The 144,179-nt window shown below is 36.6% G+C and overlaps 7 protein-coding genes and 1 long non-coding RNA gene across 10 annotated transcripts; 4 read left to right on the top strand and 4 right to left on the bottom strand.

Annotated features, from left to right (window-relative positions):
- The first annotated feature begins 51,070 nt into the window (after positions 1-51,070).
- LOC141667953 (uncharacterized) lies at positions 51,071-54,773 on the top strand. Its single transcript, XR_012552852.1, has 4 exons — positions 51,071-51,488; positions 51,585-53,622; positions 54,010-54,144; positions 54,227-54,773. It is a non-coding gene; the product is annotated as an uncharacterized LOC141667953 (long non-coding RNA).
- Positions 54,774-55,071: 298 nt separating this feature from the next.
- On the bottom strand, positions 55,072-60,501 carry LOC141668142 (uncharacterized). The gene is made up of 7 exons (XM_074474843.1): positions 59,928-60,501; positions 58,519-58,760; positions 58,276-58,398; positions 57,972-58,088; positions 57,687-57,869; positions 56,481-56,622; positions 55,072-55,510 (listed from the first exon to the last, which is right to left on the bottom strand). The coding sequence occupies exons 1-7, from the start codon at positions 60,292-60,294 to the stop codon at positions 55,338-55,340; spliced, it is 1,347 nt and encodes a 448-aa protein (XP_074330944.1). The 5' UTR covers positions 60,295-60,501; the 3' UTR covers positions 55,072-55,337.
- A 2,486-nt stretch (positions 60,502-62,987) lies between these two features.
- On the bottom strand, positions 62,988-65,673 carry LOC141663677 (phytanoyl-CoA dioxygenase). The gene is made up of 9 exons (XM_074469468.1): positions 65,475-65,673; positions 65,175-65,299; positions 64,964-65,024; positions 64,791-64,859; positions 64,501-64,619; positions 63,890-64,037; positions 63,667-63,811; positions 63,483-63,569; positions 62,988-63,076 (listed from the first exon to the last, which is right to left on the bottom strand). The coding sequence occupies exons 1-9, from the start codon at positions 65,527-65,529 to the stop codon at positions 63,034-63,036; spliced, it is 852 nt and encodes a 283-aa protein (XP_074325569.1). The 5' UTR covers positions 65,530-65,673; the 3' UTR covers positions 62,988-63,033.
- Positions 65,674-78,806: 13,133 nt separating this feature from the next.
- Positions 78,807-86,425, bottom strand: LOC141668014 (protein ESMERALDA 1-like). Of its 3 annotated transcripts, none has more exons than XM_074474683.1 (10): positions 85,953-86,425; positions 84,387-84,456; positions 83,359-83,426; positions 83,165-83,253; positions 81,895-82,092; positions 80,874-81,078; positions 80,609-80,776; positions 79,617-79,784; positions 79,350-79,540; positions 78,807-79,037 (listed from the first exon to the last, which is right to left on the bottom strand). In XM_074474683.1, exons 1-10 carry the CDS (start codon positions 86,334-86,336, stop codon positions 78,884-78,886), a joined length of 1,695 nt encoding a protein of 564 aa, XP_074330784.1. In that variant the 5' UTR covers positions 86,337-86,425; the 3' UTR covers positions 78,807-78,883. The 3 variants fall into 3 exon arrangements, with proteins under 3 accessions (XP_074330784.1, XP_074330785.1, XP_074330786.1); XM_074474684.1 differs by having other exon boundaries at positions 80,609-80,781; positions 80,957-81,078; XM_074474685.1 differs by lacking the exon at positions 81,895-82,092.
- Positions 86,426-90,408: 3,983 nt separating this feature from the next.
- Positions 90,409-91,537, bottom strand: LOC141663900 (10 kDa chaperonin-like). Its single transcript, XM_074469748.1, has 3 exons — positions 91,301-91,537; positions 91,086-91,225; positions 90,409-90,675 (listed from the first exon to the last, which is right to left on the bottom strand). Exons 1-3 carry the CDS (start codon positions 91,403-91,405, stop codon positions 90,627-90,629), a joined length of 294 nt encoding a protein of 97 aa, XP_074325849.1. The 5' UTR covers positions 91,406-91,537; the 3' UTR covers positions 90,409-90,626.
- Positions 91,538-105,595: 14,058 nt separating this feature from the next.
- LOC141664726 (uncharacterized) lies at positions 105,596-107,716 on the top strand. Its single transcript, XM_074470679.1, has one exon. It carries the CDS (start codon positions 105,596-105,598, stop codon positions 107,714-107,716), a length of 2,121 nt encoding a protein of 706 aa, XP_074326780.1.
- A 1,447-nt stretch (positions 107,717-109,163) lies between these two features.
- Positions 109,164-110,093, top strand: LOC141664724 (uncharacterized). Its single transcript, XM_074470678.1, has one exon. The coding sequence runs from the start codon at positions 109,164-109,166 to the stop codon at positions 110,091-110,093; it is 930 nt and encodes a 309-aa protein (XP_074326779.1).
- A 4,755-nt stretch (positions 110,094-114,848) lies between these two features.
- LOC141664723 (uncharacterized) lies at positions 114,849-117,392 on the top strand. The gene has a single exon (XM_074470677.1). It carries the CDS (start codon positions 114,849-114,851, stop codon positions 117,390-117,392), a length of 2,544 nt encoding a protein of 847 aa, XP_074326778.1.
- The last annotated feature ends 26,787 nt before the right edge of the window (positions 117,393-144,179 follow it).

Below are 144,179 nucleotides of genomic sequence, written 5' to 3'. Positions count from 1 at the left end.
GTGATTATGAAAAATCTGGCAGCATATTGGCCTCTAGTCTAATATTATTTTTTAGCTTTAGAAATAGTTAGCTCTTCGAAATTGTGTCTTCAACAAAGTTGAGTCCTCACCCGTTGCAATGCTAGATATGCAACTAGCCAATAACCAACTAACATCAGTGTCATAATAAACACATCGGCCTATTGATTTTATGACAGGAATTTCTGCAATCGGGCAATAGATTGACACACACACACACACACACTAAAAACCCCTAAAATAAAATTAGTTCCAAAACATATATTACTACTCAGTCACAATTTCATTATCTAGCCATTTACGGCTCAATTTCACCATATATCTGATAACTAAAATGTAGAAAAGTTGCCAAAAAACTAAACATCTGATAATGAAAGTCACAAGATCGATCCCAAGAGTAAACTTTCTAATGCAGCTAAGTAGTCAACTATAAGTTGCAGAAATTAGTGGTCTCTGTACTCTAAAATGAAAAGCTGCATAATTTTGAAAAGGAGGCTAAACTGTGGAAATCATTGAAATTCTCAAACTGCATCATCTTAAGGCAATTGCTTCCTACATAAATATAACATTAAATTAAAATATTAGGCATTCTATAGTTACTAGTTTAACAGCTACAAGGGAAGAAAATCACTACACAAAAATAAAACGTATATGTAGACTAATATTAGTTCATATCTAGCTGATGCAATCATCATTTTAGTTCAACATTTTAGTTTTGACTAAATATAAAGTATCTTATCGAAGGCGCTTATAACGTTGAGTAATTGGCGGGACTATCTTCCGACCTTTAGTCCCACATCCAGGAGGTTCACGATTGCGAGGTCGCAATCACCTGTGATGATTCACATTTTTGTTAGTGTATACTGAAAATATTTATTTGAAGTATGTACATTTATTTCTGGCCAGTTTATTTGAGAATCATTTGAATGTTTACATGTTGTCTAATATTATATATTATGAACAATCTAGTATCAAATGGGATACAGAATATTAGATTGTTAAATACGGTTATATAATATAATAAGGTTCACAGCACAGGTGGTGTTGGACAATCCACTGGTATGGCTGTAGTATTATTTAGATTAGTTTATATTGACTAATAAATAATACTAGTATACTTTGTGTATATTGAACATGATCAAATTTAGAATTGTTCCCTTAATACTGATTAAGAAGGAGAACTAAGATTCTATGTTATTATTAATGCTTAGGTTCTTAATCCGGAAATAGTAATTGACACGTGTATATTATTTACATGCTTTGATTTATATATGAAATAATTCTTTTGAATTATATCATTATATTTTTGGTGATGGAATTATATACATGGTGGATATTATTTATTGAAGGAATCCATGTCCTGATAATATTCTGGTTAATGATGTCCCCTTGAAAGCTCAAAAAGATTTAATTATGTGAAATCCTGCAGGTGGAATTTATTCTGGCATAATTAAATAAAGGTTGAGTGGATGATCAAGGATAAAAGATATTAATTAAATAAATTATCAGTAATTTATTTAATTAATGGACATATGATATTTTAAACATGGGGAATTTAATAAGCAAATAATATTGGAACCGAATTAATTAAATTACGGTATTAGGAAAGGTAGTGCAAATATTAATTCTTTAGTGGATTGAATTAATATTTAATTACATTGGGCTAGGCTCAAGATGTAATTAGAAGGCCCAACCTAATTATCCATGGTCCCTATTGTAGCCTATATATATATTCTTATTCTCTTCTTGCCTGGGATTGTGTGAAAACATATTGTAACCACCAAGGAGCAAGAAGAGAGGATAACTTGAGAAGACGGAGGCCACACTTCGCTCAAGGGAATTTGGGAATACAATAGAAGAGCGTGGAATCAACCATTAACAAGGTAATCCTCTTTTCGTAATTTTTATCGTAAAACGTAGTAACACCCTAAGTCCGTGGTTCCCAATAATTGGTATCAAGAGCCTGGTAATGGGTTCTACGTTTTATGATATAATGTCCATGTCGTAATTATATATGCGTGTATATAGTGTTTTGCTTGTATTGGTTTTGATGCAGGTTGTTAATCCACTATTATGGCCATGTATATTTTAATTATGTGTTTGGATCCCACGTGGTTTAATCGTGGTTAATTTTTGTGTTTGGTTTCCATGTGGTTTAATCGTGGTTGTAATTTACACGAGGGTTGATCGTGTTAGAATAGATTTTACAAAATTAGTTTTGTATTAGATCTATTTTTTTTGTAATTGTTCCGGGTATTTTGTAATAGTTATGTGCGATCGGAAATCAATTCCGGTAGTTTTTTGTTCCGCTGTGCGATTACAAGGGGCTGCTGTTGATGTTTGGATCGAACAAAATCAAAACAAAACTCACAGAAAAGCAACAGGCGCGCGCGCTGCGGCCGCTGCGGCAGCTGGGACTGCTGGGGCTGCTGCGGCAGCTGGGATTGCTGGGGCTGCTGGGGCTGCTGGTGCTGCTGGGGCTGCTGGGGGCGTCGGGGCGCGCTTGTGGCAGATTTTTTTTAGAGCTGGATTTTTTTTTCCAAGGGCCATAATAGTGGAAAATTTATTTTAATTTTTTCCATTAAATTTTTAATTATTGCTTTAATTTATTGATTATGTGTGTCGTTAATTATGTGTGTAATTTCTTTAAAATTGCATGTTTAACTTAATTAGGACGACATGGACATAAATTTTATTTATTGCTTTGATTAAATGTTATATGTTGCTAAAATTATGTGTGTATTTTGAATGCATGATTAGACATAATTATAATGACATATGACCCCAATTAATTTTAAAATTCCTCAATTTTAATAAAAAATTCTAAGTGGGAGAGGGAATTAATATGAAATCCCATGGTCTCCATTATTGGTTGTAGGTAATTTAACATAAAGACGAATATAAATTATATATACGTCACCCATCGTGGCATATAATTTATGGTGTCTAGAATGTTATAGAAATTACTAGAACAAACTTCTTAAATTAATTTTAAAAGGAATAAAATACGGATTTTCTTTATTTCTTATTTGGGGCGATTTTGTCAAAAACGAGTTCATCGAACTTCTAAGGCTGTGGGTTTTAAGCGAGACCGATGTGACTCCTCCACTACCTGGAAATCAAACCATTGATGAATATTGAATTGAAGTATTCCATTCAAGGCAAAATTACGAATATTGGAAGGTATACACGCCACCCATCGTGGCGTATCAAGTTCCATAGATTTTAAATAATTTAAGATTTGATGATGGTATACACTTAGCTATGAAAAATAATATAGTCCACCCCAACGTGGCATATTGTTTAGTAATAGGACCGAAGTAACATTTAAACAAAATTAGGTGGTATACATGTCACACATCGTGGCGTACCAGAAGCTTATGGTGTTTATATGTTAGTGCATTAAATTTTAATAATTGTTAGAGGAATCAATAGATCTTAATAATTAATGCACCCTTATTTATGTGATGTTTTTATGCATGATTCTCAGGATAAAATGGGTTTTAATCCACTATTCACCATACTTAAGGATAACAAACTTACCGGACCTAACTATATTGAATGGAAACGAAATTTGGACATTGTGTTGACTGCTGAGGAGTACAAGTTTTGCACTTATGAACCCAAGCCTGAACAACCTGCTGTTGATGCTCCTGAAGATGAGAACGAGTATTATAAACGGTGGATTAAGGCTGATGAAATGTCGCGATGTTACATTCTGGCAGCAATGTCGGGTGTTTTGCAGCATCAGCATCAGTCTATGGCCACTGCTTCGGATATGGTCTTTAATCTCAAGGAACTTTTTGGAGATCAGAATAGGGCTGCTAGGCAAGTAGCCATGAAGGCTTTAATGAACACTCAGATGGCTGAAGGCACATCTGTAAGGGATCATGTTCTCGAGATGATGTCTCATCTGAATGAGATAGAGATCCTTGGTGCTGAACTTGACGGGGAAACCCATATTGACATTATCCTTATGAGCTTGTCCAAGAGTTTTGAGCAATTCCGCTTAAATTACAACATGAACAAGAGGCAGTATAGTCTCGCGGAACTACTGACAGAACTTCAGGCAGCTGAAGGATCATTTCGGCAGAGTGTTCAAGTGAATGTGGCTGAGAAAGGTTCTTCCTCTAAGCCGAAAGGTATTAAGAAGAAGAAAAAGGCTCAGACACTGAAAGCTGTAAAGGCAGTGGGAGTTCAGGGTGGTGTGAAAAAACCTAAAGGAAAGTGCTTCAGATGCAAACAGTCAGGTCACTGGAAACAGGATTGTCCTCTTCCTAAGAAGACAAACAATACTGGTATGTCTCTTTCTCTAGTTACGAAAACATTTATAGCGGCTATATCTACGAGCACTTGGTGTGTAGATACAGGAGCCACTGATCATGTTTGTAATTCTATGCAGGGGTTCCAGCTATCCAGAATGCTTAAAGATGGTGAGATATACGTGTTCATGGGAGATGCTACGAAAGTAGCAGTAGTTGCAGTAGGAGTTATTCATTTATCTTTTGGTTCTGATAGGATTTTGGTTTTGAACAATTGTCTTTATGTACCTTCTTTTAGAAGGAATTTAATTTCGGTTTCTAAACTTGCTTTGGATGGTTATAATGTTTGTTTGGATCGTAATGTTTCTATTATGATGAATAAACGAATTATATGTTCTGGTACATTGCAAGACAATTTGTATATAATTAATCCTAGTCAACCTGTACTGCAACTGCAATTTAGGGAATTGAACAACACATCTTCTAACTCTACTAAAAGAAATGAACCTTCTAGTTTGAACCAAACATATCTTTGGCACTTGAGATTAGGTCATATTAACTTGAGGAGGATTCAAAGACTGGTAGTAGACGGGCCTTTAAGCTCATTGGCAGTGGAGCCATTTCCAGTTTGTGAATCCTGCTTGGAAGGTAAAATGACTAATAGGCCTTTCAAGGCAAAGGGGAATAGAGCCAAACAAGTATTAGAATTGGTTCACTCTGATTTATGTGGACCCATGAATATCCAAGCAAGAGGTGGTTATGAATATTTCGTCACTTTCACTGATGATTATTCTAGATATGGGTACGTTTATTTGTTGCGTCGTAAGTCTGAGTGCTTTGATAAGTTCAAAGAGTACAAAGCTAAAACGGAGAAGCGACTTAATAAAAGTATCAAGTCAGTACGATCAGATCGTGGTGGCGAATACTTACTTGGAGAATTTAGGGAATATTTATCAGAAAATGGGATAGAATCCCAGTTAACTGCACCAGGCACACCCCAGCAGAACGGTGTAGCAGAGAGAAGGAACCGGACTCTTTTAGAGAGTGTTAGATCGATGATGAGTTATTCGGATTTACCCAAGTCATTTTGGGGACATGCCTTAGAGACAACAGCTTATCTTCTGAACTTAGTACCTTCTAAGTCGGTTCCTAAAACCCCCTTAGAATTGTGGATCGGGGATAAACCGAGTCTAAGACATATTCAAATATGGGGTTGTTCTAAGTTAGAATCTCGTACAGAAGTAAAGTTGTTTGTAGGATACCCCTGGGAACGAAAGGATATTTATTTTATAGTCCAAAGAATCGGGATGTCATTGTTAGCACCAATGCAAGATTCTTGGAGGAGGACTATATAATGAATCACAAACCCATGAGTAGTGTCATTTTAGAGGAACTAGTGGGAGGGACAAATAATACCCATGAAGTTGTAGTACAAGTAGAACAACCACAATATAATGTACAATCTGTCACTAATACCGCACCAGTGCCTCGTCGTAGTGGGAGGGTTGTTCAACAGCCTGATAGATTCATGTTTTTGGGAGAGTCTTCAGACTTGGTCCCTGGTGAACATGATGATGATCCCCGTACATACGAAGAGGCAGTACAAGACAAAGATGCAGATCTTTGGCAAAAGGCGATGGAATCTGATATAAAATCAATGTATTCTAATCAGGTCTGGGAGCTCGTGGAACCACCCAAAGGTATAAAACCTATTGGATGTAAGTGGATCTACAAGAAAAAGAGGGGATTAGATAAAAAGGTGAAAGCCTGGAAAGCAAGACTTGTTGCGAAAGGGTATACTCAGAAAGAAGGTATCGATTATGAGGAAACCTTTTCACCGGTAGTCATGCTTAAGTCAATCCATATTCTTTTATCTATAACAGCTCATCTCGATTATGAGATTTGGCAAATGGATGTCAAGACAACTTTTCTTAATGGAAGTCTTGAAGAAACCATCTATATGCAGCAACCAAAAGGATTCATTAAGGAAGGCCAAGAGCATCTAGTATGTAAGCTTAAGATGTCTATTTATGGACTTAAACAAGCTTCTAGAGACTGGAATATTCGTTTTGATCAGGCAGTCCAGTCATATGGATTTGATCAAAGTCCAAGCGAATCATGCGTGTATAAGAGAAGTGAAGGTAATGCAGTGGTTTTTATAGTACTATATGTAGATGATATTTTACTCATTGGAAACAATATTGAGATGTTGTCATCAGTAAAGGCATGGTTGTTCAAACAATTTGACATGAAGGACTTAGGTGAAGCGGCATACATCCTTGGGATCAAAGTTATAAGGGATCGCAAGAAAAGGATGTTGGCTTTATCTCAAGAGCCCTACATTGATGAAGTATTAGCTCGTTTTAACATGCAGAACTCCAAGAAAGGTTTTTTACCTTTTAAGCATGGAGTTGCTCTATCTAAGAAGCAGTGTCCTTCGACACCTAAGGATATAGAGAGCATGAAAGCAGTTCCTTATGCTTCAGCATGTGGAAGCTTAATGTATGCTATGTTATGTACGAGGCCTGACATCTGCTTTGCTGTAGGCATGGTTAGTAGATATCAGTCGAACCCAGGTCAGGAACATTGGAGTGTAGTAAAAACTATACTCAAGTACCTGAGAAGGACAAATGAGTATATGTTAATTTACAAGGCCTCAGATCTATTTCCTTTGGGATATACTGATTCAGATTTCCAATCAGATAGGGATAAGAGGAAATCAACCTCGGGATATGTAACACCCCCAGATCCGGGGTCGGGGATCCGGGTCGTCACGGTCTTTCTTTCCACAATATCACTTCACTTAATTAATAATAAATAACCTTATGCTGTGACCCCACACTAACACACACCACAACCCGTTATAGTCTCAGAGATGAAATTTAAATAAGTACAAGTCTTTGAATCCACAATTTAAAAGTTATTACAACCCAAAATGATTACTTGATAAATTTACAGTTAATTGCCATTATCTGCCACAAGTTATAATTATACATAATTGATTCTCAAAAGTAGATGGTCTGATCTACAATAGATCTACCTCTGCAGCTATAGCAGCTACAACATCAACGGGAAGACGCGGGACGCTTCCCACGCGCTTGCGCTGGGTCTGCTGGAGTCTGGCCATCTTTCCTAACTGTTGTTGTGTGATGAAAGAAGAAAGCAAGGGTGAGCAGCAAGCCCACCAAAATAATATGTATAATGATTTACAATATATGAGCCTACTCATAATACTCATGAAAGTCTTGGTCAAAAGAAATGAACCAAGTTGATAACTTAATGCGATGAAGTCGCAAAATATTCAGTATATATACATATATACTTTTCAAAATATTGGAAGTCCTCTTCCATGCATAATATACACAAAGTCCTAGTGTGTAACTGTATGAAAAAATATCGTTGCAAGGTGATCTCATATATCTAACCTTGTCTCAACGTTTTTCTGAAAATCTTTGTCATACATAAGACAATTATTAATTAGATATAAGTTTAAAAGATGAGGTTACCAAATACCCCAATATACTTATATCTTTCCCAATACTACTTGAACTACCACCGTTCAAGTTATAATCAGTTTCAAAAGTTCATCACATAGATGAGACTACAAGACAAGATTTGAATAGATTCAATCTTTGAAATATTATTGAATGAAATAAAGTTACGAGATACTTTATTTAGTCCCGATATATATATATATATCCACATATATATATATCTCTTAAACATTTCCTGGAACCTCTGTTATGTAAAGTATGAACAGAGTTTGAAACATCCAATGAATTTTGGAAAGGAAAAGAATTTTGGCATAAACCAGATATCTTGCTGATCAGGCAAAGATACCAATAAGTAACCTTTTCTACTGTAGATGGATGAATTCCTCACCGGTCATCACCCTGGCCGCATTAGTTACTCGCGCTAGACCGTTACCCGGCCCCTCACGCGTTGATGGACTGCCACCCAGCCACTTACACATTCATAGACCGTACACCGGCCTGTCGCTTATGCCGACTCAATTAGATGGGCTTACTTCCCGAACGTTGGGCAAGTAATCAATTCATTTACCAAAACTGCAACCTCGTTGCGAATATAAAATACACCACAGAGCCGGATTCCCCAGGTTTTGAGCGAGTATTTAAATCCCCTTAAAAAGGAAGATCTTAAATATAAAAATGCGTTTTGGGATCCGCTCTGACTTTAAAAATCATTTTGAAGACTCGAAAACACTTTAAAGAGTGTTTGGAGTAAAGCTGATTTAATGAAGTAAATCAGTCCCCAGAATATTTAGAAAATGACTGAATATTATTATTTAAATAATATTCCCATAAAGAATAATCTTTATAAAAATAATTGAAGTAGAAGTATTAAAATTTATACTTGAAACGAGTATTAAATAACCAAAGATATACTTATATGAAAGTATTATCTTTATTTGAATAATCGAAAATAAGTTTGATTATTTACACCTTATTCTTTAATAAAATAAAGAATATATCTCAGCAAATAATCGGAGTCATGGATCCTCAAATGAATATTCAAATAATATTCAATAAATAAAATAAGCTGAGTCATAATACCTCGAATGAATATTATAAATAATATTCATTAAATAAAATAAAGGAGTCATACATCCTCAAATGAATATTCAAATATATTCAATAAATAATATAAAAGAGTCATAAGCCCTCGAATGAATATTCAAATAATATTCAATAAATAATAAAAGGAGTCATACGCCTTCGAATAATATTCGAAATAATATTCAATAATAAATAAAGTTTAAAGTCATCGAATAAACCTTATTCGATTAATAGTTTGGAAAACTATAACCATATATATATAAATATATAAATATATATATATATATATATATATATATATATATCCATATCCATATATATAAAATCTACTCGGGATCCTCGACTCCCGGTTTTTGAAAATATTTTCACCTTTGGGTCCCTATACTAAGGGTATATGCAAGTTACCGCTATCCTCTAGCATATGTATTATCAACAATTATATATGGAAAGATTACGAAACAGGCATGCATGTATATATACCATATCACATGCTACAATATATCGCAAAAGTTTGCTAAATAACCAATAGGCATTTATCGCAAGATCATGCATATACAAATGTATACATCACAACAACAGTGTATCGGATAGAATACTTGCCTGAGCGACTGGGGGTTACGAATGGCTCGGGACGAGTCTGGTAACCTATAAACAACAAGTAAGTTGGAATTAAACCAAAATCACTTGTAATTCTATACTTTAACTAACTTAGACTCTAACGCTTGTTTTGCGCTCACTGATTTGCTTAAGTCACTTGGGTACCCTCGGCTCCACCATTTTTAATAATTTAACCTTTACGAGTTTTAAAGCGATTCCTTTGCGAGTGTCTTACCAACTGCCTAACACACTTACCATAAATGTTTCATACATTAATTAACCCTTTTTGGTCTTTAACCTATGTTTCAAAGTAAGGCGAGGGGAAAAGTTTCGTTCGCGAAACGCCGTTACTTGAAACGGTCGTTTCTCCTAAACCGTGCATCGGAATCGAACGAACTACATATCAAAACGAAGCTCGTAACATGAGCTATCTAAACATGGCAGTGGTCATAATCTAGCAGGGGGTTCTCGGGTCCTAATATTATGCACAAAAACAGTCCAAAGAAAATCGGACGTTACGACGGCTATGTTTACGTGATTTCCAATTTTTAAACCATCCACAATCAACCCAAATCAACCTCAAATCCAACATACAACCATCCTCCATCCTTATCACATCATAACCACCCCAACCAATTCAATTTAATCTTTCATACTTATGCTTAAACTTAACTTTAATCATTCTTAAGTTCTTTTAAATCAAAACCACAATAATTACCATTCCATTCACTACCATACCAAATCTCAAACTCTAAATCATAACAACAAGATACAATATCAACCCACTACTCAAAATCACCTTATAATATATATGAACCTAGGGTTTGGAAATGGTATACCTTCCTTGAAGTGGTGGGTTGAGCTAGGAAGCCTTAAGAAGCTTTGAGAAGTCTTAGGAAAGCTTGGATCTTCAAGAAAAACAAGAAAAACTTCAAGTTAAAAACTTGAAAACACTATTCATTGTCTTCTTCTTTGATTAAATGAAGAAGATTGAGAAGGAATTGATGGCTTAAACTCATGATATAGCCCTAACTAAGCATGAAGATGATTAGGGAATTTACTCACCAATTTAGGAAGCTTGGATCTTGAATTTTTGAAAATTCTTGCCTAATGAATAGTAAAAAGCCGAGAGCTTCAAGAACAAAGCCTTGGTTGCTTTTTGATTTTGATGAAAATGATTTTTTTCTTGGCTTGGTTGCTTGGTTTTTGTGCTTGCTTTAGTCAATTACCTTCTTGCCCTTGAATTTGTGTGGTTACAAAGCCACCACACCTCCTTCCTTCCCATGTCATGCTTATGTCACCTTGCACATGTCATAATGCTCCCACTTGTCCACACCTTGTGGTTTGATGATGTCACAGTCTCTGGCTTCTTGTACAAGCTTGTCTCTTGGTCACTTATTTGTTTTACGGTTCGCTTATCTTTCGTTCTCGTTTATCGTTTGAGGGATCATACCCGGGATCTTATTACTTAGGTTCCCTTAACCTTTCTCAATATATTATATTCCTTTTATGATCCTCTCCTATAATCCTTTAATTTAAATCCTTTTTATCCTGTTACCTTATACTCAATTCTCTCCGTATCTTGTGAATTTCCGGGAAAAATCAAAGTGTTCGGATTTGGATTCTGACGATCTTTACATACACTTATATCCCATATAAAGTACTAATAAAATCTCAGAATATCCATATCAGAACCCCTACATAGTGTGGCATGAAAAGTTTTCTCATTCAGCAAAAACACTATTCATAAGGGTTTCAAAAATTTCCCAAAAATTGGGGTTATTACAGTCTCCCCTCCTTAAAAGGATTCCGTCCCGGAATCAGATAGAAAGTGAATAGGGATACTCTCTTAGCATTGCACTTTCTAACTCTCGAGTAAATTTTCCCACATTGTGGTTCTACCATCAAACTCTTACTAGTTTGATAACCCTTCTCCTAAGCACTCGTTCCTTTTTGCTCTATACCCTTCCTGGTTGCTCCATATAGGTTACGTCTGGTTGCATGTCTATGCGCTCATATGCCCCTATTTGTCTGGCATCCGAATTACACTTCCATAACATTGATACGTGGAACACGTTATGAACTTGCTACAGGTTCGGGGGTAGGGCTAGCTCCTATGCTAACTTCCCAAACATCTTAATATATCCAAGGGTCCAACAAATTGTAGACTTAGCTTTCCTTTCTTTCCGAACCTCATCAATCCTTTTCAAGGGTTTCCAAGGGGATACCTATAACATTACTAGGCCCCCTATTTCATACTCTTTGTCCTTTTTTGAGTCAAATCAGTATACCTCTTATGTCCATCTTGGGTTACTACCAGCCGTCCTCTGATTAGATCTATTATATCCCTGGTCCTTTGGACTACTGCGGGTCCGAGCATCTTGCGCTCTACAACTTCATCCTAACATAAGGGAGATCGACATTATCTTCCCTCAAGGATCTCATAAGGTGACACCTCGATAATGACATATGATCTATTGTCGTAAGATAACTCAATCCGCATTAAGTGATCATTCTAATTCCTTTCAAGTCTATTGCACAGACTCTCATTATAGCTTCTAGCATTAGAGCTTTTGCTTCTCAATACCCATTCTTTTCCAGTTCGTAATCGCTACTACCTTCCATTCCTAATATTATACTGGTTATACTTTTGCTCGTTAGCGTTCTATAACCTTTTAATAACCACGTCAACCTTAGTATCACGAATGTGTTTCCATTCCGCATACTACCACCACTTTATTACTCCTTTTTCAGTTGTTTCTATTTTCCAAAATTTGATCAATCAAATAGAAGTAAAGGAATTTGTTGAGAGATCACTATGATCATGAACACTTGTTATATCGCATAGTTAGTACAGAAGGTGGCCAGCCTTTAGTACTTGACAAGCAATTAAACAATAGCTGGTATCCTACTCGGCTTCTATCACACAGATAGATAGTCATTCGGCAATACCTCCCCTTCTGGAAGGGTTGTTCTTCTCAGCTTACATGAAATGAAAAGAAGAGAAAAGAACGAACTGAAGAGAATTGTATATTCATAAAAAAAAATTATTACCATAAAATATCTGGCTTGGAATCTACCTCTGAACTATAGAGGTTTGTCATAGAAGAACAAAACATATATGTATTTATATCAACATCAAGTATTATAGCATCGCATTTCACGTGCCTAAATATTTTCGCTATCCCGTCCATCATTCTATGGACCCATGCTCTTCCTCGAGCTTATACACAATCACCTTTGAAACTCCCTCGATATCGAAAATCGAATCTGGGATCTCATTCTAGACCTCATCGTTACTAGAATCCATTTCTATACCGCAACCTTCTTCGTATGGGTAATACTACTCTTTATCGATAAGAAGGAATAAATATATCATAGGTAGATAATTGACTTAATTAGTCTATCAATGATAACTTATACACCACCACGACCCGATTAGTGGTACTTACTCTCAACATCCATTCCAATACAACTCTCACAGTTGTAAGTAATCAGCTCATTACTCTCAGAATCATTCCTACATTACTATGGCCCACCGTTGACCTACTGTAGTCATTCGTTTTCCATGAAGTTTTAATAGCTAACCATACGGAGTCCATTCATATCATATCGAATTCTTCTAAGGAGGTAACATGATCACCGTTCTTGATTCATGAAGAACACTCCTGATCCTGACGTACATTCATGACGTGAAGCAGATAAAATTGCAGAAGAGTTTCAATCAAAGCAACGATAGCAGGTTAATACCATTCTTAATCATATGCCTTAAATAGAAGACTTAACTCAAAGGTTCGTCTAGTCCTTTTGGAAACATGGTCCTGGCTTATCCCAAGATAGGACCTCCTAAGATAGATAGCCCGTTCATGGCGATTACACGAATTAAACTTTTACCAACTACTATTATGGTTGGGTATTGCACAGTCATCAGAAGGAATGTCAATCTTCCAAACCATAATACAACCTTCACAGTTTTAACCATCATCACTGTATTCCTCTGGCACAAGCGCCTATAATTATCCTCTTACCTTTAAAGTGTCGGCCACCTCTTTGGCCTTTCCTGATATTAAAATTTCCTTATAGTCAATGTCATTTTAACCACCTCCAAATAAATTTTCTACCTTATTTCAATCACTGCTTTTGTGAAGATGTATTCCTTAAAATTTGATGAGTAAAAAAAAAATATCACCATTTTTCCATAAGTTATTGCCTCAGTCGTTAGAGGTTAATCACTGTCACGACTGACTCTCAATCATACTTAGAACATCTTTTATCTTAAGTCTTAATTGCCCTGAATAATTTCGACCTTTACTGGTTCGATCCATACTTTCTCGTGGTTTAACACGTGCCCCACTTGGCATCATTATAATTATGTCATATTTCCTTTATCAACATTTTTATTCTTGAGAATTTCGAATATTTCCTTTCTCCTTGTAAAACCTCTAAGGTTATCCTTCAATCGTTCCTCCTGTATTCCCTATATACAGGGCATATCAAAATACCATTTACTGATACTAGAACCATTGTCTATATACTTCTGAAAAATTTCTCCACTGATCCTTAAAGGTTATTATTACCTTAATCCTTTCCAATTCATACTGTCAAAACTCATACTATCCCTATTAAGGGTGAAATGCCAACCTTTATGCATTCCCCTAGGATTCGTTTTAAGTTACCGATGTTCTATCCTTAATTCTACCTTTAAAAAGGTACAAGCATCCTTCCATGGATAAATAAAGTCATATATCCCTGATAAGGGTATCTTATTCAATCATTTCCACCTCGATAGTCTATACCGAATTTCACAATAGCATCCTTATTCAAGTTAGGGTCAATCCACATGGCCTCCAAAAGATAAAAATGGTTATCCGCTTTTCTTTCCTGATTTGGTAATGATCACATGGATAATCTGGAAGATATTGGTCGTGTTCAACGTGAACTTCTTCTTAATAAATCCTTATTTACTTTTGTTGTTTATCTCAACAGTCATCTCAATGTTGGGATATCTTTCATACCTGGCGTCTCCCTTCCTGGGTATCATACCACCGGTCTTACACTTCACATTCTTGAAGGTCACTTCCTTCATCCAATTTTCCTAATTTCTTACTTCCTTGTCTCCTCAGTCTATCCGCGTCTCACTATTTATCCTTCGACTATCTCAATGTTTCCTCGAATCCTCCCAACTTAAAGGGGATAAAATATATGCATCTCTTATGCCTTCACCCATCAATTTTAACTCATGGTGAATCACCCTCATCCTGACGAATGCATATTTATCTATTTCTATTGCTACGAGTCTTTAGGGTTTCCTCATACCCAATTCCCTTATCATTCCTCAAACTCTGTTGCCTTTATATTCCTTTCTCTTATCGTTATTTCATGAACCAACACAACATAAGCATTGATTTCAAACATCCCGTCATTCTGGATTCGTGTCTTCAGAACGAATCTTGATAACTTTTACAACTTAGATTCATAATTCATCATACTCGTCTGCCTTTGTTCTGGCTCTAAAGCTTTTACACTATTCCATAACCTTGGGAATTACTTTCCCGAAAACAATTGGCTGAACTTTAATCAGTTTATTATAATCTCTTGGTCCGTGCCTTCCTTGGCCTTTCACCAGCGGGTGGTCTCTCTCTTGGGAGGGTAAGTGATAAAAACAGTCTTTTGTGATTCGTCAATCATTTAGAATCTCAAATGATTCCTATATTTCCTTTAGCCAGGCTCTTGCCTCGACTGGGCCAGCTTGTTCCTGGGAACTCTAAGAGCTTAGCGACTTAGAGGTTCTGAAAGAATTTCACACCACATTGTTTCCTCAAGGTGGTGGTTGGGAATAAAATATAAGTTCTGTTTAGATAAGTTCATGAATTTCCGTATAGGAGTACCGTCTCGGGTCTCCTTATCTCGCTCGACTTTTGCTTTCTTAGTCTAAATATTTCTTCCTACTCCCCATAATTGGAGTCATCTTTTAATTTAAAACCTTCATTTTCCACTTTATTATATTCCGGGTTCTTTATATCTTAATTGCAACCTCCCTGACTATCACGTTCAGGGTTTGCTCTAAATCTTATTCCTCAAACTAGCTTTCATCTAAGATCCCATCTTTAAGCTCTTGAACATTTGGAACCCAAATTCTGTAGGAATACCTCATTATTCCCTTCTCATCTTTCTCGGTATTAACCTCTTATCTATTTGTTGGCTCTCTGCCTTCATTCATAACTTTTTCTGGCACAATATGATCTTTTCCAATAATTCGGGCTGTATTGCAATCTCAAACAGCTTTTTGGTACCGGCTCCGGTTACCTTCACTTCTATTTCCATTTTCTCAAAATCTCTTATAAACTCTCCAAAAGACATTATCATCTTGAGTCTCTCCTTTTTACTAAGGGCATCAGCCACCATATTGGCTTTCCCCGAATGATAAAGAATCTCCCAATCATTATTCTTGATTAGCTCTAACTGCCTCCTCTGGCATATGTTGAGCTCTTTCTACGTGAAAATGTACTAGAGCACTTATGGCTTAGGTAATTCTCGCACTTCTCTCCATACAAGTAGTGCCTCCAATCTTTAGGGTAAAACTATTGCCACGAGCCTAAGCTCATGAGCGGGGATATCGAATTTTATATTACCTTAATTGTCTTGACATGTACGCGATTACCTTACCGTGCTGCATAAGCACGCACCCTAAGCACTTATGCGAAGCGTCACTACACTTCACAAAATCTCTTTTTCCATCTGGCAACGCCAGCATAAGGGCCATCACCAACCTCTGCTTCAGTTCTTGAAAGCTGTTCTCGCATTTCTCTGTCCATTCGAACTTCTCAGTCTTACGAGTAAGCCGCGTTAAAGGGGCTACTATCTTTACAACTTGAACGAACCTCCGGTAGTGACCGGCCAATCCTACCTCTGGTAGTCGACCAAACCATGGTCATCAATTCATCAGTGGTCCTTTATCCAATCCTGTCAGGATCCTCCATGGGATCCTCCTCAACAACTATCCCTTCTAGGACAACATCCTCAACCGCTAAATCCTCAATATCAACATCATCCGGTCCTGCATTAGGACACTCTATCGGATCCACAATCCGATCTCCAATTAGTAATAAAATATCATCGCGATGTTGCTCTTCAACCTCAGGGTTCGGAGTCCCGCTACCATATACGATAACGAACTACGCTCCTATCACGATATTTATAAGGGTTCCCATAAGGGTTTTAACTGTCAGTACTACGTTAGGTAGCCCGACTATGAACTTGGCAAGAGTTCTTATTATCTTAGTGAACTTATTATCTTAACGTCCCATCATCTCTGAGGTTTATAACGCTTAGCTCTGATACCATTTCTGTAACACCCCCAGATCCGGGGTCGGGGATCCGGGTCGTCACGGTCTTTCTTTCCACAATATCACTTCACTTAATTAATAATAAATAACCTTATGCTGTGACCCCACACTAACACACACCACAACCCGTTATAGTCTCAGAGATGAAATTTAAATAAGTACAAGTCTTTGAATCCACAATTTAAAAGTTATTACAACCCAAAATGATTACTTGATAAATTTACAGTTAATTGCCATTATCTGCCACAAGTTATAATTATACATAATTGATTCTCAAAAGTAGATGGTCTGATCTACAATAGATCTACCTCTGCAGCTATAGCAGCTACAACATCAACGGGAAGACGCGGGACGCTTCCCACGCGCTTGCGCTGGGTCTGCTGGAGTCTGGCCATCTTTCCTAACTGTTGTTGTGTGATGAAAGAAGAAAGCAAGGGTGAGCAGCAAGCCCATCAAAATAATATGTATAATGATTTACAATATATGAGCCTACTCATAATACTCATGAAAGTCTTGGTCAAAAGAAATGAACCAAGTTGATAACTTAATGCGATGAAGTCGCAAAATATTCAGTATATATACATATATACTTTTCAAAATATTGGAAGTCCTCTTCCATGCATAATATACACAAAGTCCTAGTGTGTAACTGTATGAAAAAATATCGTTGCAAGGTGATCTCATATATCTAACCTTGTCTCAACGTTTTTCTGAAAATCTTTGTCATACATAAGACAATTATTAATTAGATATAAGTTTAAAAGATGAGGTTACCAAATACCCCAATATACTTATATCTTTCCCAATACTACTTGAACTACCACCGTTCAAGTTATAATCAGTTTCAAAAGTTCATCACATAGATGAGACTACAAGACAAGATTTGAATAGATTCAATCTTTGAAATATTATTGAATGAAATAAAGTTACGAGATACTTTATTTAGTCCCGATATATATATATATCCACATATATATATATCTCTTAAACATTTCCTGGAACCTCTGTTATGTAAAGTATGAACAGAGTTTGAAACATCCAATGAATTTTGGAAAGGAAAAGAATTTTGGCATAAACCAGATATCTTGCTGATCAGGCAAAGATACCAATAAGTAACCTTTTCTACTGTAGATGGATGAATTCCTCACCGGTCATCACCCTGGCCGCATTAGGACCTCGCGCTAGACCGTTACCCGGCCCCTCACGCGTTGATGGACTGCCACCCAGCCACTTACACATTCATAGACCGTACCCCGGCCTGTCGCTTATGCCGACTCAATTAGATGGGCTTACTTCCCGAACGTTGGGCAAGTAATCAATTCATTTACCAAAACTGCAACCTCGTTGCGAATATAAAATACACCACAGAGCCGGATTCCCCAGGTTTTGAGCGAGTATTTAAATCCCCTTAAAAAGGAAGATCTTAAATATAAAAATGCGTTTTGGGATCCGCTCTGACTTTAAAAATCATTTTGAAGACTCGAAAACACTTTAAAGAGTGTTTGGAGTAAAGCTGATTTAATGAAGTAAATCAGTCCCCAGAATATTTAGAAAATGACTGAATATTATTATTTAAATAATATTCCCATAAAGAATAATCTTTATAAAAATAATTGAAGTAGAAGTATTAAAATTTATACTTGAAACGAGTATTAAATAACCAAAGATATACTTATATGAAAGTATTATCTTTATTTGAATAATCGAAAATAAGTTTGATTATTTACACCTTATTCTTTAATAAAATAAAGAATATATCTCAGCAAATAATCGGAGTCATGGATCCTCAAATGAATATTCAAATAATATTCAATAAATAAAATAAGCTGAGTCATAATACCTCGAATGAATATTATAAATAATATTCATTAAATAAAATAAAGGAGTCATACATCCTCAAATGAATATTCAAATAATATTCAATAAATAATATAAAAGAGTCATAAGCCCTCGAATGAATATTCAAATAATATTCAATAAATAATAAAAGGAGTCATACGCCTTCGAATAATATTCGAAATAATATTCAATAATAAATAAAGTTTAAAGTCATCGAATAAACCTTATTCGATTAATAGTTTGGAAAACTATAACCATATATATATATAAATATATATATATATATATATATATATCCATATCCATATATATAAAATCTACTCGGGATCCTCGACTCCCGGTTTTTGAAAATATTTTCACCTTTGGGTCCCTATACTAAGGGTATATGCAAGTTACCGCTATCCTCTAGCATATGTATTATCAACAATTATATATGGAAAGATTACGAAACAGGCATGCATGTATATATACCATATCACATGCTACAATATATCGCAAAAGTTTGCTAAATAACCAATAGGCATTTATCGCAAGATCATGCATATACAAATGTATACATCACAACAACAGTGTATCGGATAGAATACTTGCCTGAGCGACTGGGGGTTACGAATGGCTCGGGACGAGTCTGGTAACCTATAAACAACAAGTAAGTTGGAATTAAACCAAAATCACTTGTAATTCTATACTTTAACTAACTTAGACTCTAACGCTTGTTTTGCGCTCACTGATTTGCTTAAGTCGCTTGGGTACCCTCGGCTCCACCATTTTTAATAATTTAACCTTTACGAGTTTTAAAGCGATTCCTTTGCGAGTGTCTTACCAACTGCCTAACACACTTACCATAAATGTTTCATACATTAATTAACCCTTTTTGGTCTTTAACCTATGTTTCAAAGTAAGGCGAGGGGAAAAGTTTCGTTCGCGAAACGCCGTTACTTGAAACGGTCGTTTCTCCTAAACCGTGCATCGGAATCGAACGAACTACATATCAAAACGAAGCTCGTAACATGAGCTATCTAAACATGGCAGTGGTCATAATCTAGCAGGGGGTTCTCGGGTCCTAATATTATGCACAAAAACAGTCCAAAGAAAATCGGACGTTACGACGGCTATGTTTACGTGATTTCCAATTTTTAAACCATCCACAATCAACCCAAATCAACCTCAAATCCAACATACAACCATCCTCCATCCTTATCACATCATAACCACCCCAACCAATTCAATTTAATCTTTCATACTTATGCTTAAACTTAACTTTAATCATTCTTAAGTTCTTTTAAATCAAAACCACAATAATTACCATTCCATTCACTACCATACCAAATCTCAAACTCTAAATCATAACAACAAGATACAATATCAACCCACTACTCAAAATCACCTTATAATATATATGAACCTAGGGTTTGGAAATGGTATACCTTCCTTGAAGTGGTGGGTTGAGCTAGGAAGCCTTAAGAAGCTTTGAGAAGTCTTAGGAAAGCTTGGATCTTCAAGAAAAACAAGAAAAACTTCAAGTTAAAAACTTGAAAACACTATTCATTGTCTTCTTCTTTGATTAAATGAAGAAGATTGAGAAGGAATTGATGGCTTAAACTCATGATATAGCCCTAACTAAGCATGAAGATGATTAGGGAATTTACTCACCAATTTAGGAAGCTTGGATCTTGAATTTTTGAAAATTCTTGCCTAATGAATAGTAAAAAGCCGAGAGCTTCAAGAACAAAGCCTTGGTTGCTTTTTGATTTTGATGAAAATGATTTTTTTCTTGGCTTGGTTGCTTGGTTTTTGTGCTTGCTTTAGTCAATTACCTTCTTGCCCTTGAATTTGTGTGGTTACAAAGCCACCACACCTCCTTCCTTCCCATGTCATGCTTATGTCACCTTGCACATGTCATAATGCTCCCACTTGTCCACACCTTGTGGTTTGATGATGTCACAGTCCCTGGCTTCTTGTACAAGCTTGTCTCTTGGTCACTTATTTGTTTTACGGTTCGCTTATCTTTCGTTCTCGTTTATCGTTTGAGGGATCATACCCGGGATCTTATTACTTAGGTTCCCTTAACCTTTCTCAATATATTATATTCCTTTTATGATCCTCTCCTATAATCCTTTAATTTAAATCCTTTTTATCCTGTTACCTTATACTCAATTCTCTCCGTATCTTGTGAATTTCCGGGAAAAATCAAAGTGTTCGGATTTGGATTCTGACGATCTTTACATACACTTATATCCCATATAAAGTACTAATAAAATCTCAGAATATCCATATCAGAACCCCTACATAGTGTGGCATGAAAAGTTTTCTCATTCAGCAAAAACACTATTCATAAGGGTTTCAAAAATTTCCCAAAAATTGGGGTTATTACAGGATATGTTTTTACTTTGGGAGGTGGAGCTGTTATATGGAGGAGTGTAAAGCAGAAATGCATTGCAGACTCCACCATGGAGGCCGAGTACGTGGCGGCCTCTGAGGCTGCCAAGGAGGCTGTATGGTTCAAGAACTTCCTTTTGGACTTAGATGTGGTACCTAATTTTCCTAGGAGCTTGACGGTGTATTGTGATAACACCGGTGCTGTGGCAAATTCAAAGGAACCGCGAGACCACAAAGCAGCTAAACATATTGAACGTAAGTATCATCTCATACGAGGAATCGTAAAGCGAGGGGATATAGTTGTGGCTCACATATCATCAGAATACAACCGAGCAGATCCTTTCACAAAGAGCTTGCCAACCAAGGTTTTTGACAAGCATGTGGAAGCGATAGGAGTCAGATGGATGGATACATAGATTTTTATGTAATAGTGGATTAAATAAACACTGATGTACACATAGAATATTTTGAGTATAAGTGGGAGATTGTTAGTGTATACTGAAAATATTTATTTGAAGTATGTACATTTATTTCTGGCCAGTTTATTTGAGAATCATTTGAATGTTTACATGTTGTCTAATATTTTATATTGTGAACAATCTAGTATCAAATGGGATACAGAATATTAGATTGTTAAATACGGTTATATAATATAATAAGGTTCACAGCACAGGTGGTGTTGGACAATCCACTAGTATGGCTGTAGTATTATTTAGATTAGTTTATATTGACTAATAAATAATACTAGTATACTTTGTGTATATTGAACAGGATCAAATTTAGAATTGTTCCCTTAATACTGATTAAGAAGGAGAACTAAGATTCTATGTTATTATTAATGCTTAGATTCTTAATCCGGAAATAGTAATTGACACGTGTATATTATTTACATGCTTTGATTTATATATGAAATAATTCTTTTAATTATATTATTATATTTTGGGTGATGGAATTATATACATGGTGGATATTATTTATTGAAGGAATCCATGTCCTGATAATATTCTGGTTAATGATGTCCCCTTGAAAGCTCAAAAAGATTTAATTATGTGAAACCCTGCAGGTGGAATTTATTCTGGCATAATTAAATAAAGGTTGAGTGGATGATCAAGGATAAAAGATATAAATTAAATAAATTATCAGTAATTTATTTAATTAATGGACATATGATATTTTAAACATGGGGAATTTAATAAACAAATAATATTGGAACCGAATTAATTAAATTACGGTATTAGGAAAGGTAGTGCAAATATTAATTCTTTAGTGGATTGAATTAATATTTAATTACATTGGGCTAGGCTCAAGATTTAATTAGAAGGTCCAACCTAATTATCCATGGTCCCTATTGTAGCCTATATATATTCTTATTCTCTTCTTGTTTGGTATTGTGTGAAAACATATTATAGCCACCAAGGAGCAAGAAGAGAGGATAACTTGAGAAGACGGAGGCCACACTTCGCTCAAGGGAATTTGGGAATATAATAGAAGAGCGTGGAATCAACCATTAACAAGGTAATCCTCTTTTCGTAATCTTTATCGTAAAACGTAGTAACACCCTAAGTCCGTGGTTCCCAACAATTTTCCGCTTCTTGTTCTTCCAATACAGACTGCTGCATTATAGGTTCCAATATAGTCTCTTCACGTACAACTTCTTCCAGTATAGGCTGCTCCACAGCTGGTTGTTGCTATTGTCCGGGTCCTTCAAGTACAGATTGTTGGTTTAGTGAGTACAAAACACTACGTTAAAGAAAGAACTAAACTATAATCTAATCACCCCTACGTGATTACTCTTAATTTATTTCCCAAATAAATAATTAACATAAAAATATAGTACCCACTACTTTTAGGTACTAAATCAAACCTGTGATGGCGGGGTCATAAAATTGTTAGAAGACACTAATCGAAAGCTCGGAATCTAATTGTCAGTATCATATTCATGTGGTGGTGGTGGTTGTTCATCTTGTACTGGTTGTTTCAGTGGTTGCTGCTTCTGTATAGGTTGCTCGTGCTACATTAAAACATACAACAAATCTTTAGGAAAACAATTATATACCTTTTTACAAAAGGGTTGATTAGCATCTTATTTTTAAAACACCAAATTTTTATCATTAAATTTGTCCTAAAAAACTAAATACTCTATATTGTTATTATTCGACTACCAAAATACCAAACTTCTAATTTTGTTGGCTTTTATATTATAATATACCATGGTTTAAAAATCCTATAGTCTACACAAATGAGGGTAATGTCATCACAGATGGTCGTTATAGTACACATCTCCCCTGCCGAGAGCACTAATATAGATATGCATGGTGTCTAGTACAAAAGATAACATAATTCTATCATCTTTTCGTAATGAAAACAATCATACTGGAAACATGTACAAGCCATATGAATTATCAGATCAGACCTGTGCAGGTGGGGTCAGAAAGTCGTTAGATGACAGCAACCGAAAACTAGGAACCCAATTTGATGGTGAGGACTGAACAAGGATAAAATCATGTTGATGTGCTGGTGGGAAATGGAAGTCAGTAGGCGGGTGCAAGTAAAAGTTGGGATGAGAAGATGGTGCTGAAAGGTCGACATTTAGAATCTCTGTCTCGTCATGATCACCTGCATCATCCATGTCACATGTGAAGTAACATCAGCAAATGATTTAGGAACGCACCACCTAAGCAACATAATAACATGTAAATTCAAATTACAATCGACTATAAATAAATCATCTAAAATATGTCAAATAAAGTACACATAATTAAACAAAAAGATGAACAATCACATAATTAATACACATATATCTCTGTGTAGCTAGCTGGGAATAGTAGTTTTAGGAAAGATTCATTGAATGGTGTAAACCAAGCCAGTCTGTGGTTAAGCAGGCTACCTCATAAACATATATATGGAAATGATATAATCATTATTTAGTATACCAGAACATTATGCATAAATATATATTATGCATATATTTAGTTATCTTGACAACAAAGCTTACAGAAATCTGCAGGTAGCTGCTCCAGAGATACAGTTTAACTAACTATTTCTTTATCATTCTGGAATATAATCAAGTAATTAATTAAATAAAAATGAAGGTACCTGAAACCATACGGGCCTGCAATATCACCCCATACATCCAAAGGAGACTTACTTGGGACAGGGGCCAAAGTAGGGAGTCGCGTCCATGCCCACAACTGAACTAATAAAACACATCCTGCCATTTCCTCTACGCCAATCTTGCAGGATTTGCATAACTCCCTGTACAAGTATGCAAGTACACCCGAACCCCATGATAAAGTTGCACAATGATCCAGATTCTGCAGTAGAGGTATAAACATACAATGCACCTGGGAACCCTGGTGATCAGTGAATAATACACCACCAAGCGACTGTTGAAGATATGCCTGAGTATATCGAACTAGTTCACGCTCATCAGCATCATCAGCAAGAACCTTAGGAACAACTGAATCTAGCCAGCTCAACTTTAACCTAGCACCAACCATTGATCGACTCTTAACTGGATCTGGTGATGTTCCAAACATGTTCCTTATAAGGTCCCTCCAACCACCCTCAACGCCCTCAGCATGTGTAGAACCAGTGATCACATTTCCATCTATCCGCAAACCAAGAATCATGCTTACATCCTGCAATGTAATAGTACACTCTCCGGTTGGTAAATGAAAGCTATGTGTTTCCGGCCTCCAACGCTCTACTAAAGCGGTAACAAGGCTCCAATGCAGGAAACTTACAACGAACCCGGGATCTCTGACTGTCCCCACCACCTACATTCCACACATTAGTTGACCTATGTTCTGCCTGCAAATACAAGACGGACGTATCTCTAGGTCACGGCTGAAGCTCAAAATATCTAACAATGTGTCATCCGATACTTATACATATATAGAAAATCCATCAGTTAATGCATAAACATAAATATATCAACAACTTAACTCTTAAAATGCACCCATTATTAAGAAGTAACTTAATTTTGAAAATACAAATACAAACATCGCAACATTATGCGTACGCATTATAATTATAAACTAAGAAGCAGCCATGATATTATTGCTATTATCTAATGTTCTTTGAATCATTTTCACACACAAATACATTCCAACAAGAAAGTTCTTGTTCATCAGATTGAAAATAAACATTCCAACAAGCAAGTTATTGTTCCATCAGATTAAAAATAAGATAATGGAGAAAGTCGTAGTAGTGTACAAATAAGGCTAATGATTGTTGTTGCCATTTGATCGTTCATGAGAGTACTGTTAAGTTTGTTCTTCTAAATATTGCAGGGCACTTGCCTTAGAATGATTCAAGAACTAAGGCAATTATTTGCGTGAAAATGGATGTCTTAATGCTTTAAACCCAAATACACAACAACTGGGATAAAGGTTGAATATATATATCAATCTTTGAAGCTCCTGAATTTTTAGAGATCATCAGTACCGAGATTATAGACCATTGTCATGTACCCTTGTCAGCTGGATTTATTTCTCAAGTTAGCAATAATGTTAACATTATCATTATTTCCGAATCCAATACTAATCACTCCCAATTGCAGGATAAGGCTATTGTCAATTTGCAATAAGCTCGTTTAGTAGCTACTTTACTCTCCTATCTCTCATCCCCCCCTCTCTCTCCATATCTATCTCTCTTATATCTTTCTCTGTCTATGTCATCTCTCTCTCTCTATATATATATATATTATCTATACATATACATATATATATATCCCCTTCACGCACACACAAACTCAGATTAAGTATATAGAATGATATAACAGATGAATAAAATAAGGAACTAAGGACTAAAGAAGCAACAACACTTACATTAGAATCAACTCTGATATGCATAGTGAACAGCTCCGCAGCTACAATTCAGCAGTATATCGCAAAGAAAAGAGAAGGAATTAGGTTTATAATTTGGAATGATCTGAAATAAGAAGATGGAGGACTAATAAAATTAGGCGGATCCAAATGGGCACGTTATTAACGGGTCGGGTTAATAAATATTACGCATTTGACATAGGCATAATATATTGGTACTTTTGGCCATCTACATTTGAAAGTGTTATTTCCGTAATGAATGATCTAAATAGTGGTAATTATGTCATTTTTTCTATTGTTTTTGGGATTTGTCCCGATTTTAAAAATATTCGAAATTTGATATGAGATCTCACCGGATTTGTTAAAACTACGATAATATATTAAATCGATTTATTTTCCATTTTTCACTAAAAAAAACTAGCTTTTTAAAAAGAATTCTTTTGGATAAGCAATATTCATTGATCAAGATAATAATGTACAAAAATTTTGAATTATTTTAATATTTTGAATTATTCAAATAAAAGTTATATCTATACTATTTAAAGAAAAAGTATATACTGTTCAATAATTTGAAGAAATTAACCGGTTCAACTGATATTTATAAAAAATTATCAAATTGAAAAATATTTATTTTTAGGTGAATAGTATACAATGTTATCAAATTATTATCTGAAGAAATATTAGAGTCGTAATGAAAACGGTTTAAATAACGATATAATAATAATTTTTCCTTTGAATACTTGAAAAAATGAATATCAATAATAAGTCTTTACAACATATAATTTATTTTTATGTTACAACCATGATTGATACTCAGTTGCGTAAAAAATAGTTATAGATTGTTTGTTAGTGATAATGTAAATACCATATATAAATTATTACAGTTTATTTATTACATAATTTTAATATATGTTTAATTATAAATATATGTTATTTAAGTAATAAATTGCCTCACTAGATATTAAAAATAATTATACATATACATAAATCAGATATTTAGCATGTAAATAATTGAAACCATCATAATTTACTAAGAAATGTAACATACGATAATTTACATGACACACAAACACAAAACTTAATCTTATTTTGTTAACAATATTATAAATAAATAACTACCATTTTTCCATAAATATATACGTTGAATTTCAAAAACTAACATTTTTCATTAAAATCAACTTTTATATTAACAGTTGTTGTGTATATGTTGTGTACTTGATGATTTCATGAATAAAACACCTTGGTAGATTTTACTTAGTAAAAATGTAGCACTCGACGGATAAGGATTATACTCCCGACGGATAACTCATTTTAGTCCCGACAGATGATGACTTATTATCCATCGAGTGAATAGCTTATGTAACAATAAGTTTGTAGCACATTTCTGCATACACCTTTGTATAGATTCTGTAGTAGCATATAAGTCATGTTGACTATAACTAGATATGCAAAATAGGTTGATTAATCGTACATAGATGATGTCTTGTAATTTTGCATAAATGAAATGAAGTCAAGTGCCAAATAGCTACCGACGAATGATTAACAAAGTCATCGACGAATGATCAAATAGCTGTCAACGGATGATCAATATAGCAGTCGACGGATGATCAACAAAGCCATCAACGGATGATCATAAACTCGACGGATGATCATGTACTCAACGGATAAAGAATTCAAATATCTGTTGACAGTGACAACACAGTCACATGCGTCGAGTGTATGCAAATGGAATGTGGTAGCCTATTCAACTGGGTTTTCGAGAACAAAGAAGCATTGTCATTTCCATGCTATTATGAAGATATTCAAAGATGCTGGAATGGAGTAATGAAGTAGCATTGTATTAGACTTGATAGTTTTTGTTTTATTATCCTATCTTATTACTTTGTAATCTTGGTGAAATATAAACTAAGAAGCAGCAATAGAATAATAACTAAGAAACTCAGTTAGAAAGAGAGAAATATTTGTAAGCTGTATTCTTAGCATTTCTCTCATTCTTAGTTGTTATCATTTGTACGCAACTGTGAGCTTTTTGCACACAGAGTTCTCTCGATATACAATATATATCTCTGGTGGAATCATTCAAATCCACCAGAAAGTTTTTAAAGACTCTTGTTTTTAATTACTTGTGTTTTGATTTATTTCAAGTAACTATTCTGAATTCTGCTAATCAATTCACACTTATATATATTTGAGTAAGAACATTTTTATTCAAGAAAAAGTTTCAATAATTCCATTCAACCCCCCTTCTGTAATTCTTGTTACATTTCCTTTTATGGATAAAGATAATTACCATCATTGGAAGGTAAAGATACATCTTCAATTGCTTTCTCAAGATGAGGCCTATATGGACTGCATAGAAAGAGGCCCTCATGTTCCAATGAGAGCTGCAACTTGAAATGAGTCATATGTCCCCAAGCCAAGGCATGAATGGTCTGATCCTGATATTGAACAAGTCAGGAAGGATAAAAAGGCCATGAATATCCTGTTTAATGGATTTGATGGTGATATGTTCGACAACATTATCAACTGCAAAACTGCCAAGGATGTTTGGGATACAATACAGATCATCTGTGATGGCACTGAGCAAGTTAGAGAAAACAAGATGCAACTACTGATTCAGCAATATGAGCATTTTCATAATGAAGAAAGTGAGTCTATCACTGACATTTTCAGTAGATTTCAAAAACTACCAAGTGCTCTAAAGTTGCATGGAAGGGTCTATCAAACAAAAGACTCCAATCTGAAATTCCTTAGATCTCTTCCAAAGGAATGGAAACCAATGACAGTCTCATTAAGAAACTCACAAGATTATAAGGAGTTTACTTTGGAGAGACTATATGGCATCCTGAAAACTTATGAGCTTGAAATAGAGCAAGATGAGAGGATGGAGAGAGGAAAGAAGAAAGGAGGGTCCATTGCACTAGTTGCTTAGTTAGAGATAGAGAAGGAGATGAAGATGGAAGCTGTTGAGTCAACTTCAAGGGTCTGTGAAAGCAAGGGCAAGGGGCTTTCAGTAGAAAGTGAAGATTCTTTGAGCCAAGATGACATGGAAGACATTGATGAACATTTAGCATTTCTTTCCAGAAGATTTGCCAAGCTCAAGTTCAAAAAGAACTTTGAAGCAGTCAAGCCAAATAGAAACATGGTGGATAAATCAAAATTCAAATGTTTCAAATGTGGCTTGGCAGGGCACTTTTCCAGTGAGTGTAGGAAGTCAGATTCCAGTAAGAAAAAGTTTAAGCCTGTGGATTATAAGAAAAAATACTTTGAGCTGCTCAAACAAAAGGAAAGGGCTTTCATCACACAAGAAAATGACTGGGTAGCAGATGGTCTGGATGAAGATGAAGATGTCAGCTATGTCAATTTAGCCCTAATGGCCAAGTCTGATGAAACAAAAACAAGTTCTTCAAGTAATCAGGTAATTACTACAAACCTTGCACATTTAACTAAAGCTGAGTGTAATGATGCTATAAATGACATGTCTACAGAGTTATAACATTTGCGTGTTACACTTAAGTCTCTTACAAAAGAAAATGCTAAAATCAAAGAAAATAATTTGTTTTTGAGTGAGAGAAATAATATGCTAGAGTCTCGGTTCATTGATTTTGAAAAATTAAGAATTGAGTGTAAGATTGCCAAGGAGGAATTAACTGAGTCCTTGAAGAAAGAAGAAATTTTGAAGAAGCAGCTCGAGCGTGAACATGAGGTGATTAAGGCATGGAAAACATCTAGAGATGTCCATGCTCAAATTACCAAAGTTCAAGGAATTGAGTCCTTCTGTGATGCAGCCTGGAAAAAGAACAATAAGAAAGTAGAACCAAATTTGGTGGATGGAGTGCTAACAGATGTAGACTCGACGGATGATGAGGATCATCCGTCGGATAACAAAAAGGGTTATCCATCGACTGATGAAAATCCTCATCCGTCGGCTGTAAGCAAGCCTATCAGTAAAGCCAAACTTGTTAAGCTGAATGAAAAGTATGGATCTGTTTCCAAGAACTTTGTTTCAGGAGAATCGAGTCAAATTAAGAAAGGGAAAAATGCTAATGTTGGTCACATGACTGTCAAATAGTTAAGTGACAGACTTCAAAGGATTGAGGTGAAAACAGAGGTTAAAAAGAAAAATAATAGAAATGGTAAAGTAGGGATTAACAAACACAATAACTACACACCTGATAAATATGCTCCTAGAAAAATCTGTGTCAAGTGTGGTAGTGTAAATCATTTGTCTGTTAATTGCAAATCTGCCATGCCTACTTCCATGTTTGTGCCACCTCACTTTCCTAACATGAATGCCATGCCTCCCATGCCTATAAATTCTATGTCAATACAGAATTTAAATGCACAGTTTGCTAATATGCCATTTGCACATAATCCATATTATGCTGCATTTAGTATGCCACAAATGCCATTTAGCATGCCTTACTGGAATAACATGTTCACTAATAGCATGCCATTCCCTGTTGATTATAATATGCATGATAATTATGTTGCAATGAATGGTTTCAAAGCCCCAACTCAAATGATCAAGGATGAATCTGATATCCCCAAGTCAAATGAGATAAAGCCTAAGAAACAGAAAAAGAAAGCTAACAGGGCAGGACCCAAGAAAACTTGGGTACCAAAATCAACTTGATTTGATTTTGATGTGTGCAGGGAAACAGAAAGAATCTTTGGTACTTGGATAGTGGTTGTTCAAGACACATGACTGGTGATTCTACCCTGCTCACAGAGTTTAAGGAGAGAGCTGGCCCAAGTATTACTTTTGGAGATGACAGCAAGGGTTATACTGTGGGATATGGATTGATTTCAAAGGACAATGTCATCATTGTGGAAGTTGCCTTAGTGGATGGTCTCAAACATAACTTGTTGAGTATCAGCCAGCTTTGTGATAAAGGCAACTCAGTAACCTTCAACTCAGAAGCCTGTGTTGTGACTAACAAAAGAAGCAACAAAGTGGTTCTCACTGGTGTGAGAAAAGGAAATGTGTACCTAGCTGATTTCAACTCATCTAATGCAGAATCTGTTACTTGTCTTCTCATTAAAGCAAGTCAGGATGAAAGTTGGCTATGACACAAGAAGCTATCCCATTTAAACTTCAAGACCATGAATGAGCTAGTAAAGAAAGAACTGGTTAGAGGCATTCCTCTAGTGGAGTTTTCTAAGGATGGACTGTGTGATGCCTGTCAAAAAGGGAAGCAGATTAAAGCATCATTCAGGAAGAAACTTGATTCAATAATTGAAGAACCTTTGCAACTGCTACACATGGATTTGTTTGGACCAGTCAATGTGTTGTCCATCTCAAGGAAAATATTTTGCCTAGTAATTGTAGATGATTTCTCAAAGTTCTCTTGGACATATTTCCTAAAGTCTAAAGATGAGGCTAGTGAAATCATCATCAATCACATAAGGCAAGTCAATAATCATCCTGATTTCAAGGTTAGAAGAATCAGGAGTGACAATGGAACTGAGTTCAAGAATTCTGTCATGAGAGCATTCGGTGAGGAAAATGGGATTCTGCATGAGTTTTCAGCAGCAAGAACTCCACAACAGAATGGAGTAGTGGAAAGGAAGAACATATCACTTATTGAAGCTGCAAGGATAATGCTTAAAGAATCTAAACTGCCAATATATTTCTGGGCTGAAGCTGTAAATACTGCATGCTACACTCAGAATATTTCCCTGGTTAATCAAGCAAGATGCATGACTCCCTATCAATTGTTCAAGAACAAGAAGCCAACTCTTAATTTTCTTCATGTCTTTGGTTGTTGTAAGTCATATATCATAGCCTATTTGTATATTCGAGGATTCAACTCAACTCAAATAAGAATGTAATAAGTAAATAGTGGATCGACCGTCAGAGAGATCTCGCAAAGTAATATCTGTCAAAGGATTCAGAACAAGGTTCATCTACAGACTTGAGGAGTTAATTCACTGGAAGAAGTTCAAGAAGTTGATCATGCCTCAGTGATATAAATCAAGATCGTGGATTTAATCAAGTGACAGAGATCTCGTCAGAGTATCATTAATTACAAGGATTTAATCTGAAGAAAATCAAAGTGTCAAAGTCAAGACATGAAGAAACGTCACGGAAGTTAGTCACTCATGAACCAGACAGTACATCGAGTGTCAACATTGAAGTGGTGGAATTGATTCATAATTCTCAGTGATTTTTAGAAGATATTCAGAAGATTGGTTGCTGCTCAGGGTTAGTATTAATTCTCTATTAATTAATTAAGTCATATAATTTAATTAAGAAAATAAATTAAATCTGCAAAGATTAATTTATTTGATTAATTAAATTAATTGATTAATTAATTCAGAATTAATATTAAGATTTTTCAGAATTTTTAATTGGTTAAAATCTGTTTTAATTCCAAAAAGACAACTGATTGTATTAGTATGACAATCGGTATGACAATCAATAGTCATACCGAAAGTCATGCTAATTCAGTTGATTGTCTTACCAGAATTATTATTAGAATAAAATCACTTATTAATTCAGCAAAAACAATCTGTTTGAACTACTATGACAATCGGTATGACAATTGATTGTCATACCGAAAGTCTTGCTAGTTCATTTTGATTGTCTTGCTAGCTCTAAAGATTGTCACACTGAAAGTCTTACTGAGCAAAGGATTGTCATACCAGATCAATTTTCCATTCGGCTGTTTGATAAAAGAAGCAGAAGAACAAGTCATCAAATATACACAAAAAAACATCCAAGAACAAAAAGAAAGCAGCCGCCTTGAAACATTTTATTCTTCATCTGCAAATCATCAAGATTAAATTCTAGTTTGTTAATGTTAAATTCAACCACTAGAATTATTTATCTTGTTCTTGTGTAACAATCTAGCGGATCAAAATCCCTAGAACTTAATCTCAAATCGCGTTTAGCATTTGATTCTAATTATTGCAAAAATAGAAAAAGTTCATGTCGAATTTATTCTAGATTTGTGATAATTGATTTGAGATTAATACCTTGTAATCGATACAGTTGTTGTAACACCTTTCAAGTTTAATAATATTTTTATTTAACTTGAATTTTGTTTCACATTTTTTATTCCGCATTTAATTCGATTATTCGGTACTGTTTGTATTCAACCCCCCCCCCCTTCTACAAACACATTGGGACCCAACAATTGGTATCAGAGCCTTCTGATTAATGAACAAATCAAGATCCTAGACTTTTGTGATTTTTCAACTCCTTGAATTTTTATTTATTCAAAAATTCATAATGACTTCACATAAAGTTGGAACCGTTAAAATTCCACAATTTGATAAAGAGAATTATATCATGTGGAAGAAGAAGATGCTATTATTTTTACAAGTTGCAAATCCCAAATATTCAAACTTGTTAAAGAAGGGTATAAAAACTCCGATGGTTATTGAACCGGAGGTAATAATAGATGGTGTGGTGACTACTGAAGCTAGAACCTATCCAAAAGAGCCTGAAGATTTTACTCCTGCTGAGAAGGAAGAAGCCTCCTTGGATGCCAGCCTTCAATTAATATTAATTGATTCCCTTGATCCCTTGATGAACAGACATGTGATGAACTGTAAAAATTCCAAACACATGTGGGAAACTATTGAGGTGATTAATGAAGGCACAGAGGAAGTTAGGGAGAACAAGTTGGAAATCCTAACCTCTGAATATGAACATTTCAAATCAAATCCAGGAGAAGGAATTACTGAAGTGTTTGAGAGGTACAATGCGTTGATCAACAACCTGAACATCAATGGAAAGTATTATTCAATCAGGGAGGTCAACAAAAAGTTCCTTTTAACACTGCCAGCTCATCTTGAACATAGAATCACTGCCATTAGAGAAGCTAGAGATCTGAGTGAGATTTCTTTGGACAGGCTCTATGGAGTGTTAAAAACCTATGAGTTGGAGCAGATTCAACAGAAGGAAGTCTACGGGAAGGATAGAATGGTCAGCACATCTACTGCACTTGTAGCTGAAGGTCAACAACAACAACAATCTCAACAGTTAGAAAGAATGGTACAGTTTTCCAAGGGTGAGGAAAATGAGTTAGTAGCAGAATATGATCCTCCTACTACAAATCAATCAAGTGATGATTTTTATTCCTTGGAAGAGCTGGAGCAATTGGAAGATGAATCAATGGCCCAAATTGTCAAGAGATTCTCCCATGTCAGATTCAGGAGGAATCCCAAGCTTAAGTACAAGTCCAACTACAAAAAATTCCAGAAAGGTGGATCTTCATCCTCTAACACCAGCAGTGGTGGGTACAAAACAGGGATGGTTGATCGAAGCACCATTAGATGCTATAACTGCAATGAGTTGGGACACTTTGCCACAGAATGTAGGAAGCCAAAGCAAGTAAGAAAGAACTCTGAAAGGGCTTATCTGGCAAAGGGAAGAAGCTGGGATGATACTGACAGTGAAGATGAAGATGAAGGAAATCTTGCTCTTATGGCTATTGATGGAAAAGCTTCATCGTCAAGAATAGAGGTAAAACTTTCTGATGCTGAAATGGTTTATCATCTAAGAGGTAACTTAGATTGTGCACGTCGTGATAATGAACTGTTAAGTTTACAGATCACAGACCTTGAGAAAGAGGTCAGTGAATTAAGACTTGTGCACATTAATCAAGACAAATTAAAAGAACAGGTATCTTTTCTAGAGAATAGAGTTGACTGTTATAGAAAACTCGAAACTATTCTCAAAGACAAGATCACCGGTCTTGAGACTAAGGTTAGAGCCTACTTCAATTCTTGTTCGAAGGCTAAAGAGTTCTACAGTAAGCAAGCTGTTAATCAAACATATGGAATAGGTTATGATTACAATGTTGCTATTGGAGAATTAGGCATAAACTCCCCTCCTCATGTCTGTGCTAAAGGGAGGGAAGTACCACATGTGCTTAAGGGTGTTGATGAACCCCTCTATAAAGCATCAATTGCTGAACCATTTGATGCGACCTCTTCTGTTATTCAAGAAGAAATACGTGCTGAGGATCATGCTAATGAGAAGATTGTTTCCAAGTCAAGTGAGTCGAAAGTTCCAGTCAAAGTTGTGAAAGCAACTGAGACTAACTCAGACACACATGAGTTGGATAACAATAATGCCATGTCTACCATGCATAAATTACCTGCTGTTAATCACTCTCATAAAGCATGTGGTGTTGCTAATTGTATGTCTTGTGCTTTTAATATGATGTATGCTTATTTTAATGGTAAGCATGTGTCTAATGATAAGACTACTCCTCGTCAGCATGTGAATAACAAGAAGCATGATAGGTCTAAGACTGCCAGTCCTTCTAAGGCTAGAAAGGAGACATTTGTGCCTAAGCTTAAACAGAAATTTGTTAAGGCTGTTTACAAGGTCAAATGTTCAGTCATTGAGAAAGTTGAGACCATTAAAATTAAAAATGTTGTTTTGCCTGACAAAGGACAATTCTACAAGTGTGTCGGGCCCAACCAAGTTTGGGTTCCGAAGAAGGTCTAATCCATTTGTAGTGCAGGGCATTAAACAGGTGTAACCGGTAGTGTGGATTCTTGACAGTGGATCATCAAGACATATGACCGGAGATAGAGCCCTGCTATAAAATGTGATTGAGAAAGATGGCCCCCTGGTTACCTTTGGAGATAACAGCAAAGGTTTATCTGAGGGATATGGCTGTTTGCAAGCTGGGAATGTTATCATTGTAATTTTGTATATTATGCTAGGTTATTATCAGGAAGCAGTATCTAACATATAGCACTAGTGACGAGACTTGAGAATATTACGATATATCAGGCACCTGATGCACATTACACTTGGAATTGGACTCTAGTAAGATGTGTACAAGTGTACTCCTGGTTGGTGAGTCAAAAGAGTAAGTCAATGCACCACAGTTCATGGACTTTGCAGCTGCAGATCTATTGGACTATGCAATTTCTTCTTAACAATCTCACTTCAGGTTGGTATGAACTAGTATACTGCTCAAGCAATCGTCAAGGACATGGTATGGCACTCTAACAGAAGTTATAATTTTATATGAATAAGTAGAGTCATCATATTAATAACTATCTTATCACTAGGCACAATCATATTGTTTTATATGTGCAGTGGTATATTGATTATGCAACATAACAGTTAGTATCTAAAGTACTTGACAAGTATCGATCAATGATATGTTGTTAACATTATGTTGCAGATATTTGTAAGCTTTTGATATGAATGAGAATTACTTAGACTTTACCCTAAGTGATCAATATTTTATCAAAAACTCATTCATATTGAAAAACAAAATCAAACTTCTTTCTACATTAGTGATTTTTTATTTCATGTAAAATCATTTGAAATCACTATTGTAAATCATTTTCTCTCTATTACCATATGTTCTGTGTTACAGGTTCAGTCTCCAATGACTTTCTTTCATTGACAGTCATGAGGTTGAAAACCCACAACGTCTATCCCAGACTGTAAAGACAAACACAAAAACAGAACCAACCAACACTCTCTTACCACTAAATATAGTATGAATGAGCGTGAGGGAGATAGTGCCTAGTGCACCACATAAGGAAGGTTCTGTAGTCAACCCAGTGGCTCTGTCTCATACATAGATGAGTAGTATTTAAACCGAGACAACTGCTAGCCCCCATACATCTTCTCAAAAAGATGTAATGGCTGAAAAGGCACAAAAACAGCTACTAGATTCATTCTCTCAACATGGTGAGTCTATTGAATTTTGCCTGTCGGCCAAGGTATCCGATGTAGTGTCACCACTTCAAACATAATCAATTCTTGATGCACAGGGAGAGGTTACACACACAAAGGATGAGTTGACGGAAACAAGAGTTTCGACCATTTTAAGGTCAGATTCGATTGTTCAAGGTTCGTTAGTGGACCAATTGCCTTTACAGGTGTTAGGAGAGGATACTGATCCAAAAGCCATATGTCAGTGGTCAGTATCTACCTCCCCAGGCTTAAATCCCCTGGATGCATCTGCGGATAGTGGATCTGACATATGTGCAGATCGGCAACTTGTTGACAATGATTCAGATATTACCTGATAAGTCACAAGGAAATGTCTTCACAGACATTAGAAGGGAACTTTGATCTTTATGCTAAATTCGTTGGATCATTGTTTACCTTCCCAGAATTCAAATCTGGAACCCTAAAAGGGAAACTAGCAACTTGTAGATTATGACTCAGATTTATCTGACGAGTTTAACAAGGATGGGGATTTGTGAACTCCCATTGCACCACCTGTGACCTCCGTAAGGATGGCTAAGGTGATTTTCCTTGCAGGTATAGCTGATTTTTGGAGCTATGAGAGGAGTGATACACTTGTGAGAATGAGTGTAAACACGAGTGGAGAGAAGAGTGAAACACATGTGAGGTACACTAAAACACAATCACACACTCACAGTGAGGAAGAAAGAGAAACTACTTGTTATTTCTTTTCCAACCAAGTGAAATATGAGAACTCCTTCAGACGACGGCATACATTCCTTCTTTAAGGGGGAGATAAAAGCTTAAGTAATAGTTTGGAGGATTCCTCAACTAAGGGGGAGAAATAGCAGGGAGGAAGAAAAAGATCCTAAAAATGTACACTACACCACACCATTGTTGTTTTTAACTACGGATCCTATTGTACGGGAGAGGTGGTAAACACAAGGTGATTTCCTAGTAAGGGAAGAAGCTGTTAGGGGAGTACCATTGGTTTTTATCTGCGGATCCTATTGTACGGGAGAGGTGGTAAAATGAAGGTGATCTTCTTTAATCAGTTGATTCTCATAGGGGGAGAAGCAAGAGATATGGGCTTCTCAACAGGAAATGTGGTTGTACAAATGAAGATGGAACTACTTGAAGATATGTTCAGTCTAGAGGAACATCTACTTGGAATCTGGAAAATGTTAAATCTCATCCAGAACTTTTCTGCTATTTACTTTGCATGTATGTTTATATCTTTTTCTTATTTGTTAGTTGAGTTATCCTCTAGGTATTTGTGTGTTATTGTCTAACAAACAAATAGGGGGAGATTGTAAGTCATATGTCATAGCCTATTTGTATATTCGAGGACTCAACTCAACTCAAATAAGAATGTAATAAGTAAATAGTGGATCGACCGTCAGAGAGATCTCGCAAAGTAATATCTGTCAAAGGATTCAGAACAAGGTTCATCTACAGACTTGAGGAGTTAATTCACTGGAAGAAGTTCAAGAAGTTGATCATGCCTCAGTGATATAAATCAAGATCGTGGATTTAATCAAGTGACGGAGATCTCGTCAGAGTATCATTAATTACAAGGATTTAATCTGAAGAAAATCAAAGTGTCAAAGTCAAGACATGAAGAAACGTCACGGAAGTTAGTCACTCATGAACCAGACAGTACATCGAGTGTCAACATTGAAGTGGTGGAATTGATTCATAATTCTCAGTGATTTTTAGAAGATATTCAGAAGATTGGTTGCTGCTCAGGGTTAGTATTAATTCTCTATTAATTAATTAAGTCATATAATTTAATTAAGAAAATAAATTAAATCTGCAAAGATTAATTTATTTGATTAATTAAATTAATTGATTAATTAATTCAGAATTAATATTAAGATTTTTCAGAATTTTTAATTGGTTAAAATCTGTTTTAATTCCAAAAAGACAACTGATTGTATTAGTATGACAATCGGTATGACAATCAATAGTCATACCGAAAGTCATGCTAATTCAGTTGATTGTCTTACCAGAATTATTATTAGAATAAAATCACTTATTAATTCAGCAAAAACAATCTGTTTGAACTACTATGACAATCGGTATGACAATTGATTGTCATACCGAAAGTCTTGCTAGTTCATTTTGATTGTCTTGCTAGCTCTAAAGATTGTCACACCGAAAGTCTTACTGAGCAAAGGATTGTCATACCAGATCAATTTTCCATTCGGCTGTTTGATAAAAGAAGCAGAAGAACAAGTCATCAAATATACACAAAAAAACATCCAAGAACAAAAAGAAAGCAGCCGCCTTGAAACATTTTATTCTTCATCTGCAAATCATCAAGATTAAATTCTAGTTTGTTAATGTTAAATTCAACCACTAGAATTATTTATCTTGTTCTTGTGTAACAATCTAGCGGATCAAAATCCCTAGAACTTAATCTCAAATCGCGTTTAGCATTTGATTCTAATTATTGCAAAAATAGAAAAAGTTCATGTCGAATTTATTCTAGATTTGTGATAATTGATTTGAGATTAATACCTTGTAATCGATACAGTTGTTGTAACACCTTTCAAGTTTAATAATATTTTTATTTAACTTGAATTTTGTTTCACATTTTTTATTCCGCATTTAATTCGATTATTCGGTACTGTTTGTAGTCAATCCCCCCCCTTCTACAAACACATTGGGACCCAACAGTTGTAAATGTTATATTCTGAGAAATCAAACTGATCAAAATGGGAAGTTTGATGCTAAAGCATATAAAGGAATTTTTGTTGGATATGCTGTTGGTAAAGCATATAGAGTCTACAATCTAAGAACCAACATTGTTGTGGAATCAATACATGTTGTGTTTGATGATAAAAAGATTGAAGGACTTCACGATGGAGATTACCATGAGAGCCTCAAATTTGACAATGTAGAGATGTTTACTGATGACAGTGATGATGAAAGTGATCAAGAAACAGTATCAAAGGATAATACAGAAAAATCTACTACCAATGAAGAACAAAACTCAACATCCGTTGAGTTGCATAATGCTTCATCCGTCGAGAGGCAATTTGCGTTATTCGTCGGGAGACAACCAACTTCATCCGTCGGTACTCAAAATTCACCATCTGTCGGGTTATCAAAAGGAGCAGGAAGTCAGGATAGATCACCTATAGAAAGTTCCCCTTTCTCAAATCAAAGATCCACAAAGTCAGGGGGGTTTTTAACAATCAAAACTCAATCACACATCAAGACAACAATGAGGCCTCTTCATCTAAAGCTAATCTACCTCAACAAAGAAAATGGACAAAAAATCACCCTTTTGAGCTCATAATTGGTGATGTTTCTTCTAGAGTTCAAACCAGGAGAGCAACTCAAGAAGAATGTCTATACAGCAGCTTTCTTTCCGAGGAAGAACCAAAGAAGGTAGAAGAAGCTTTGTTGGATCCTGATTGGATTTTAGCTATGCAGGAGGAGTTAAACCAATTTGAAAGGAATAATGTATGGAAGCTGGTGCCCAAGCCTAAAGGAAAGAATTCAATAGACACCAAATGGGTATTCAGAAATAAGATGGATGAAAATGGCATAGTAGTTAGGAACAAAGCTAGATTGGTTGCTAAGGGCTATTGTCAACAAGAAGGAATAGATTTTGATGAAACATTTGCTCCTGTTGCAAGACTTGAAGCCATCAGAATCTTCTTAGCCTATACAGCCCATGCCAATTTCAAGGTCTATCAAATGGATGTCAAAAGTGTCTTTCTGAATGGAGATTTGGAGTAGGAAGTCTATGTCAGTCAACCTCCTGGTTTTGAAGATCCAAATTTTCCAGAACATGTCTATTATCTTTTGAAAGCACTTTATGGATTGAAGCAAGCACCTAGAGCCTGGTATGACACTTTATCAAAGTTTCTTTTGGAAAATCATTTCACAAGAGGTACTGTAGATAAAACTTTATTCTTTAGAAATGTTAATGGCTCTAGTATACTTGTTCAAATTTATGTAGATGATATTATTTTTGGCTCTACAGATGAGAAACTTTGCAAAAAGTTTGCCAAATTGATGCAAAGTAAGTATGAAATGAGTATGATGGGAGAACTAACTTACTTTCTTGGATTGCAAGTTAAGCAAGTTAGTGATGGAATATTCATTAGTCAAACTAAATATATTTTTGATCTTTTAAAGAAGTTTGATCTAATGGACTGCACATCTGCAAAAACTCCCATGGCTACTGCAACTAAGCTTGAATTAAACACTACTGAAAAGTCTGTGGATATTTCAAGTTATAGGGGCATGGTTGGCTCACTTCTGTACTTAACAGCTAGTAGGCCAGATATAATATTTGCTACATGTTTATGTGCTAGATCTCAGGATGATCCTAGAGAATCTCACTTAATAGCTATTAAGAGAATTTTCAGATATCTCAAGGGAACACTAAAACTTGGCATTTGGTACCCTAGAGATTCCGATTTTGATCTAACTGGTTATTCAGATGCAGATTATGCAGGTTGTAGAATTGATAGAAAAAGCACAACAGGAACCTGTCAATTTCTAGGAAACAAGCTTGTGTCCTGGTTCAGTAAAAAGCAAAATTCAGTTTCTACTTCTACAGCTGAAGCTGAATATATTGATGTTGGTAGTTGCTGTGTACAGGTATTATGGATGAAAAATCAATTGCTAGACTATGGTCTGCAAGTGGACAGAATTCCCATTTTCTGTGATAACACAAGTGTAATTGCCATCACTGAAAATCCAGTACAGCATTCAAGGACAAAGCACATAGACATCAAGTACCACTTCATAAGGGAACATGTAAAGAATGGTACTGTGAAACTACACTTTGTTCCAAGTGAGAAGCAGCTTGCAGATATCTTTACCAAGCCACTGGATGAATCCACCTTTTCAAGGTTGGTAAGTGAGTTAGGTATGCTTAATTATTCTTAAATCTACATGAGATAATTTACAAGTTGATATGCAGCCCGAAACTAAATTGATTTTTCAGTCTTGGATGAAATTTTGCTAAGTCAAAATTTACATCTCGACGGATGATCCTTATCCATCGAGTTTGATCATCCGTCGGCATACTATTTGCTAATAAAAATCAATTATTTTTCTGGAATATTTTATGACCCGACGGATAACAGTCAATCCTCATCCGTCGGATTGTCTTAATCTCAGCCGTTAATTCCCTGAACATTATCCATCAAGTATACTTATAGTTTGTAAGCATAACACGATGGATAATGGGTGGAATTTTTACAGTTTATTTTTAAACGGCTATTTTAGGCAATTTTCATTGGTTACTTTATTTTACTTTATTATTTTTAACAGTTTCTTTGAGATAGTATAAAAGCTTATGTCATTTCAATTGCTTTTCTTTTATCATTCTCAAATCAACTGCTCAAATTTCCTTCTCTTTCAAAGCACTTACTCTTTCTCTTCAAGCTCTCATTCTATAACAATGGCGTCTGTTGTCAATATTATGTCTCAAACCGGGTTCATTTATGAGAAGAACAATTTCACTGCATTAGTAAACAAGGGTATTTTCAGCAATCTGGTGACTATCGCAAGATGATGGACTTTGTGAAGAATTGCAAGCTTAGCTATGTCATGCTGGAATCACCCACAATCTTTTGTGAAGTTGTTGAAGAGATGTGGACCACTGCTACATACAACTCAACAGATAAGACAATCACACTCAACATTAAAGGTAAAGAATTCTGTATCAATAGTGATGTTATAAAAGCATGTTTCAAGATTTCGGATAACACTGTGACCTCACCACACACTGACACTGATATAATTATATGATTAATTCCATGAACTATGCTCTTTCTACTTCTAAGTTAAGTGACATTAGGAGACTGGGCCTTAGGAAAGAATGGAGTTTTATGTGTGATGTAGTGACAAAGGTCTTTTCAGGTAAAGTCAGTAATTTTGATTCAGTCAATATCTCCATGCTTAACATGCTCTACATGCTAGTTACACATAAATTCTATAATTTCAGTGACCTTGTGTTGTTTGAGTTAAGTTTTAAACTAGGAGAGTTAAATAAGAGAGGTAAGAATGTGTATTATGCTAGATATCACTCATCCGTCGAGTATCTCTGCACAACTTCAAACTTCATTTATTTCAAGTGCAGAAGAATTAGTGGTTGTACAGTCACTATTAGGATTGAGAGATAAGATTGTTTTGAGTGAGAGTCTGGGTTGCTCCCAGGAAAAAGGAGAGGAAATGAGTGAAATTATGCAATCCATTTCTTCAGGATTGGCAAAAGAAAGTGAGAGGAGTCCCACCTTAGAAGGTGAAGGTGAGGGTGTGGGGGTGGGGAGCCAGGGTGAGACCCTGATGCAACAAAAGAGAGAAAATGAGAGAAATACAGGTATTGGAGCTATAAGGATGGATGTCATTGTTAGTGAGTTAATGAATGTCCAGGATGCAGACAGGGATGGACTATCTCAACAACCTAAAGTTGTTATAGATTCCACCTCCCTTGATGCTGAGGCATTTACTCACCCTGTTCCAGCTTATCAACTTCTAGATGAACAGGGCAATGACAATACAGAAAGGATGCTCAATCTGGTGCATACCACACAGTCTATGATAAGAGCTAAGGATGTCATCACAGCTTTGCCCTCTACAGCTGGTGATGTGGATTATGAGACTGGTGGCTCAACTGATTTCTTTGGTGATGAAAGTGGGGATAGTGAAGATGAAGCAATGGACATAGGGGGAGAAGTAGGTTCCAGTTCCAGATCAGGTATGCCATCATGGTCATTTTCAAAGCACTTTGATGAGCACTACTTCAAGACAACCATGATCCAACTAATTAAGCAGACAAATACTGCTCTTCAAACCACTTCAAATGCCAGCACCAAGAAGCTCCTTCAGGCACATCTAGCCTCTCTGCAACTTCAACAAATTCAAGGCTTCCAACATGCTAGGGATGTAAACACCATCAAGGGTGATATTGAGGAGATGAAGAAGGTCATTTTAGACAAAATGGACTCTAAGCTTCCAGAAGCTACAATTATTTACATCAAGAGGCAATTAAGGAAAAATTCTGATCTTGCAACCAAGATAGATGCATTGGATACAAGAATGTCAGCCATGAAAGCATCTTTAACAGCCATTCATCTTCATCAAGCCCACAGACAGATTTACTTAAAAAACTGGTGGCTGCTCAAACCCCCTCATCTACTCAACTTGCTGATAACAAAAAGGGGGAGAAAGGACCAAGTGAGGGGGAGAAGCTTCAAATTCAAATCAGTAAAGTAATTGTGCCTTCAATTACTATCTCAAAGCCACCAGTTACAAACAATATAGATCTGATAAATGAAGCAGCATCCAACATTATAGCAGCTGAAATGAAGCAGTTGAAGCCAATCAACTGGGAGAAGATTGATGAGGATATACAAAAGAAGTTTGGACTAGTCAAGGAGCCAGTAAAGTCAGCCATCCATCACTCTCAAGTCAAGCAAATTTCTGTGAATGAGATGAGCATGGACTATCTGGAATGGTGACAGTCATCCTGCATCAAATCTCCAAAGGCTGAAATAATTCTGAACCAAGGGTAAATTATCCAAAATTATCATTGAAGAACCCTTTGGATACTGTGTATGAGACACCTAAGCCTGATGAAAAGAAGTTTCTGTCAAGGTCAATTATTTTCTACAAAGATCCAGCTGATTCAGCTTCAAAAAGGAGAATTGCTAAGATTTTCAGGAATTGGAAAGAAATTTGTGTGGTGGCTGGACATCCTCAATTTGCTCAAGCAAAGAGAGAAGAAAAGGCTAGATTGAAGCAGGAAAAGAAGCAAGCCGCTCTAGGTGCTAGAATGGGCTAAACAAAAGAAAGAGCAAATTGTTATCTTGGCCAATCTACATGCTGTAAATTCATCACAACAAATTCCTGCTCAGCCATCTGAAATCATTGAATCTCAAGATCCAAAGAAGCAAGTTGAACAACAGAAGAAGTCTCCAAGAATCAAGGAATTGGCTAAAAGAACTAAAAGGAAATTGGACATTGTTGATAAGGAATTGGAGAATCAGTTTCCCAAGGAGTCCACTTCAACTACAACTCAAGCATCAAAACCCTCAGTGGTATTTGAAGATATCAAGGTGGTGGATCCTTACAAGAACATTCATGTTGAACCTATTGTGCCTAAGGATGAGCCAATAGAATGGGAGAACATACCAATTCCTGATTTCAATTTACCAATCCTCAGCAAGCCAAAAAGAACAAAGTTAAGAGCAGTCAAGAAAGTGAGGTTGTCTCTTCTCAAATCCAAATCTCTAGTAAAAGCTCAATCTAAAGTCAACAAAGGAGATTATATGTACTTGTGTGACATCAAGGAGTTTTCTGATCTAAACCTCTATCTAGATTAACTAGATGAAGTGAGAGGAATTGATGCATACAGAAACCTACCTGAAAGGTTAGTGTTCAAGTACAAGGGAGGAAAGGAGATTCAGTGGCCACTTCACAGGATCCTTCTAGAAAGCCAAGTTGTACTGATTAAGGTTTATTCATCTTTCAAGAAGAACTTTGGGTTCAATGTTACTGCAAGAAGATTGGTACTGAAGAAGATTGAAGAACTAAGGAGTGTTAGAGCTAAAGATGCACTCTCAAAGACTCTAATCAACCCTTACACAGGGAGAAGAGTGCATCTAAGGCCCTACTGGCTGATGGAGTTCATGGACACCAAAGGAGTGAGAAGATTTTTCATATTAGAAGACCAATTGAGCATCTCTAGCAATGAGACTCTCTTGGAAATGCAAGAAAAGCTAAATCTCTCAGAATCTGATGAACTGGAATTCCACAGGAAGCTCTAAAATCAGATTGAAGAAAATAACAGAAAGCTTGGAAAGAAATCCATACCTTCAAGGAACTAGATAAATCTGCTCAGGCTAGAGGAGCACCTTGAAAATGACTGTGAGCAAAACTTTGTACATTTTTTTAATTGAAGCACTTTTCAGTATTATCTACTGTCTTTTAAAGTTGTATTTTTAGGGTATTTTGTTATTATCAAGTATCTCTTAATTTATGGCTACAATTCCGGTAGACATAAATTGGGGGAGATTGTTGTGTATATGTTATGTACTTGATGATTTCATGAACAAAACACCTTGGTAGATTTTACTTAGTGAAAATATAGCACTCGACGGATAAGGATTATAGTCCCGACGGATAACTCATTTTAGTCCCGACGGATGATGACTTATTATCCATCGAGTGAGTAACTTATGTAACAATAAGTTTGTAGCACATTTCTGCATACACCTTTGTATATATTTTGTAGTAGCATATAAGTCATGTTGAATATAACTAGATATCAGAATAGGTTGATTAATTGTACATAGATGATGTCTTGTAATTCTGCATAAATGAAATGAAGTCAAGTGCCAAATAGCTACCGACGGATGATTAACAAAGCCATCGACGGATGATCAAATAGCTGTCAACGGATGATCAATATAGCAGTCGACGGATGATCAACAAAGCCATCAACGGATGATCATAAACTCGACGGATGATCATGTACTCAACGGATAAAGAATTCAAATTTTTGTTGACAGTGACAACACAGTCACATGCGTTGAGTGTATGCAAATGGAATGTGGTAGCCTATTCAACTGGGTTTTCGAGAACAAAGAAGCATTGCCATTTCCATGCTATTATGAAGATATTCAAAGATGCTGGAATAGAGTAATGAAGTAGCATTGTATTAGACTTGATAGTTTTTGTTTTATTATCCTGTCTTATTACTTTGTAATCTTGGTGAAATATAAACTAAGAAGCAGCAATAGAATAGTAACTAAGAAACTCAGTTAGAAAGAGAGAAACATTTGTAAGTTGTATTCTTAGCATTTCTCTCATTCTTAGTTGTTATCATTTGTAAGCAGTTGTGAGCTTTTTGCACACAGAGTTCTCTCAATATATAATATATATCTCTGGTGGAATCATTCAAATCCACCAGAAAGTTTTTAAAGACTCTTGTTTTTAATTACTTGTGTTTTGATTCATTTCAAGTAACTATTCCGCATTCTGCTAATCAATTCACACTTATATATATATTTGAGTAAGAACATTTTTATTCAAAGAAAAGTTTTCAAGAATTCCATTCAACCCCCCTTCTGTAATTCTTATTACATTGTTAAGGGACTAACAACAGTATTGTAAATTTTACATTATTGTATATTATGAATGCAAGTCATTTTTACTTCGATTATGTATTTTTTTTATCTTTTTAAATTGAGTAAATTAATTGTAAGTTAGTAGTGAACTCGGTAATAATATAGACCAGTGCATATAGTTTATTTAGATAAAATTCAAAAGTTTTGTTCAACTCTGTATTCAACATATATGTTAATTTTTAACTTTTTATTTGTAAACATACTAACGACATTCTACAGATTAAGTTTAATCTTTTCGTTTTAAACGTACACTGACTATCATCTTATATTCATTCATTAAATACAAATTATACAACACAAATAAGAATATATATATATATATATTGGGGTAGGCTCAAATGAGAACTAGTTCCCCGGAAAACTACTATGTTCTGTAATTATATTTATGTGTTTTGCAAATAATTTTTTACTATTTTATCTTCAATTGAATAAAAAATTCTAATAAATACATTTTAGTTTTACATAACACATTTAAAATTTTAATAAACAATGCAATAATTATTATAGAACATTAGATATAAAAGTATAGTATGTTCTCCGGTGTTCTCCAATTAAGGTGTTCTCCATGGAAAAAAATATACAAAAAAGTATAGAGTGATTAGAAAAATATACAAAAAATGAAGTGTTCTCCGGTGTTATCCAATTAAGGTGTTCTCCATGGAACCATACCCTATATATAATTACTAATAATTTATGAGTTAGATGTAATAAGAACTATTAAGGGTCGGGTTCTATGGTGAACACCTTAATTGGAGAATACCGGACAACATACTATACTTTTATATCTAATGTTCTATAATAATTATGAAATTGTTTATTACAATTTTAAATGTGTTATGTAAAACTAAAATGTATTTATTAGAATTTTTTATTCAATTGAAGATAAAATAGTAAAAAAATATTTGCAAAACACATAAATATAATTACAGAACATAATAGTTCTCTGGGGAACTAGTTCTCTTTTGAGCCTACCCCTATATATATATATATATTGCTTAATGAGTTATATTAGAAACGTTGTATAATTTGGTAATGTCTTCTATGAAAATAATACACATTGATAAACGATCAACTTGTATTTGATATACGTCGGACATTGTACAACATTTACAAATAAGAAAATAACTAATAACATTATAATTGCATGATGAATAAAAAAACTCTAGAAAATGACTCGTTCCTCGCACGGGTTGTTATGCCAGTTTTATAATGATTGTAGAAAATAATTCTAAATTATAATTAAAGTATGTAATAAATAAAATTGTACTAATACTGCAATTTTTCTTTTAAAATTATACGTAGTTTTTATTAACTCAAATCTTATTAGAACAACAAACTCAACGTTATTATGTCTCTGTTGTCCAAAAAGACATAAAAGGATTTCATTTTATTATTTTATTAAAAAACAAAAAAAAATTAACGGAAAATAGAAATATCGTAATTATAATATGATTCCAACAATTTATATTTCGTTAAAAAACAACATAAAACTCTACATGAAATAGAAATCTTGGAGTGAACCCAAAATACAGTGTAATCGTACTAAAATAAAATCACGTGCCCTATTAAGATATAATTTAGATTTCTATGAAAATAAAATTATAATTATAATACGGTTTGAACAAATTTATTATTTTTAAGGGGTAAAACCAAAAATACAGTATCTATAATATAGAATTCCACCAAGAAATTAAAAAAAATCTAAATTAAAATATTCTAATTTAAACACATGACCTATTTACTTGGTCGTAGTTTATATTTTCCGAAAGTTATTTAGCTGGGTCAATTTATTAACCTATTTATTTTGAAACATAATTAAAAATAGGATTCAAACCTATAAAAAATAAAAAAAAAACACGGCTTCTAAAATTCAAAAACGGGTAAAAATAATACATAAAGAATTATAAGTCATATATGAATCAAAAAAGATATAAATAACACGTTTAGAAATATAACATGAATCATAAAAAGTGAAACCAAAAGGTGGTAGAATCAAAAAATAAGTAAAATCACAGTACCACTTAAAAACAAATTTCACTTATTAATAAAGGTTATTATAGCCCTTATTTTATCAGCATTAAAATAAGTCATATAAGACACAAGTAGGATCAAAATAGAAAGGCCTATCTTATTAAAATTGTTTATGCATTTAAATGAAAGAAACTATATTATTATCCCGACAAAGACACTATTCTAAAATTATATAACACTCCCTCATTCCAAAATATGAGTCTCTTTTATCATGTACTTAATGCGAATAAAAAAGATACATTCAAAATTCACAAATTATTGATAAGTATTGTGATACTAATGCGTGTTTCGGTTCAGTGCCTAACAAAACGAAGACGGGCGTCGATATTCAAATTCGAGAGATAGATGTGTGGTGTCTATCTATCTGCCTATATATCATTGATTTCCTCAAATAATATCGGTTCTTGATAGAGCGCTCATACAAGTGTCTGCGAGAGATAGTTTATATTTTTCACAGTTAGTAGTTAAAGTAAACTCACAGGTTTTTGTTGAATTTTTGCCTCAATAGCTGCTGATCTAGAAGTGATGTGGCAGAAATGTGGCAACACACGTGGAATTAGTTTATATTTCAGTAAAATAATATTGTAAAATAATATTGTGCAAGACATGCCTGTACAGTAACAAGACTAAGTCATAAGTCAAATTGACAGCCCTAATAATTAGTTGTATGATAATCTAAATCCGTGTTTTGTACTCTATTACTTGAGTCTGTAAAAATGTCAAAGATTAGACTGGAGTATTTTTTTGTAAACAGTCTCAAACCTAAGAATAAACTTTGGAAGAAGATCAAGAAGATCATGCCTCAGAGAAATTGTGAAGAAATTTGGAGTTGAATAAATCTGTTTTTAAAAAAATATTTTAAGTCAAGATATCTACAAGTCACAGATCAAGTTATGTAGAGAAGTCATTCGAGAACTCCAGAATGACTTATCGCGAAGTCCAAAATAGCTTATGGAGAAGTCTCAGAGATACCGACAAGCCAAATGAAGACATGAAAATACATGAAAATTGGAGATATCGACAAGTCAAATTATCATTAGAGATCTCAGAGATATCTACAAGTCAAAATATATATAGAGATCTATGAGATATTGACAAGTCATTTCTGCATTAGAGAACTCAAAGATATCGACAAGCCAAATGAAGACATGAAGATTGGAGATATCGACAAGTCAAATTCTCATTAGAGATCTCAGAGATATCGACAAGTCAAAATACTTATAGAGATCTCAAAGATATCGACAAGTCATTTCTACATGCAGAAATTTGGAGAACTCGACAAGCCAAGTTCACTTACAGAGAATTAGAGACCTCGACAAGTCAAAACACTTATAGAGAACTAAGAGATCTCGATAAGTCATTATACTTAACGAGATGTCAGTTCTCTATAGTTCAAACTGGAGATCTCAATATGAAGCTCAAGTACAGAATGCAGACAAGTTAAATATTCAAGATTATCAATCAAAAAATGATCTAATCACTTAGATTGAAAAGTTTACAAAAGCAGCTTGAAGAGTGCAAGATCAAAGGCCAAGATTAACTGACAAAGGAAAGTCACAGGTTCACAGGATTTGCAAAGATACACTAAGCCAGAAATGGAGAGCTTTAGAGATAACTTAAAGTAGGGTTTGGTATATTCTATTGCATGTTGTGTAAACTTGTGTTTAATAATCTATAAGTAAACACCGATCCTTTGTTTTTAATGGTATAAAATAGATCTAGTTTTTCTTGTAACTCTCTCAAGGATGAAGCTGGGTTCTTAACTTACAAAGAACCCAGATTTGTAGCAAAATAATAGCTTGATTTTTATATAAAATTAAGTGAGTTTTGAAATATTGTGTGCACTGTTTTTACTTCAGTTAGCATAATATTGTTACATTTCTTATCTACTTTGATCACCAAGTTAAAGAAGATCAAAAAACCTTTAAAATTGTCTAAAACACATTCACCTCCCCTGTGTTGTATTCATTACCTAACAAATATAATTCAAACTGCAGTACATGTTCAGTTGGTTTGACCAAAATTTTAACATTTCATGTTATTTTCTAATAAGGTCACTAACTGTTAATAGCATTATTTAGGAGACATGTTATTTATATAGCCCTGTTCATTTTAGTTGCTTCATTTTCTGAAGGGTAGTTCATATTTTTTCTGTGTATTTAAGCACTTGTTGTTGATATAGTAAATTATTCTTCAGCCAATACATTTCTATTGCTTCTTTAATTTTATTTATATAACCAACCAATTTGTATCAAAGCATTTATTTCTCAAGGGGCCGGTGATAAAACCTGAGTGACTTCCACACAACAAAATAGTCTTTATCTTCTACGAATTCACCATACAAATGGGTTCTCAAACATCATTCACAACCATTGCACCACATGTGTTCAATGGTGATTCTTTTCACCTTTGGTCAATGAGAATGGAAGTTTACTTGAATGCCAATAATAAATGGAATGCTGTTGAGGAAAAATACGAAGTTCTTCTATTACCTTATTACCTGACAACCTAACAATGACATAAATTAGATTACATTCGGGAAAGAAGGCAAAAGCAAGAGCTTGTTTATTCGTTCTTGTGTCACCATCAATCTACCTGAAATCAACATTTGCAATCTGGAAATTTCTTAAAGAAAAATACGAAGGAGACAAGAGGATCAAAGGAATGCAAGTGATGAACCTAGTCAGGGAGTTTGAAATGCAAAAAATGAAGGAGTCGGAAACAATCAAAGAGTACAATGACATACTTTTGAGCATTGTCAACAAGGTAAGATTGCTTGATACAAACTTTACTGATTTTAGAATTGTACAAAAGGTTCTTGTTACAATTCCAGAACAGTTTGAAGCAACTATTTCTTCTCAGGAAAATACTAAAGATATGTCAAAGCTTGGCTCAGGGGACCTTTTAATGCTGTACAGGCGCAAGAACAAAGGATATTATGAAGTTTGAAGATTCCGTGGAGGAAGCATTGCAAGCAAAACTCCAAATCAATCATAGAGGAAAGGGAAAATTTGCGAGAGGCGGAAAAAAGAATTCTGTAACAACATATTCAACTAAGAGCGGTACCACTGAAAGCAAAAGCTCAAATTATCTTCCTTGCAAACATTGTAGAAAGAAAAGACACCTTCCTTTCAAGTTTGAAAGAGACCTGATGTGCAATGTGTTAAATGTAAGAAGATGGGACATCATGAAAGGATTTTATGAAGCAACTTGCAGGAAAAATATGAGGCACAAGTAGCAAGTCAGCACGAGGAAGAACAATTATTTGTTGCAAGTTCTTTTTCTGCTAGCGACTTGAGTGAAAGTTGGTTAATACACAGGGGATGCACCAACCATATGACCTACGATGATGAGCTCTTTAAGGAATTGGATAGATCAAAGGTGTCAAAGGTCAAAATAGGCAATGATGAACATATCGATTTTAAAGGAAAATGTAATGTCGCGATTGAAAGTTGCACATGTACTAAATTAATCACTGATGTGTTATTTGTGCCTGATATTGACCATAATTAATTGAGTGTGAGCCACCTAATGGAGAAAAGCTTCAAGGTGATATTTGAAGACAATCATGGCCAAATCATAGATGCTTTTGATCATGAGGTGTTCAAAATCAGAATAAGAGAGAAAAGCGTCTCTCTCAATCCCATTAAGAAAAAGCAAGCAACATATTTTGTAACGGTAAAAGAAATGTTAAAATTTGGCACAAGAGACTTGGCCATTTCATCATGTTGCATTATAAATTATGCAAAATAAGGGGATGGTTCTAGACTTACCACGCTTGGAGACGGAACTACCAAGTTGCATGGTTTGTCAATTTGGAAAGTAATCAAGACTTCCCTTCTCGCACTATCTTGGAGAGCAACTGAAAAATTGCAACTCATACATACTCATCTTGCTGGACCTTAGAGAACTTCGTCACTTGAAGTAAGTAAGTATTATATAGCTTTCATTGATGACTTTACTCGAATATATTGGATCTATTGCATTAGGTTTAAATCAGAGTTTGCAAGTGTGTTTTGGAGATTCAAGCAATGGATTGAAAACCAAAGTGGTTATAAAATTCAAATTCTAAGATCCGACAATGACAAGGACTATACTTTCAAATAATTCAATCAGTTCTGTGAGGAGGCTGACATTGAGCATCAAATCACTGCACCATATGCTTCGCAGTAGAACGAAGTTAGTGAAAGAAAAAACCGGACTATTGTTGAGATGGTCAGATGCATGCTACACGAGAAAGAATTGCCTAAGGAGTACTGGAAGAGGCTGCAAATACCGCAGTATACTTGTTAAACAGACTTCCTACTAAAGCACTAGATGGAAAAATACATTTGAGGCATGGTATGGCTATAAACCTTCTTTGATGGATCTTTAAATTTTTGGTTGTTTGTGCTTTACCTATGTACCACATATTAAAAAGATAAGCTTAACAAGAAGGTTGAATCTGACATCTTTATTAGATATACCACGACTCCAAAAATTTACAGAATTTTCCAGCCCAACACAAAGAAAATTTTGGTAAGCGAAGACATGAATTTTTTGGAGAATGAACACTGGAGCTGAAATGATGTGAAACAAGAATCAGATTGTTGATTCCCTACAAGATCATAATGAGTCAATCGATCATTATCCCGTAAAAGGCACTAGATTGTTATCTGACATATAGAATAGATGCAATGTGGCAATTTTTGAGCCTACAGGTTATAGTGAAGCGGCAAAAAAAACGATATGGAGGGCTGTCATGGAGGATGAGCTCAACATGATACAAAAAAATCAAACATGTGAGCTTGTAGATATGCCCGAGCCCTGAAATAGTGATTGGCGTTAAGTGGGTGCTCAAGACAAAATACAATGCAAATGGTTCAAGTAACAAACTCAAAGCAAGGCTCGTCACAAAAAGGTATGCTCAAATTTATGGAATAGATTTCTCGGACACGTTTGCTCTTGTTGCAAGGCTGAATACAATCAAATTATCAAATTATTTTTAGCAATTACGGCGCAAAGGGGTTGGAACATTTATCACCTTAATGTAAAGTCAGCATTTCTAAATGAATTTCTTGAGGAAGAGATTTATGTTGAGCAGCTTGAAGGCTTTGCTGTAAAAGTTCAGGAAAGCAAAGTTTATTTTCTCAAGAAAACTTTATATGGTTTAAGATGCGCTTTAAGAGTTTGGTAAAAAAAATTGATGAGCTTCTGTTACATCGCGGATTTATAAAGTCACTGATTGAGTCAACATTATATGTAAAGTACTATAACAATGAAATGCTGATTGTTTCTGGGTATGTAGATGATCTCTTGGTGACATGAAGTAATGCCACTCTCGTTGAGCTATTCAAAGAGGGGATGATGAAAGTCTTTGAAACGACAGACCTAGGAATGATGTCATATTTTCTAGGAATGGAGATCCGACAAAATAATCAAGGTATTTTTAAAGGAACTTTAAATCACGATATCATGTTCCACTATTGTCCAGATCTTGATTTTCATGGTGGTTATTCTGACAGTGATTGGGCTAGATCGTTAGAAGACATGAAGAGCATATCATATTACTGTTTTACACTTGATTCTGCAGTGTTTTTGTGAAATTCGAAGAAGCAAAATATCATTACTCAATCAACTGCCAAAGCTAAATTTATTATTTCAACATCAACTGTAAACCAAACATTATGGATAATGAAAATCTTAGTTGATTTGCACATGAAGCAGATACAAAGCACATTAGAGTTTTTGTGGACAATCAAACTATTGCAATATCAAAAATCCAGTTTCGGATTAACTAAACACTTTAACATCAAGCTCTATTTCCTTAGAAAAGTGCAAGATAATGGTGAAACACAATTATTTTACTGTAATACCCGTGATCAGATGGCTAATATATTTATAAGGCGCTTCCGAAAGGTAGATTCGAATTTTCCAAGCAGAAATTAGGAGTTTGCAACTACCGAAGCAGGAGGAGTGTTAAATTTTGCCCCTAACTGTTGGTCTAGAACTGATGTGGTAGACATGCGGCAACACATGTAGAATTAGTTTCTACATTCCAGTGAAATAAAATTTACATTTTGACCAAGTTTTTAGGATTTTCTCTTATTTTCTAATAAGTTCAGTAATTGTTAGTAGTATTATTTTAGGAGACATGTTATTCATGTAAGTGTAACCACGTTCATTGCTTCAAAAAGTAGTTCAACTTTTCTGTGTATTTAAGCCCTTGTTGTAATAATAAACATTCTTCAGCCAATACATTTCTATTGCTTCTTTAATTTTATTTATATAACCAACAGTTTTTAATAGCAATGCAGACACTTGTATGAGCGCTCTATCAAGAACTGACATTACTTGGAAAAACATAGACTTTGATAATCCTACATCATCTTTGGCGTATATATTAGTTGGTAGATGTTTACAAATGTATGATAAAAGGCTCCTGTAGTAAATTCTACATGGAAGTTATACGTACAGCACAATGCACATTCATATTTACTATATACAACATATGAGGGTCGACATCCTAATGATTTTTACCCCTAATTTAAAACAAAAAAAAAAATTATAGTTAAGCTATCTAAAAATAACTATACTGTGGTTGTAAGTGTGGGAGCTGGAATGATTTTCTTTGATTTAAAGCTTCTTATTTAGTGAATTCTTCCTCGAGCTGACAACAATGGGAGATGCAGAAAGATTATTCTGTTTGTCGAATATTAACAAGGGATCTAATATCTTGCCGCTAACCTTTTTCTTTTCTGATAATCTGTCAGAGGATGCCCCAAGTATCTGCACTGTCAAACTTCCACCTACAGGGAATAACACTAGCAAGTCAAGAACACATTTGCATGGATGTTTAAGATACAAAATAATATCTCCAAATTAATGCACCGACACAAATTTACAAAATATGTGAGAACTTATGATGGTGCCTTATTATTAAAATAATAATATATTTGAATTACAATGGGAGGGAAGGGAAAAGATGAGAGATAGAAGGTGTAGAAAAGGAGGAAAGTAAATTTTTTATTGATTGAAATGAAATGGGGCATGCATATTGGTGCCTTAAAGTATGGCATATGATTGATGTCCTAGCCTTTTAAGACACCACTTGGACATTGTTGGATCAATCATTTATTCAAAATGCCCTAAATTTTAGTTAAGGACATCAATTTAGGACATTGTTGGACTTGCTCTTAAGTCAATTTTTTTTCAAATGCGTTAAATTTCAATTTAGGACATCATATAAGGCATCTCTTGGACTTGCTCGCATATTATTGGAGTTGATATACCAAAACAATATCCTAAATCACTAGGACATCATATTTTATTATATTTATAAGGCATTTGCTAGGACACTGTTGGACTTGCTTATACAACAATGATTTGCACCCCAAACTCCAGCGATTCAATATTCTTTAACACTCTATACTCTTGTAGAAACTAGGCATTCTGTAGCATGCCATGCAGTTGTATTTCCCATACTAGATATACAAAAAAGATGAATAAATGAAGCCTCTTTTTGATAATATCACCAAGATCTAGTTGAGACTTAAATAGATTAGACAGATATGTATTCAGCATATGATCTGATGAAGTTACTGATTCTAAAAGTTGGATTATCTTATTAATTAATTTTGCACTTAATTCGGCTGGACAAATGTTTGCTAACAATAAAAGTTGACGAGTAATGGACTAATGGGTATCAAAGTCAACTTAAAGAGGGAAGCATTAACCTCTCTTTAGTTTTTGTAAATATATCTAATCTTTCCAAATTACCTAGTACAAGAGCAGCGCCAATCCATCCAGACACACCCCAACGCTCACCAAGGAGAAACCATGCAAAGCCAGCACCCCAAACTGGCTCCAAACCATAAATAATTGCAGCTTCGGTAGCAGACACGTCACACATTGCAGTCATCTGCAAAGTTATTGCAAAACAAGAACTTAGCATATTTGTTTTGACTAAATATATAGCATTTGGACTTTTTGCAAGAATAATAATTCTAGGACTATATAAATTTGCTCTGATTTTGTCATAGTCAGTCCTTTAAAATAATCCTACAGACCATTTAATCACTTCCGATTTATTGGGGGAACCACTAAGTCCACCATCTCCTACATGATAAGAAATAGTCAATTTATAGAACCAAACTAAAATGTGATTGATTTAGAGTCAGGATTAGATATATTATCAATTTAGACATGAAAATCAAATAGTCCGGTAATTACAATACTACGAAAAATAAAAAATGGCCACAAGTGCTTTCTACTATTAATCTAATTGCTTCAATTTTTGTCAATAACATAATTTAATTATTGTACTGGCCAGATGAAGGACCTTTAACCTTATAAAAAATATAGAAGATTTTTTTAAAAAACTTAAACTTTTATTATTACCACTGTTTTTGTTTTTTAGATTTGCCTTATTTGTTGTTGATTAAATTTTTGCATGTGAAACAACATTTAATATCAATTAGCTCCCAGAGATAACCTAGGCTTAACCCACACAACCACATGGTTGCGAAATTTCATTTAGTCACCTCGTGAGCTCCCTAAACCGCAGCTTCATTCCTCTGTATTTTCAGGTTATGTTTTATCCTTTCTAAGAATCGTATGATGGGTCAATTCCTCTCTACAACTTCTATGTTTTTCATTTGCATTTGTAATTTAGAGGGCGTTCGGAATTTGGATGGTTAATGAGAATGGGAAATGATTTGGAATCCCGTGGGGTATATGTAAATTAATAACCTGGTAAGTGGAATGAATTTCTTACTTCCAACCAAGTAAACCCCTTAGCTGAACAGTAACAAATAAAATCCCGATCCTGCGAACCAGGTTCAAATACCACAAACACCAAACTGGCCCCTTATTGTAATCCTCATTTTGGTATTTTAACAGTAAAACAAATCCTAAGTGCTATTTTAAGTTCAGAATCTAAAAAAATGCCTAAAAGATAGATACTGTACGAGTAAAATATTGTACCTCCACCCACAAGCATATCCCAGTAGACAATACTCCAGTATATAGTGCAGGTACCCATGGGAACATTACGAACCAATTACAAAACTCAGCCCATGTCCAGGATGAGGGATTGATTACTTTGCCACCACAAACCCATCCACCGACAATATACCACAAAATTGAAAAGACAGCAACAACACAGACCTGATATATAGACGAAGATCAAGATCAGAGGATTAAATTATCTCATGCTCTTTGTTAAGATATAAATCTAGTGAGAAAAATATTTCAGTTTTGCGAACTCACCTCATATCCAAGGAGCGGTAAAAAGTTTTTTTTGTCAGTGTTTCTAGAGATATGCTCAGTTCGAAGCATATGGACTCCAAAAAATACAGCACTCAAAAAGTTTAATAGATCTCCGACCTGGAAAAGTAACAGAATCATGAGTGTTCGCACACACATAATGATCACAAAGGTAAAGACTCACACACATAATGATCACAAAGGTAAAGATTTCAATCATGAAAACCTTTACATATATACGATTATTGCTATTATCTACAAACATCAAAATCAGATCGCTGTAAAACAGGTAAAACAGACTACTTACAGTTGGAGGTGATCCACTGGATTCCAGCAAGCCAACCCCTGTAAGAGACATGAGCGCTCCAAACCATGTATGAGCAGGAACTACTGCTCCTAATATACCATCAAGCAAAGGAACTACAATTACCTGAAGACAGTAAATCAAATCTAGAGCTTGATGTACACTAACCCAAACTACTTTCAGTCAACAGTATGGAAGATATACTTCCATTCGAAAATAACTGTGAGGAAACATCTAGCTTCTTACTGTAAACATAGAAAGAAAGGACGCACGGCCAGCATCAGATGTAAGAAGTCCAAGAGTTTGCGCAATATAGCCTAAACTGACCCAGACTCCCAACTCTACCCCGGCATTTCGGGTGTGAAAATCACATTTTGCTCGCAATACAAATGGGATAAAGGGAAGGGCTGAAAGCGTAAATCTGATAACAGTGAAGGTGGCAGGGTCAATGATTGCTTCAACCTCTTTGAGAACTGGTATGTCACTAGCTGGAATATAAAAGTAAAAGAATTTTAAGATTTGTAATTAAAGCAAAGCTATAACCTTAGAGCTTCCAGATATTAAATTAATAACATTCTTCAATTCAATTAATACAAACGAACTGGTATGTTACTAGCTACACAATAAAAGTAAAAGAAATTTCAGCATTATAACTAAAGCAAAGCTATAACCTTGGAGCTTCCACATATTAAATTAATAATATTCTTCAATTCGATTATTACAAACAAAAACTCCAAGTGAAGTTAGATAATCAGTATTTATCTTATAATGCAACACAATGAGACAAATTTATTTAGCAAAAAAATATTGAGACAGATGTGGCGTTGGCCAGAAACTTGTAACGTCATCACCATCTTTGTTCAGGAACCCATAATGTTTAGAACTGACGTGTCTCCAATCATGCAATAATCTTCGGAAAAGTAAAATTATTAAGTACATCAAATAAAGATTGAATGTAATTAACTTTTTTCTAATCAAAGTGGTAAAGGCCTGATAACGCTAAGCTAGCCCTTGCAATCTATTTGCCGATAATGAACACAAACCCTGGTTCAGAATAAACTTTTCCTTCATAATATGACACCACATTATACTTTCTTCAACTTCTTAAGTTAAACTATCATTGTTTGGCTTATCTCAACCGCAGAAACTTTTCTCGCACTTAAAGACCATCTTCAGCCCTCCTGATGTGGAATACATTAATACATTCCCTATCTTGTTTTGCATATCATAGACATTATATTCGAGCAAATCCTACGTCGAACACTTAAATCTAAAAAAATACATCCATTTAATTAAGCTCTATGTCTACAAAGTAGTACTCCGTACGTTTTAAGTTGTAACACATTATTTTGGAAAAAGGACAACAAAACCAAATTTGCACCTTCTTCACATACAATTTCATTTCTTGTTCCATTTCAACAAGATCGAATTCAAGAAAGAACTAAACATCACACAAAAATTAAGCTATATTCTATATATCGAAGTACATAAACAAGAGTACCTAACACCCTAAACTTAATTCTTAAAAAATACATATAAATGCACTCTAAAGCTTATGCAATGCGCAACAAAATAGACCATGATCCACTATTAAGCTAGTAAATTGACAAAAACATAATCAAACCAGCTCAATCAAATTAAAAACAAAAAATTACCATAAACAAGAGTGATGACATTAAGCAAAATGATGCTTCTAAGTTTCTTGGAAGCAAAAAGTATTCTTCTCCACAAAGCTCTTTTTCCAAACAAAGACTTAAAAGTAATTGCTTGTTTCTTTCTAGCTGGAACTAACTTCAAATGGGCTTTTTTCACAGAATCATCCCCAATTGCATCCGGGTCTTTTTCAGGTCTGCTTAATTTCTTTCTAGCATTATTGTGAGGCTCACTGCAGCAAGAAAAGGATGCAAAACGGGTCCGGGTCGTGTGAATTATAAAGAAAGGACTGTATATAATTGAAGAGGGATATAAAGATCTTGATGGGTTTGGGTTCCATGGGGATCCAATTGGTGGCTTTGAAGCCATGATTTTGAGGTTGTTGTAGTAAAGATTGAAGCTTTTTAAGGTTATTGTAATAAAGATTGAAGCTTTATAGGTTTAGATTTTGGTAGAGCTTGAGTCCACTGTTTTTTTTTTGTAGTTTCTTGGTATTTTCTGCTTCTTGGTGTGTAATTAGGAAAATTAAAGAACACATACACAAGTGAAATTTTAAACGTGGGATAATATGATGATGATTTGGACTTGTAGAGTGAGTGTTGCATAATATTAATATATATTCAAATTATCACGATGGGTGACAGCATTATTGGTGTTTGACTTCAAAGTGTGACCTTTCTTGGTTAAGTTTATGATAATTGATTTATTCGTAGATATTTTGTTTTTTAAAAAGTTTTTTTCTCAATAAATCTAAAAAAAATGTGAGTATGTTCATGCGAAATGAATTCAGCTATAATCATTTCAGGAAATCGAATCCTTGATTTAGTGAAACAAAGAGCTAAGGTCATGCAGCTTTAGTTAGAGGCGAGCTAATTGGCAACACCTTCCCTAGTTCATACTCTAGCAATCTAGCTTTCTTCATAGTGTTATATTTATTCTCAATAATTTGCTGATATTTAATTACGGAAAATTAAGCAACACGAGTGACATGTTAAACGTGAATAGTATGCTGATACTAGTATGGACGGTATTTGGTGTTTATTGACATTAAAATTAGATGTTTGCAGTAGGCCTAAGGGTAGTTCAGACTTTTTAGTAGCATATAATAAGTCACATAAATCATATGGTGTAAAAATATGATCTTTTGTTACATTATTTAATCAAACAAAGCAGGGTATCAGAATCCAACCAAAAAAAAACAGGGTATCAGAAGGAGTCTTCTTTTTTGTAGAGAAAGTGGAAAAGAAGAAGACGCAAGAGCATCAAGAACAGAAGCTTTGATCACTTTTTGCTACCAATGGCTGGTGATCAGTTCTTGCTACCAATGGCTTATAAGATCGTTAACGCAGGACGCGAAAAGCTTAAACTTTTGCTACCATTACCTTCACCCTCTTTGGAAGAGAAGAAAAACAGCCCCTTCATTTGAACTTTTTCCTGAAAGTCTAAAACTGTTCAAACCTATCAGAAGGCAAAACTAAACTCAAGCATATAACTCGACTTTTATTCATGGATACCAACTGGAAGGAACAGACTATCTCATGGTTGCCTGAAGATAATAAACACTAGTTAATCGAAATCTAAAGATCCACACAAAATATTGCAATTCTTGAAGCTATTACAGAACATGTTCTACGTCTACTTCTTCCTCTTCTTCATTGGCGACTGTCATTTCTTAATCAAGTAAAATGATATTTTACTAGATATAAACACTTCCGTTGAGAATTTTCGAGAAGGCCATGCTTAACCTGGATTTCTCAATTGGTGGACGAGTGAGGAAGAAAGTATCACAGGGAAAGGAAACAGGTGGAAGAGCCAGGAAGAAAGTAGTGCAGGGAGAGGGAATTAAGTTTTCCATATCTTATATGTTGAATCTCATAATCTTGGCCCTTCATTCATGAAGCCTTCACATATATATACAAGGAAGCCTAACAAATCTTTTTGAATACTGGACCTCTTATATTTTCAACTTCACAAGAAAATATTCTGAGATATAGCTACATATCCAGTAGCTTTGTGCAACTGTTTTATGCTAGTAGTACGTGAGCAAAGCAGTATTTACTTGGCGTTTGGAGGAAGGCGGGAAAGTGTGAGATTGTTAAATACTACCATCTAGAGTAGTTACATTTTACAAACTGGAAGGCATTGGTAAAATGTATCAGGTAAGACTACCTTGACCGGGTTCTCTCAACGAGCAAAGTGATTTTCTTGGTTTTGTCAGCCAATAAATCTATTGTGTTTATAATAAATGGTGATACTGTAATATATGTTATGTAATTCAATTGCAGCTCATTTTTTCTCTATACAATACTATTCCTGATGACCAGGAAAATTTGGCAACAGGTTTAACAATGTACATATAAGAGGAAAACAGACTCTATTCTAAATCCAGACAAGGCTAGCCACATTCTATAATATGTACAAGTACAAACATGCAGGCAAGCGCCAAATTCTATAAAATGTACAAGTACAAACATGTAGGTAAGGATAACTCCTTTTTGCCTTGGCAGAAAAAGATCGAGTATTCAAAATTTAACATTTGGCCACAAAAAAAGAGTATGTCATACAATTACTCCAAATGATAATTTAGGTCAGGAAAGGGAATGGACCAAAACTTGGAGCAGGGTATTACAACACAAAGAAGAGGCTGGCTATGGATGAGATAGAAGGACTATCACTATATCCTTTGTTCAATTTCGCTTGGACTATTTACTTAAAAGTTGCATATCAACAAATTTCTATACAATACTAAATATCACCGGGCTTCCAATTTCTTACATAAGAAAATAATAAATGCTACCTAGTATTCTTTGGTGAATAAGGAAAGGACTGTTTTTATTGTATGAACGTCAAACCAATTGTGTAAAGCCACAAATGGGAGGAGACAAGGAGCATGGAAAATATATCTTACAAGAGAGAAATACACAAAGCATCAAAATAATAAAAAAAGGAATCTAAAGCAGATAAAACTGCAACAAGTTCTATAAGAGGCTTGACCTATTTTATTGGTGTAAAGCCGTCGTACACAGTTTTGGACCCCCAGGTAATGTCGTTAAGCTACTATAGATTTCAGTTGATCCAACAGATCGCTGCCTGCTGGAATAAGTGCAATCAAGAAACATAAAGTGGTTCTGCATCCACTTTTCTTCTAATCCTGAAATAAAGATTTTCCTTAAACAAGTCAACATTCTTGCATGTTTGTCATTGATAGAACTAGTAGAGCATCACTAACATAAATTATCAGCATCAGTTAATAGCTGTCATCGGAAACCTCATTAAGAATTGATACAATGCATAGAATTATGTCTCAATTAAAAATGTTTCGTATGACATATTTGATTAATTATTTCAGACGTCTTGACTCAAGAAAGAATGCGGTGTTTGTATGTTGTGTGTCAGTTTACGCCTGTATCTATCTAACCCTGCCCACCACAGTTTAGATCATAGTAAAATTAGATGTGTGTGTGTGTGTGTGCAGATCAACCATGCACATTTATAAGTTATAAAGGACACATAAAATCAGTGATGAGCAAAGGTGTGGAGATCTTTCATATACGAACCAATTTTCTGCAGCCCATTTGCACCCATCTGTATCCACCACATGCAGGCTGTAGGCATGTCTTGACTTTGAGGATTTATTTTCAAAACTGTAAGTGATTTTGAACCAAATGTCAAACTACACACATTTCAAGCATGTGAAACATTAAGCATTTAAAGTTTGGCTAATATCTACAGGTGACCAACCTCTGATGAATAAGATCGCCATGAATAACCACCAAGCTCCCCGCTTTCACTTCGATGGGAATGAAATTCTTTTGGTCATAGGACGGGGAGGGCCGATCGAAATGAACCCCATTGTCATCTCTAATAAATTTTCTGACAAGGCCGTCTAAGAAGGAAAAAAAAAGAACATTTAAAAAAAACAATCAGACAAACCAGCTACAGAAATAAAGCCAGAAAGACATACCTTTGTGTGATCCAGGAATTGCCCATAGGCAACCGTTTGTGACAGTAGCATCTTCCAAAGCTAGCCACAACCCAGTGCAAGTTGCTGGTTCGGTTATAAGAAATGAGTTATCCTGATGGGGTATTACTTCACCCCCGATACCTGGTTGCTAAAAAACAAATATCTTATACTTATAAGTACAAAGATGCAAGTTCATAACCTATTTAGACTCAATCTGCAGACAGGTGGGTAAAACCATTGTTAGAGGTGCACCTCAAAATAGTTTAATGTATAATATATATTAGAAAACAATAAAAGGAAAAGCTTACAGTCTAGTAACGATATATAAAAGAAGGTCAATGCATATATGTGTGCAATGATGCATATAGTCTAATAGTGCTATATAAAAGAAGACCGGTGTACAAAATTGTACAATGATGATAAATATGTAACAACCTGTGTCTACTTTAAATTATGAGAATGTATCTGATATGCATATATTATAGTAATTGCTAGACAGGCCTATGAAGTAATGGTATGCCAGTTTCATTCTAAAGGGAAGAAATACAGTCTAATAAATGTTTTTGTTGATACATACTACACATTTTGCATCTGATAGAGAATTTTAGTACCTTGAAGATATACATGGACTGAATGATAACTGGTCTCTTGTAACCAAACGAGTGCAGCAAGCTTGACATTTTATTTGAGCAGGAGAACTTCTTAAACTCGGGTACATTCTCATGTAAAGCTGTCAAACATACAAAGTAGCTATCATATTATTACAAACTACAGAAGACAGACTTCAACATGAAAATTACGAAGGGATATTCATTTGCAACAACACGAGTACTGCACAGTGAACACATAATTTAAAAATAAACTAGTAAAAGAAACTAAGATTGCAATATCCTTCACCTACCATGACCAACTTTGTTAATAGATAGTTGCTTAGGTTGCTTCAAGTTACCATCGGCATCAAAAGCTTTTTCTGTAAAAGATCAAAACACGTAGATTAAAAAGGTCATGACCAATTTAAATCAAAACACACTAAAGGTTATGAGCAAAATGCAACCATATTTATATAACAAGTACCTTCAAAGAAAAAGGAAACCTTTTCAGCACTTTCATAGAAATAATCATCACTAGTACGTTGCTGAAATCAAAAATACCCCAAGATAAACAAATTAAAACCAAAACTACACTTTTAGCCAAAAATGTCAACTGGGTATTAAGTAATTCTACAAAAAGCTCAAAACTTTAAACAAAAGATGAAATTTTTAACAAGAATACAGTAACAAGAAACCTGGTTCTTGGTGGAGAAAATAGAGGCAGAAGAGGAGGGATCAAAGTCATTAAGCAACTGCTCCATTGTTTTTCTCATGGACTCTATCTCTTCTGGGCTTGAAAAAGATTCCATCACAAGATACCCTGTTTGTTTTGTACACAAAATCAATAACAAAGGGGTTGATTAGCAAGCAGGGTGAATCAAGAATATGTATGAAACAGAGAAGAAAGGGTTAGAAAACAAAGGGGTTGATTAGCAAGCAGGGTGAATCAAGAATATGTATGAAACAGAGAAGAAAGGGTTAGAAAATTAGATTACCTTGAGAGTAGAAGAAGCTGAGTTGGTCAGAGGTGAGATTACCATCAATACCCATTATTGCTTTTGCTCTGGAATAGATAGTATATGTGTGTTTTGTTTGTGTATATGTTAAGATTAAGAAGAAGAGCCAAGAAATTATATGCCCGTCAATCAAGAATATAGAATCTGCGTATCCGACTATCCGATATTGATAAGGAAGAAGAGTTTTGTCTTTAGGACTTAGGAGGAGTAACTTTTAATTTTAATTAGCGGTTTTTTTTTTCATATCGATTGTTTTCCTGTTGACCGATATTTGAAATACTAAATTAAATCAATGATTAAAAACACCAAAAAGATTGTGTACAGGGTAACATGACAATAAAATATTAAAAATTATTCGATCTGATAATTAGTCATGGAGTAATTTAACTCGAAAAATTAGAAGGGAGTCGAGACACAAGTTGCGCTCCCACTCCTTTCTGAATATAAAAGCTTAACCTATTAAAAAAAACACCACTCTTAGCATTATTAGAGAGAATAATGAAAAGAGTTTTGAGACGCGAGAGAACATCCAACGCTTCCGTGTCTAGTTCCCCAAAAGTAGAGAAGGCAAAGGGGATGAACGAATAACCATGGTCAGCACAAACCCTTGAATACTTCCTTTTTTTCTTTTTCACCGCATTTAGCAACGACACACCAGGAGCCCATGAACTCACTCCCCCACCAGCAAAAGGAGAAATGCGGTCACATCCAAACATGCATCTTTACCTTGGGACCAATTGAACAACAATAGATCTGCAGGTCTGAGTTCTTGCCCAACATCCGAAAGAAATCCCAAAGAAGTCTCCTTACGCACACGAACGCTAACCTTGGAGCAGATATCCACCAGAATGTCGCGCACCAAATTATGCCTGAATTGCACACCTACATCACTTGAACAATGAACTGCGTGATTGCCCCACTGGTCCATCCTGTGAACATTACAACTCGGACACAAGGTGCCTTCAGTAAACAAAGGAATTGCAAACCGGTAGCACAATACCGCCCGAAATTGGCGTTGGTTCATCCTCTGCCCCAACCCATCAATAGGGATGGTAAACAAGAAATCCTGAGCATGAGGAGCGCGAATGCAGCTCAGAATAGAGAACTGACGGGGACTCGGCACATAATGAGAAGCAAGACTGGTCTCAATGACATCAAAATAGCTCTTTGCCAAAGACTTCATCAATTTGGGGGCAGGAGAGCTAGTGGTGCCAGAGAGAGCATTCGCACCACAAAGGGCCGAGAAATCATCAAGAGCACACTGAAAAGAAGAACCACACGATGTGATACCTGAACTCGACAGAATCCGAGTCTGCAATGCACTAGTCTGAAGGCGAGAAGCGAGAAAGGCATAATGAATAACATCCCCCACACATAAGATGCCAAGACCTCCCAACTTGATTGGGAGCGTGGCTAACCTCCACCACCAATCCCCAAAGCCAGGGTCACAACCAGTAACAATCCTCTCTAGGGAAATACGCAAAGCCTGATCAAACTGCGTCTGGGCCTCCCCAAAGAACGGAGGCGGGCAAGTTCGCAATGTGTAATACAATTTTGCAACCCCTGCGCAATTGCGAAGAAGAAGAAGCTCACACTGGGGGTCCTCAAGCTTGTGAATAGCCTCCATTAGAGCAATAGTCTCGGAGACCTTTTGAGAAGCCAAATCATGACAAAAACCTACATCGACACTGGCTGAACTCCCAAGAAGTTTGACACCCTTAAGCGGCCGGGAAATATTAGTGGGAAAATGTCATCCACCCGTCCTCGAGGATCCTCCACCGGCCAAAAGAGTTCAGTCTTATCAATATTCAGAAACAAACCACGAACCGGCCCATCAGCCCGGATAATATCAAGCGCCTTGGCCACCATAAGGGTATCCCCAACAATAGTTCCATCATCCAGATACCAAGCTTGAAGAGAAAATTCACAAGACTGCGCAATGGCCTGAGCCAAAGGGTAAAGCGCCAAAGCAAACAACAAAGGACCCAAAGGATCCCCTTGTTGAACCCCTTGACAAGACTACAAAACAGAGTTGCCATAATAGAGTCGGGCCGGGCGAGAATAACAGAACTCAACCCAAGGAGAGATAGAAGGACACCACACCCGGGCCTCCTGGAGAAGGATACTCTTGTCAATAAGGTTGAAAGCATTCTTGAAATCCACCAGGAGCATAGACAGCCCAACCTCATCCCCCTTAGCCTCTAAGAGCCTGTTAACAGAATGCACAACATCCTCTCAGCCACCAGGAATACCAACACCAAACTGATAATCCCGTAAATAAGATGTCATAGAACTACCAACAGAAGAAGATGCAGCCTTAAATACCAGCATTCTCCACACCGTACCAACAGCAATAGGGCGAATACCACCTCTTGGCTTAACCAAAGGAGTCAATGGAGCACTAGCAATAAACTCCCCCAACTGGGCGGGGCACTTGCCACTAAGGAACAAGTTGACAACCCCCGAAATAGAACCTAACAGATCATCAGCAACCGCAGAAGTAGCCCCACCCAAAACATCCAGTAAATGTTGGGCTCTAAGCCCGTCATGCCCACAAGAGGTCCCTTTAGGGAAACTTCGAATACGATCCAACACTAAATCTTTGTGGACGTGGAGGGCATGCACCCCAATCACAGAGGAAATCAAGATCGGAGAGGGTACGAAAGGGTGCTTGGATTCCAATTCAGCCAAAGTGTCTGGAGTATCTGGAGCAACGTCGGAGGAAGTAAGCACCTTAATAGCAGCAGCAAAGTGTCCATCAGCCAACTTACGCTTGCACTGGAATAGGTTAGCCTCCTCAAATTTTCTAGACTTCTGTAACCTCCGGATGGAAGTTATTAAAAAGGCCAAGCGATCCTTCACCAAACCCATCCTATCGCCCGGATCTCTCCACCGAAGAATGGCACTAGAAATATGCTCAAACTGACGTCGTTCTCTTTCCCCAGACCGCCGCTGAGCTCTGTTGGATGGCACAAACGAGCTCAAAGTACAACAAGGTAAAATGAGAAGTTGCACCCAAGAAGACAAATCAGCCGGACACGCTAGAACCTTATCCAAGGCACTAAGAAAAATTCTGGCAAAACCAAGTCTCAGTTTAGAGGGAATGCACTCGACCGTGCGTCTTTGACTCGAAAGAAACTTGTCAAGAAGGTCCACGTCAAAAGAAATAGAATTCACCCCGACAACACCCCCAGAAGGCACACCAACCGGATCCTTGGAAGACCCCGACGGAGAAGAAGAAGAGGTCCCTCCCTGCCCCACATCAATATTAACAGCCACCCTGTGCGAAACAATAGGAGTAGGAATAAGACATAGTGCAACTTCGGTAACATCTGGTGCCGAAATCACAGTCCCATCCGCGTGTTTACAATTCTTGCTGAACGAGTGAGTGCGAAGACACTCACCACACAACCAAACGCCGGCTTGATGGAGTGCAAGATCGAAAGCAGAGAATAAGATAAAGTCACTAGCGATACGCGATCTATATACCGCCTTCAAGTTGTCTGTGTTAAAGTGATGGGTTCGCAAATGAGAAATAAAATATGACTTAGCCAGCCCTTGACCTCCAGGACCACCACAACAACCATCACTCCCTTTCAACGGACATGAAATTCTCAATACCCCTGGATTGACCATGATTGTCTCAAAGAACACGACCGAATATAACTAAATATACTCCTGCAGTTAAGCTCAATACCCCGAATAACGCCTACCTGGACATACACGTCTATTTTTTTTCCTCCTGAAAAATAACCAAACACCTTCCGTGCAACATAAACTCGCACCATATTATCGAAGCTGACCCTTCGAACATATTCGGGCCAGGATTTGAAGTGAATAAAATTGTCATGTCATCACAGTCACAGTTTGGAAGAAGATTGCCAGTAGGCCATGAGTTGGGTCTCGGTATGTGTTACCCGCGATCTCTTAAAAAATATTCTACCTGTGTACGGATTCTGTGATAATCAATACAGTTTCAATGATTGCATACTCGAACGGATACATATTTTAACAACTAAATTTTGCAATTTAGCAAGGACTCGCGTCGAATCTTATTTTCCGTTCACCCCGTACATCTGTAACTTGAATATTTTGGTATTACTTTTAAAAAAGACAATACAAAATAATTGTTTATTTTAAAAAAAATATTGTATACATTTTTAGAAGCTAAATTGCAAAAATGAAAATAAAGTAACTGGAATAAGTACAGCTAAACTCATTTATAATTTGATTGTCTATTTTAGCTGATGATCCTTCTGATTTTCGAATTGTAGCGGTTCTTATATTTAATTTTTTTTTAGATAATTTCAAAATAAATTGATTAAAATAAATACATAATATTTCACAAGCTTCGTAATATATACATCCCTCGTTGGCAAATAGTATAAAATTTGGAAAATGATATGTCTAGATAATTATTATATTTAGACTATTATTTTAGGAGGTTATTTCTTTACTTTAATTTGCCACCTCTTCAAATGAGGTTGTTGTCTTATATTTATACCAGGTCCCAAATGGGATCTTTCTTACAAAATGGGCCTTCTCGGGCTTTACATTCTATTTCCTAATTCCTATTTATCATTTCCCTAGAGTGTATTCCCTTGGTCCAACATTTGTCCCCCTCCTAGTTCAAGCAACTATCTTTTAAATTTGCGCTATATTTAATTCGAGACCTGAAAATTGAGGACAAGAGCAAAATATGGATGAAACATAATCATAAATTAATTAAAAGAATTGATGTTTAATTAAATAGAATAGGAAAATAGGGGCAGGGGAAGAGGAGTTAGGAGGATATTTTTGTTTATTATCATTTATAAATGCATTTTATTTTATGCATATATTATATATATATATATATTCTCTTTTTCTTTCTTCTTCTTTTTTTTTCTTTTTTTTTTGCTTTTTTTTGAAGCGTATAAGCATTTTGGCTTTTTGTTTTCTGCGGATTTGTTGATTTGGAGCTCAGACTATCCGGCTTCCTTCCTTCTCAACAAAATCGCGGAACCTGCCCGGAGATTCTCATTCCACCTCACACCCTCGGTTATTGTAGCTATCACATGTAAGTTCATTCCTCCCTCTTATTGTGTTATTTTTGCTTTTGCAATTTATATTTCTCGATTAGTCTGTTCGTTTCTTCGTTCAATGGATCATTCTAGCTCTTCTTCTATCCGTACCATTTCCGATCGAGATCCAGGTAAGCGACCCCTCGAGGAAGGTGATCAAGGGTCCTTCTTGAATCTAAATAATTTAGAGATTCCCGACTTAGAGCAGTGTGGGTCCTTCGACTTTATGAATGAGGATGAGTTCTTAGGAGGTGTTCCTACAGGGCCTCTTCTCTCACCTCCCCCGAGTCCCGGGACTTTTGAAAAGAGGCGACAGGTTGTTGAAGATAGTCTTCGTGTAGGTAGAGAGGAGTTTCGGGGGAAAACCAGTTTGAATTACTTGAGTCACTATATTACAAAAGACCCTCCGTTGGATAAATTGAAGTCGTATGTGGATCTGTCGAATGGCTATTGTTATCGGGTACCGACAGCTGACGAGCGCGTGTGGATGATGCCAGAATTTGGGATGCACGGGATACCGATGATACTTTTCTATTTCGGTCTTCGGTTGCTTATGCATCATTTTTTCTTGGCGATGTTCGAGGCTATTGGATGTGGGGTTAGTCAGTTGACGCCCAATTCCATTGCACAGCTAAGTGGGTTCGTCGCTCTTTGTTGCGATAGAGATAGGGTTTCTTCTTTTAAACTTTTCTTTTCTATATATGCTGTTAGGTATCACGACGGGCAGGTTTATTTTGACTGTCCTTTTAAAAGAGTTAAGATTGTTAGTGTTCGGTCTTCTAATTCTGGGTATCATTCTAAATGGTTGTACTTCGGGGGGGCCGACTTGGAATTTGTAAAACCGTGTGGGAATGTGAGCCAACTTACCATCGATTATTTAAATAACCTCGAGAAGTGCGACGCAAGTTATTTGAACGAGTTTTATGGGTTGAGGTCGATGTATACCCATCTTCAGTTAAAGGACCCCGATTTTTTGGAGATGCATGATTGTAAGGAGGGATTTCCATCGACTATTCATTTCTGTTGCTTTTTATTATTATTGTTTGTCATTTTACTCCTTCTTATCCCCCCTTTTTATTATTGTGGATCTTGTACTGATGATTATTGTTTTATTTCAGTGGCTGGAGCCTCCTTGCAGAGAATTTTGAACGGAGGAGTTAGAAAAGAAATGGACCAGGCTATGATGTTGCGTCTTCAGCGTGCGTCGAGAAAGAATGCCGATGGAACCCACCCTGGTACATCAAGGATCGGGGGGTCGATTTTTGGGCATAGTGTATCTATCGAGCTGTTGGATGATCAGGGAAACAAGGTTGTGGAAGATCCTGGGAGAATTGTGTCTGATGCTGAGCCTGCTGAGTTGAATCCTCGGAAGAGAGACCGTCGGGAGCTGGAGGATGCTGGTTTGGGTGGGGGTGAGTTTGTGGAGCCGGCCGCGACGGGTAGTGGGGTGAATAAGACCATCACTCTGGTCAACAGTCGAGTCTTGATGGCTAATACTACTAAGCCTCGATCTAAGAAGGAGCCGGTGAGGGTCGAGATTCAGCCTAACGAGCATTGGACAGGTGGGACGACTGTGCCACTGAGGGCCTTCAACATTTTTTACCTTCCTCAGGATGCGATTTCTTTTGATGGGAGACGTCGTGACGACCTTGCTGATAGATGTAAGAGTCGGGCTGGAAGGGTACGTGAAATTTGTTTATGTTTAATATTTTTCGTTGAGTTTCCCTTGTTTCTTTTTATTTTAATCTTTGTATTCGTGGATTGTGGCAGTTCCTCGCGGATTTTATGCATATTGTAGAAGAGTTCCGAGCTGATGGCAATGACGAGGCTCGTAGGAAGCTGGAGGCTGAAGTTGTGGCTCTTAAGGCTGAAAAGAAGAAGCTCGGGTCGAGCTATTCGGAGTTGGAGAAGAGGTCGGCGGATTTGACCACGGCGAATACCGCGTTGTCGAAGGAAGTGAGTGAAATGGATGTTGCAGGGCAGTCGACGAGTGCCAAAGTCTCGGAGCTCGAGAGAAGTCTTTCTGAGGTAGAGAAGGAGCGAGACAATTTGAAGGAGAAGTGCGAGGGCTTGGACCATCACGTTGAGGGCATGAATTCCTCCTATCGTTTGATTGTTGAGGAGAATCCTAGTTTAAAGGCGGTAGTGCAGAAAGGGATCGAGGATATCGCGAACGCCCTTGGGGATGGTTACGGGCGTTGTGTTGCCCGGATGCAGGGAGCGGGGTACGATACCACGGGGCACTCCTTCGAAGACTACATTGCCGACCTCACTGCCTCGCAGCGCGATGATCCAACCGGCAAGCCTTGAAGGCGGGGAATGCCCCGTAAATGATGTATGAATTTGAATTTTAAGTTTATGTTGTTTTAAGACAATGTTTCCTGATTGATGCTACGTTGTTTGACGTACTTTGAATGAGGCCTTTGTGGCCTTAGACGTTTTTTATGATATTCGATTATCTATTTGGTAATTTTTATGTTAGTCTACTAAAGTTTTTCGTGATAGGAATTTTAAGTGTAAGGTTTTTGTACCACTTGGATTCCACTAGGATGCATTGCCTCTGGTTTATTTTTGAGTATGTTTGTGTAGTGCTTAATTGTTGTGTAAGAATAATTTACATGTGAAGGGATCGATTATTGCTCGTCGTTCGGGGGTACATATGTTATTTGTACTTGGAGTCTAATGGGATACATCACAACTTATGTTGTTGCTTTTTTTTTGGGAAGCAGAGGATGAATTATGATATTTTCGTGAAGTAATTTTGAAAGCTTTTATAACTTAAAATCCCTCGATAGGGATCTCATAACGACCCTCATTGCATCGAGGGTTGATTTTTGGTAGGGCCATGTGGCCTCGAAGTTTCAAGCATTACATAAAGAGTTAATCACTGGTAAAATTTCTTGAGGTGGATACCATTCCAGGCGTTCTTAATTGGTTGACCATCGAGGTACGAGAGCTCGTAGGTTCCTGTGCTGACGACCTTCGACACCTTCACCACATATTCCTGTATAAACCTCGAGGATTGCTTGATCGACCTCTTCTGGGCTTAAACATCGGAGAAGTGGTTTAGTTAAAGCACGTCGATACAACATTGAGTCGACCGTGCAATAGTTCCTTGCCTTAAACTTGATAGTGCGGGCTTCATTTTTCTCCGTGGGAAGTTTGTTTTCCAGGATGTACTCGAGAATAGGGTTTCGCCAGCCAGGATTATTCTGAATGTTGTGGACCATTAATGTGTCGATAGCGGGGGATGTCAGGCTATCAACATATACTGGGTCGAGGTTCATTTTCAAATTAGACAAGGCTAACTTGGCGAGGGAATCAGTCCACTGATTTTCTGTTCTATCAAAATTGGAGAGTTTCCAGGAGGAGAATTTCTTGAGCAGCTCTTGTGTCATTGCAAGGTATTTAGCCATGTTTTCATTGTGAGTCTTAAACTCTCCGCTTATTTGCTTAGCTACCAGCTGGGAATCGCCAAATATGTCGATAATATCTACCTCAAGGTTCGTTGCCAATTTTAATCCCGCAATTAATGCCTCGTACTCGGCCACGTTATTTGTCGCTTGGAATTCGAACTTAAGGGCTTGCTGGACTTTAAACCCTTCTGGGCTGATAAGAATTATCCCTGCACCACCAGAATTTGAGGTCGATGATCCATCAACAAACAATAGCCACGGTCTTAGCTGGGCTTCCTCGGGATCCGACCCTTTGGCCTTGAATTGGCATTCTGCTACAAAATCTGAGAGGACCTGAGCCTTTATGGTTGTTCATGGTTTATACTCGATTTAGAACTGACTTAGTTCGATGGTCCATGCGGCGAGCCTTCCCGTCATATCGGGCTTGTGCAAGATTCTTTTTAGCGACACATTTGTCAACATGTGTATTTCCCTTGCTTAAAAATAGTGTTGGAGCTTTCTGCTTGCAATGACCAAGGCGTACACGAGCTTTACACGGGAACCTCTCTTCCTTCGTCGAGTCGGACAAGGACGGCTGCAACTGTTTCGTCGGACGTCGATAGATAAATTCGCAGAGCTTCGCCTGGGATTGGCCTAGTGAGGATGGGAGGATTTGTTAAAAATGCTTTGAGTTCCGTGAAGCTGGATTTGCACTCATCGTTCCATTCGAATGGTGTTGACCTTGAAGCCTTTTTTATGGTGGCGAAGAATGGGAGACACCTTTTGGACGATTGAGGGATAAATCTTCGAAGGGTTGCTATGCATCCTGTTAGCTTTTGCAAGTCTTTGATGGATTTTGGATCATCCATTTCAAAGATGGCTTTTGTCTGTGCGGGGTCGGCCTCGATGCCTCGCTGTGTGACCAGAAATCCCAGAAACTTGCCGGATGTAAGCCCGAATGAGCATTTGTTAGGGTTGAGACGCAAGTTATGCTTCCGGGCATTTTCAAAGGTCTCACGAAGATCAAGTGAGTGGTTAACGGCGAGTTTGGATATCATGTCGTCGACATAGATTAACATGTTTTTCCCTATTTGCGAGCCAAAGATTGTGTCCATCATCTGTTGAAAAGTTGCGCCAGCGTTAATCAGCCTGAAAGGCATGACCCGATATCCGAATACTCCTCTGTGAGTAATGAATGCCGTTTGCTCCCAGTCACGAGAATCTATTTTTATCTGATTGTACCCTAAAAATGCATCCATAAAGGAAATGAGTTCGTTTACTGCCGTAGAATCGATCAGTTGATCGATGTTTGGGAGTGGGTAGAAGTCTTTGGGGCAGGCTTTGTTAACGTCGGAATAGTCGACACACATTCGCCACTTGCCATTGTGTTTCTTCACTAAAACGACATTGGAGATCTATGTGGGGAATTGGACGGGCTCGATGAATTTAGTTTCGAGTAGTCGATCAATTTCTTGATCGATAGTCGCTCTCTTCTCGTCAGAGAATATTCGACGTTTCTGTCGTACTAGCGCAATGTTTTTGTTGATGGGGAGTGAGTGGCGTGCAACTATCTCGGGAATTCCCGGCATGTCTTTCGGGTCCCATGCGAAGATATCGGCGAATTCTTGAATAAGGTACATAATCTCTTGCTTCAAGTGTTCAGGGAGTCCTTTTCCCACCTTGGTTGTCTTTGTTGGGTCGCCGACGACCACTTCGATCTCTTCAGTTTCTTCTGTGGGGGAAACATGAATTCTGGTTTGTAGATTCAATTGAGTTGTGGGGGTCGATCTCGAGTACTTGGTTAACTCCTAAGTCTTCCTCCCCCTTTTTCTTTGGGGAAACCGTTGTCAAGTAGCACTGTCTCGCGGTCGCTTGATCTCCAATCATTTCTCCGATGCCGAAGTCGTGGGAAATTTCATCTTCAAATGGGAGATTGAAGTTATTGCCCTTAAGGCTGTGATTGTAGTGCGGCCGAGGATGGAGTTAAAGCTGGAAGAAGCGCTGATCACATGAAATTTGACGACCTTCCAAACTTGGAAAGGTGGCGAGCCAAAGAGGACTGGCATATCAATGGTTCCCACCACATGGACTTCATTTCCGGTGAAACCGTATAACGGCGTTCGGGAGTTTTCGAGTCGTCGGTCCCCGATGTCCATCCGTGAAAAGGAGTGGTAGTAGAGGACATCGACAGAACTTCCATTGTCGACCAACATCTTTTTCATGGTGTTATTTCCCACTCGGGTCGTGATGACCAGAGCATCTTGATGACCTTCAATGAGCCCCGGGTGATAATCTTCGTCGGAGAAGGAGATGACCGGTGTCGGGTTCGCGCGAGGGCGTTTGACTGTTGAGGGATTGACGTTAAAGATTTCTCGAGCGTATGTTTTTCTGGAGTTGTGAGAGAATCCTCCGGAAGCTGCTCCCCCAAATATGATGTCAATGACCCGGTCATCTTCATCTCGATGGTGACGTCTAAGATTGTCCTCTTGTTGTACGTAATGTACTAACTGTCCCCGTCAGATTTTTCCCTCTATGAGATTGCTGAGTTGAAAGCATTGCTCTATGGTATGACCGGTATCCTCATGATAATCGCAATATCTGGAACTAGGGGGTCTACCAGCCTTCATGGGCCTTGGTGGTCTGCAATCTGGTTCCATTTTTAGGACTGCTAGAATTATTGTCTTTTCTGTGTTCAATTTAGTGAATTCTTTTTCTGGTCGAGTGCGGGGCTGCAAGTCCCTTTCTTTTCTATCCCTCGGAGGGCGATCATCCACACGCGGTGGTGGTGATCGACGACGTTCATGACGTCTTTCTCATGTGGGAGATCTCGAGCTATAGCTTCGACGGCGTTCATACCGTGAAGAGCGTCGGGGCGACTGAATGCAGCTCACTACTTCATGTAGCATCATACGATGTTCGATAATTTGGAACGTTGCCCGGAGGGTCTTTGGCCTTTTTTCGAAAATTTCTTCTAGAAGCAATCCATGCCGTGATTTATCGGTACCTGCCGTTAAGAAATTAACTGCCATTTGTTCAATTAAATCTGGAATCTCGGCGATCTATTCCCTGAATCGGGTTAAGAAGCTACGGAGACTTTCTCCCGAGCGTTGATGCATTGTCATTAAAGATGTTTTGACCTTGATGCCTTTGTAGTTGATGGAGAATCGGGCTTGGAACTTGCTCTTTAATGTCGTCCATGAATCGATTGATCGAGGTGGAAGGTAACTATACCATCAAAGGGCAGTGCCCTGAAGGCATGTGGAGAAAAACTGACATCGAGCGATCTCCGAGTGTCCAAAAAATGCCATTCGACCGTCAAAAGTGTTGAGAAACGCTAACGGGTCAGACAATCCGTCGAAATGATCGAGGGAGGGAGTTTTCAATGTCCTATCGATGCGCGCTTTTTCGAGGACCAGTGATAGGAGGCTTTCGGAGACGGTTTCAAATCCGGACTGGTTTCTCATTATGGTGCGCATCTGGGCTATTTATTCCTGCATCTTGGCAAATTCTTCATGAGGGATGGAATCCGTGGATTCGGTTCGCTGGGAGACATCGGCAGACGATGTTGTGCGCTGCTGTCGACGCTCATGGGGCTGTGAATATGTTGATTCTGCCGACGGCTCGTATTCGTATTCAGGATCATCCTCTTCGTCATAGAGCTCCACGTCGTATTCTCGATTCTGGATTGATGTTTGTTGGAGCTCTCGACGGAGGCGATGAATTTCACGTTTCCTTTCAAGTTTAGCTTGGAGCATTCGAGTCTCACGTTCTAACAGTTCAAGTTCTTCATCTGAGTATTGCGGTTCTTCTGGGTCATCCTCTTCCTGAGCTTTTAATTTTTCTTTCTTTTCAAGGTGGAGCCGCATGTCGCTTAATAGGACCTTCTTGCCCTTGGACGTCTAGACTCTGAGACGTTGATCTGACCTAAACTTTCTCTTCTTGTCTCATGAATCCGTATTCTTTACATTCACCGGTTGATCTTGGGAGGGACCGTCTGGTGGAGGAAACAAACATTTTGGTTTCAAAACTGACTGTTTGGGTGGTTCCTGACCACCGAGGGTCGGGGGGTCGGCGGCGATTTCTGCCGTCAACTCCTTCAGCTGGGTTGGTCCGGCCGTACCTGGATCCAGCTCCTCCACAAACATATTCCGGTTGGATCTGTAAAGTAAAACTCCTCTAGCATCAAATGATATGTCTAAATAATTATTATATTTAGACTATTATTTTAGGAGGTTATTTCTTTATTTTAATTTGCCAACCTCTTTAAATGAGATTGTTATCTTATATTTATAACAGGTCCCAAATGGGCTCTTTCTTACAAAATGGGTCTTTTTTGGACTTTACATTCTATTTCCTAATTTCTATTTATCATTTCCCTGGAGTGTATTCCCTTGGTCCAACAGAAATGCAATGGAAAATTGATGATAAGTAATTTCAGTCATTTTTCTTTCCTGTACACAGTATCATGATTGGAAGAACTATGTAAGATCATAACCAAATCAAAAATTTCCTGAATTTGCTAAATTGTATACGCCTGGAAACTACCATTCACACTCTACCTAGAAGGAAAAACATAGAATTATCTCTGATAGGCAAATTACATGTTAATCTTATGTGCACTCCTGAAACACAGGTCAAAAATCTGCAATATGTCATCTCACACAGCTTGTTTAACACACAGCAGCTGCCCACATGAGCCCATGGGATATTTGCTCCGCTCCTTCTAGCAACAGATGAACCTTCTAATGATTCATTGCATTCCCAAAAAAGATGCACTTTCAGTTAAATTTGATTTTCTGAAAAGAAATAGAAGTTCAGTCTGCCTTCTAACTAATCACTGAAGTTCCAATGGAACTTGTGTATCTGCCACTTGCCGATGAAAAGTGATAATAATAAGGCCAGCTGTCATCACACAAATACAAGCACTATGCTATGTATGCACTCTATCTTCTGTTTTATTCACACGGCACATGCAATTTGGACAAGGGAACGAATATATGGAGTCATGCGGTCGTCTGAGTTCAAACCCTTTCGAATCGCTATGAGCACGCATTAATAGCATCTGACGCTTAAAATTTTTCCACCTGAAAGAACACACAAAGCAAATTAAATCCAGATATGTATCAACGATCAAATAGCGCTGGGAACAACTTCTCAACTAATCAAAAATACGACTTTTGGACAGCTAGTAAGAGAAAAAGGTTTTCTCCAAACTTATATTGTTTTTAGCGTAGTTCTGGGTAACCTTTGTAACCCAGTACAACATCTAACTATATTTCAATTATATTGCCTACCAAAAGCTCGACTCATTCACTGGGTTAAAAAGCTAGCATTTAGTTTCTTTAAGACTGTAACTAAATTCTAAAATTGTACTGTACATAAGATTAGATGCATACCCTATATTAGGATTGTCAAGAAACAAGACTAATTTCCTCTTGTCAGGCCTGATTGTTTTTGAGTGTCCACCATACATATATCTTCTATGACCCAACAGAGACTGAGGGAAGTTACCTCCCTGAGTTGTCACAAACACTTCGCTATGAAGACAGACAGTATAATCTATAGCAGCCATCCTGGAAGAAAATTTCTAGAAAACAATACATCTGTGTCAAAGCGAGATATATGACATGTACACAAAAAACTGTAACTATTAACTCTCTTACCTTAAATGGAGCTAGTTCTATCTCAGATGCCAGGGTCTCTTTGGTTTGTAAAAGGGGAAACATTTCCAATAGGGGGCCCATATTAGTATTCGCGTTGTATATTTCTCCAGAAGCTAAATATAAAGATGTGGTGTTGTCAAACCCCATCCCTCTCAACATCAAACCAACCTGATGACAACAGTGAAGAATATAAACCGGTTACTATATCCGAGCTTTGATGGACTGTCATACTTTATTTATATCTGATTGTGAAAGATTTGTTAAGAGGGGTAAAACTGTGCAGTGCAGAGGAAACCAATATGTTATCCCTCTGGAGTGGTGCAAGATTTATTGTAGCAAGTAAAACATATAAATATTGAGAATGATATAGCCCAACTTCTATCTCAGAAAATCTACTCAGATTTCAGCATAATTATTATTTTGTAGCAAATATTTGTATAGCAAAGACAAACAGATAAATAAGATGTAGGTATAGGGAATCAGAAGATGTTATCAATAACTGTGTGGTCTGTTCGAGTGAGATCTTAAGTGTGTATAATCAAACTACGAGGGAAATCCTCACATCTAATTTTTGTAAGGTCAACCCTTACAAGACAATTTCTGGTGGTTTTTTACTTTATATTACTAAACAACGATCTAAGATCTTTAGAAGCGAGAAAAAACTGACCCATACAATCCGTACAATAATAATTAAATTGAAGTCACTTGAACTCTCTTCATATATTCATCCGCAAAAAGATGCCACTGTGGAGAACAAAAAGTTTAGGGGGGACCAAATTCTAAATAAGGGGATACTAATTCATAGAACGGACTAGTTTTATATAGAGATATAAACTATAGAAATAACAGGATTTAACCAACAGAATACAAAATTTGAGAACACACTGGCAGAAGTCATAAGATATGGGCAGGTACACAAATATCAATTCTAACTGTGAAAATATTAAATTAACACAGGTATACAAGATGTGCTATAGAGAAGCTTGATATACCTCTAAAGGTGTTAATGGACACTTGCCATCTATTCTGTATGCTCCAGGGCGAATAACTCGACCAGCCCTTGTAAATTTCCCCTTCCAGCCTCTCTCCCTTGCAGCTTTCATGTCTTCCTCTTCTTTTTTTCCGCCATCGTATACGCAACAAGAAAAAGCAACCATATCCTGCACTAAAAGGATATAAATGCTTGCTACAATATTTTATAGAAAAAACCGCTAAACGAGAACCATGGGATAAGACTTCAAACTAGTGAAAACCAACCTCCTCAAATCGAAGATGGACAGAAATGTACTTGCCACTATTTTTTAAGCTGTGATTTTTCATCCTTGCAACGAGAGACTCACCCAAACTTAATATAGCACTCGAAAACCGTAAAGCTTCATAATTTGCTATGCATCTAAGTCGTTGAACAGGTAGAGGAGCATCAAACGACAAACGATTTGCAAAAGGAGAAATCCTTATCACCCTGATTTTAAAATATATTATATTACTGAAACCAAGATAAATAAACCAGACAGATTGCAGTCATAGAGAAGAATGCAAAAAAAGAAGAACAAGTGTTCAACAAAAGTAGAGAAGGCGAAAAGTAACACTAAAGATTTAGCATGATAACGGAGCACTGGTAAGCATGATCCACCAACTGTTACTACTTTAAAAGAAAAACATTCAGTAGGCAATAGATAAATGAGTCGCTCGCTATCTAATTCAATTGTAAACGAACCCAGTAGGCTACAACTGTAAAACAAAGACCAAATGTAATAGCAAGTGGAAGTACAGAAAATGAATGGTTTATGCTCTTAATATCATCAATCAACAATAACATCAAACCCACTTCAGATAGACGCATTTAGTTCATCCTTTCAGTATTATTTGTTGTTGAAACAGGAGTAGAAATGACAATAATTCTTAGTACACAAATACATACTTCCAAATTCATGATCTGCCTGTTGATTAACTAGTCTGTTTTGGTCTAAAAAGCTGCAATTTCGCACAAAAAAATTCATCCACAAAATTAATTTTTATTTCATCCACTTAGCATAGTGGTAACCAAACAATGATGTTTTTGAAAAAAACAGGCACACAACCATCTAGGAGACGTATCACACCTAAACAGAACTGCATGCCGCATATATTACAATGTACATTTGTAAGATTAGAAACTGAGAAAACCTAAACAGAACTGCATGCCTCATATATTACAATGTAAATTTGTAAGATTAGAAACTGAGAAAAAGTTGGGATGGAAATACAAATGTAATATGCATGTCAAGTGTCAACTCACTTTTCTTCGAGGAGCCTGGGAAGTATTTCATCTTTGTAGTACTGAATGGGGGCCCAGGCTTTTACTTTGAAATTGAGTAGATTGCTTGTGTTGCTATCATATCGTTCCATCAAGTAACCAGGAACTTTATCGACTATTCTTACATCATTTTTCAAAGTACTAAGAAAAAATTCTTCATCATAGATGTCTTTAAATTCACTGTCCATGGAAAAGTGAGGCAAAGAAATTCAAATTTGTAGTACAACGACCATCTTTGAAGACAAAATTCACCTAAAAGAGACATTGGTAAATTTGCTAACAAAACGAAACAGTTGTAAAATTGTATTCAACAATGACAGGCCAATGTTTCAAAGCGCCTATTACTATCAGTCAAAATCCCAGTCAGCATAGATGAAGGAGATATAATAATTAAATTTTCCAGTATACAAGAAAATCAAAAATCAACTAATACAACTTATACTGCATCAGCCATTTGTTTAACATGTATTAAAATTAATAAGAGTACTAACTACACTAAATTTCCTTTCGGCAGGTTAAAAGGTCTGCTTCTCAATTTTCTGCAATCGATGAGTGAACTCTTAACCTATAATATGGAAAAATATTGCTCTAAAGATGAGCGCCTAATGATCAACCTTTGACCCAAAAATGAGCAGGGATATGGAAGGGGATGTTAACATATACTATATGATCATGTTAAGCCGTCCTCCTAACACCTTACGATTTTGGGAGAGTAGCTTAACAGGATAATATAGAATGTAATAACATGAACATCTACATGTTTAAGAATCAGCGAACCATGGATTGCAAAAATTAGCAATGCCTGAAATTCCTCAACCTAAGCAGAGATCTTAAAGCAGAAGACATGCGAGGACCAAAAAATTTGAATGTAGAAACAGAATGATATAGTGCAAGGTATAATACAGCTTTCAGTGTGATTTTATCTATTTTCATCTTTTGTTGTCAGTGCCCCATTTCAGTATATCCGTACAAAACTTACACTAAAACATAAGTTGGAACTTTTAAAACGAATTCATAATTTACTGTATATACGTGTGTATACATATATAGTGAATCATAACATATAGCATTTTCATAGTTCAGTAAAAAAAGAACTACTCTAATGAATTTAATGTTGTGCATAATCATATTCAGTAGCTTCATTTAGCAAGGATATTTATTTACAAAATAAACTAAACTTAAAAAACTATTTCACCATCAAACAACCTATTGCAGCAAATTGCCTAGAAAAACTATAAACATATATACACACCTAGAGTCTTTCCAAATGCTATGATAATGAAACTCGGGAATGACAAGTGTCGCATTAAGATACGCCGCCACAGCAACTGCATTGCATATCTATGTAACACAGATATAAACCATGCAGAAATGCAATAAGTACTTGTATAAAAGTTTTAGGCAGTGTTAAAAATAAATCAGTAGCACAGAAAGCACTTAGATTACCGATGTCCTCTGCTGATTCAAGCCACCATTTGCCTCAACGTAAATATAGCCATTTGATTCGGGTAATCCTACAGTGATAGACTACCTTAAATCAATATGCATCGATGGCCTTCTTAAATAATATATACATACATCTGAAAAGTAACCATTTTTCCATAAGATCAATACTGAAGTATGTTTCTAGAAATGCCTAACTAAGTAATGTAGGGGGTTCGTGACCTGAATTATATAAAGTGGTCAGTGGCGGAACTCATTATATTAGAAAAATAAAAAACAATAGTAAATTTAAAAATACGATATTCATACACATTAAAAGTATTTTACATTTTAAAATTGTTTACTACGCGTTCTCATCTTTTAAAAACATTTTTTTACATCTTTTTAGTACTTGGGTTCTTTTTTGGACTTCTATTTTATTTGCACTATTTTATGTGATATTTGACCAAAAAATTTATGAAGTGGGTTCCTTGAAAAAGTCTATAAATTTTAATTTTTAGCTTAACACTGCTACATATTTATCCTTAAACCCCAAGCCCAGTGAGTGCCTGAGAAGCCATAACTATACATGTAGGTCCACCTTTGATTACATAGCATGACTAGTACATATGTCAACAAAAGAATGTGACCAGAAATTCAAGAGTCTACTTAGCCAGTTATTATATCAGAAAAGAAATAAAACATAATGGATTGATGAAGAGAAACCTCAATGAACAGCATGGCATCAAATGTAATAGCATGAAATGTGTTAATATTGTTCTTAGGTGGTCACCAGACCTTTTTTAACTGGTCAACAAAAAATTAATATGATCACAGTATTAACCACTATACCAATCTGGTATTTGTGGCTCCACTTTGTGGCACAAGATACAATTATCGAGTCGGTGCTGTTAGTTAAAAGTATGCTGTTATGGAAATAATGAGCATACAGAGCGAAGCAAACCATTTTTAATAATATTGACCAGCAGATTTTGTTAAAATAAAAACATAGTAGCCTCCTTAATTCGAGATATAATGGTACATGCTCATACCTCCAGAGGACTTGCTTAAACATGGCCTCCACTGACTGCCTTTATGGCTAAGTTTCCATGTAGTTGATATCTACAGTAGATTCAGTGCCTTGTGTCAAAAAAAATAGCAAAAGAGAAAATAAATAAATTTAAGATCCCAAATTTTAAGAAAAAGATAGCATGTGCCACAATTATTCATCATAGTGTTATCCAAGTTACAAGCTAAAACTACAAACAGCACAACCTAGTCAATCCCATATACAGGTCAGACATTGAGTATACACTTTGAACTTATTACTGTAAAATATAAATCAGATATATCTTACCACTTATGCATACTCCTATGAAAGTACAGCACCATAGAATGTGACATTAATGTAAGTAAATCTTCATGGCTACATCACAGTTAGATAAGAATTACATTTCATCAAACACATTCTACACCGTTGTGACTGATATCAGCATCTAAGATTCCGAGGCATAACTTACCTTAGGCTACAGTTTCTATTTAAAGGCCTTATGCAGCACATCAAATAATTATGTTATATATACAATTTAAATATAAGTGTATTTAGAGGTAATAATATTTTATATTAGTTATTAGATGTAAGTGTTAGAGTATTATAGAACTCGAATATATGGTAATAATCATCTACTAGGAACCTGTACAATAATTCACAATAAAAGTTGTAAAGAGGTACAAATTGATGATATGTAGATCATAAATGAGGATCCTAACATTCCAGAGTCTCTTCTCCAACAAGTCAAAGAAACTTTCACCAACAGTCTAGACTAACTTACTCATCTTGGGTTTAAACCCAATATGTGATATGGGCTTGGTGATACAAGACATAATTAGATTGGATAATAATTGTATGTGTTGACAATTATTATCATAATGGGATTGGGTAATAATTGTATGGGTAGACCATTATTATTATAATCAGATTAGGTATGTATTGCTGGCTAAGTTTGTGATGGCTATATATACATAGTCATGTTATTGTTTTGATGTATACTTAAGAGATGTAGTCGTCTTAGGTATCGTGTGAGAGATGCTTGAGTATTGTTTGACTTAAGTATCGCTTGAGTGAATACCGTTTGGTGAGATTGATTGTATTATTGATAATTGTTTTGATTAATAATCCAAGTTGGGACGTGGGTTTTTCCGCGTCATATATTGAGCGTGTGTTTTGCATTGTTTGTTTGGTTCTATACTTGTGTGTGTTCCCCTAACAACTCATTCCATAACACTTCACTAAATCAAAGATTTTGATTTTACAGCAGGCAATCTAAATCAGTTTTGTAAATAAATAGCAATGCTTCTAGCCTTATCTAACTTAAAATATTTAACGGACAAAACTAAGCAAGCATCCGGAATTCCCCATAAGTAATTATAATCAAACACTAAACCGAATTCAACGAACAATTTGCAAAATAAAAAAAACAGCATACCTAATTAGTAGAATGCAAATAGCTAAACACGATAAAATCAACAACAGCATTGCGCAAAAGATCTACTTAGATCCTAACTCAATCCAATTAATTAAACAATTCGAATCGAGAAAAACGAAGATAATCAGTTACCGCATCGGAAGTGGAGTAATCAGCGTCCATCTCGGGCTTCAACTTAGCGTAAACCTGAGGAGTTCTGTACACTGAGCCAGGCGCAGCGCGGTGATTAATGAACGGAACGACGTCGAATGACACAGTGCCGATATAAAATAACATACAGACAATGTAAATGAGTGGAGCGAATAGAAAAACGCCTTGGCGACGGAGTAAGACGGAGAGTAAAGTACGGGTAATGCGTTGAGAAGGAGTTTTGGGAGAGACGGCGGCGGAGGAGGAGGGAGAGTTGAACCGGCCGGTTTTGATACGGGAGTGACGGAAGCGAGGAGAGCGGAGAGGAGAGGCTGGGGGAGATGGGGAAGTGTGTCCGGTGCTAGGTAGCCTGTTGTATGCGTGCATCGCTGCCCCCGCCTTGATTACTTGGTGACCATTACGATTCACTTAACTAATAACTACTCATCTCTCTCCTCGTTCTCTCTCTCGCGGTCACTCTCGCTCATTTTTATATCATTTTTTTAATATATATTATTTTAAAAAATAATTTTTTATCCTACAAACAAAAAATAATATCTAACTGAAAGGCACACGATACAAGTTATTTACGAATGTTTAGTCGAAAAGTTCATGTCTGAGATAGGGGTTTGCACGGATCTGTTCAACTCGATTTTCGATAAAAATCATCACCAAACCATACATTCATAATGATTTCTCGATTTGGTTAACCGTATTTCGATTTTAATTTTAATTTTGTTTTTAAAATTTAATATTTGAATACAAAATTGATTAGTAAGATTTACAAGTATTGTACATAGTCCATTAACTTTATTTTACTCGTAATCAAATAAAAATGAAATACAAGTAATCAAATAAAAATGAAGATTTCATGATAGATAATACTTTTAATGACATTTTGACCTTTAAAATATTTAACTTTGAACCAATCATCCTTAAATTCTTGAATCGGTCCTTTTCGATCCCATTCTCGTATACCTACCACCCTTTTTAGTATTTTTCGTACCATAATACCCTTATCCGATATATATCTCTCCACCATTTTCTAGTGATACTCCCTCTATCTCTCCAATTTGTTTACATTTTCTTTTGTGAGATGTTTTTTTTCAATTGTTTACATTCAAAATTTTTCAAAAATAGTAAAGTTTCTATAATTTTTAAAATAACTAGATCCACTACTTCTATCCACTATACCCACTTTATATATAATATTAGGGATTTTCTATGGTGTCCCAATGACACACAATAGTCACTAACTCCCATATCTTCTTATTGGTAGTTGAATAATAAATATTAATGACCCCTGCATTCACATCAATTCCACCAATAAAAAAAGCCAATTTTTATTGGAGTTAGTGACTAATATGTGTCTTGTGCACACATTAGAAAGACCGATAATATTAATAATATATATATAGGGGTGAGTTCTATGGAGTCCACCTTTTTATCGGAGTCCTCGGAGTCCATCTACGTTCTGCAAATAAAATATATTGTAAAACTTGTTATTTTGCAAAACATGTTACACAAATAGCATAACTTCAACAAAATCATGCAAATCTCATATATTTACGGTACAATATGTATGTTCTGCAATATGTTCTGCAACATGAACATTTATGTTCTGCAAACTAAACATGTTTTGTAGAATATATATTTTTGCAATGTTCTGCTTGTAAAATGTATGCAATCTACAAGATTTTTGATAGAATAGTGATGTTTGTCGAAAAATAATATGTTTTGCAATATTTTAAGCTATATTTTACTTGCAGAACATATATGGACTCCGAGGACTCCAATTAAAGGTGGACTCCATAGAACTTTACTCTATATATATAATATTAATTGGTCCACTACTTGACTAACTTTTTTAACTTTTCTCAACTAATTTATCATTTTTCTTAAATTCCGTGCCCGATTCAAATGTAAACATTTGGGATCTTGCTACCCAGTTGGTCAATAACTGTTAGATATTGCTGATCAATCCCCTGTAGTTGCTATTAAATTCCTAAAATTTGGTGACTTTCAAGGTAATCGTTAAATTACTACATATATGATACTGATACATATAAGGTGTGATGCATAGAATAGTTAAAGCTCCGAGTTCATGTTCTATGTGTGCCATTGTCATCATTAAGCATGTGTTATTGTGGTGAATCCAGAGACGCGTAAAACTTCATCACCTATTATCTGCCAAGTTCGCATTATTAGCCAACTCCTTGACTAGAAGAAGTAAATTATTTGACAGAATTTAAAAACTTTCAAGTGTAAAACATAAAGTTGAAGCCTTAGGGTGTTGTTTAAGTGTAAATTGTTGTTGCAGGCTTGCAGCCTGTATGTTTCAGTGCAGAGGGTTACATAAGCTTTATCAAGCCAGATCAGTTCAATGTGGTATCAAGCATGCAAGACATGCAACAAGAAAGTTACTGAAGCTATTGGGTCTTGATTTTGGTGTGAAGGATGCCAGAAGAATGATGATCAATGCAATTTGAGGTCAAACAAAATTCTTGCGTAATTTAAACTTCTTATTCAGATATATAATGGTGGAAGACAGGAAGCTATGCTGTCTTTTTTCAATGATCAAAGCTGAAACTGTATTTGGCTACTCTGCACAAGAACTTGACAACTTAAAATCACAGGTATTTTCATGCCATTTCTAATTTAATATCTTCCACATTCATGTTTATTTGTGAAGATTTCAAGTAACCAAATTATTAATAACAAAAAAGTAGTTGACATCATATTTTTGTGGCTCTAGGAAGGAGATGGAACTCCTTTTAAATGAAACTTAAAGAAGCTACATGTAACATGGGTGCTTTAGATGCGATGGAGTGATGTCCTTGACATGCGATGTAGTGGTATTGGATTAGATGATTTGGGGAGTGAACAAAAATTATACAACTTAATACTTCAAGGGCTAAGAGGTATATATCGGACAAGGGTATTATTGGACGAAAAATGGTTGATAGGTACGCGATGACATACAGTTGGGTTTGAAAGGAACACTTTTAGAATTTAAGGTTTTATGGGTTCAACACTAAGCCTAGATAGTAATGTGACAGACAACAACATTATTGTTAAAGGCAGCTTGAAATTACTTACAAGGGCATCAACAAGGAGTAATCAGGAAATACACAAGTCAGCGAACAACAACAGGTTTATTCTGAGAACTAGGCTATGTTATGAGTCTGTATCAATAATATTGCAAAACTTATAATGAGACTCTCTGTAATAGAAAGTCTGAGTTACTGAGTTGGGTTCCATCCAACCAAACGATTGAATATGTTTCAACATGAAATGATATTATTATATATGTAACATTAGCTACATCACTTATCAAAAAAAAACAATAGCTATAGGCTATAGCTACATCCTTTGCCCTTTACTCGGACATGGTAACTATAACAAATTTATTAACGTTGTCAAAAATCCAACAAAATTAATAGAATAAGTTTCAATTAATTCATTTAGTACATAAAAATCTTGCATCACATTTTTGCAACTCTTCCCTCACGATTCTTAGTTTTGTACTTCTATAAAGCATACCAATCAAATTAAAATAATAAATAAAATTACAAGATTTGGTAAAATAGACAAGCTATCAAGACATCATGACACTGGACATTCACATGGTCGGTTTTGGTTGCTGTAAGTTACACAATGTGGTGTACAACTCATCAAAGAATTAAGAATTAAGTACCTATCACCCAGTAAGGCCAAATCCCTAACAGTAAACAGTAAGATGATTCCTTAGCTTAAAAAGATAAACAAGAATTTCCTTTCAGATCATGCCAAGGTTATACCTATAGGCTGTCAAGGATCAAAAACTTGTATCGGTAATATGGATGAGAGTTCTAGCTCCTAAAGAACTACTAAGAAATTCACTTTACCAAGTTCTTCTCTGATCTGTTTTGAGTAATACAGCTATAATTGCTTGGTGGCTTAAATACTTAAGTTGATCCAATACATAAAGCTCTAAAAAACAAACATGCAATTTCAATCTTTCTACAGCAAAATTATGTGATGCCACATCCAATCAAAATAACATTTAACACGTCATGCACAATTTCTTCTTAAATGTAAAATGTACTGGTATATACGATATGGGTAATGCCAAGATGGAGTGCGCAAATCAGAAAGAGCAAATCAGAAAGAAGATGAAACGACAGTGGAGTTGTAGCAGAAGGGATATAAAAACATGACCTAATTGTAGATGAGTCTTAGGAATAAATGACTTAAATAGTTGAATCACAAATGACAATATATGTTTATATTATTTTCACCTACTAGCAAATTAGACATAATACTGACTCTATTATAAATTTACACATCAGCAACCATAGAGTAAAATATATCAAGTGCCTAATCCATTAATTTTCCATAAGCACACAAGACTACTAGAATAAACTAAGAAACAGCAACTCCTCAAGGATTTAACTTAATGTAGACAAAAGCAACAAAATGGAACATTTAAAGAGTCTAAGAGTTCACCTTTCATTACTTTGTTCGGATATAATAAATAAATATTATATCAATATCTGAAACACTTTGACAAGCTAAACTCAGAAACCAATACTAAATTTCTTAAAATATTAAAACAACAGTCTTAGTAATAGATAGAAACCTCCTCAAGATTAACATGATCACAATCCTCACTCCTCAGAAATCCCAAATTGATCATCAATCATGAAGAGTCCCCAAGATATCATCATCCCTGAACAAGTAATACCTGCACCATAATACCACCCAGTAAATGATCCATCAAGAAGACTCTAATTTGCAACATCCAGCATCTATGTATATAATCACCCCTAAAAAGCTAAACTTCACCAACAAAAAGTATACCCTAATCAATTTTCATTTGTTTTCCGCTGAATTCCATTTTTCAATTTTCATTATTTTAAACACACAGGCACAACACAATCAAACCGAACATAATCTGAAAATGGCTACTATATCAATCATCTATTCTTTTAACCTTATACATCCATATTCATGGAAATTCACTAGGGAACACAATCGCAACCAAATTCCCAATTTTTACGATCCTAAACCTAAATGTAACAATTTAACATAAACCAAACCTATTACTATAATGCAAATAAAACAGTAGAGTGTGATCGTGATAAAAGGCCTTACTCTTTGTCGCCGAGCTTGACTTCGGTACCGCCATATTCAGGCAAGAGAACAGTATCACCTTCCTTAACAGACACCGGAATCTTATTTCCAGCTTTATCAATCTCACCAGGTCCTACCGCAACCACTTTCGCAGAATTCAACTAAAATCATACAAAAAAATCACATATATATACATCAAATCACTTAAAAACAATGTAATTACATCTTAATTTTACCTTAGAAGCTTTCTCAGGGAGGAGAATTCCAGCAGTAGTTTTGGAAGGATGAACAATTTTCTCCACCAGGACTCTGTTAAGTGTTGGGATCAAACGCTTTGCCATTGCTTTTGTTTTTAATTAAAATTTGTGAAATGATGGATTTATTGTTTGTTGTTGTGTGTATATATAATATGTGTGTAGAGACGATGATAGAAGGTTCTAGGCTTGAGGGTTTAGGTAGGGTTTTGAGATCCTCTAATTTTTTGCCCAAGCAACCCGGGTTTCTTCAATCGGGTCACAATTTAGTGGGCTCTTGTTTTGTTTGGGTTGATAGTTGCGCCCAAAAAAACCATTCAAGTGGTTGTGGCTTATTACATTGATGGGCTGTCCAGACCTAAGAAAATTGTAAAACCTTAAATTAATATGCTGCATACTTGCGATATATTTTTATTTGCGGGATTCTTCTCTTTTTCATTTTTGAGATTCTTCGCTTTTTCTCTTGTAATTTTTGCTTTTTTAATTTAAATTTTTATCTATATATTAATTCCTTCTAGCGAAGAAAATAGCAATTTTACCATAGTGTATTGTGTCTCCAATACAAATTAATTAAAATTAAGGATATCATGGTAATAATACTTTCGAAATCCGGGTTATTGGGTCATTTGATTCAACCCTAATATAATTATACCAGTGTTCTAAAACGCCCCGACTCGGACCTAGGCGGTGATTTAGGCGTTTTTTCAAAAAATCGGGTCAAAATCGGGATTAGGCGGTCAAAATTCGTTCCTAGGCGGTCTAGGCTGAAAATAATTAATTTTTTTTACGTTTTTATAATTTTAAATCATTAATTTCATAATTTCACACAATATCATGTCAATTTATAATATAAAGTATTGGTAAGAAGTAACAAGTAATCTAATATATTTATTTTCTCACTTAAAATATAAAAATAACATATTATAATTAATTTAAAAGTGTGAATTAAAATATAGTTAATATTGTAAACTCAATAATTAGTACATAACGCATATCAAATGTGTAGATATTATTTAATACCATTCTAATTTATTTCTTCAAACAAATATTTGACATGTTGATCATTATATAATTATAAAAATTAAAAATAATATTTATATTCTTCCGATTAATGTTCCGATTATCGGTCCGATTAATCTCCGACTTGCCGATTAATCTCTCGAAGGTACCCTCACCGCGCTGGCACGCCTAGCGATTTCTGGAACACTGAATTATACGCAAGAGTTTGTTACATTCCTTTGATGTGAAGATATCTTGGCGTACAATAAGAGACTTCAAATTTGAATTATTGTTTTTGATTTTCATTAATTCAAGAACACTTTTAATGAAGTTTAACTAATATATTTATTGATTGAATTCAGATACAATATATCATAATTCGCACCAATGGATGAGGACTCGCAACCTGATATGTCCACAACAAGGTTTGAGATTTTACAAGTTGTCTGCCATCGTTTGTATATTTCAGTCAATGTCTTATATTCTTTGTTTTTAGGGCACCGCTCTTTGCCGCGATATTTGCAAGTGAGTCCACCTTCGATAAAACCTAGTATGTTCATGTGGCCTACTAATGTATTCACGATTTCAACGTATATTTTATCATGTTTCGATCAGTTTTAAGTATGTTATTGTTTCTTTTAGCCTCAACCTGTAGTTGAAATCATGTTGAAAGATTTTTCGGTTCGCCATCTACACGAACAAAGAATAATATTATATCTGAAACTAAATCAGTTCAATCCAGTAGAAACTCAATTAATCATAGATGTAAGTTTGAATATTCGCGTGTCTTTCATTATGTCCTTCATAATTATATGTCATCCATGTAATTTTTGCTCATTTTGATTTTAGCAACTGTTTGTCATTCCATCTTTAGTATGAATGATGGACTTATAAAATTTTTAATCAATTTAAATTTACCGTATTTCTAATTATTTTAGTTTTAACTATTATGCTTTGACATTTAACAAAAATTTCTATGTAATTTAACAGTAGTGGCAGCGAGGACATAAATTTAACCAATGGAACAATAGTTTTACATGACATCTACCAACAAAAATCTCGAGAGAGGTATTATTTTCAGTTATCGTATATAAAAAATTATACCAATATATCACTTTTATGGTCATATTATGTTGTAACTGAAAATAATGAAATTCATACTGTATTTTTTAAGTCGCGGTCATATTAAAATTTTATATTAATATATCTTAGTGGGGAAATTTTTGTGCAAAACCAACATGTAATCATAATTTTCGCGTTAACTTCATGAATATTACTCCAGTGTTCACAATAGGAACTAAAAATTGTCTAATTGCTCGTGCTAAATTAATATGGTTTGAGATGATGACTGAGATTTGATTCCCAATTTATACACCTTTTTACTGAATATTCAATATTCAATACTTAATTTTTACTTGTTTTTTTATAATTATTAAAATAAGTATAATTGTATGCATAGTACGGAAATATTACTAGTTTATATTAATCTATGCTCAAACTGATTCAACCACACTTTTTACGTTAAGTAATAGTAGATATTTTATAACCACCCTAGACTAATTATGCCTTAAGTTTGCGATTTTACAATTTTTCAACGGTTAATTTTTGTTTGGTGCATGATGCATTAGCAAAATTATGGGTATATCAATGTGGATATCATTGGAGTGTGTAATGTTCAAATAAAATATAAAAAGTAAGGTTTATTAAATTATGAGTGAGGACGATTTGAAAAAGATTGTGAATTTGGGTTAGTGAATGGACACTGAGAACAAGAAATTTATGTATATTAAGTTCAAATATATATATATATATGTATATATATATATATATTGACACATGACAGTCTAACAATGTCCCGAATATTTCTTAAATTATTGAGAAACTTTCTCGTGCTTTATTGATAGAAAACTATTAGTAATACTTTATTTTATTTCTATAAATAAAAAAATATTTTTACTTACTATAATTAAATATTAATAAGTTTATAAAATTGTACGAGAATGCGAATAACAAAATACGTCGCAATACATCGTTGAAAAGCATGAGATATTTTTACGAAAAAATATTATACCTAATACGCAGAGTCGTGATATTATTATTCATAATTTTTTATGCTATACTGAGGAACTCAATTGCGTGAAGTTATAAGTCCAAATGTAAAAATAACATAACAATTTTATAATTGAGTGATTATAAGTTACAATGTACGTGACACCGGTTATATTCTAGTCATTTAAAATTCTACTAGTCAAGTTAATTGGTTCATTTTATTATCTTAAAATCGACAATTCAACGTGTTAGTGTTGCCACCGTCATGTTTAGTATGTATTTTTTTATATTGTTTGAATAATTCTTTTTAACGTCTAATGTTAAGAGTTGAGATTGATTTTTCCACGCTTACTTTTCCGGCAATATTTTACATATATATTTATATTTTTGCTAATTCTAGTTACTTTTTTTTAAAAAAGGTATAATTATTTCTTATTCTATTATTGTTAGGTAATGAAACACACGGGGGTGAATGTGTTTATGTGTTTTTCTACTTTTCTCGAAGTGTTTATGGTGATGAACAAAATAAATTAAAACCTTTTAGTGAAATATGTTAGTACTGAATTTAAACAGATAGAAACAGTGAACACAAATATTTCAAAACTCACTTAATTTTATATTAAAATTAAGAATGTCTTGCTACAAAATTTCTAGGCTCTTTGTTTGATAAAGAGTTTAGCTTCTTTCTTGAGAGAGTACAAGATTTCTGATCTAATTGGTTACTCCTAACAAAGCATCCAATGTTTACTTTATAGAACAGTAAACACTGGTCATTACACAATATGCAACAGCATGTACTAAACCCTACTTTTGATAACCAAATCTTTCTATTTTCGGCTTAGTGTATCTTTGCTAATATTGCACGCCTGTGACTTTACTTTGCTAGTTAATCTTGACCTTTGATCTTGTTCTCTTCAAGCTGTTTTTTGTAGACTTGTCAATCCAACTGATTGGATTGTTTGTTGATTGATAATCTTGGATATTGAACTGGTCTGCACTTTGTACTTTGAGTTATACCTCGAGATCTCCAGTTTGATCTATAGAGAATTTGACATCTCGATAAGTATAATGGCTTATCGAGATCTCTCATCACTCTATAGTTTTTTTGACTTATCGAAGTCTCTGAGTTCTCTACAAGAGAATTTAGCTTGTCGAGATCTCTCATCTTCATGACTTCACTTTGGTTTATCGATATCTCTAAGTTCTTGATAGTCTTTGCATTACAGGCATTAGTTGGATGAATAAATGAGCTTTTCAATAAAATGTGTTGCAAGGAGGTCAGATTCTGAAACCTAGCCATGTTCATGTTGAAGAGCATCTCGATAGCTTCGCGTGGTCTGTTGATTCACTGAAATCGGATGAAGGGAGCTCAAGTTATAGCAGAAACAAGAAAATGAAGAAAAATCCAGAGGCACGACGCGCCCGCGCTGTAAGCGGGGCGGCCGCGCCCGATTGACAGAAAGGTCGCGCGCCCGCACGGAGTGTGGGGCGGTTGCGCCAGAGCCTTGAGCCAGAATCATGTTTCTACTTGAATTTGATGATTTTGAGGGCCCAGGTTGTCCAGAAGCCTATATAAATAAATAAAAAGATATTTTTAATAACAAGGAGCCAAGGGAGAGCATTGAGAAGACCTATAGAGCACAAGACGGCTACGGAGAAGAAGACCTTTGTATTCTTCAATATAGTTGATACTTCGGATGCTTGTTTTCGATTTGTCTTTAAACCCTAGTACTCTTATATTATTTTTTATCATGTTTTCATTGGAACCCATAGTGATGATGAGTTCGATTATGTACTAATCGTTGTCATAGGGTTCTAATGGATTTATTTATGGATTTCAATAGTTAATTATTATACATCCTTTGTGTGCGGTGATTTATGATTTCCTAGTTTGGTTGTGCTTATTCGTCTTTGATGCGTAGCTAACATCTGAGATTGTTTGTTAATCTCTATTGAAGCGAAAATGAATATAGAGGTTTAGAACTTTCCATGATAGCATATGTTTATGTATGAATTGACATGCATAATTCGTGGCTAATTTTAACCATCTTATTCACCCTATGTAATCAACATAAATAACTTGCTCTTAAACCATTATGTTTTCAATCTTTATAGACACATAGGGACTAAGCATAATTGGTGTCTATTCAACTTCTATCTTAATCGTGGATGTTTGATAGTAGGGTATATGTATAATGAAAGTTAGCATATACTAGTTTCGTGTTATCTGATTAGTTGTCATCACCATCACATATTAAGGATAAAGACATAAAATTTGAATGAAGTATTTAATGAAGTTAGAATCCCATGTGTATTCTCATCTAAGTAATTCAATCTTAATTCTCTTAGTTAATGTTATTTAGTATAATCACTTAGTTAAATCAAAACTCAAATTGTTACTTGTCTTAGCATTGAACGATAACCATACATTGTTGCATAAGTGCATAATCTGAACTTAACCTAAACCACTCCATGTGGGAACGAACTTGATTTACATCTTATACTACTTGTGATCATGTGCGCTTGCGTGTATTTTCGCGTGTGTTTTAGTGCGGACAGTTCTCTAGTGACCAATTGACTTATCGATATCTCTGAGTTCTCTAGTGATCAATTGACTTATCGATATCTTAGAGATCTCTAGTGATATTTTGACTTATCGATATTTCAGTAGCTTTTCTTTGACTTCTCGATAAGTCATTCTGGAGTTCTCGAATGACTTCTCTATAACACTTAATCCGTGACTTGTAGAGATCTTGACTTAGAATATTTTCCCAAAACAGATCTATTCAACTCCAAACTCCTTCATAATTCTTCTGAGGCATGATCTTCTTTTAGATAAAATTCTTAGGCTTGATACTATTTACAGAAAAAGGCTCCAGTCTGCTCTTATACATTTTTACAGAATTAAATGTTACAATACAAAATGCAAACTTAGATTACAATACAACTCACTTAGGGTTGTCAATTTGACTTAGTCTTGTTATAGTACAGGCATGTCTTGCACAATAATTGTTGCTAGTTTGCTAATGTTTTAATATAAAATATTAAAAGCATGTATTTGCTATTATCATTTTTTGTTTTATTTAAGTTTGATATTTTTATATGTCAAATTTTTAATTATAGTTTCCATAATAAAAAACAAAAAAAAACATGAAGATATTATTCAACAATTTGTTTTAAAAGTTGGAACTAAATTTATAAAGGCCATATCGGACCAGCCCAGGAAGTAAAGCTAATGCGACCATTAATAAAAATTCACCACCAAGACACCACCAATACACTTACACATATAGACATACTAGAAACTCGAACCAACTGAAAACTGCAATAACAATTAACCAAAAGACCTATAAACTAATCGATTTAAACAAAGGAATGAAAGAATCTACTAATTCTATAAACACATAATTCTCTAAAATAGAGACAAGGACCATAATCATCATATTTAATTATCGATATTAAACCGAAGGCGGAAGCGTACCTGAATCTATAAGGGGATAATTGCGACGGTATCTCCTCAACCAAGTACTCTTTAGGGTTTGTCAATAGCTCTTTCTGAAAAAGGTAGAAGATAAGCCGTGTAAAATGCTTGATATATTGGGGACTATAACCCTTTATATATACCGCCTAATTAAATCTCCCATTATAATTTAATTGGGTTAAATATCAAAGTGGTCACTTAACTGAACGCCATATATCAGTTTAATCATCAAAGTTAACGGGGTATCATTTGAATCACTAAAGTTATAATAAATATCATACATATACCTCAAAATATGTGCTCGATAATTAAAATTTATTTTATGGGGTTCTATATATTTTTCTTGAATCTTATTATAACCAAATGAAAATGTATGAATTCTAGTATTTTCTATAATATAGTAAGATTTTTTAAAATTTATCTACTGTTTATTTTTAATTTTGTAGTCATTTGCTTTCTTTAAATAAAAATAATTAGTAGATAATTTTTTAAAAATCTCAAAAAATCATCTAAAATACTATGTATTCATAACTTTTCATTTGGTTGTAATAAGATCTAAAAAATTGCTTAGAAATCCATAAAATAAATTTTAATTCTCGAGCACATATTTTGAGGTATCTGTTTGATATTTATTATTACTTTAATGATCCAAATGATACCCCGTTAAGTTTGATGATTAAACTGATATATGACCTTCAGTTGAGTGACCACTTTGATATTTAACCCTAATTTAATTGGGCCTGGTATTGGATATCAACTTATTAGGTCCATACAATAAATTAAAATCTAATTGAGTTTCTTATTTGATCACTTAATTTAACCCAATGAAATAAATAGCTAACATAATTGATATATTATATGCAGCCCATAAATAATAATTATTATTAAAATAATAATAACAATCTCCCACTTGGGCTTCATATGAATCCAGAATCAATTACACAAAATTTTGGTGTGCAACTTTATGCTATTTAACGCCCTTAGATTTTACCAAAATAATTCGACTGTCTACTATAAATTCATGAGATTATGGCGACATTCATCACAAACTTTCCCTGACTAAACCTTCCATGGTCACCACAAAAATATATTCAACGATATGAATCAATTCATGGATAAGTGACATGGAAATTACATACATTGTGATCTCTATAATGTCTATTTCTAACTAGTCCTTAGTCAATCTCTAACAAGACTGATTCCAATTTTCCCAACTCAATGTTAAACCACAATAAGAAAATTGAACAAAAGTATAGTGAAATTCAATAAAATAAAATTCCATCAACTGTATTCAGTAGAACATAAACAACTCAATGTTTATTACATAAAACACCAAAATACAAACTTCCACTAAACCAAAGTGTCACAAAAGGTAACACCCATATGAGCAGTATGTTCGTGAAAAACCTTAGGTGTTAACGCCTTAGTGAGCGGATCCGCAATCATGGAGTTAGTCCCAATGTGTTCTATCGAAATATTTCTACTCCGAATCTTTTCTTTAACAACTAGGAACTTAATATCTATATGTTTTGCTTCGGTAGTGCTCCTATTGTTCTTAGAATACTTCACTACTGTTTTATTATCACAAAATGTTGTGCAAGACATGCCTATACAATAACAAGACTAAGTCAAATTTACAGCCCTAAGATTTATTGGTAATTAAATTTGTATTCTGTATTGTATTACTTGAGTTTATTGTTGTGCAAGACATGCCTGCACTCTAACATGACTAAGTCAAATTAACAACCCTAAGTAAGTTGTATTGTAATCTTAGTTTGCATTTGTACTTGTAACATCTAAAGTCTGTAAAAATGAAAAAGGAGCAGACTGGAGTCTTTTTGTTTAAACAGTATCAAGCCTAAGGATTCTATCTGGAAGAAGATCAAGAAGATCATGCCTCAGAAGAATTTTGAAGAAGCTTGGAGTTGAATAAATCTGTTTTGATAAAAATATTCTAAGTCAAGATCTCTACAAGTCACATATTTAGTGTTATAGAGAAGTTACTCGAGAACTCCAAATGGCTTATCGAAAGTCAGAAAAGCTTATAGAGAACTCACAGAGATATCGACAAGCCAAATTGAAGACATGAAGTTTGGAGATATCGACAAGTCATTTCTTCACTAGAGAACTCAGAGTTATCGACAAGTCAACATTCATTAGAGAACTCTGAGTTATCGATAAGTCAAATTCCACTAGAGAACTCAGAGATATCGATAAGCCAAAATTCACTAGAGAACTCTGAGTTATCGACAAGTCAAATTTGACTAAAGAACTCTGAGTTATCGATAAGTCAATAAGCCACTAGAGAACTCAGAGATATCGATAAGTCAAATTGTAGATATGAAGACTAGAGATCTCGACAAGCCAATTCTCTTATAGAGAACTCAGAGACCTCTACAAGTTAAATTAACTATAGAGTATTAGAGATCTCGATAAGCAAATATACTAATCGAGATGTCAAGTTCTCTATAGATCAAATGGAGATCTCGAGGTAAAATTCTCAAAGTACAAAATTGCAGATCAGTTCAATATCCAAGATCTACAATCAACAACTAATCCAAACAACAAAAAACAGCTTGAAGGATGTGTGAAGATTAACTAGCAAAGGAAGATCAAAGTAAACACAGGATGCTAAGATATGGAAGATACACTTTTCCTAAAATAGAAATGACAAGTGACAGTTTACCAAAGTTAATAGCATGTCTTATTGTACACTGTGTAAACCAACAGTTAACTAAATTATAAAGTTAACACTGGTCCTTTAGTAAGTTGAAATAATTCAGATAGAAAATCTTGTAACTCTCTCAAGATAGAAGCTAAGATCTTTATTAAAAAAGTGCCTAGAAATTTTGTAGCAAAACATTCTTAATTTTAATATAAAATTAAGTGAGTTTTGAAAAGATCTGTGTTCTTTATTATTGCATGTTTAATTTATGCACTAACACATTTCACTTCAAGATTTAATTTACTTTGTTCAACCATAAAAAGCTCAAGAAAATCAGAAAAACAGAAAAACACATTCACCCCCCTCTGTGTGTTATTCATTTCCTAAAAAGTGGTATCAGAGCCAAATCTGAAAGCAAACAGATTCAAGATCTTGGAAGAATGAATACACAGAAAATCAGTAGCATCAAAATTCCTATCTTTGACAAAGCTAACTACACTCTTTGGAAAAAAATGTTGCTGTTAACAGGATGGGCAATTCACTCTATATTCAGATTCTCAAAAATGGGCCCTTCACTCCTATGGTTAGAGTTGAAGAATCAATAGATGGTGATATGGTCATTCCAGCTCATTATGCTTCAAAAGACCCTTCTAAGTATACTGATCCTGAAAAGGAGAAAGTTTCCCTGGATAGTGGCTTGCAATTGATATTGATAGAGTCACTTGACAATGTGATGTACAACAACATTGTCAACTGTGACACTGCCAAGCAAATCTGGGAAAAGATTGAAATACTCTGTGAAGGAACTGAGGAAGTTAGATCTAACCAAAGAAGGATACTGATTTCACAGTATGAGGGTTTCATGGCCAAGCCAAAATAAAGTATAACTGATGTGTTTGAAAGGTTCAATAAGCTGATAATTGACTTGCAGCTTCATGATAAATACTATGAAGCTGAAGAAGTGAACTTAGAGTTCTTGCTTACTCTCCCTGATCATTTAGAACAGAAAATCTCAGCAATCAGGGAAGGGAGAGACCTCAACAGAATAACACTGGAAGTTCTATATGAAATTCTTAAAACATATGAACTAGAAATGATTCAAAGGAAATTATTGAGATCCGGTCAAGGACATGTTGTAGAAGGATCAAGTGCTTTAATTATAAATGAAAGCCAAACATCTAATGATGAGCCAAGATCTCAAAATCCAGTTGCCTCACAAAGTGAGCAAAGAACAAATGATTCACAGGAACAAGTCATTCTGGAATTGGAAGAAGATGAGTCCTACACTCTTGATGAACTGGATGAGCTAGATCAGTCAATGGCTTACTTGGCTAGAAAATTCTCTAACGTTAGAGTAAAGAAGCCAAGATACTTCAAGGGTAAAAGACAGTCTTTCAACAAAGACAACAGCTGGAAAGGAAAAAGGGAAGTACACTTCTGATAGCAAGAATGGTTACAAAACTGGATCTGTTGACAGATCTAAGATAAGGTGCTTCAACTGTGATGAACTAGGCCATTTTGCTACAGAATGCAGGAAACCAAAGAAAGCAAAGAAAGACAAAGCTTATCTTGAACTGGAAGCTAAGTATGAAGCTCTTCTGAAGAAACAGCAAAATAAAGCTTATATTGCAGAAGGAAAAAGTTGGGATGATTCTGATAATGATGAAGATGAGGAAGTTGGAAACTATGCTTTAATGGCCTTGGAGTAAGGAGAATCATCCTCATCAAAATCACAGGTACCAACTCTCACTACGATTGATTTAAATGTGAGTCAATATAAGGAAACTGTAGAAAAGATGAGCACAGAAATGTTTCACATTCATACAAGTATGGTTGTTGCTAATGAAGAAGTTAGCAGATTGATAAAGATAAATGAGAAGCTTGAAAGTGAAAAATAAGAAACTGAATTATTGTTGGTAGAGCTTGAAACTGTAAGACAAGAAAATGCATATCTGTTGGGTGGCATTTATGACACTTTATTATGCTCTAATAAGCTTTAAATTGATGCATTTGTACTCAAGTTGTTAAGTGTTTTAATGTATTTTCTAGTGTTTTTGCATTTCAGGCATTATCTAGGTAATCATGTGAATTAGCATTGTTTTGGTGCCAATTTGGTGTCAAGGTGGTGTTGGAATAAAAGCTCGTGGAAAGCCGGCTCGAAGCAGCAAGGAAAAAGATGAAATCTGAGTTTTTCCCAGAAGGACGGCGTGCCCGCGCTGTGATAGCGTGCGGCCGCGCCAGGATTCCAGAATGACAGCGCTCCCGCACTGTGATAGCGCGCGGCCGCGTCGGTGCAAAAGTTTTGATTCCTAATTCTAATGCAATTCTAATTGGGAGACTTCCAGATTGATTAGGGTTGCTATATATATTCAAATAAGAACGTTTTCATAGAAGAGACGTACCAGAGCCCAAAGAGAGCCGTAAGAAGACCGTTTTAGCACGGATTCAACGAAGACGAAGAAGATCTTATTTTTACTTATGAATCTTTGTTCTAAGTTGTAACTTGGATGCTAGTTTTCTTACTTGTGAACCTTTACTTTTGTTTCGTACTTGGTTTTGTTATTTAAGGATAAAGACTACGTTTATTATACCATGCTTTCATCGGAACCCATGTTAATGATGAGTCCGATTATGGGCTAATCGTTATCGTGGGGTTCTAGCGGATTTATTTATGGATTTCTTTAGTTAAATTGTTTATATGCCTTAGTGTGTGGTGATTGAATGATAACCTAGTATTGGTTGTGCTTATTCATCTTATAAGAGTCGCGAACTTGTAAGATAACGTGTTAATTCTTAATGAAGCGACAGTGAATTTAAGGATTTAGAACTTGTCATGCTAGCATAGGTTCATGTGTTATTGTTATGCATGATTCGTAGGTAATTTTACCCATCTTACTTGCCCTGTGTAATAATGATAGATAACTTGTGCTTTAAACCGTTATGTTGTCAAATTTTATAGACATATAGGGTCTCAATATAATTGGTGTCTATTCAGCTTCTATCTCTTTTGTGGATGTCTGGTAGTATGTTATTCGTGCAACAAAAGTTGGCGTTTAGCAGTTTCGTGTTATCTGATTAGTGTCATCACCATTGCATGTTAAGGTTAAGAATAATAAGGCTATTGAATGAAATATTTAATGAAGTTAGAATCCCATGTTTGTCTCATATAATATACAACTCTCTTTACTCTCTTAGTTATAATCATTAGTTTAATTCGTAGTATAAACAACCCAATTTGTTATCGTCTTAGCATTGGATAATAACCATATCATCGGTGCATAGGTGCATAAATTACATAGTTAACTGTTATGCCCGCTTTCGGCCATGGGCCCTAAACAGGTCCCTATAAGTGCATTGAGAAGCTGGACTCTCGTGTATGGGCTAGAACCATGGATTAATATGACTTGGGCCAGCACATGTGGGCTGGGCTCACACATGCGAACTGGGCTCACACATGCGAGCGGGGCTCACACATGCGAGCTGGGCTCACATTTGCCATCTGGGCTCTCATATGCGAGCTGGGCTCGGTTGTGCCTACGCGAGGTGGACTCAGGTGCCTTCACGCGAGGTGGGCTTAGGTGTCCACATGCGAGGTGGGCTCAGATGACTTCACGCGAGCTGGGCTCGGTTGCCCACACACGAGCTGGGCTCGGTTGCCCACACGCGGGCTGGGCTCAGGTGCCCACACGCGGGCTGGGCCCATGAGCCCACATCTTATGAAATCAAAGGTAACATTGTATTTATTGGTTAAAAAGGAAGGCGGTGTGGGCCGAGGCCGCCAGGCCGGCCCGCATTAGAAGACTTTGTGTTCGATATGGAAAGTGGCTCATAGATGACTGAGTTGCTCGTAAATTTTGGGGCCGACACGGGTTATTCCTATAATTATGGGAAGAGATACGGAGATGCCGTGAGATTATAGGAAGCGTGTGGAGCCGGTCGAGATTTACGTGACTAATTGACTGAAGGTCTGACTTTATCGTGGGCTTGAGCTGTACGGGTTGGAGAACCCTAACCCTAGCCTACGTGACTTGTTCCCCAAGAACTACGTGAGGCTTGATCCCTATAAATAGGGTACGTAGGCACTTGTATGAGACATGAGTCGACACTTGATAGAGAATAATAAACCCTATTCTTTCTTGAGGAGTCAACATACAAGCTCAGCCACCACCAAACAACCTTCTTCCGCCCTCAAACACCACCCTTGATCCTTGTTTTACCCATCAACCTCCATAACACTGTTATACGAAATTCTCCCTATAACAATTGGCGCTAGAAGGAGAGGAACTCATCTTAGGGAGAAGAGATGACTAAAGAAAGCAAGCAAGCGGCAACACCAGGAAGCGGGGGCAAGAGGAAGGACCAGAACGGGGTCGAACACACGCCCCCAGAGAATCAGGCGCCACCTCCACCAATTACAACCGTGGATGGGCAGGCAGTCATGATGTATCTCGAAGGGTTGGCTGATCAGATGAATCAAATCAATGCCCGGATGTCAAGGGTAGAGAGAAGCTCGGTCCAGAACGCCAAGCGTAAGGCACGCCGCCTCAAGGTCTCTCAGCGTAGCTGGAAGGGCAAAGGTCCTCAAAAGAAGTTGATCCACGATTTTGATGACATGGCAACTGAGACCAAGCAGAAGAAAGAAACATCGCGCGAAAAGGAAGATATACCCCGAGGCCATGATGAGCGGGGCAGCCAGATCTCTACGGGATCGGGGCAGAAGCCAGCTTCCTCTAAGGCAAGGTCAACTAGCGTGCTAGACCGAGTGGGTAAGAAACTAAGCGAGCATGACCTCAGGCTCAAGTTAGAGAATAGCAAGAAGGAGAGAGAAGAAAAGGAGCCCGTGGATCAGAGAGGCTCGAAAAGAGAGCGGGCAGCGACCCCTCCGGAAAGACGTCAACACACCTCGCCCAGGAGAGAGGAGCGACGTAGGCGTAGAGACAACCGCGAGGAGGAGTCGCGAATGCGAGCTGGAGGAGGGGGGCGCCGTGAGCACCCTTAGGGCTCACACCATTCGAGTAATACAGGAGGTGGCAGAGAAGGAGAAGTTGTTAGAGTAGGGGACCTGAGAAGGATCTTAGATGAGATGGAGCGAGAGAAGAGAGGGCCCCCGGCCTCAACTGCCCCCTCTCCGTTTACCGCTGCTATTCGATCATCCCCCCTACCTCGGGTATTTAGGCACAACCCTGACCTTCTATTCAACGGCGAAGCCGATCCGGCGGAATACCTTATACAATTTAACACCGAGATGGAAGTCTATCAGGTGCCGGAGATGACCCATTGTAGGCTCTTCGCAGCATCACTCAGAGGTAGTGCCCAACAATGGTTCTCCAAGTTGGGACCGGCTAGCATAAGGACTTGGCGGCAATTGGAGGACTTATTCGTCAGACAATTTCAGTCCACCCTCTACTACTCACCTCCTGTGGCCACATTAGCCAACATCAAGCAAAGGGAGGGGGAGCCCCTGGAAGAATACTTTCGTCGGTTCAACACCGAAGTTCCCAAGATGAGGGGAGCCAGCGAGGAAACCATCAAGAATTTCTTGATTGCAGGGTTGAAAGAAGGGTCAAAATTCTGGAAGAGCCTCCAGGCGAGTGAGACGAGAACCTTGGCCGAGTTCTATGAGCAAGCTGAACCCTTTAAGAGGGTAGAGAAGTCAATGAGGGAGCTAAAAATCAGCGAAAGCTATCGAGAAAAGAGAGACCGATCCTTGAGCCCTGACGAGAGGAGAAAGACATATCGGCGTAGTTCAAGCCCCAACAAGTCTTCCCGAGGTAAAGAGACAAACAAAGATTCAGGGAAACCTTATACAAACAAATGGCAGATGCATACCCCTCTGGTAGCCTCTATTGACCACATATATGCTAACTATGTTGGGAAGGGGGTATGCAGAAAGGCAACCCCTCTCACAGACTACAACAAGAGGGATACTTCGAAGTATTGCGCATACCATGAGGCCACGGGGCATGATACAGCCGATTGCAGACAATTGAAGGATGAAATCGAGACGCTGATAAGACAAGGGAAGCTTACAGAGTGGGTTGTTAAGGAGGTTCAGAAGCACATGACTGATTATCATACCGTCCCTCCTCCACCCCCAGAAGACAAAGAGAGGGCAGCTCGGGCGAGTAGCATTCATATTATCTTAGGCGGGTCTCACATAGGTGGAGATAGCCGTAAGGCAATGAACAGATATGCTCGAGAAGCAAAGGATAAACCCCTCACCAACGTCAACCATCTGAGCCAAAGGCCCCCGAAGCTCTTTGAAAGGGAGGCCGATGACATCGTGTTTAGGGAAAACGATGCCAAATGGGTGCATTACCCTCATACAGATGCCTTGGTCATAAAAATGAAAATTGGGACGGTGAATGTTCATCGGGAAATGGTTGATACCGGGAGCTCGGCTGATGTTCTGACTTATGATGCCTTCAAGAAGCTAGGATTGTTGGATAGAGAACCAACTTCGACAGGTGGACACCTGTACGGGTTCACGGGAAACTCGATCGGAGTGAAAGGGACAATTCGGCTCCCGGTGACCATCGGAGAAGAGCCTCATGTGGCCACCCAGATTACTATGTTTACAGTTGTAGACCAGCCTTGTGCCTACAACGTCATAGTAGTCATGCCCCTTATGAGGGCAATGAGGATGGTGACCTCGATCCATCACATGACGATAAAATTCCCAACTCCCACGGGGGTAGGATCCTTGAAAAGCTGTCAACACGAATCAAGGGTCTACTACAATCAGGCACTTAGGGCGGCCGAGGTAGGAAATGCATCAAAGGAGATGGTCGAACCAAGTGAAGGCAATGTCCTCATGGAAGAGGCTAAGGGCAGGAAGAGAGTACGCCCCGAGGGGCACGAGACTTGTAACCTGATTTCAAGCGAAGAATTGCCCGAGAACTATTTCGAGCATATGGGGATTCAGGTGGAGCCGTGCCCAGGGGTCCTGCTAATAGAAGCCTCTCAGCCCATGATGTCAATGCAAGAAGGGATTGTGGAAGAGGCAAGTGATGAAGAAGAGAGCCCAAAACAAATCGCCTCAATACTCAGGAAAGGGAAGTGGGCACGCGAAGAAATAACAACCACTATGGATCTGCCTAACGGGATCACTCGCACTGTCACTACAACCTCTGAACGCCTGATAAATCCGGCCCGAGCTCACCAGCCTGAGCCCGAGGATATGGGAGGTTTGACAATCACATAAGTGGGAGAGTCTAGCGAAGCTCGAGCAAATTTAGACCCAAGGATGCCTCCAATGGTTGAGAGGGTTGGAGCCGCCGAGGATACAATCCCGATCTTGGTATACCCAAATGACCCCGTCAAGGTACTCAGAATAGGCTCCAACCTAAGTCTTGATTTGAGGGAGGATCTAGCCCACTTTCTAAGGGAGAATTTGGATGTCTTTGCGTGGTCACACTCCGATATGATAGGGATTGACCCAAATTTCATCTGCCACCGGCTCAACTTGGACCCAAAAAAGAAGGGGGTTAGACAGAAGAGATGACCAGTTAGTGGAGAGAGGGCAGAGGCCCTCAGAGAAGAAGTGGATAGACTAATGGAGGCAGGGCTGGTAAGGGAAGCCTTCTACCCCATGTGGCTTGCTAACCCCGTGCTTGTCAAGAAGCCCAATGGCAAGTGGAGGACATGTGTAGACTTCACCGACCTGAACAAAGCTTGCCCGATGGGATAGTTTTCCTCTGCCCCGAATCGACCAGCTGGTTGACTCTACAACTGGGCATGCGTTACTTAGCTTCATGGATGCTTATTCGGGATATAATCAAATCCCAATGTATGGGCCAGATCAGGAGTACACTTCCTTCATCACTGATCGTGGCCTCTACTGTTACATCGGGATGCCGTTTGGGCTCCTTAATGCGGGGGCAACTTATCAGAGGCTGGTGAATAAAATGTTCAAACATCAGTTGGGGAAGACTATGGAGGCCTATGTAGATGACATGCTTGTGAAATCAAAGGAAGCAAGGGATCATGTCCGCCACCTAGCAGAAATGTTCCAAATCCTAAGGGAGTACAGGATGAAGCTCAACCCCCAGAAATGTGTGTTTGGGGTCGAATCGGGAAAGTTTTTGGGGTTTATTATCAACCACAGAGGTATTGAGGCCAACCCCGCCAAGATACGAGCCCTACTTGAGATGAGATCCCCTAGACGAGTGAAGGATGTTCAAAGCTTAACGGGGCGAGTGACTGCCTTAAACCGCTTCGTCTCAAAGTCCTCCGATAAGTTCCAGGAGTTCTTTAAAGCGATTAAAGGAGTGGGAAGAAACTTTGAATGGACAAAAGAATGTGAGGAAGCCTTTCAAAATATAAAAAAGCATCTCAGCAACCCTCCAATGTTGTCCAACCCAAAGGCAAGAGAGACTTTGGTCCTATACTTGGACGTCTCTGACTTTGCAATAAGTGCGGTGTTAGTCCAAGAGGAGGATGGTATCCAGCTCCCGGTATATTATGTGAGTAAAAGACTAGCCGACGCCGAGACTCGATACACAAGCCTCGAAAAGTTAGTATATGCTATAATCCCGGCCTCCCGAAAGCTCAGGCCCTATTTTTAGGCGCACAAGATAGAAGTTCCAACCTCCAACCCCCTCAGACAGGTGATGCACAAGCCAGAGTCTTCTGGTCGAATGTTGTAGTGGATGGTTGAGCTCGGCCAATTCGAGGTGGATTACAAGCCAAGGACCGCAATCAAAGGCCAAGCCCTGACCGATTTTGTGCTAGAATTCCCTCCACATCAAGAAGTAGAGCCGGAAGCCCTTGCTGTCATACCCAGCACAGAAGAAGTTGGGCTGGAGAACCAAAATAGTGCCCCATGGTGGAGCCTATTCGTGGATGGAGCCTCTAATGGTGATGGAGCAGGAGCTGGAATTGAGCTAGTTAGCCCAGAGGCGCACAAGATCAGGCGGGCGACACATCTGGCCTTTCGTGCAACCAACAACGATGCCGAGTATGAGGCCCTGATCAACGGTCTCAAGCTAGCTTTGGAAATGAAGGTGGAGAATTTAAATGTGTATAGTGACTCCATGATTGTGGTTTATCAGATAAACGAGGGGTATCAAGCTAAGGGGCCGAGAACGGAGCTTTATCTGAAGTGCGCACAGAGGATAATCGCAAGGTTTAATGAGGTGAGGCTGGAATTAATCCCACGCGGGCAGAACGAAGGCGCGGACGAGCTAGCCAAACTCGGCTCGCGCCGCGAGGCCACCTTGCTAGGAGCCGTGCCCCTTGATATACAGAGGCAGCCTAATGTGCCCGAGCACGAGGTGGCCAACCTCAATGATAACCTCCGCCCCACATGGATGACACCTATCTTAGCCTACATAAGAGAAGGATCACTCCCGGACGAGAAGAATGAGGCAAGAAGAATAAAATACAAGGCAACCCGCTATGTGATATACGATGGGGTCCTATATAGAAGAGGGTTCAATGTTCCCCTCCTCAAATGCATAGATGGGGATGAATGCAATTATATCCTAAGGGAAGTACACGAGGGCATTTGTGGCAATCACTCGGGGGTAGCTCTCTTGCTCAGAAAATCCTCCGTCAAGGTTATTATTGGTCAACGCTAAAAAAAGACGCATTCGAATTCTCCCGAGCTTGTGATAAGTGTCAGCGATACGCCAATTATTACAACAGCCCCGTGGCCTCTCTCACACCCCTCATGAGCCCTTGGCCCTTCTCTATGTGGGGAATTGATCTGATTGGGGAACTCCCGAAGGCCAAGGGTGGTGTCAAGTATGCGGTTGTTGCGGTAGACTACTTCACCAAGTGGGCGGAGGCCGAGCCTCTAGCCACTATCACGGCAAAAAAGCTCAAGGAATTTGTGCACAGGTCTATTGTATGTCGTTATGGCATCCCTTACAAGTTGATATCTGACAACGAGAAACAGTTCGATAGCAAGGAAATGCGAGAATTTTGTGAGCAACTGGGGATTCATAAGAGTTTCAGTGCAGTTTGCCACCCTCAGAGCAACGGGCAGACGGAGGCTGTTAATAAAATCATTAAGCACACCCTGAAGGCAAAGCTAGAGGAGAAGAAAGGAACATGGCCGGAGGAGCTTGCCCAGGTCTTGTGGTCTTACAACATGACTCCTCGAACCACAACCGGAGAGACTCCGTTCTCTTTGGTGTATGGGTGTGAAGCTATGGTGCCCGTTGAGATAGGAGCAGGTTCTTTTCGGAGAGACAATTATGACTCAGAGGAAAATGAGGTCAATCATCGGCTCTATTTGGATATGATTGAAGAAACTCGGGAAGATGCTCAGATCAGAATAGCAGCATACCAGCAGTGGACAGCTAGGCACTACAACAGTAAGGTTAGAGCCAGGACCTTTAAGGTGGGAGATTTAGTTCTGCGTCGGGTCATGCCAAACACCAAGGTGGGGAGTCACGGAGTCTTTGGGGCGAATTGGGAAGACCCCTACAAGATAAAGTCGGTGCTCTGGGAGGGAACCTACCACCTCAATGATATGCAAGACAAGTTAATCTCGAGGGCCTGGAACACAGAACACCTCCGCAAGTATTATCCGTAATATTATTCTTTTCAGACTTAGAATTATCTTAAAATATTCCTAAGTCTCGGGGGGTAGTGCCATATAGGTGCCTCCCCAAGACCCCAAGCATGTACTCCTTTCACTTTCCACTATCTATGAGTAAATGATTGATATCTATTTTGTGCACTTGATATTTTAACTCCTGTTAATAGATTAAAATACCCAGCAGGGGAGCCCATCCTTGGGAACCCATGCGAGGACAGAACGGTTGTTTTATTAACATGTTAAAATTACAAGTCAGGTCGGGCCCCGGCCCGCTGGACAACAAGTATAGGCAATGAGCTGGGCCACGACCCGCTTAAAAAGATATGAGCACAAAGCAGATAAAAGACAAAGATAAAGATAGGAAGAGGTGACCATAATTTAACTTAAAAGTTAAGAATAGTCATAACGCGAGCCCATATCAAGGCGAGCCGGGCAGACCAGCCCGCTGTCGGGATATCAAGGCAAGCCGGGCAGACCAGCCCGCTGTCATGCGTACATAGCCCGGGGTCACATTATGCGAGGAGAAGACACATGAGCCAGATATGAACTCCTAGGATCGGCCCGCTAATGCGATTACACCTACAATATTTGCGAGTTAGTAATGATGCGAGCCTGTTCGGCTCGCTGTAAAGGTGAAATACCCGCCATACGCGGCCAGGGCTATGATAGCTTTTGGTCAGTAAGGGCATGGTAAGTTTACATAAAACAAGATAAAACCAACAGGGCACAAAAGACTTAGGAATTATATAAACAAAAGGCAAATAAGTTATGCCCCAAGGCAGAATATTTCTAATACAAGCGCGAGGCGAGAAGGGTGCCCGCTTACCCAGTCAAAAGTCTAGTTTCAAATTAATCTAAGGGTTCTCAGCCTCCTTCTCCTGAGCTTCATCAACCACGACCCGGGCCTGTTCATCTGCGAGCCGGGCTTCTTCAGTAATCTGGGCGTCCCGCTTCATCTCCAGCTTCAGCTTCTCAGCATGTCTAGCTGTGCCCGCACCTAGAGCTGTCCAATCAAAATCAGGAACCTTCTTCATAAAGATTTTCATGAAGTTCCTGGCTCCCAAGTTCCTGGCATCAGCAAGCTCGGCCTCGCGGCCCGTGGTCAAGGCAAAAATTGACCCTTCCAGCTCGAGCACCTTCCCCACGAAGCTCTCCTTCTCCTTCTTCCACGTCTCCGCGGCTAGGTCATGAGCTTCCTTCTGCTCCCTTAGGGCCTTGTCATGGGCAGCGTTCAGGTTAAGCATCTTCTGATTATAGTTGTTCACCAGCGTAACTTTCTCCTGCCCGTGCTCAACGACCTTGCTCTGAAGAGATTTGACCTTAGAATCGAGCTTTGTGTTGGTCAGGCTGAGGGCTCGCATCTCTCGAGCCTTAGATAGCTGACGATAGTATACCTCGGCCGCGGCTCGAGACAGTGCATCCTGGTTAACCTCGAGAGCAGAAGATGACCAGTTCCTTATATCCTGGTCGCTGATGTGACCCTGAGCAATCCGGCCGAGTGTGGTCACAACTGTGCTGGCAGAGGAAGAAGTGGGGAGAGGGGCATCAGATGGAGCAGCCTTCTTTGGCTCGGGCTCGCTAGTCTTTCCCTCCTTATGGCCTCTATGCCTTTTTTGTCTAGGAGAAGGCCCTGAATCCTTGAGGTGATCGGTGAGAGTAGTCATGCGGGCCGGAGGATTGGCTTGAGATCGAGCCCTTGTGATCGCAGCCGTGGGCTGAACTGGGCCCGAGGCCGCGGCCTGATCGGCCTCTTCCATGAAGGGTGTAATATCCGGGATATATCGTGTAATTATTTTTGCTATTAAATAATTATTATATGTGTTCAGTATTTATTCTGTGAGTTAATTGTTAAATGTTATCTGTACTTGAATATTCAAAAATAATATTAATTGAGTATTTTAATCTTTATATGTCCAAAATAAAATATGGATAATTGTCATATCTTCCTAATTATTTTTATGTTGATTTACGGATTTATAAGGATCATATGAAATTTATAAAATCTTTTTTTCCGGGAATTTAAAATCTATTTTTATAAAACGGGAACCAACCGACGTCAGTCGTTATTACGTTTTTGGAACCCGAAACTCTTCCGGGAACTCCTTCCTAACCTAATTGTAATATTCCGAGCATATTCCATCACTACTAGAAAAAGTAGAATAGACATCACCTCTTAGACATCGGTTGCTTTTCTGACCGATGTAAAAGGTGTTTTCTACATCGGTTTTTGGAAACCGATGTCTTTTGTTGTTATAAACATCAGTTGTTTAGCACAACCGATGTTATATGTCTGTTTTAAAAAAATTAATTAACGCACCTTCCCCGTTCCCCCCTTAACCAAATTATTCATTCCCTCCAAGTGTTTCCCCCCCTTGTTTTTTGACTTTGTAAAATTTTCCCCCTTTTTTCACCCACATCTTCCCCCTCTTTTTTATTAAAAAAAATTAAAATTAAAATCAAAAACTGAAAACTGAAAACAAAAACAAACAAAAACATTTTATCCCTCATCACTCTCTCATCTCTCAGTTCATCACTCTCTCATCTCTCATTTTATCCCTCTCCCAGCTCTCATTTCACTTTCCTGTGTAGATTTCACCTTGCTGCTCTCATCAAGGTTGCTCTCATTTCCCTCATTACTCTCGTAGATTTGGGGGTTTCATTGCATTAAGTCAAAGTCGGAGTTGAAGTTCAACTCAGAGTTTAAGGTTGTAGTTCAAGTCGGAGATTGAAGCTAAGTTGGAGGTTAAAGCTTGAATTAGGTAAGTTTTAAACCCTAATTTCAGAATTGGGGGTTTCAATTTGAAACCCTAATTTTTTAATTTTTAATTAGTTTAAGCTTAAACTATCTGCATCTGCTTGTTTGAGTTGCTTGTTACATATTAGTTGTTTGTCATATAGCAGACCCTAATTTGCTTATGCCTGTGTCTTTGTTTATTTTATTTTGTTTAAATGATAGGATTTTTGTTGCTCTTTTTTCTGTTTTCTCTAGAAAATGCATGTTATTTTCAGTTAAATAATGTAAACATTATTTTATAGTAAGGGGATGATAGACGAAATTCGCTTTTTGTTCTGTATATGTTGTTACAGCATATATTTTACATATAAAATGACAGGAAGATGGTTCTGTGTAGAATTTATAGTATAATGTAAACATCTTTCATCTATTGATAGTATAATGTAAACATTAAAATGTATGCCCTGTCTTGTACTACCAAATCGATACAAGCAGATTACTGAAAAGGATAATGACATTACCTTTTCAGTAATAAAAATCAACTTTGATTTTTGATGTCATACTCGGAATAAAAAAAATTTATAAAAGAACACTTCACCAACACATACATATGGTGCTTATAAAGAAAATAATTACCTGGTAGAGAAGAAGGGTTACCTGGGAGGAGTTAGAAAAGCAGAAGTGGTTGGTTTGGGAATGTAATCTTTGAGCAAGTACTTAATAAACCCACTAAAAGTTCTGATTCTTGTTTGAGAAATGATAGTTAGCATGTGAATAGAGTTTTCTTGGCCTATGGAAGCTAATTCTTTATGAGCATCGGCGTCGAGTGGTGGTTAATTCTGCTCATTACAAATTATATTAATTTGCTATGTTTATTGTCTAGTGGCGTGCTCAGCTTTGTTCTGTGTTTCATTTCATCATTTTAATCAATCAGTGTCGTGTTCTGCTTTGCCGGTAATTGTACATAATAATACATATATATTACTAATTGTACGTTGTTTTTTTGAAATATTTGATATGGAAATTAGGTAGGAAATAGGTTATCCTACGAATATGGAGAAAGATTGGATTTCAAAAGAGAGGGATTCGTTGGAATACGAAGTCGGGGTTGAAAATTTTTTGATTTACGCCGAAGAAAATTGTAAAAATCCTAAAAAAATACCTTGCCCCTGCTGTAAATGTGTTAATTTCAAAAAATTTCCGGTCAAAGTAATAAGGGGTCATCTCTACGAGAATGGTTTTAGTCTTGGGTATATTGATTGGATTTGGCATAGATCCAAGACTGGTAGGTCGTCTGTTGGTAGCACAGTGCCTCCTCATGAAGAGGAGCAGAATGCAGATGCATTTAAATCAGCCTTTGAAGCTGCATCAGAAGCGGCTGCTGCATCGGAAGCGGCGGCTGCTGGTGCTTCACAAGCTGCTGTGGTTTGTGAAGCAGCATATCGTAATCCGGGGGGTAAATCAGGGGGCGATGACTACGATAAAGACTCGCATGATTTTAAGAGGTTTGTGGCCGATGCTCAACAACCTTTATTTGAGGGCAGCGACTTCACAAAATTAGATTCGGTGTTAAAATTACATAACTGGAAAGCGAGATTCGGTGTGAGTGATAGCGCATTTAGCGATCTTCTCTCTACAGTTGGCTCATTCCTACCTCAGGATAATGCATTACCTGTTAACACATATGAAGCAAATAAGACTCTTTCGAATTTAGGCCTCGAGTATACAAAATTCCACGCGTGTCCCAATGAATGTGTTCTATACAGGGGTGTAAATGAGACTGCTTCGGAGTGTCCAGAGTGCAAGCTATCTCGCTGGAAGGTGGGTAAGGATGGTAGAGAAAGGTATAAAATCCCGGCAAAAGTTATGTGGTACTTTCCGATCATCCCGAGATTTAAACGAATGTTTAAATCTTCTTCGACAGCTGAGTTGTTGACATGGCATTCCAACCAAAGAATTCATGATGGCCAGATGCGCCACCCTGCCGACTCTCCTTCTTGGCGGAATATCGATTACAGGTGGCCTGCCTTCGGAAGTGAGCCAAGAAATCTTCGACTAGCTTTTTCGGCTGATGGTATTAAACCACATAACAATGGGCTGACTAATCGGTATTCTTGTTGGCCGGTAGTATTGGTAACATATAATCTTCCTCCGTGGTTATGTATGAAGAGGAAATTTATGATGTTAACTATATTGGTCTCCGGTCCACATGAACCAGGTAACAACCTTGATGTGTTCTTACAACCGTTAGTTGATGATTTGAAAAAACTTTGGGAAGAAGGTGAACCGAATGTATACGATGCCTTCACAAAAACTTTTTTCACTTTAAGGGCGACTTTGTTATGGACGATTAACGATTTCCCGACATATGGTAATTTGTCTGGCTGTGTCAACAAGGGTTATTTGGGTTGTCCAGTGTGTGGTGATGATACCGTTGCTAACTATTTACCTTATAGTAGGAAAATATGTTACCAAGGTCATTGTCGGTATTTGCCTAGGCATCATCCATACAGGAAGAAGAAGGCAGCCTTTAATGGTCAACAAGAGTTTGGACAGCCAAGGCAACCCCTTTTCAGACAAGAGGTGTTGGCACAACAAGAAAAAAATAAATTTTCTTATGGAAAGGAAGTAAAGAAGTCGAAGAAGGTGGACTGTGCTTGGAAGAAGAAGTCAGTATTTTTTGAGTTGGAATACTGGAAATTCCATCACGTTCGTCACTGCCTCGATATTATGCATATTGAGAAAAATGTGTGCGATAGTCTAGTTGGGACGTTACTGAATTTAAAACACAAGTCCAAAGATAGTGAGGCATCTCGGCTAGATATGATGGAAATGGGGGTTAGAACTGATTTAGCTCCAGAAGTAGGAGAAAAAAGAACTTATCTGCCTCCTTCTAGTTTTACTCTAACAAAAGCTGAAAAAAGAAAAGTGTTGAAATCACTCTCATCAATGAAGTTGCCATATGGGCATTCCTCAAACATCAGAAATTGTGTATCCATGGCAGATTTAAAGATATTTGGGATGAAGTCTCACGACTGCCATGTACTCCTTCAACAATTACTCCCGGTCGCAATTCGTTCTGTACTTCCGAAGAATGTTAGAGTTAGCATAATAAGACTCTGCTTCTCTTTCAACACTTTGTGCAACAAAATTGTTGACGTATCAAAACTTGATAAATTGCAAGCTGATGTGGTATTAACCTTATGTGAGCTCGAAAAAATATTTCCGCCTTCTTTTTTTGATATAATGATACATCTAATAGTACACCTGGTCAGGGAATTGCATTTATGTGGACCAGTTTTCTATAGATGGATGTATCCATTTGAGCGTTTTAATAAAGTGTTGAAAAGTTACGTGCGAAACCGTTATTTTCCAGAAGGTTGTATAGCCGAAGCATACTTGAAAGAAGAATCTGTAGAATTTTGTGCTGAGTTTTCTAGAAATAGTTTGACAACTGCCGGACTTCCGAAGGACCAAGGCAAACTTTCTGGTCCATTATCGGCTGCAACAGTTAAATCTGTTGAAGAGAAAGAACGAGATGAGGCGCATTTACACGTCCTCTTAAACAACAGTGAAGTGTTTCCATATGTTAAGTAAGTCACTTTTCTTTTTCTTTTATTGATTAATTTTGTATAAGCATTATTTTAGTTTGTAACCAAAAAATTTATGTATTTTCAAAGGATGCATAAGGAGTTGCTTGAAAAAAATTATGAAGGAAAAAAAAGACTATTCAGTGGATGATTGGGGAGCATAATAGGCTATTTGCTGAATGGTTTGAGAACAAAGTTATGACTGAATTGAACGAGAAAGTCGAATGTGTTTCTGAAACGATAAGGTGGCTAGCAGGAAAACCATCATTTACTGTTTTGACTTATGATGGCTATCTAGTTGACGGAATCCGATACTTCACAAAGGAGCGAGACGATGCTAGGGTTGTTCAAAATAGTGGAGTCTCGTTAGTTGCTAAGACTGTCCAAGTTTCTAGTGCTAAGGATTTAAATCCCGTAGAGAGTGATATGACATTTTACGGGAGGATTGAAGAAATATGGGAATTGGATTACCACTCATTTAAAGCCCCGTTGTTCTTGTGCAAATGGCGTAAAAAACAACAAGATTTATATATTTAAATTTAGGACCATATTTTTTTTTGATTTTTTGGGAGTAGATTTAATTGTAAAAATACAGTAATCAACAAGATTTATTTTGTATACAGGAAGAGAATAAAAAACAGAGTGAAAGAGTGGGACAACGGAAATATCCACACCGAGTGTCAAGAAAAGGATACATCGGATTGGAAGAAGAAGAAGTAAAAGTCTTATCATTTTTCTTGTAGTATTCATATTTTCAATTTTATGAATGTATCTTAATTTTTGTAGAAACGCTCGGGGAGGTTGGAGCCTGAAGAAAGGCCAGATAGGGCAATTATGTGGAAAAAAGCCCGTATGACAGAAGATGGGACTCTTGACCCAGAACTGGCAGAAAAAATTCAACAAATTGTAAGACTTATTATAATTTTTTGCTTCTTTAATTTTCCAATCATACCTAATTACTCTCATGGTTTTAACAGGATTCCTTACTCGAAAAGCAAAGAAATGGTGAATTCAAGCCGGATGGAACTAATGATGTACTCACCACTGTATTGGAAACTCCCGAGCATGCGGGAAGGGTTCGTGGGGTTGGAAACTTCATACCTCCAACATTGTACTTCGATTTACCGAAACAGACAAGAAATCACGTTACCAAAGAGCAGTTTCATAATCTTGAGTTGCAAATTGCTGAGTTGAAAGCTTTGGTTGCTGGGGGCAATCTACATTCACCAATGTCTGAAAAAGCAAGTTGTCCTGGGGTAAAAGAACAAGAACAAGAACAAAAGAACAGAAGGAAAGTTGCAAAAGATTTGATGGAAGATGAATTGATGACCGTTGAGGATAAAGATGGTGCAGATTTTGTTGTTATTATTCCTCCTCCTGGTCCACCGGGACAAAAGGTATACAATTACAGTGTATACTTGATTGATTTCTATGATAATATTGCATGTTATTAAATTGTTTGAGCCAATAGTGTCTATTTTGATTTATAATTATAAACTATAGGGTCCTCGCAAATGTGAAATGGCAGTGGAGAGCATTGATAACAAGGTAGCTTTTGGTGTTGTTTTTGATGACGGAGATGGAATGAGTAGAGAGGTTCATGGAGTGCCTCTAGAACCATGATTTGTTCGTGTTGGGGTGGACGGAAGCATCCAGGATGATGCTTTGGTGCCTGTTCCTGTGGTTGGTGAGATAGAAACCGTCCAGCAAGCCATCGGTTCTCATTTGGCATGGCCCAAAGACATGATCATATACACCTCCACTACTGGTTCCGAGGTATATAATTTAATTACAAACCAAGTGTCATTATTTTTAGGAGGTTGTACAAATTTGCACTAAAGTGAATAATACCGGTTATATGCTTAAATATTTATTTACAGAAAAGGAAAAATGCGCGGAATGTGAGTGAGGTGCAAAGAATGCATAATGCATTTAATTCTGTGAAGCCAAAGGACAACGTGCCTCCTCGCTTTAGGCTTTTGTACAAATTTGCATCGACAGTGATGAAGGAAAGTGGAAATTCGATACCGGTTCCATGTGATTTTCAAATCTTTGGAATTGAAAGAACTGTATATTTGTTTCATGAGAACATACTTGAATTGCTAGAGTTTAAAATGATTGGATAGTCTGCTATATCAACATACATGGTGTAAGCTTCTTTTTATACTTTTTTAGAATCTGGTCTCATTTTATATAGTAATGATCTATTTACAGAAAATGTAATTTGTATTTTTTTTATTTTTTAGGTATTTGTATTCAGTGTTTCGGGATAGGCCGGGTAGAGATTTGTCATCGATGTTTGGTCCACATACAAGTTGAATGATGAATTTAATGAATATGTTGTGCAAAGGCTGAAAGATGGAGTTCTTCGGATGAACTTTATGCCTTATAACTACAAGTATGTCTCTTTTTGTGCGTCCTATTTTAAAATATTGTATGGCCTTGATTAGTCATATAGTTGTTGGTAAATTAATTATAATGTATATAAAATTGTCGGATATGTATTTTTTAAATTACATTTTGCTCACTTTAATTTGTTTATAATGAAAACAGTTTACATTGGATTTTAATTGTGTTTTGGGAATCAGAAATTTTCATCCTTAATCCATTGCCTCATCATCCTCATCCCCAGGACCTTGAAAAGGCTTTAATGCGGTAATTTTTTACTTCAATTTACAATTATATATTGAATGTAATCGGTAATTGACGGATTTGACACTGTATTTTATAATTATAACATTTACAGGGCAGTGAGATCTTATAATGCTCAAGAAGGACGGGTAAACAAGAATCCCAAAATTAAAAACCTTGTTGTGAGTATTTAGTCAATTTTTTTAATTTTTCATTTTTGTAAAATATGGAATTATGATTAATCTTCCCCATTCACTAATTGTCAACAATTTATTGGAATGTATAGGGATGCCCTAAACAACCAGGTGGCACAGAATGTGGATATGTGGTCATGCGATATATGAAAGATTTAATTGAGGACCAGGAGATGAAGCTGCTAGACAAGGTATAATTATTACTTTTCTTAATTCTATGAATATTACTTTTCAGTTGGTTGAGGAATGACATAGGTTTATTTGTGTTCCAGTGGGCCTCCAAGAGTCGCAAGTCTTATACAGAGGAGGACCTTGACATCGTTCGCTATGAGATGCTTGATTATATCCAATCCATCATGTAGTTGTTGGCGACTCTAGCTTGGCGACTGGTACCTATATTGCAATCTGAAAAACACCTTTATTTTGGTTACATGTATTCGGATTGTAACTAGTAATTAGAAAAGATTATGGATGAATGTCTAGTACTTCATGTTTGGTGGTTTAGATTTGAAACTATGTAGCTAGTATGGTGGGATGATAATTTGGATGTTTGGAGATTGGGATGTTAATTTGGATGGTTGGAGATTGAATGATAGTTTGGTAAATATTGGAGCTGAATTTGGTTGTTAAATGGCAATTGCTTGGTTTTCTGGCAATTTTTTGGCATCTGTGTTTCTGATTTTTGCATGGATAAAACAGGTGATCAGACATCATTTTATACAAACCAACTGATTTTAAAATAAAGCCATTTATCATCATTTTTTTGACATAAAACTGGTGTTAATGTAATACTATAAACATCTGCTACAAAATAAAAAAATGATGTCTATCAAAGCTTGATTCATCAGTTCTAGTTGACCATTGAAATCAGTAAAAACCGATGTTAAAGACTACAACAAAAAAAAACTTGAAACAAAAAACTGATGTTATTAAGCATCATAGACATCAGTTTGTCAAAAATAGACATCAGTTACCAATGAAGAACCGATGTCAAAGGTACTATTAACATCGGTTGTTTGATGAAAACTGTTGTTACTGGTACTAGTAACATCAGTTTATTGTTTAAATTGAAAGATTTTGCTTAGCTCACATATATTTAAATTGATAAAAATATCATATTATGATGATATATGAAGATTAGATATGCATGGGAAATTTAATATCAAGATATAGAAATCGGTTTTAAACTTGGAACTGATGTTTTATGCTCAATTTAACATCAGTTTAAAACCGATGTTAAATAGGGGGGTCTTTAACATCACCCACGAAGACATCGGATTTTTACATACATAGACATCGGTTTTTAACCAATGTCTATTGACGTTTTTCTAGTAGTGCATGTTTCGACTTTTTCGATCCGGAGTACGGTTTGTCCTGCGCGGGTCCCGGCGCAACATTTTCGATACAATATTTGTTACAGAAAATCAATAAAACCCGTATTTTCGATAAACGGGAGCTTTTTATTAAACTATCACAATTATCACTTCGTAGTACGTGTAACTGGGCGCTGAGACCAAGACCGCAGTACAAATTGTACTGATCTGGATAATTATCCCGAAAACCGATACCGTTTGGATCAGTTTTTGCAAATAAACGTACCGTTTTATATCCGGAATGATCCAACGGGATACTAATTTTCCGTAATTATAAATAGCCTTTTTCCGTATTTTATTTCGTATCAAAATCATTTGCAGACAGATAAATATATAATTTTTACAGAGAAAAATCATATATTCATAAACCTTTCTGAAAATCAAACCAACTTTTGAAGGTGTTAGTGATCTTTGTTTGAAAAGCTCGAGTACTGGATTTGAAGGTCTTGAGAAGCTCTTTCAGAATCTGTAATCCATACACCTGCAGAATCAAAGGTTTAATTTCTAAAAATTTATTTATTTTCGAATTTATTTTATTAAAAATATGAATTTTTGTTCGGATGATTGTTTGTATGATTTGATGATTACATGTTGTAGAGCTTGTTTTCCTGATGATTTTCATATGTCATACGTCTGATTTGGAGTTCAATAACATGTTCAAATTTGAGTTTGATTTTCGAATTTTAAAATTAGGGTTTATAACCCGTATGAATGTTCTTAATTGAAATTTGGGGGTTTCTTATTCTGTAATAGATTGATGTTGTGATATAGTGGGTTGTGTTCTCTGTGAAATTTGCAATCTAGTCGTATAAGTTTCATGAACCAACGAGGTCTGTGGAGAAGGGAGTTGTGTTTTGAATATTTCTGAAGTTCGCCGGAAACTGGCAAACTTCACGGCCAAATTCCGGCCAACTCAGGGATTGTTAAATTGTTTTGAGTGCATGGTTGTGTTCCTGGTGTTGTGTAGATGTGATATGGAGCTTGTGGCAAGGTGAGGAGGCCGAAATCGTGTTCTCCGGCCACCCCTGTGTTTTCCGGCGACGGAATGTAAAAATTACAGTTTGGTCCCTGAAGTTTTGGGGACGATGCAGTTAGGTCCCTGAAGTTTCCAGACTTTGCAAAAATAGGATTCCTGTTTTAAAAATGTTTAAAAATCATATTTTCCATTTATTTTTAATATAAAAATTCGTTTTTAATTTCTGAAAATTCTAAAAATTATTATTTTAATTCCGAAAATTATTTTTAATTCACAAATAAATCTGAATTAATTAGTTAATTAATTTTAGTTAATTTTTAATTGATTAATTAGTCAATTAATTCGAAAATTAATTGATTAATTGATTTAATTAATTATTAATTGATTTTTAATTAATTATTTAATTAGATTTAATTATTTAAAAATAATTTAAAAATTCCAAAAAATAGTTTCGAGCTTTAAAATATTATTCTAAATTATTTTCAAGGCTCGATAATTATTCTAAAATTGTTTCGGAGCCAGAATTGGCCAACCGAACCCTGTTTATTATTCCGAAATTGATCCAACGACCCGTTTTAATTCCGAAAAATGTTTTAAAAATCATTTTAAATACCAGAAAGCCTACTTATGACCCGAGACTTCCTTATAAATGATATATCGTTGATTACGTGATGTATTATGTGTTATACGTGACTTGTTGTTTGTCTATCGGTCTATATGTTCGATATGTGTTTGATTATTGCATAGATTTCAATTCGTTAATCGGATTTGGGTAAAACGAAGGGTAGATAGAAGTATGTGTTGAATAGAATCTTGTGAGTTGATGATTGATAGATGTTTATAATATGTGAGCAGAAGAGGCAAGGCGTAGAAAAGGGAAACAGATAGTTGAGGAGTAAGACGGTTGTAAGTGGAAGCGAGTGCAGTGTAGAAAGCTAATACCAGGCAAGTGTTCTGAACTTTCTCGAGATATTGTAATTCTTGATAGTCTTGTTGACATTGCAAGTGCTTTGAAGCACGGAAACCTAAACCCTGATTTCAGTTATTGTTCTTGAGCCATGAACCATATTCTTTCTAAGCCATTGAATTTTTGTAAACCCAAACTCGAACCTCAAGTATACAATACTATTCCACAAATACATGCAAACAAAATCCCAAACACTGAACTGAATTACTTGTACATTCAGCCATTGTATCCTATGTTTTGAAAGCCCAAATCTTTGAAACCCTGAAATATTGATTCCTTTGTTATCCAATTCTTTCATTAACCAGCATCCAAGTATTTAAAGTACCTTATTGATCCTTACAAAGATTGAAACCCTTTCATTATTAAACACTCATTATTGTTAATGATTTTGGTTATTGTTTATTGTTGCATATTCTGTTATTATGTTAGAATTGGATTGTTTTTATAAAATTGTGGACCAGATTCGTGGTCAGACCATATAATGGTCAAGTTAGGCCAATGTGTGCCTTGGATCCAGTAGTTAGAGCAATGCTGTGTGCCTTGCTCGGGGTTAGTGCGTGACTGATCAGCAGCCTAACCTTGGTTTTTAAATTAAAAGTATAATATCCAATTCTAAATCATAATCCATTGTTCAATTGATATCATAATCATGTTCACCCGATGATCATTATTCTCAGTTTTGTCATTGTGACTTGCTGAGCTAGTTAGCTCATTTGTGCGATGTTGTTTATATTCTTTCCAGTTAAAAAGGAACCAGTTGGTAAAGAGGATCCCCAGTCCAGTGCGAGAGCTAGGGGTTCAGGTTGAGGAAGCTGAGCTAGTAGGCTTCTTTTGAGATAATTTAAGTTTGTAAAAGTTTGTAATAATGTTTGATACTCAGTGTGAGTTGAAATAGTTGGGATTTGAAAGGTTTGTAATATACTAGTGTGTTGGCTTGTGTGCATACTTTAACCTGTTGCGGTCCGTGGTGGTTGGTAAGTAGGGTCATTGCATATTATTATTATCTTTATAAGCAGGTTATAATTAAGGTGTGTGTGTGTGGACCCCAAACTTCTAACCCGGGTTTGGAGGGCGTCACAGGTTTGGTATTAGAGCTACAGGTTATAAGTCACTGACACAAGCCTAGGTTGACGGGAATGGGTAGAGGGTTAAGATTAGAAGTAAGGCATAGGATGAGAGAACATTGAGAGGTTGAGTGCTTCGGTATGTCAGGTATTAGTATAGTTTGCGTTATGATACGAGAATTCTTATATTACGATATGATTTCAGATAGCAGAGATGGCCGACTCTTTTATTCCCGTATCAGCTGATCACTCAGAGCCTTCAGTTGGAGTGCCGTTTTCGCATCCACGTCCTGTTGTTCCACCATCATTGGCTATTCTACCTCCACCGGTGTTGCAGCCCGTACCATTGCAGGCTATTCCACCTCCAGGCATGAGGCCACCTGTTAGAGGACCCCCACCTGCTGATTCCGGTTTTACTAGTCATTCAGTTACAGGAGTACCTTTTCAGTTCTCTTCTTATCCTGTCCCATATCATCAGTTTGAGGCTTGCCTTATGGAGCAGCGATTCCTTCAGGGTTAGATTCAGGAGTTACTACATATCATGCGTACCAGAGAGGTTGGGAGTGGTGAGAGACGACTCAGAGAGAGGCTACAGGCGTTTCGTAGGACAGCTGCAGTGAGGATTGTTGAGGCTACACATGAGGACATCACCCCTGACTTCCTAGGGGAATGGGCTAATTGGGTTCTAGAAGAGCTTGGGGAGATTGGAGGTCCAGACTTGCCATGAGTTAGAGACTCAGAGATGGGGATGCTGAGCAGTGTTGTTATGGTTGTATAGTATGTACAGTAGTGTGTAGTGTGTATCAGTAGACTTTTGAGTTGTATTTATAGACTAGCTATGCTGACTAGTGAGTAGGTTGTACCCTTTTTGCTTTTACTTCCGAAGCGTCTTTACGCTTGTACTACCCTAAAACTTTTGATCTATATATATATCAGTACCTTTTTCCTTTCCAGCACTGTCATTTATTTTATTGCACCTGTTTTACCTTACCTTATTTATTACACCAGTTATACCCTGTGATACCATGTACCCTGTTTTCCATAACTGTTTATATTCTGTAAAGAAGCATGCAATTTACTTAGTTACAACTGTTTTCAAAAAGAGATATTCCTATTTTACAAAACTTTTCTTTTATGCAATATTTGATTCAAAAGCTAAATAAATTAATTGATTCTTTACAGAAAATGCCTCCCAAAAGAAATACTCGCACCAACACCCAAAATGAAGAAACCAACAATAACAACCAAGATGATACAAACCCGAATGTAAACCCAGGACCTATGGACCCAGCAATAGCCCAGATTCTTCAAATCTTGGCCCAACAAACAGTTCACCTGGCACAACAACAACAATGACAAACTAATCCCCAGGTAACTTTCAAAACTTTTCAGGCAGTAAACCCACCAGAATTCAAGGGTACCTTAGAGCCAATTGAAGCAAATATGTGGTTAAAGGAAATAGAGAAGGCATTTGCCTTGGTAAAGGTGAAAGAGGAGCAGAAGGTTGAGTTTGCAAGTTACTATTTGAAAAATGAGGTCACCTATTGGTGGGAGATGGTGAAAACATTGGAAGGTGTAGATGTTATTACTTGGGAGAGATTTAAGGAATTATTTCTAGAAAAATATTTTCCTCAGTTTATTCAGGATCAGATGGAGCTAAAGTTTTTAGAATTAAAGCAAGGGAACATGTCAGTAACAGATTATGAGGGGAAGTTTGAGGAATTGTCAAGGTATGTGCCATCGTATGTTGATACTGATAGAAAGAAAGCTAAAAGATTCCAGCAAGGCTTGAAGCCATGGATCAGAGGGAAGGTAGCTATTTTTGAGTTGGAGACCTATGCAGGGGTTGTACAGAAGGCTATGATCGCAGAGACAGAGAGTGAGATGTTTCAGAAAGATAAGGAAAGCAAGAAAAGGAAAGTTGAGGGAAGTGAGGGTCAGTCACAAACAGGGAAGTTTCCAAACTTTAAGAAGAGCAAGTTTTAGCCAGGAAGAGATTTTAATTTCAGGAGACAAAATGCAGGAGACGGAGGCCAGGGCAATTGTCCAGCTAATGTGAATCAGCCGAATCAGTTGAGATTAACTTTTCCAGATTGTCAAATATGTGGAAAGAAGCATGGAGAAGTTTGTAACAAGTTGAATGTGGTATGTTTCAAATGTAACCAGAAAGGGCACTATTCGAGGGAGTGCCGAAATCAGCCAGCTAGAGAACCAGCAAATAAGGATCAGCCTATCCGGAATCCAGCAATGAAGGTTCCAACCATTGGATTTACGTGTTTCAAATATGGAAAGCCAGGACATATGGCCAGGGATTGCAAGACACCAGCCCCAGCCAGTAGTACCTTGAGGATCATGGGATCTACCCCAACAGTAAATGAAACTCCAAGGGCTAGAATCTTTGACATGTCAGTAAGGGATGCTATCCAGGATGCGGATGTCGTGGCAGGTACGCTTAATGTGAATTCTTTATGTGCCAAAGTGTTAATAGATTCGGGAGCAACTCGATCATTTGTTTCACAAGATTTTGTTAGTAAGTTAAATTGTCCAGTTGGGTATTTAAATAAAATAATGACTGTGGAATTAGCAAATCAAGAACGTGTAACTTTGAATCAAGTTTATGGAGATTGTGAGGTTGAGATTTCTGGTAGTAAATTTTGTGTGGATTTGATACCATTTAAATTAGGAGAATTTGACATTATATTAGGGATGGATTGGTTATCTAAGTACGATGCCCAGATAGATTGTCGAAATAAGAAAGTAATAGTGAAGACGTCTGACGAAAAGATAGTAATGTTCAAGGGACAAAAACAAGTAAAGAAGTTCTTAACGATGATTCAAGCCAAGAAGTTATTACGACAAGGATGTGAGCATTTCATGGCATATGTGATTGATAAGAGTCAGGAGCCAGCAAAACTTGAAGATATTCCCGTAGTAAATGAATTTCCAGACGTATTTCCCGACGAATTACCAGGACTTCCTCCAGATAGAGAAATTGAATTTGCAATCGATTTAGCACCTGGAACAGAACCAGTATCTAAGGCCCCGTATAGAATGGCACCTGTTGAAATGAAAGAGCTAGCGAAGCAGTTACAGGAGTTGTTAGAGAAAGGAGTAATCAGACCCAGTGTATCCCCGTGGGGAGTACCGGTATTATTTGTCAAAAAGAAAGATGGAAGCCTGAGACTATGTATTGACTATAGGGAGCTCAACAAGCTGACAATCAAGAACAAGTATCCGTTACCTAGAATCGATGATCGGTTTGACCAGTTGAAGGAAGCCAAGTACTTCTCCAAAATTGATTTAAGATCGGGATATCATCAACTGAAGATCAAGCCAGAAGATATACCAAAGACAGCTTTCAGAACAAGGTACGGACATTACGAGTTTTTAGTGATGTCTTTTGGATTGACCAACGCCCCAGCAGCGTTTATGGACTTGATGAATAGAATTTTTAAAGAATATTTGGATAAGTTCGTTATTGTGTTTATAGACGATATTTTAATCTATTCAAAGACGAAAGAGGATCATGCAGAACATGTGAGAACGGCTTTGGAGATTTTAAGGAAAAAGAAGTTATATGCTAAATTCTTGAAGTGTGAGTTTTGGCTACAAGAGGTTCAATTTTTAGGACATATAGTTAGTAACGAAGGGATCAAAGTGGACCCGACAAAGATCGAAGCAATTACGAATTGGGAGAGACCGAGAACACCCATTGAGGTAAGAAGTTTCCTAGGATTGGCGGGATATTATCGTCGATTTGTTCAGAATTTCTCAAGGATTGCCACATCATTAACAAAGCTTACATGAAAGAATGAAAAGTTTATATGGAACGACAAATGCGAAGAAAGTTTTCAGGAGTTGAAACGAAGATTAATTACGACACCCGTTTTGTCACTTTCAGACGATCAAGGGAATTTTGTAATTTATAGCGATGCTTCTCACAAGGGATTATGATGTGTCCTTATGCAGCACGACAAGGTGATTGCGTATGCGTCAAGGCAATTGAAACCACACGAACAAAAGTATCCTACTCATGACTTGGAGTTGGCAGCTATAGTTTTTCGCTTTGAAAATTTGGAGACATTATTTGTATGGAGAAAAGTGCGAGATTTTCACGGATCACAAAAGTTTGAAATATATATTTACCCAGAAGGAACTTAATATGAGGCAAAGGAGATGGTTAGAATTGATCAAGGATTATGATTGCTCGATTAATTATCATCCCGGTAAGGCGAACGTTGTAGCAGATGCGTTAAGTCGGAAAGAAAGGTTAAATGTGTTATCTGTACCTGAAGAAATATATAAAGAATTTCAGAAATTAGAATTGGAGGTTAGAATTTGCAAGCCTGAGAAAGCAAAAGTGTACAGTATGATTTTCCAACCGGAGTTATTGAAGAAAATAAAGAAATGCCAGAAAGAAATAATGGATCAAGATATAAATAATTTGGTAGGTGAGGAATTATGCACACAGAAGGATGATCAAGGTATTCTGAGGTTTTCATCTAGAATCTGGATTCCACCGGTGACGGAGTTAAAGAATGGAATTTTACAAGAGGCACATAGTTCAAGATATTCCATCCATCCAGGAAGTACCAAAATGTATAGAGATTTAAAGAAGAATTGTTGGTGGCCAGATATGAAGAGGGAGATTGCGGAATGGGTTAGCAAATGTTATACCTGTCAGAGAGTTAAAGCGGAGCATCAGAGACCAAGCGGATTGCTACAGCCATTGGAGATTCCAGAATGGAAGTGGGAACATATTACCATGGATTTCATAGTTGGATTACCAAGGACAAGAGCTAATCATGATGCCATTTGGGTTATAGTGGATAGACTTACCAAGTCAGCTCATTTTCTGCCTATAAATGAAAGATTTTCGCTCGACAAGTTAGTCCATATGTACCTAAAAGAAATTGTAGTTCGTTATGGAGTTCCAGTGTCTATCGTATCTGATCGAGACCCAAGATTTAATTCAAGATTCTGGAAGAGTTTTCAAGAATGTTTGGGAACAAGATTGAATATGAGTACGGCCTATCACCCGCAGACGGACGGCCAAAGTGAAAGAACAATCCAAACAATCGAGGACATGCTACGTGTGTGTGCTATTGATTTCAAAGGAAGTTGGGACGAGCATTTACCCCTGGTAGAGTTTGCATATAACAACAGCTATCACGCCAGCATTGGAATGCCACCTTATGAAGCCCTTTATGGACGTAAATGTAGATCTCCAGTATATTGGGACGAAGTAGGAGAACGCAAAATACTCGGACCCGAATTGGTACAGCAGACAAAGGAAGTTGTTGAAATTATCCAGAAAAGATTAATAGCCGCACAAGATCGTCAGAGGAAATATGCAGACCAGTCAAGAAAAGACATGGAATTTGAAGAAGGAAGCTTGATATTATTGAAAGTATCACCGTGGAAAGGATTAACGAGGTTTGGGAAGAAAGGGAAGCTAAGCCCAAGATATGTTGGACCTTTTGAGATCCTAAAGCGCGTTGGCAAAGTAGCTTACGAATTGGCGTTACCTCCGCACATGGAGCACATTCACAATGTTTTTCACGTATCAATGCTTAAGACATATAATCCAGACTCCAGGCATATAATAGAATATGAGCCAATAGAGCTTCAAGCAGATTTATCATATGTAGAGAGTCCAATAAAGATTCTAGAGGAAAGAGAGAAAGTATTGAGAAATAAAGTGGTAAAATTAGTAAGAGTATTGTGGAAAAACCCAAAGGTTGAAGAGTCAACCTGGGAGTTAGAAAGTGATATGAGAGAAAAGTACCCTCATTTGTTTTCTTAGGAGATTCTGAGGACAGAATCCTTTTAAGGGGGGAAAGAAGTAATATCCGGGATATATCGTACAATTATTTTTGCTATTAAATAATTATTATATGTGTTCAGTATTTATTCTGTGAGTTAATTGTTAAATGTTATCTGTACTTGAATATTCAAAAATAATATTAATTGAGTATTTTAATCTTTATATGTCCAAAATAAAATATGGATAATTGTCATATCTTCCTAATTATTTTTATGTTGATTTACGGATTTATAAGGATCATATGAAATTTATAAAATCTTTTTTTCCGGGAATTTAAAATCTATTTTTATAAAACGGGAACCAACCGACGTCAGTCGTTGTTACGTTTTTGGAACCCGAAACTCTTCCGGGAACTCCTTCCTAACCTAATTGTAATATTCCGAGCATATTCCATGTTTCGACTTTTTCGATCCGGAGTACGGTTTGTCCTGCGCGGGTCCCGGCGCAACATTTTCGATACAATATTCGTTACGGAAAATCAATAAAACCCGTATTTTCGATAAACGGGAGCTTTTTATTAAACTATCACAATTATCACTTCGTAGTACGTGTAACTGGGCGCTGAGACCAAGACCGCAGTACAAATTGTACTGATCTGGATAATTATCCCGAAAACCGATACCGTTTGGATCAGTTTTTGCAAATAAACGTACCGTTTTATATCCGGAATGATCCAACGGGATACTAATTTTCCGTAATTATAAATAGCCTTTTTCCGTATTTTATTTCGTATCAAAATCATTTGCAGACAGATAAATATATAATTTTTACAGAGAAAAATCATATATTCATAAACCTTTCTGAAAATCAAACCAACTTTTGAAGGTGTTAGTGATCTTTGTTTGAAAAGCTCGAGTACTGGATTTGAAGGTCTTGAGAAGCTCTTTCAGAATCTGTAATCCATACACCTGCAGAATCAAAGGTTTAATTTCTAAAAATTTATTTATTTTCGAATTTATTTTATTAAAAATATGAATTTTTGTTCGGATGATTGTTTGTATGATTTGATGATTGCATGTTGTAGAGCTTGTTTTCCTGATGATTTTCATATGTCATACGTCTGATTTGGAGTTCAATAACATGTTCAAATTTGAGTTTGATTTTCGAATTTTAAAATTAGGGTTTATAACCCGTATGAATGTTCTTAATTGAAATTTGGGGGTTTCTTATTCTGTAATAGATTGATGTTGTGATACAGTGGGTTGTGTTCTCTGTGAAATTTGCAATCTAGTCGTATAAGTTTCATGAACCAACGAGGTCTGTGAATCGAAGGGAGTTGTACTTTGAAGTTTTCCGATGTTCGCCGGAAACCGGCGATGTTCTTGGCTAATTTCCGGCTAAGTCCAGGGTTATTTGAATGATTTGATTGCATGAACAGATTCCTGGTAATATGTAGTTTAATTCCGGAGCTTGTGGTGGTGTGACCGTATCTGGAACGCCTTCTCCGGCGAGACAGGAATTTTCCGGCGAAGTTCGACGGTGAACTTTGCCAAATTGCATTTCAGTACCTGAAGTTTTGAAAACGAAACAGTTAAGTCCCTGAGGTTTCCAGAACTTGCAAAAATAGGATTCCTGTTTTAAAAATGTTTAAAAATCATATTTCCCATTTATTTTTATTTTAAAAATTCATTTTTAATTTCTGAAAATTTTGAAAATTAATATTTTAATTCCGAAAATTATTTTTAATTCACAAATAAACCTGAATTAATTAATTAATTAATTTCAGTTAATTTTTAATTGATTAATTAGTCAATTAATTCGAAAATTAATTGATTAATTGATTTAATTAATTATTAATTGATTTTTAATTAATTATTTAATTAGATTTAATTATTTAAAAATAATTTAAAAATTCCGAAAAATAGTTTCGAGCTTTAAAATATTATTCTAAATTATTTTCAAGGCCCGATAATTATTCTAAAATTGTTTCGGAGCCAGAATTGCCAACCGAACCCTGTTTATTATTCCGAAATTGATCCAACGACCTGTTTTAATTCCGAAAAATGTTTTAAAAATCATTTTAAATACCAGAAAGCCTAATTATGACCCGAGACTTCCTTATAAATGATATATCGTTGATTACGTGATGTATTATGTGTTATACGTGACTTGTTGTTTGACTATCGGTCTATATGTTCGATATGAGTTTGATTATTGCATAGATTTCAATCCGTTAATCGGATTTGGGTGAAACGAAGGGTAGATAGAAGTATGTGTTGAATAGAATCTTGTGAGTTGATGATTGATAGATGTTTATAATATGTGAGCAGAAGAGGCAAGGCGTAGAAAGGGGAAACAGATAGTTGAGGAGTAAGACGGTTGTAAGTGAAGCGAGTGCATTGTAGAAAGCTAATACCAGGCAAGTGTTCTGAACTTTCTCGAGATATTGTAGTACTTGATAATCTTGTTGACATTTCAAGTGCTTGGAAGCACGGAAACCTAAACCCCGATTTCAGTTATTGTTCTTGAGCCATGAACCATATTCTTTCTAAGCCATCGATTATTGTAAACCCAAACTCGAACCTCAAGTATACGATACTACTCCACAAATACATGCAAACAGAATCCCAAACACTAAACAGAATTACTTGTACATTCAACCATTGTATCCTATGCTTTGAAAGCCCAAATCTTTGAAACCCTGAAATATTGATTCCTTTGTTATCCAATTCTTTCATTAAATAGCATCCAGGTATTTAAAGTACCTTATTGATCCTTACAAAGATTGAAACCCTTTCATTGTTAAACCCTCATTGTCTTTAATGATTTTGGTTATTGTTTATTGTTGCATATTCTGTTATTATGTTAGAATTGGATTGTTTTTATAAAATTGTGGACCAGATTCGTGGTCAGACCATATAATGGTCAAGTTAGGCCAATGTGTGCCTTGGATCCAGTAGTTAGAGCAATGCTGTGTGCTTTGCTCGGGGTTAGTGCGTGACTGATCAGCAGCCTAACCTTGGTTTTAAATTAAAAGTATAATATCCAATTCTAAATCATAATCCATTGTTCAATTGATATCATAATCGTGTTCACCCTGATGATCATTATTCTCAGTTTCGTCATTGTGACTTGCTGAGCTAGTTAGCTCATTCGTGCAATGTTGTTTATATTTCTTTCCAGTTAAAAAGGAACCAGTTGGTAAAGAGGATCCCCAGTCCAGCGTGAGAGCTAGGGGTTCAGGTTGAGGAAGCTGAGCTAGTATGCTTCTTTTGGGATAAATTAAGTTTGTAAAAGTTGTAATAATGTTTAATACTCAGTGTGAGTTTGGAATAGTTGGGATTTAAACAGTTTGTAATATATTAGTGTGTGGCTTGTGTGCATACTTTAACCTGTTGTGGTCCGTGGTGGTTGATAAGTAGGGTCACTGCATATATTGTTAATATTTTTATTATTATAAGCAGGATATAAATAAGATGTGTGAGTGTGGACCCCAAACTTCTGACCCGGGTTTGGAGGGCGCCACAGTAGATAAGTTCAAAACAAAGAAAACTAGCATATAATGTTACAACAAAATAAAGAATCACAAGAAAATATGCTTCCTCTTCGTTGCGGTGTGCTAAAACGGTCTTCTTCCTTATCTCCTTCGCTCCTTGATTAATACAACGATCCAACACACGTGAAACGTCTCTAAAATCTACTTATATAGGAGTCCCAGAAACCCAGGTTACTAAGGAGTTAAAAGCCAAACAGCAATAGGAGTCTAAAATAATTATTCTGATTTTCCGACCCTGCGCGGCCGCTCAGCATAGCTGAGCGGGCGCTCAGACCCTTCTGGAAAATTGATCTGTTTGCTCCGTTTCTTCGCTGCAACCTGTTCCTCTCTTTCCACATACAATGCTAAACACATGCCAAGGCTTATTACTGATAGATTCTCCCCCGAAATGCAACTAATACCCTGAAATACATAAACACTAGAAAAATGCATTAAATACACAAAATACTTGATTTCAAGACACCAATTTAAGCTATTATAAGACATTCTAAGTGGTATAAAATGCCACTTATCAATGAGGATAAAGAGAAGAAAAATGCAGAAACAACTCCATCTTCCAAAGCTGAAGAGAAGCTCATGGACAAACAAAGTTCCAAGACACCTGTCAAAGAGACCAAGACTGAAGATGCAAGAAAGAAGAAGAAAAATAGAAATGGGAAAATTGGGATAAACAAAAGCAATAATTTTGCTTATGTTGCAGATGCTCCAAGAAAGAATTGTGAAAAATGTGGCTCTGTAAATCATCTAACTCACCTTTGTAAAAAGGTTGTTAGCAAGCTAGCTGAAGGAGCATGCAAGTGCAATGAAATAGATGCAAATGATCCCTACTCATTCTGTGACAAGTTTGACTGTATCTGTAATATCCGGGATATATCGTGTAATTATTTTGCTAATAAATAAATATTATGCATGTTTCGTGTTTATTATGTAAAATATTTGCTAAGTGATATATGTGTTGGAAGGTTTAAAAATAATATTAATTGAGTATTTTAATTTTTCTATGTCCAAAATAAAATATAGATAATTGTTGTATCTTCCTATTAATTTTTATGTGGATTTATGATTTTATAGGAATCATATGGAATTTATAAAATCTTTTCCCGGGTATTTAAAATCTATTTTATGAAAAACGGGAACCAACCGACGTCATCCGGTGTTACGTTTTTGGAACCCGGAACTCTTCCGAGAACTCTTTCCTAACCTAATTATAATATTCCAAGCATTTTCCGTGTTTCGACTTTTTCAATCCGATGTACGGTTTGTCATGCGCGGGTCCCGGCGTAATATTTTCGGTACATTATTCGTTTCGGTTAATCAATAAAACTCGTATTTTTGATAAACGCGATCTTTTTACTAAACTATTATAATTATCACTTCGTAGTACGTGTAACTAGGCGCTGAGACCAAGACCGCAGTACAAATTGTATAGGTTTGGATAATTATCCCGAAAACCGATACCGTTTGGATCAGTTTTTATAAATAAACGTACCATTTTATATCCGGAATGATCCAGCGGGATAATAATTTTCCGTAATTATAAATAGTCTTTTCCCGTAATTTATTTCGTATCAAAATCATTTACAGATAGTAGTTATATAATTTTCCAGAGAAAAACCCTAATTTCATAGACAATTCTAAGAATCAAACAGCAAAACGAAGGCGTTACCGATCTCTGTTTCAAAGCTTGAGTAACCAAAACAAAGGATTTGAAGTGTTCTATCAGATTCTAGGCTTTGTTTCACTGCAGAATCAAAGGTTTATTTTCTGGAAATTTATTTATTTTCGAATTAAATTTATTAAAAATATGAATTTTTGTTCGGATGATTGTTTGTATGATTTGATGATTGCATGTTGTAGAGCTTGTTTTCCTGATGATTTTGATATATTATACGTCTGATTTGGAGTTCAATAACATGTTCAAAATTGAGTTTATTCTTCGAATTTTAAAATTAGGGTTTATAATCGTATGCATGTTTTCAATTGAAATTTGGGGGTTTTTGATTCAGGGGTTATTAGCTGTTGATTTATAGTGGGTTGTGTTCCTTATGAAATTTGCAATCGATTGATGTATAGCTCGTTAACAGAGGATTTGTGAATCGAAGGGAATCGTGTTTTGAAAGTTTACGATGTTCGCCGGAAACCGGCGATGTTCGTGGCCAATTTCCGGCCAACTCAGGGGTTATTAGAATGATTTGTTGATATGGTTAGATTCCCGGTTTTCCAGCGACTGGACTGCAAAATTGCAGTTTAGTCCCTGTAGTTTTGAAAACGATGAAGTTTGGTCCCTGAGGTTTCCAGAACTTGCAAATTTTGGATTCCTGTTTATAAAATGTTTAAAAAACATATTTCCTATTTATTTTTATTATAAAAAATTCGTTTTTAAATTCTGAAAATTCTGAAAATTATTATTTTAATTCCGAAAATTATTTTTAATTCAAAAATAAATCTGAATTAATTAGTTAATTAATTTTAGTTAATTTTTAATTAATTAATTAGTCAATTAATTTGAAAATTAATTGATTAAATTAATTATTAATTGATTTTACTTAATTATTTAATTAGATTTAATTATTTAAAAATGATTTAAAAATTCTGAAAAATAGTTTCGAGCTTTTAAATATTATTCTAAATTATTTTCAAGGCTCAATAATTATTATAAAATTGTTTCAGAGCCAGAATTGGCCAACCGAACCATGTTATTACTTCGAAATTGATCTAACGACCCGTTTTAATTCTGAAAAATGTTTTAAAAATCATATTAAATACCCGAAAGCTTATTTATGACCCGAGACTTCTTTATAAATAATATATCATTGATTACGTGATGTATTATGTGCTATATGTGACTTGTTAATTGACTATCAGTCTATATATTCAGTGTTTATTTGATTATCGTGTAACTTTCAATCCGTTAATCGGATTTGGGTGAAACGAAGGGTAGATAGAAGTATGTGTTGAATAGAATCGTTTGAATTGATTATTGATAGATGCTTATGATATATGAGCAGAAGAGGCAAGACATAGGAAAGGGAAACAAGTAGTTGAGGAGTAAGACGATTGTGATTGGAAGCGAGTGCAGGATAGTAAGCTAATACCAGGCAAGTGTTCTGAACTTTCTCGAGATATTGTCGTGATTGATATTCCTGTTTATATTGCAAGTGCTTTGAAGCACTATACCCTAAACCTTGATTCCAGTTGTTGATCTTGAGCCGTAAACCTTATTCTTTCTAATCCATGGATTATTGTATACCTAAATATGAACCTCAAGTATACGATACTACTCCACAAATATATACAAACTAGTAATCAAACATTGAACCCGGTTGCTTACACACTCAACCCATTGTACTATATTCTATGAAAGTCCAAATTGTTAAAACTCTGAAATATTGATTCCTCTGTTATCCAATTCTTTCATTACCCAGCATCCAAGGTTTGAGATTACCTTGTTGATCCTTACAAGGATTGAAACCCTTTTATTGTTAAACGTTCACTGTTGTTAATGATTCTGGTTATTGTTTATTATTGTTTATTCTGTTATCATATTAGAGTTGGATTGTTTTATAAAATTGTGGAACAGATTCGTGGTCAGACCATATAATGGTCAAGTTAGGCCAATGTGTGCCTTGGATCCAGTAGTTAGAGCAATGCTTTGTGCTTTGCTCGGGGTTATTGCGTGACTGATCAGCAGCCTAACCTTGATTTTTAAAATAAAAGTACAATATCCAATTCTAAATCATAATTCATTGTTCACTTGATATCATAACCATATTCACTTGATGATCATTATTCTCAGTCTTGTCATTGTGACTTGCTGAGCTAGTTAGCTCATTTGTGCGATGTTGTTTATATTCTTTCCAGTTAAAAAGGAACAAGTTGGTAGCGAGGATTCCCAGTCCAGTGCGAGAGCTAGGGGTTCAGGTTGATCGAGTTAAGCTAGCAGGCTTCTTTTGGAATACTTTAAGTTGTAAAAGTTTGTTATAATGTTTAATACTCATTTTAAGTTTGAATGATTGGGATTTGAACGATATGTAATATAAGTAGATGTGTTGGCTTGTGTGCATACTTTAACCTATTGCAATCCATGGTAGTTGGTAAGTAGGGTCACTGCATATTATTATTATTTCTATTATGGTTATAAGCAGGTTATAAATAAGAATGTGTGTGGACCCCAAACTTCTGACCCGGGTTTGAAGGGCGCCACAGGTTGGTATCAGAGCTACAGGTTATAAGTCATTGACACAAGCCTAGGTTGGCGGGAATGGGTAGAGGATTAGGATTAGAAGTAATAAATAGAAAGATAGAACGTCGAGAGATTGAGGGTTATCGTATAACAGGTACTAGTATAATTCGTATCGTGGTTCGAGATCCTTATATTGCGATATGATTTCAGATAGCAGCAATGGCCGACTCTTTCATCCCCGTATCAGCTGATCACTCAGAGCCTTCAGTAGGAGTACCGTCTTCGGATCCACGTCCTGTTGTTCCACCAGTATTGGCTATACTACCTCCACCTGTGTTGCAGCCTGTACCACTGCGAGCTATTCCACCTCTAGGCATGAGGCCACCTATCAGAGGACCCCCACCAGTTGCTTCAGATACCACTGGTCAATCAGTTACAGGAGTACCTTTCCAGTTCTCTTCCTATCCTGTTCCATATCATCAGTTTGAGGCTTGCCTTATGGCTACAGGGTCAGATTCAGGAGTTATTGCGTATCATGCATACCAGGGAGATTGGGAGAGGTGAGAGGCAACTTAGAGAGAGGCTCCAGGTGTTTCGTAGAGCAGCTGCTATAAGGATTACTGAGGCTACACATGAGGACATCACACCTGATTTTCTAGTGGAGTGGGCTAAGTGGGTTCTAGAGGAGCTTGAGGAGATTGGAGGTCCAGACTTGCCATGAGTTAGAGATCCAGGGATAGAGATGTCGAGCAGTGTTGTTATGGTTATATAGTGTGTACAGTAATGTGTAGTGTGTATCAGTAGACTTTTGAGCTGTATTTATAGACTAGCTATGCTGACTAGTGAGTAGGTTGTTGTACCTTTTTGTTTTTACTTTCGAAGCGTCTTTATGCTTGTACTACCCAAAACTTTTGATCTATATATATCAGTATCTTTTCCTTTCCAGCACTGTCGTTTATTTTATTGCACCGATTATACCTGTGATACCATGTACCCTGTTTTTCATAACTGTTTATATTCTGTAAAGAAGCATGCAATTTACGTAGTTACAACTGCTTTTAAAAAGAGATATTTCTGTTTTACAAATTTTTTCATTTCTACAAAGATTTGATTTAAAAAGCTAAATAAGTTGTTTGATTCTTTACAGAAAAAAAATGCCTGCTAGAAGAAATACCCGCACCAACATCCAGAATGAAGAAACCAACAATAATAATCAAGATGATACAAACCAGAATGTAAACCCAGGACCTATTGACCCAGCAATAGCCCAGATTCTTCAAATCTTGGCTCAACAAACAGTTCACCTGACACAACAGCAACAAAGACAAACTAATCCTCAGGTAACTTTCAAAACTTTTCAGGAGGTAAACCCACCAGAGTTTAAGGGTTCCTTAGAGCCAATTGAAGCACATGTATGGTTAAAGGAGATAGAGAAGGCATTTGTCTTAGTTAAAGTAAAGGAATAACATAAGGTTGAGTTTGCAAGTTACTATTTAAAGAATGAGGCTACATATTGGTGGGAGATGGTGAAAACATTGGAAGGTACAGATGTCATTACTTGGGAGAGGTTTAGGGAATTGTTTTTAGAAAAATATTTTCCCCAGTTTGTTCAAGATCGGATGGAGCTGAAGTTTTTAGAATTAAAGCAAGGAAATATGTCGGTGGCAGATTATGAGGGTAAGTTTGAGGAATTGTCCAGGTATGTGCCGTCATATGTGGATACTGACAGGAAGAAAGCTAAGAGATTTCAGCAAGGTCTGAAGACATGGATTAGAGGGAAGGTAGCCATTTTTGAATTGGATACCTATGCAGGAGTTATACAAAAGGCCATGATTGCGAAGACAAAGAGTGAGATATCACAGAAGGAAAAGGAAAGTAAGAAAAGGAAATTTGAAGGAAATGAAGGTCAGTCACAGCCAGGGAAGTTTCCAAATTTTAAGAAGGGCAAGTTTCAGCCAGGGAAAAATTTTAATTTCAGGAGATAGAATGCAGGAGACGGAGGCCAGAATAACCGTCCAGCTAATACGAATCAGCCGAATCAGTTGAGATTAACTTTTCTGAACTGTCAAGTATGTGGGAAGAAGCATGGGGGAGTTTGTAATAAGTTGAATGTGGTATGTTTCAAATGCAACCAGAAAGGGCACTATTCGAGGGAATGCCGAAATCAGTCAGCAAGAGAGCCAGCAAATAAAGATCAGCCTATCCGGAATCCAGCAGTGAAGGTTCCAGCCATTGGATTTACGTGCTTTAAATGTGGGAAGCCAGGACATATGGCCAGGGATTGCAAGACACTAGCACCAGTCAGTAATGCATTGAGGATTATGGGATCTACCCCAACAGTGAATGAGACTCCGAGGGCTAGAGTATTTGACATGTCTGTGAAGGATGCGATACAGGATGCAGATGTCGTGGCAGGTACGCTTAATGTGAATTCTTTATGTGCTAAAGTGTTAATAGATTCGGGAGCAACTCGATCGCTTGTTTCACAGGATTTTGTTAGTAAGTTAAATTGTCCAGTTGAGTATTTAAATGAAATAATGACTGTAGAATTAGCAAATCAGGAACGTATATCTGTTAATCAAATTTGTGGGAATTGTGAGATTGAGATCTCTGGTAGTAAGTTTTGTGTAGATTTGATACCATTTAAGTTAGGAGAATTTGATGTTATATTAGGGATGGATTGGTTATTTAAGCATGATGCTCAGATAGATTGTCAAAATAAGAAGGTAATGGTGAAGATGCCAGACGAAAGGATAGTAACGTTCAAGGGTCAAAAACAAGTTAAGAAGTTCTTAACGATGATTCAAGCCAAGAAATTACTACGACAAGGATGTGAGCATTTCGTGGCATATGTGATTGACAGAAGTCGAGAACCAACAAAACTTGAAGATATTCCAGTTGTGAATGAATTTCCAGACGTGTTTCCCGATGAATTTCCAGGACTTCCTCCAGATAGAGAAATTGAATTTGCGATCGACTTAGCACCTGGAACAGAACCGGTATCCAAGGCCCCATATAGAATGGCGCCCGTTGAAATGAAAAAATTAGCAAAGCAATTGCAAGAGCTGTTAGAAAAAGGAGTAATCAGACCCAGTGTGTCCCCGTGGGGTGCACCAGTATTATTTGTCAAAAAGAAAGATGGAAGCATGAGACTGTGTATCGACTATAGGGAGCTCAACAAGCTTATGATTAAGAACAAGTATCCATTACCTAGAATTGATGATTTGTTTGACCAATTGAAGGGAGCTAAGTACTTCTCCAAAATTGATTTAAGATCAGGATATCATCAACTGAAGATCAAACCAGAAGATATACCAAAGACAGCTTTTCGAACAAGGTATGGACATTATGAATTTTTAGTAATGTCTTTTGGATTGACCAATGCCCCAACAACGTTTATGGATCTGATGAACAGAATTTTTAAGGAATATTTGGACAAGTTCGTTATTGTATTTATAGACGATATTTTGATATATTCAAAAATGGAAGAGGATCATGCGGAACATTTGAGGACAGCTTTGGAGATTTTAAGGAAAAAAAAGTTATATGCTAAATTCTCGAAATGTGAGTTTTGGCTACATGAGGTTCAGTTCTTAGGACACATAGTCAGTAATGAAGGGATCAAAGTGGACCCGACAAAGATCGAAGCAATTACGAATTGGGAAAGACCGAGAACACCCACCGAGGTAAGAAGTTTCTTAGGACTGGCAGGATATTATCGGTGATTTGTCCAGAATTTCTCAAGAATTGCAATACCATTGAAAAAGCTTACACGGAAGAATGAAAAGTTTATATTGAACGACAAGTGTGAAGAGAATTTTCAGGAGTTGAAGCGACGATTAATCACGGCACCTGTTTTGTCACTCCGAGACGATCAAGGGAATTTCGTAATTTATAGCGATGTTGTTAGTCCCTTAACAATATAGCAAGAATTACAGAAGGGGGGTTGAATGTAATTCTTGAACCTTTTTCTATGAATAATAATGTTCAACTCGAAAATAACTATATCTGTTTTAATTAGCACAATGCGGAATGTAAACTTGAATGAATTAAAACATAAGTAATTAAAAACAAGAGTCTTTAAAAACTTTCTGGTGGATTTAAACAATTCCACCAGAGATATATATAATATATCGAGAGGACCCTGTGTACAGAAATGTTCACAGCTGCTTACAAAATAGAACTGCTAAGAATACAGGAAATGCTAAAGATAGTGCTTACAAAGATTTCTCTGTATATATTTCTTAGCTCTCACACTTCTATATTTTATTTGCTACTCTCTTGGTTTGTATATCATCAAGATTACAAAGTCAAAAGGACTGAACAAATATTAAATCTAACAGTCTTGAACTTTGCTGCTTTTCGTCCTCTATTACCCAGTAAAAGGGCTTCCACAGTGTGTTTGTATCCAACAACTCGGCGGCTGTGTGTCAGCTTTCACTGTTCAACTGATGTTTGAATCTCTATATTATCATCCGTCGACTTTTAGATCATCCGTCGACTGCTATGTTAAACATCCTTTGATAGTCATTTAATCATCCGTCGAAGCTTTGTAAATCATCCGTTGGTAGCCATTTTGGCACTTGACTTCACTTCACTTATACAGAATTACAAGACATTGCTTATGTACAGTTAATCAACCTATTCTGCATATCTAGTTAAAGTCAACATGACTTATATGCTACTACAGATTCTATACAAAGGTGCATACAACACTGTGCTACAAACTTATCATTACATAAGCTACTCACTCGATGGATAATAAGTTAATCATCCGTCGGGACTAAAATGATTTATCCGTCGGGACTAAAAACCTTATCCGTCCAGTGCTACATTATTTCACTAAGTAAAATCTACTTAGACATTTTGTTAAGGTGATCATCAAGTACACAACATATTCACAACAATCTCCCCCAATTTATGTCTACTGGAATTGTAGCCATAAATTAAGAGACACTTGATGATCACAAAACATCCTTAACATTTATCTTTAAGGATAAGTAGATAAAACTGAAAGTGCTTCAATTTAAACAAAAGGAACAAGGTTTGGCTCACAGTCAGTTCAAGATGCTCCTCTAGCCTGAGCAGATTTTTCTAGTTTCTTGAAGGTCTGGATCTTCTTCCAAGCTTTCTGTTATTTTCTTCAATTTGATTCTGGAGCTGTCTGTGGAATTCTAATTCATCAGAATTTGAGAAATCTAACATTTCTTGCATCTCCGAGAGAGTCTCATTGCTAGAGATACTCAATTGGTCTTCTAATCTGAAGAATCTTCTCACACCCTTGTCATCCATGAACTCCATCAGCCAGTAGGGCCTTAGATGCACTCTTCTCCCTGTGTATGGGATGATAAGAGTCTTGGGAAGTGCATCTTTGGCTCTAACACTCCTTAGCTTTTCAATCTTCTTCAATACTAATGTTCTTGCAGTTGCATTGAACCCAAAGTTTTTCTTGAAGGATGAATAGACTTTGATCAACACAGCTTGGCTTTCTTGAAGTATCCTGTGAAGAGGCCACTGATTCTCCTTTCCTCCTTTACACTTGAACATCAACCTTTCAGGTAGGTTTCTGTATGCATCAATTATCCTTACCTCATCTAGATCTTCCAGATAAAGGTTTAGGTATGAGAATTCTCCGATGTCACACAAATACAAGTAGTCTCTCCTATTGATCTTGGGTTGAGCTTTGACTATTGACTTGGATTGGAGAGGTGACAGCTTCACTTTCTTGACTGCCCTTGATTTTGTCCTTCTTGGCTTTGTAAGAATTGGCAAGTTGAAGTCAGGAATTGGTAATTTATCCCACTCTATTGGCTCATCCTTTGGCACAATAGGCTCTCCATGTATGTTCCTGTAGGGGACCACCACCCTTATGTCTTCAAATACCATAGAGGGCTTTGATGCTTGAGTTTCAGCTTGAGTGGATTCCTTTGGAAATTGATCTTCCAATTCCTTGTCAACAACATCCAACTTTCTTTTTGTTCTTTTAGCCAGTCTTTTCTTTCTTGGGGATTTCTTCTGTTCTTTAATCTTCTTCTCTGATTCAGTAGCTTGAGATGGTTGAGAGGGAATTTGTTGAGAAGAAT

This window comes from Apium graveolens, chromosome 6, assembly GCF_009905375.1.
Source record: "Apium graveolens cultivar Ventura chromosome 6, ASM990537v1, whole genome shotgun sequence".
NCBI classification, from domain to species: domain Eukaryota; kingdom Viridiplantae; phylum Streptophyta; class Magnoliopsida; order Apiales; family Apiaceae; genus Apium; species Apium graveolens.
Note: the sequence above shows the minus strand (reverse complement) of the source record. Positions and strands in the feature narration are given on the sequence as shown.

Excerpts from the sequence above, each read along its gene's own strand:
- LOC141668142 (XM_074474843.1), bottom strand. The coding sequence starts at position 60,294 with ATGGCTTCAAAGCCACCAATTGGATCCCCATGGAACCCAAACCCATCA. Across the intron at positions 58,399-58,518 it reads CCTTTCTTTCTATGTTTACA|GTAATTGTAGTTCCTTTGCT; the intron begins GTAAGAAGCTAG and ends TACTGTCTTCAG. Across the intron at positions 57,870-57,971 it reads TACCGCTCCTTGGATATGAG|GTCTGTGTTGTTGCTGTCTT; the intron begins GTGAGTTCGCAA and ends TCTATATATCAG.
- LOC141663677 (XM_074469468.1), bottom strand. The coding sequence starts at position 65,529 with ATGGGTATTGATGGTAATCTCACCTCTGACCAACTCAGCTTCTTCTAC. Across the intron at positions 64,860-64,963 it reads GGTTTCCTTTTTCTTTGAAG|AAAAAGCTTTTGATGCCGAT; the intron begins GTACTTGTTATA and ends GATCTTTTACAG. Across the intron at positions 63,570-63,666 it reads GGCGATCTTATTCATCAGAG|TTTTGAAAATAAATCCTCAA; the intron begins GTTGGTCACCTG and ends AATCACTTACAG.
- LOC141668014 (XM_074474683.1), bottom strand. The coding sequence starts at position 86,336 with ATGCACGCATACAACAGGCTACCTAGCACCGGACACACTTCCCCATCT. Across the intron at positions 84,457-85,952 it reads ATTACTCCACTTCCGATGCG|ATATCAACTACATGGAAACT; the intron begins GTAACTGATTAT and ends AATCTACTGTAG. Across the intron at positions 80,777-80,873 it reads TCCATCTTCGATTTGAGGAG|GATATGGTTGCTTTTTCTTG; the intron begins GTTGGTTTTCAC and ends CTTTTAGTGCAG.
- LOC141663900 (XM_074469748.1), bottom strand. The coding sequence starts at position 91,405 with ATGGCAAAGCGTTTGATCCCAACACTTAACAGAGTCCTGGTGGAGAAA. Across the intron at positions 91,226-91,300 it reads TCCCTGAGAAAGCTTCTAAG|TTGAATTCTGCGAAAGTGGT; the intron begins GTAAAATTAAGA and ends GTATGATTTTAG. Across the intron at positions 90,676-91,085 it reads GTCAAGCTCGGCGACAAAGA|GTATTACTTGTTCAGGGATG; the intron begins GTAAGGCCTTTT and ends ATTATGGTGCAG.
- LOC141664726 (XM_074470679.1), top strand. The coding sequence starts at position 105,596 with ATGGAGCGAGAGAAGAGAGGGCCCCCGGCCTCAACTGCCCCCTCTCCG.
- LOC141664724 (XM_074470678.1), top strand. The coding sequence starts at position 109,164 with ATGGTTGAGCTCGGCCAATTCGAGGTGGATTACAAGCCAAGGACCGCA.
- LOC141664723 (XM_074470677.1), top strand. The coding sequence starts at position 114,849 with ATGGAGAAAGATTGGATTTCAAAAGAGAGGGATTCGTTGGAATACGAA.